At 36.4% G+C, this 114,893-nt stretch overlaps 2 protein-coding genes across 2 annotated transcripts; both read right to left on the bottom strand.

Annotated features, from left to right (window-relative positions):
• Positions 1 to 28,827: 28,827 nt before the first annotated feature.
• Positions 28,828 to 69,483, bottom strand: LOC140171987 (uncharacterized). Its single transcript, XM_072195335.1, has 17 exons — positions 69,471 to 69,483; positions 68,832 to 68,981; positions 63,876 to 64,133; positions 63,089 to 63,364; positions 57,232 to 57,492; positions 50,981 to 51,106; positions 47,483 to 47,617; positions 46,908 to 47,027; positions 46,386 to 46,698; positions 46,078 to 46,184; positions 45,620 to 45,783; positions 43,891 to 44,007; positions 43,103 to 43,208; positions 37,892 to 37,964; positions 31,392 to 31,449; positions 29,999 to 30,145; positions 28,828 to 29,285 (listed from the first exon to the last, which is right to left on the bottom strand). Exons 1-17 carry the CDS (start codon positions 69,481 to 69,483, stop codon positions 29,133 to 29,135), a joined length of 2,577 nt encoding a protein of 858 aa, XP_072051436.1. The 3' UTR covers positions 28,828 to 29,132.
• A 17,842-nt stretch (positions 69,484 to 87,325) lies between these two features.
• Positions 87,326 to 102,188, bottom strand: LOC140171986 (uncharacterized). The gene is made up of 7 exons (XM_072195334.1): positions 101,949 to 102,188; positions 100,971 to 101,214; positions 99,126 to 99,267; positions 96,883 to 97,002; positions 90,930 to 91,052; positions 90,587 to 90,712; positions 87,326 to 87,498 (listed from the first exon to the last, which is right to left on the bottom strand). The coding sequence occupies exons 1-7, from the start codon at positions 102,029 to 102,031 to the stop codon at positions 87,326 to 87,328; spliced, it is 1,011 nt and encodes a 336-aa protein (XP_072051435.1). The 5' UTR covers positions 102,032 to 102,188.
• Positions 102,189 to 114,893: the final 12,705 nt, after the last annotated feature.

Genomic DNA, 114,893 nt, shown 5'->3' with positions numbered 1-114,893 from the left:
ATATGCAAAATCAGAGGAACTACGCCTGTTAGTTATTGAGTGTAAGCCTGACGACATTACTTTAATGGAGACTAAGCTCAATTATACTATCTGCTCATCAGAGCTGGACATTCCAAATTTCAATCTTCACCGAAGGACAGGACCCGAAATGGAGGGGTGTAGCCATTTATGTCAACAGCCAACTTCCTTATACACTACTTGAGCCTATTCTACCGGAAACATCGGAAATGTTATGGATTCAGCTTTCATTACCAAAAACTCGTCCAATTCTACTTGGAGCAGTTTATAGATCAGAGATTGAAACAAACTTTGTGAGACTTTTGAAATTGCTTTACATGATATATTAGAACCAATAAATAAACGTAAAATTCCATGTGAAATAGTGTGCGTAGGAGATTTTAACTTCAACCAATTTGAAACAAATACTTCTCAATGGAGAAATTTTGAAAAAACAATGGGTATTTTTAAACTTCAACAAATCATAACAAAAGCAACTCGTATAACTAAGAACACTAAAAGTTGCATTGACCATATCTGGACTAACAGGCCACACATGTACTCAAGTAGAGATGTACATACCTGTACACTTAGTGACCATTCACTTATTTATACTGGAAGAAAAAATATCACCATCAAACGTCAGTCCAAAATTATTGAGGCTCGATCTTACCGCCATTTTAATGAGACCAAATTTGCAGCTGATCTTCAAGATATCAACTGGGATCCTGTTGGCACGGCTGATAGCCCAGACCAAGGTTGGGACAAGTTTGTTGATTTATTTCTTCCAGTATGTGATAAGCATGCTCCTATAAAGAGGATCAAAGTATCTGACCAACAGCCCACATGGATCACTAATGATTATCTAAATTTGAGACGGCAGAGTCAAAAAGCTCGTGAAATTGCTGAGAAATCCAAATCCTCAGCAGATTGGGAGAAGGCAAAACTTCTCAGAAACAAAGTTAATTGGTAATACTATTTCTGCATTCAAATGTGTCAGCTTTGGTGTGCCTCAAGGTACAATTTTGGGCCCACTTCTATTCACGATGTACATCAATGATCTGCCTCTAACTGTGTCCAGTGATACCAAAATCACGCTTTATGCTGATGACACTGCCGTTTTTCGCTCATCAAAAGACATAAATGAGATCAATGTGCATCTTAATGATGATCTTAAACGAATTACATCGTGGATGGAAGTGAACAAATTGACCTTAAATGCTAAAAAAACAAAAGCCATGCTTTTTAGTTCAAGTTATTTTAATGCAAGGGTTGATGAGCTAAGTCTTTACATGAATAGGGAACAACTTGAAAAAGTCAATCAATGTAAATACCTGGGAGTCATTCTCGACCAAAATCTAAAATGGGAAGCACAAATTAATCAAACTTGTTTAACAGTTTCGAAATACATTGGTATGTTGTACAGAATCAGGGAATGGCTATCTGCTGACCACATGAATACAATTTATAAAGCTCTTATTCTTCCAAGATTGACTTACTGTGATACTGTATGGGGAAATTGCAATAACACACTTCTGAATAGGATTGAGCGTCTCCAGAACAGGGCTGGGAGGGCCATTCTTAAAGTTCCAGTCAGGACACCATCTTCTTTAATCAGGGAAAAACTTAAATGGAAGTCTCTTAGCAACCTAAGACAAGACCATTTGTGTCTTTTAACTTATAAATGTATTGCTGGTTTTGTTCCAAAGTATATGCAAACAATTTTTACCTCTGTGAAAACCAGTCATCGTCACAATACACGTGGTAGCGCTCATGGCAATATTGCACTTAATTTCAAACCCAGAATTGAAGCTGGTAGACGCTCATTCTTATTCAGAGGGGCTAAGGCCTGGAATTCACTTGATCCTAAACTGAAATCACCTCTCCCAATTAGCACAGCAACTTTCAAAACAATATACAACGCTCAATTTTATGATTCTTTGTAGTCTTTAAATTTGTTTCATATTTTGGCTTCATTCGTTTATTTTGCAAAACAAGATTTGTTTGAGTTGTATTTATACTATCATGCTAGGCCTTACTACTATTTTGTGCAATCAGTTTCCATATTGAATTATTTGTATTTGACATTAAATGAATTATTTAGTTTGTATTTGGTGCAATCGACAGTTTTGAATAATATTAATGTTTTATAGCTATGCTGGTTCATAGGTTGATTTTTGTAGTGATTTATCTTTTAAGTAGTTTCAATGCTTATTGGGTCCCCATATTATTTGATCCTTTATTCTATATGCTATGCCTATGTATGTAGTATTAATAGTATTTTAAACATGTTGTAAAGTTATATTGTAATTTGACTTATTTTGTAAACATTGTATTTATCTAAATCTGCAATATTATCGTGTATTTGAATGTATGTATTTTTAAAACCTTAATAATTATGTTGTAAATGTTGTATTGATCCCTGGGCCTCAAGGAAGAACAGATGATTAATTGTGTTTTCAACTGATTGAGTGTCCCAGGTTAAAGAAGAAATAAAACAAACAAACAAACAAAAACCTTAGCTAAATCCAAATCCTTTAGTTAGTCCTAACTGGCAATAAAAGTCAAATTAATATTTGGTCGATTTTTGGAAATAAGGGCCAAAACATGCGTTTTTAGGGTGTTTTTCATATGCTGTGACAATCAAGCCCAAAGATTTGTACCAAGACTAATTTCAGTTTATGCAGTCTAATTTTTGGAAAAGATACGTTTCATTCTGATAACCGATAATTTAATTAAAGAAACACAAAAAAGTGAAAATTATAGTAAAATTTCGGCATATACTCAAGATTTTGAATGCGTAGACTTGGTCCAAGTGTTTGATTTCTGTAACTCGATTGTCAGAAAATATGCCGAAAATGCTTGTTTTTGGCTCTTTTTTCAAGAAATTAGTAAAATAGTGACTTTTTTCTTTCATTGCCAGTTAGAACTAACTAAATGATTAGGATTGAACTATGTTTTATTTGGCAGAACTTGATAATATTTTTTTAATCCCAATAAATTATTGCTGTATTTTTTCTGGAATAGGGAGTGAGTACAAATGTGCAAGTGGCGTAAAGTGATCACACCAGTTACATTATCATGTTGTTCTTCATGTATGCATTTGTGCATGTAGGTGAGTGTATTCGGATGGGGAATATTAAAATAGTGAATAAAAGCTATAATGATATTAAACATGACAACTTAAGGCCCGGTCACACTATGACGGACGATAAGCAACGAAAGGTGACGAACGTGAAAATCACAAAATGTTGACGGCAAAGCGACGACAAAAAGAGGAAAAACAAGATTCGGTGACGAGTGGGAACGACCTTTAGCGACAACGCGACGGCAAGTGACGAAAGGCTGCGGCAGGAAACGGAGACTAGCGACCAAATCCGGACGTTGTCTGGGCGATAAGTGACGAAGTCTCGACGGAGCCCGACAACAAGCAACGAGGTCAGACGGCTGGCAGCGGATTTGCCTGCGGCAAGGAACGGCAACTGACGGTGGATTGTGGTGATGATGACGTGACTCAGCAGCCGACATCAAAGTGTGTGTGCGGGTCGTATAGTCCCCTTTGGCGTTCCCACTCTTCACAACGTTCTGATCATCCACTCAAAAATATCAATATCAATAATAATCAAAAATATTAACATCAATATCAACAATAATCAAAAATAGTAAAATCAATATCAATAGTAATCCAAAAAATTAATATCTTTATCAATAATAATCAAGATTATTAACATCAATATCAATAATAATCAAAAATATTACACATATCAAAAATAAACAAAATAGTAAAATCAATATCAATAATAATCCAAACTATTAATATCTATTTCAATAATAATCAAAATATCAACATCAATATCAATAGTAATCAAGAATATTACACATATCAATAATAATAATAATAAATTATATAAATATCAATAATAATCAAAAATAGTAAAAGCAATATCAATAATAATTTAAACTATTAAAATATCTATATCAATAATAATCAAAAATATTAATATCGATATCAATAATAATCAAAAATATTACACATATCAATAATAATCAAAACTATTAATATCTTTATCAATAATAATCAAAAATATTACCATCAATATCAATAATAATCAAAAATATTACACATATCAATAATAGTAATATAAAAAACCAATATAAATATCAATAATAATCAAAAATAGTAAAATCAATATAAATAATAATCTAAACTTTTAATATCTATATCAATAATAATCAACAATATTAACATCAATATCAATTATCATAATCAAAGATATTAATATCAATATCAATTAGGCCTATTATAATCAAAGATATTAATATCAATATCAATAATAAAAAAAATATTACACATATCAAAAATAATCAAAAAAAAATAATATAAATATCAAAAGGAATCAAAATATGAAAATCAATATTAATAATAATCCAAACTATTATATCAATATCAATATATCAATAATGATCAAAAATATTATCATCAATATCAATAATAATAAAAAATGTTAATATCAGTATCAATAATAATCAAAAATATTAACATCAATATCAATAATAATATCAATAATAATCAGAAATATTAATAGTTTTGATTATTATTAATATAATTTTCTTTTTATATGAACTTTAAAATTGCATCCTGCCGGGTAGTCTATTGAAATCGAAGTGACGTTTACCAACGACTACTAACGAAATTGTGACGACCTCAAAACGACTAGACACGGCTTCGCACGGTATGGAAACGTCAAAGAAATGAGGGTTGCGGTCTCCAACGAAATCTGAACGGAATCACAACTGATTCTTTTGCCGTCACAAAATTTTCAACATGTTGAAAATTTGCCGACGAACGCGACGAATAATTGCGGCCGTCTGCGGTCGCTAACGGATTAGTCAGCGACAACTAACGGCAGCACACGGTGAGTGACGGTAAATTCAAAATTGCAATTCGCAGCTTAACGTCGCTTGCCGTTCACCCCTATTCGTCATAGTGTGACCGGGCCTTTAAATTTCTTGTATTAATATATATATATGAACCAACTCTTAACGTATGTGGAACAATTATCAAACCATCTGATTCTGTACGCAACATTGGAATTCTTTTTGATTCAACCATGTCTATGTCATCTCAAATATCTGCTCTTTTAAATCTAATCTGAAACCCATTTGTTTCCAAACTAAGTTTTTTTATTATTTTTAATTAAGTTGTGCATTTTATTGTAGCCTAAGATGTAGTGTAAGTTGTACTTTTAAGATCATTGTAAAGCGCTTTGTTCATACTTATGCCAAGGCGCTATATAAATGACTGTAAATGTATATAAATTCCGTTTATTGTATTGTATTGTAATTCACTACAAAAGACAATTTCTTGAAATGTTTTTTTCCCAGTGAATGTGAATGTGACATGTAGTATACATGTGTATGGCTGGCATAAAGTATGCACAGGATGGAGGCTGTCACAATGTAGGTCGGATTCACCTTTTTTAGGGTCCTGGGCTAGGTTAAAATTGAAGGCACTTGCTATCTGGATCCATGTGTTACTCGATCCCCACCCAACCCTATCCATGTAACCTATTTGTTTTGATTATATGATCAGAGGACTCACAGTGGGATTCATGAGTTGACATGCATCTGGGAAGTGAGAGTATATCTCTCACTTTCCTTCATGCACGGTAGCCATGACTGACTGTATGGGTACGGATACGGGTCCCAGACCATGAGTACAGGTACGGGTCCGAGACAAAAAAAAGTCAGGGTGACTGGAGTCAGGGTGACTCTAAGAGCAGAGTCTAGCCATGCACTCTGCGACTCTATGTCTGAAACGACTCCAAAACGACTAAATTTCTTAATTCCGCGGAAAGTCACCGTTGATGACTCTACGTAGGAGTCATTTGACTCCCAATATGGAGTGAGTTTAGACATAGAGTCGCATAGTGGCTGGATTTTGCTTCCAGAGTAACCCAGACTCTATTTATAGAGTCACCTGACTCCATCACAGGGTCACTCCGACAGTTCACAAAATAATGATAATAATAAACACATAGACGTACATCAAGATAAAAATTCAAAGTATATGCCTACAGTAGTAGGAGACTTTACTTTGAGTTCCACGCCATAAAGGTGATCGTCAGTCGACAGGATGGAGAAATTTAGGCTGAACCACCATCCCTTAGGAATGGGTGTCAAAAGCCAAACTATTCCAGAGTCTGACTCTCTTAAAGAGTCATAAATTTCTTTCTTTAACTGTTAAGTAAACTTGTTGTATTACGCCCCCACTGTTTATAATGAATGGTTGAGCATTCTTGTAGTAGGTTTTGACACCACAGAATGTGCATACATGTATAAACATTTTTGAATGTTGATGATCGGTATTCCCAATGGTCGTAAGTGAGGATATGCCGTGAAACTATTAGTAACGGTTGCCTTTCCAGATGTCTATACTTTGAAATTAATTAATTAATTAATTAATTAATTAATTAATTAATTAATTAATTAATTAATTAATTAATTAATTAATATGTTTATTTATTTATTTATTTATTTATTTATTTATTTATTTATTTATTTATTTATTTATTTAAATTATTATTTATTTTTTATTTATTTATTTATTTATTTATCTATCTGTTTATTTGTCAAAAACCCATTATATTGATAAATCACGTAGCTCATGATAATATATGTAAAATATGCTATGGCTATTTTGAAGCATATATCATTTTGTGATATGCATATTTTCTAAAAACTTTTCTTTGTTCAAGTTATAAATTAGTGTGGTTTATATAAACAGCTGTTGAGAATGGTACTTAAAATTATAATTCGTCATTGCTTAAGGGACGGGGTATGAACGTTTGGATAGTATTTATTGTGGGACATTAGAGCACATCAGACATATCGAATTGCATTCTGAATACGAAGAATGTCCTTCTGATATCAAATAATTTAGATTTTTTGAAATTTGCAATGTAATACACATTTTATGGGGGCGTTTTGTTATGACCAATAAAAACATCTGTGGGGAGGGTTGGTACAACCCCTTCGTAGTTCTAGGGTTAATAACTCATCAAATGTCGCCGAAAATCAAAGTAGTGGAACAGTGCTTAATATGCATACCGTAAACGTTCGCCTAATGGCGCTATGGAGTTCATGGAAATGAGAGAGCGCCATCCCTGTAAAAGCCGACTATTATCACTGATCATTAAGGGTACGTGTAGTTAAAGGGTGAAACCTATCGACACATACAATTATGAACAAGATCGAACAAACTTGTTCATGATAATGCGGTAATCATTCACCTGATACGTTGTGGCCCAGTGAGCAGAGCATTAGACTATAGTGCGAGGATAAAGAGAACTTGTGGAGAAGATTGATGGTTCGAATCTCATGCAGTAACTTCTGACAGATTATGATGTCTGTCAATGTTTTTTTTCCTGATTTGAGGAAATTGTATTTTCTATTTTCTTTGATTTTATCTTTAACATTGTTTATATAATTTTATTATTTTATCTTGTATGTGTCTTTTTTCATGATTCTTTGTTTTTATCGTTTCATTTTAGAGTAACTCAATCCATTCAATCAAATGTTGTAATGAACCTATTTGATTGTATAGGCATTTGTTATGTGTGTGAGACGAACTGTCGCGTGCGACAAGTCTTTCAATTCACGCTAGTGTCCTTGCCTATGCATCAGTGGTCATAAGAGGTATATCATTTTATTCGAAAGGGGGGGGGGTCCCAAATATACGGGGGTCATAAAGTCTTGGAAAGAATAATAGGAGGGGTCATCAAATGTTTTATGACCAAAATTTAGGGAGTCACACGATGACCACAGAAAGTGTGTTATTTTATTCAAAAAGACTGATTTCAATACAATTTTGGGGTTTGGGATCATACAATTTTTGTTGCAGAAATAGGGGGTGCGCAATTTTATTGACGCAGACTTTTTGTAAATTTGGGACCCCCTTCCGAAAAAAATGATAGCCCTCTAAGAGGATTCAAAAGATAACCTCTGCCCCAATAATCCTCGCTATATTTGTTTGAAACTGTTCCACGGAGGATGTCTCATAATAGGCTCAGTATTCAAATGATATAAATAAAATTTGAATGAGAGAACGAACAAAATCATACAACGACCAACTGAATAGAGGCTGTGTATATGACGTATCATCCCGTAAATATGACGGACTACTCAAATGCATTCAACAAAAGCATGATTGCATCTACCGCGACAGTTCGTTTCACACACATAACAAAATGCACTACGATCAAATAGGTTGATGACAACATTTGATTGAATGGACTGCACTGCGCCATGATTACGGGGAAGAAACCGGTTCAAATCCTTTGTTTGGAGCCAATCGATAAACGCAAGGCCGCTTTGGAAGGCACACAATACCCCAATGGCTTTCCATATTACGTGCACTCAACAACTATTCAGTATCGAAGCCCGGTATCGAAGTTACGTAATGTTACTATGTCAACGGGATCACGCGCTTAAGTAATGAACCACGATCGAAACAATCAGTACACAAAAAAGGCATACCAAAATAGCGTGATCGTAATGATCGCCATACAAACAGTACCTCATTTCAAATATTTAGTTTTAGTTTTGGTTTTGGTTTTGGTCACTTGGTTTCCTATTGTCCTGCCTAGCCACTTGAATCACAAGATATCGAACTCATTGTTTCTACCCTTTGTTTAAAACTAAACATTGGTGACAGGTAGTTTCGGTTTTGGTTTCAGTTTCTTATTAGTGGCGTGACGAATAAAATTACAGGATTTTCGAGTTACCTGATCTAAGTATACAAAAGAAATGTTTAAATTTTGCAGTGCAATATTCACGAGCAGAGAAGTCGCACAAAGCAGTCTACATTTGAAAGCATTGATTTAGTTTGAAAGCATTGACTTGAGACTACGAAATAGCCTAAGCTGATTTCACTGTGAAAATATATAGACCATCGAAATATTTCCACAGACATTACAATAGACTATTTACTATTTATGTGCATGTCGCATGACGGAAGATCAATATCATAGAAAGCTGACTTTTATTCAATTTATTTATTGGAGAAGGGAGAGAGAGAGAGAGATCTCCAGGGAAAGAGGTTTTGTGTGTGTGTGTGTGGGGGGGGGGTAAGGGTAAGGGAGAAAGAGAAACAGAGGGGGGGGAGCATTAGAAGTGGGAAGGGAAGGAGGGGGGAGAGGGGAGCTCAAGAGTGGAGTGGAATAATAGGGAAGAGTCGATATCGAGTGTGGGAAGGGGGGAGGGAGGAGGTTATATATAGGTGGCGAAGGGAACATAGGTAAGAGGTATGTGTTGTGCTTTCCGGGGAATAATCTAATTCATATCATCTACATCATCATGCATCGTTTATATTTCAGACAAATAAACAAAACACCCCCACCCCCTCAATATATGCATATGATTTCTACATGTAGGCCTCGTATATAGAACTCGGGTGTAATTATAAGGTGTCATGGAAGTGTGCCACCTACGGCAGAGAGCATCAACTGTCGCCCGCGTTGATAGATATCGATAATGAAAATGTTAACACAATAGGCTATTATATACGTATGGTTATAGGCCATTATACTTTTGATTATATATACCCTCTTGTGTCCTCCCAGCACAAAAGTGTTATGAATGCAGACCAGTTCATCTCCACTTTTTAATCCCTTGATTTTTGGTTTCTGAACAAAAGAGAAACCAAAACTAATGATTTGAAATGAGGGAGTGCTTGGGGTCTTTTTATCTTGTCTATTGTTCAGATACAAAAACGCAGGGGATTCAGTAAGTTTACAGTAATCTGACTTCCAATGTTAACTCTGAAGTACCAATCAGGTTATTTCAATAGAAGGGATGCCTATGCCAATGAAAGCGGGAGAGACAAGGTTATGAAACACCGGTGTTAACACCGGTGTTTTTAATGGTCTAGCGCCCTCTCGTCTGACATTTTAAATTGATCTACATTAATTTGACAAAATGCATGCCAATCCGAATGTCAAAGTCCACGTTTTTCTATAAAAACGTTGAAAATAAGCCCTTAAATCACAAAAGGTCCGATTATGAGCCTGTCGCACCCCAATGCACTTGTGCAGGGCCACAGTGTCGCCCTTCCCTCGTATCAATGTTTATCTCCCTATTTTGCTTCCTCCTGCCCCCCCCCCCCATGATCAGTCTCCCCACTCCCTCCCCGGTCCCAACTCTCTCCTCTCGAGTTCTTCTCTTTCTAGTCTTTCCGTCTCTCCCTCTCTTCTCTTTCTTCCTCACCCCCTCCCACTCTCACTTGTTCAGTCTCAAGTATCTCCCTCCCTCCCCCTCCCTTGCGAAATTTATCAGTACGATCCATGACTGAAAATAAGCTCTGCAAAAATAGACATTTAAAATAAACCCGAGTCTTGCATATAGGCCCAACCAATTATCAGATTAGCTTGCCATTGGTACGAATGAATAGAATACATTATCTTTGCTCCAATGCAATTCTTTTGTATCGCATTTCAATATAAAACATGATTACCAAATCACCACTTGTACGCGCCTCATTGGGAGATATTTGACTATTTTAGACGCTCGTTTCATCGCCAATATGAAAGACTTTTGCTTATAACTTGGCAACATGGTTAGTATATATTTCAACGCAAGACAATTTTTACGATCCACTTACGTCTAGGCGTAAGTGCATATACACCAAACACAAGTCAATTGAAGCCGTACAATTTACCGCGAATTTAGGACCGTAAAATTTAGACTCTTCTTTTGTCTAGATTAGCACCCAACCGCACATCTCAAGGTTTTATGTCAAAAATCAATATAACTTACCAAAACGAAAACTGAAATTCACGAGCTTTTTTTTAAAGTAACTAACAAAAGGCTATAATAAAAGATTGGTCACACCTGGGAGACTACCACTTCAGAATAACAATGACTTACAAAAACGGATACGGTTACGGAAACAGTAACTGAAAAGATAAAACGACGGTTGGTTCCGATACCATCACGGAGTTACGTAACTACTTCGTGGTCTGATAGTTATATGATCAATGGTCTGATCTACTTGGGTTCGATCCTTTAAAGAAAAGAAAAAATAGCTGATCATTTATAATGCATAAATGAATAAAGTAATGTAGTTACGCAATTTGAAACATTGAGGCCGTTCTATTTTTCAAAGGTCATTTAACTGTTAAATGCAGTGGAATATATCACGCATTGCCTATTTATCTAAAAAAATAAGAAAATTAAAATTAAATAAAAAAAAATCCCAATATTCGTTCGTAAAATGGGGACAAAATCCAAAAACATTTCTTGACCCTTCTTCACATAAAAGGTTAAAAAAGCCGTGTAATCAATATCTTTTTAAAAACATACCAATGTATTGCTCTCATCGCAAGGATTTAGATAAAGTATAGTTTAACGTCTATTCGACACACAGTCTGTTATCGAGTTATAGGCAAAAGGGTCAAATTTAAACCACAGGGTCCACAGGCGTCTACAGTTGAAAAATGCTTCAATTTAAATCCAACAGGTCTCGTATTGTTCCTTTGGCAATTGATTTGGATGTTTTGTTACATAGGTAATATGTAAAATGTGAAATATATTATTATTATTATTATTATTATTATTCATGGTTTATGCAAACACACTCGCAGCTAAAAGCTGAATTGCTGTGAAGCTCACATATAAAAATATACAATATACAACATGCAATAAATATGATATTAAAGAACAAAATTATAACACACATTAGACCGAATGGGCCAAACTCCCTCTCCGCAACCAAAACCCAAGGTGGAAAAGTCCTCTTATAAAAGAGAGGACAAAAGACCCCGGGAAAAGTTTGCAAAGAGGGGGCCTAGTCCCCGGACAAAAACATAACCAATGAGCTGGTAATACAATCTAAAGCATAAATAAACACAAGAGCAATATTGCACATTAGTTAAAATTACATTGTTCAAATGACATATACCATAGCATATAATTATTAAGCATTATTTAACAGGTTGACCATGTAAGGAATTGGGCTGTCACGGTATCTATTTGTGCGCCACCTAGGAAGAGTAAGTTTGTGACCATTTCTAAGCTCACGGCCATGCATTTTCACCCTTTCTTCAGGGAGCCATTCACGAAAAGAATCGGATTCCATGAGTTTTTGAGCAAATTCAAGACAAATTTTTTCTCTTCTTTGTGCAAGTCTCTCAAGTGCGCAAGTTTGGAGCGCCTCCTCATAAGATGATTGTCTGGTCAGACCTAAACTAATTCTACACGCTCGTTTTTGGATGCGTTCAATTGCAAGAGATTGCTCCCTTGTGATAACACCGTGCCATATTGGCACGACATACTCCAACAGTGGCCTAACATAACCTACATAAACAGAAATCATGTCTCTAACGGGAAGGTTGAACCGTTTAAGCGTAGTGAGCATATATAACCTGCTAGATGCTCGTTTTATAACATCTCTTATGTATGTATCCCATTTGAGATCAGAGCTGATCTGGATACCTAAGATTTTGACAACATTGACTTCAGCCAGTTGCTGGTTGGCTATAGTAAGAGGAGATGGGCTCTCTTGTTGTTGTGAAAAACAAACAGTCATTGACATACATTTTTTTGCATTAAGAGACATGTTGTTGTTGTCTGACCAAGTAACAAACCTGTGTAAGTCCTCCTGTATGACACTTTCTTTGCCTATTTGTGAATTTTCTACAATGGTGAGGTCATCAACATATTTCAGCGCCGTAACATGAGAGTCCTGTGCATTAACTGCATCATTTACCAGACATAGAAATGCTGCAGGACCCACAAGTGTACCCTGTGGGACACCTCCGTTTAATTGCTTCCAATCAGATGTGACATTTTTGTACCTCACACAATGAGATCTACAAGATAGAAAATCACAAATCCAAGGAATCAGTTCAGATCTCGCACCCATTTGGAGCATTTTTGAAATGACAACGTTATGGTCCACCCTATCATAAGCCTTACTGAAGTCAGTGATCACAATTCGTCGTCCGTATTCCATAGTGGCGTATAGTGGGGCGCCGCGAATAAACAACTTTTCGAGAAAATCGGGTTTGAAGAAATGCCAATTTAAAATCGAGTTGTGTAAATCAGACATTCATTATATTTTGTAAATGATGTGAAATTTCTGTAGTAAACTAAATAGATTTTATTGTTATATATTTTTCAAAAGAAATAAATACATACTTTTGCTGGCAAACTGACAATAAAACTATACGTCACTATGGAAAACGAACAAAACGCAATACCCTAACCTTACGCGTTGACCATACGCCACTTTTTATACACATTTTATAATTATGAAATATCGGCAAAAATGAAAAACATCGTATTCCATAGTGGCGTATAGGTCCGATACGCGTACGCCACTATGACATACGATGTTTTTCATTTTTGCCGATATTTCATAATTATAAAATGTATAAAAAGTGGCGTATGGTCGATACGCCACTATGGAATACGAAAATGTCACTTTGTAACTATACGCCACATTTAATTAATTAATTACTAATTAATTAGCTAATTATGACTGATGAGACTTAGAAAAAATGAAAGAGAACATCATTAAAGACATATGTGCCAATTTAAAAAAAAATGATCAAAAATCACTATACGCCACTATGGAATACAGCCGACGAATTCGGCTCAAATTCTTGGGCTTATCTGCATGTATGTGAAGGTTATCAAGTAACTTTGCTAGATAATGTGTTGTGGAGCGCCCTTTCCTGTTGCCAAACTGGTTACTGTCAAGAATTGGCTCAATGTCTTGCATGAGCCAGCCAGTTATGAATGATTCAGCGGTTTTCGCAAAATGATCCGTGAGCGAGACTGGCCGCAGTTTATCCCAGATTGGATGCGCAGTCTTGGGTATCGGGACTACTATAGCTTTCTTCCACTGGTGGGGCACAATACCGCACTTAAAAGAGGAGTTCAAGATGATGGCCAAGGGAGAGCTCAACTCATAAGCGAATTCACGTATAATGGATGACGGTATACCATCGGGACCACTAGCTTTCTTGGCACCAATCTTACGCAACTTGTTAAACACATCCCATTCACTGATTGTAGGCAATAGAGGTGTGGGTCTGAAGGATGGAAGAGTCTCAAACTGTAAAGGAGTCAAATCCTTGCCTATCGACACAAAGTGGCTATTAATACTGTCAGCAACCATTTTAGGTTTTGACGCATCAACACCAGGGGGAGGTTGAATCATTTGCTGATTCTTATTGTGTGTAGTCATGATTTTGATTTGACGATACCATGCAGAGGGATTTGACTTCTTGAGTCTTTGGACTCGGCCATGGTAGAACTCTTGTTTTGCCTTAATTATTGCTCTTGTAAAATACGGCAAAACATGGTGTTATGTTGATGAAAAAATGTATTTCCTACCTTAAATAGTATTTTAGTAATAGAATTTATGCATGAGTGGTATAAAACAAATATTAACTGTCTTAAATTCGTGTAATGGTCGAAATATAATCACTCGGTCAAAGATGTATTGTTCCATTCCACTCGCCGTTCCGGCTCGTGGAATGGAACAATCCATCTTTCACCTCGTGATTATATTTCGACCATCACACTCATAGACAGTTAATATTTGTATACTATACTATACTATACTATACTATACTATACTATACTATACTATACTATACTATACTATACTATACTATACTATACAACTTAGTTCATATTTGGAGAGTGATGTGGATTTGTGTACATTCGATGCTATAAGGACATCTTCTATTTGACAACTTACTCTGATCGAAAAAAAAATGGAAACGTTTTTAGCACCAAATTGTAACGACCTCTATGGTCATCAGCGTTGAGCACTATATAGTTAATTTTTTCTTTTAAATAATTTTAAAGTGGAGATAACTGACCCCATTACTAATTCATTGACTGCCCGTTTCACATCATAATGTATCTCATAATTATTATTTAATCATATCCATTAATTATACGAGTATTATATATTATTATAATGACTGTTATAATGACTATTATTATAAAATAAGAGCGCCATGAGCTGATATGAAATTAGGCAATAGGGTTAATGATAAGGCTTAAATATCATTCTTTAAATGTATGAGAAAAAACAAAAGGCGCGCGGCCTACAGGTAACAAACAGTTTTAGCCTTAAGGTGGTACTACACCCCCTGATAAATTTCGTGACTAATTTTGCATTTTTCTCTCTTATCATAAATAACGTACCGCGTTTCATGAGTCACTGAAATTCCAGTGTAGTAACTGGATTCATTGCCCCTATAATATACATTACTTTGGTTACAAGTGTTATTATTTTTTGAGAAAAAAATGAAAAAAAAATCACAAATTTATCAAGGGGTGTAGCACCACCTTAAATAAATAAATATCATTATTTTTTATTACTTGCCGTGGTTTCCTTTCATTCTTCCAAGCTTGCTCTTCGTATGTTGTTCCCTGCTTTACTTATTCATTATCTTTGTTAATGTTATTTGATTTTATTCATTATTCGCTGTTAATTTCATTATGGTTTATTATCTGTCGTATTTATACCTGCATTGAAAATACAGCTATTGGTATTGATTGATTATATTATTTCGTCGCCTGCATTCCATAGTGGCGAATAGTGATTTTGGTCATTTTGTGAATATTGGCAATATGCTTTTAAGGATGTTTTGTTTGATTTTGATAAGTCTCAGCAGTCAGCTGTAAATTGCGTCTAAGACTTTTTTCTTCTTTTTTTTAAAAATTTAATTTAATTTACTTTTTTATCTATATATTTATTTAGGGTGGATCGGACTACGCCAATCAAACAATTGTTTAGGCCTAATCTGAGATCAATTTTTATCAAAATCAGAGAGTCCCCTGTAGAATCCAATTTTTGACATTTTACCCTTTTCCCGAACTCAAGAACTGTACATCGGAGATATGTTAACTATACTTTTTTGAATTTTTATGACGAGAGAAATACATTGGTATGGTTTTAATTAAGATTTGACCAACTTACAAAATTTCACCCGCTGCATAAGCGGCTATTTTGGATTTATGCAAATTAGGCACTGTTCCACTACAGGGATTTTCGAGGACCATTGATATTTTGTTAAGTATGTTTTTTTTCTGAAATAAATAGTGATTAAATGGATTCTGTTGCAATAAGTGGTGGGTGATTCCATACTTAAACTTGCCTAATAATAGAATATATAGCCTATAGGCCTATACGTTATATTCTATATTATACTATACAAAACAACTTAGTTCATGATTAATATTTACATTTGAATCATATTTGGAGAGCGATGTGGCTTTTTGTACATTCGATGCTATAGGGGCAACTTCTATTTGACAACCTACTGTGATCGAAAAGAATGGAAATGGTTTTTAGCACCAAAATTGTAACGACCTCTATGGTCATTAGCGTTGAGCACTATGTAGTTTATTTTCCCTTTTAAATAATATTAAATGGAGGTAACTGACCCCATTACTAATTCATTGACTGCCCATTTCACATCATAATGTATCTCATATCCATTAATTATACGACTATTGTATATTATTATAATGACTGTTATATATTATTATACAATAAGAGCGCCATGAGCTGATATGAAATTAGGCAATAGGGTTAATGATAAGGCTTAAATATCATTCTTAAAATGTATGAGAAAAAACAGCTGATATGAAATTAGGCAATAGGGTTAATGATAAGGCTTAAATATCATTCTTAAAATGTATGAGAAAAAACAAAAGGCGCGCGGCCTACAGGTAACAAACATTTTTAGCCTTAAGGTGGTACTACACCCCTGATCAATTTCGTGACTAATTTTGCATTTTTCTCTCTTATCATAAATAACGTACCGCGTTTCATGAGTCACTGAAATTCCAGTGTAGTAACTGGATTCCTTGCCCCTATAATATGCATTACTTTTGTTACAAGTGTTATTATTTTTTGAGAAAAATGCAAAAATAGTCACAAATTTATCAAGGGGTGTAGTACCACCTTAAATATCATTATTTTTGATTACTTGGTTTCCTTTAATTTTTCCAATCTTTATCTTCGTATTATTGTTCCCTGTTTTACCTATTCATCATCTTAATGTTATTTGATTTTATTAATCTATTCGCTGTTATTTTCATCATGGTTTTATCTGTCGTATTATTTATACCTGCATTGAAAATACAGCTATTGGTATTGATTGATTATATTATTTCGTCGCCTGCATTCCATAGTTGCGTATAGTGATTTGGGTCATTTTGTGAAAATTGGCAATATGTTTTTAAGGACGTTTTCTTTCAGCAGTCAAAATAAGCGTATTAATTTATAATTAATTTAATTTAATTTAATTGGGCGTATCGTTACAAAGTGAAATTTTGTGTTTTTCATAGTGGCGTATCGACCACACGCAACTTTTAATACCCATTTAGTAATAGTAAACAAATTAAGAAGTATCGGCAAAAAAAACCAACAAAACATTGCATGTCATAGTTACGTGCACCTCGCTTCATTGCATAGTAACGTTTCAGAACAATAAGCCACTATGGAATGAAGCCGACGAAAAGTAACGCCATAGGGATTACACGGCGACCGTGGTATAATATGTTACCGTACACAAAGAATGAGCCGTAAATTCCTCCCCCTGTAAATTTTGTTTTATTTCGTGTTTAGAAAATATATATCATAAGCTTCAAAATGGTATATCATTTGACTTCAAACGATATCCAGAAGCGGGGTTATGGTTTGCTCCTTCAACGAAATGGTATCTTTTTTCGTGTCTACATGTGTCTTTTTTCCACATTGCTTGTAATATCAAACAGTCATAATTGATGATCATTTCAAATTATCCCTAAGTCAACGAGGTTCAGGTATCCTCTTATTGTTAATTGTTGGTTAGACATAGCTAGACAATGCTTTGTAACCCTCCACTTGAACAGGATTTAGCCAAAGCAAACAAAGACCAGAGCTATTAAGAATTATATTGACATTTAAGGTAGAAGCTTATAATCCGCCTCAACAATAGGATTATTGATTGGTTTAAAAGGAGATACATGTCGCGCCAACTATGAATACGACCTTCATGCACATTTTACACTGTAACTCAGAATACATTTTAGGACATTAACGGCAAAAATTTCACAACAATTACAAAATATAATGATGTCTGATTTGCACAACTCGATTTGATATTGGCATTTCTTCAAATCCTATTTTTTCGAGAGGTTATTTATTTGCGGTACTCTACTATACGCCACTATGGAATGCAGCCCCCTCAAACCCCACACATTTATCACGCTAGTGCCAAAACTACCAAAGTCCAAAATGATTAATACGTGGCACACTGAGTTATGGGCTCTACCCCGTAGATATGCCTTTTTTCCATGTTGGCCCCAAAGGTCAAAAGGCATGGGCCCCAGCGGCCCTAATGTAAAAAGTACCAAGCATTCTGTTTCTCAGCAGTTAAAGCAGCCTCAGGGCCTTGAGTTGGTACAGTAATAGCCCTAAGGAATCATGGCATAATATTTTCCAACATACCTATTTCGTTCCGGATCTTCAAAAATTGAATTGTGAACGGTCCATTCCGAATTTTCTCCACTTTCCCTGGCAGAAAACATATTGAAATGTATTGAAAGTAATCACAAACACGAGCGTTATTCAGTTGGTCAGTTCAGAGCCATGTCAGGCTGATTAGTGACAACTATTATTATGTTTGGTGCAACATCTCAACGCATTGTAGCTATATTCATATAATGAATACATATTGGAAAACGTTACTAATATTCATGAGATTGTACAGTCAGTGTCCAGTTCCCAAAATTGGGTATATGGTCGAATCCAACGAAAAGTGTACACGGCATGTTCAGGGCCATAACTTAAAAGTATTAATCAATTGGCATTCGTTTTTGTATTGTGTTTATTCGCCTTGATCATACGCTTCGCGCCATATATAATAAGACCCCTTCTGTGAAAAACTTAGACACAGATACCCCAAAACATGCTATTTTTACCCATTTTTTCAAAATATTTCTTAAAGTATTTTTAAAAACATCTAAATCAGTTATGAAAAGAAGTCATTGGATTGAATCTAAATTGATTTCCTGAAAGGTGTGTATTCAAAGATTGCCTGTTCAATTTTTCACATATTTGTACATAATCATGAATTTTTTGTGATAATTTTTTGAGTGGTATTTTTTTACATTACCTACGAATACAATTTTTCATAGCACTAGATATATCTTTAAAAATGGAAATCACTAATAAATGCGCAATTGATACAAGCTTTGATATGTCCAATACTGAAATGCATTGCATTCGGACATCTTTATTATTGTGTTTAGCTGCCAGAAATTCTAAATGGCACAAAGGTAGGTTTGGTAAAAATATGCATTACCTCCGAATACATGTTAAAAGCTGTGCCATTTCCACAAAATGAGAGAATAGTAAACAATAGTTAAGCAATAGGTGCAGGGTAATACACTCTTTATTTCTACCAAGTTTCAATAACCTGCGTTTAAATATTTCTGAGATGTCAACAATAAAAGCAAGTATTCGTAGGTAAATTTCGGTAACCGAATGTTACCTGCGAATACACTTTGACATCATGACAGTATTGTGAAATTGGTACATAACGAAGGCCTGTATGTTTGCTATCAAATCATATGTCAATGAAAGTTGCGAATTCACATACATGCCCACCATGCAAAACTGAATACGGCTTAATTGGTGAAAAATATGTACTGAAATAGACGACGGTCTGCTCATTTGAAAGAAAATCAGATTCAAAGAAGATTAGAAGGGGATGAATACTTGGATTTGTCAGCTGTCATGTGTGCTTCATTTTAAATGTTTACCGACCTTCTGGCTTCTGAGTAATTTGTGTCCAAATTGATTTATTCGAAGGTAACTTTTGACGTTTTCGCTAAGGTTACCTACGAATACCATGGAAAAAACGACTGTTCTCATTGTCTCATGATCTAGACAACACATTGATGGACCCTAGTATAAAGCTAATTGTAGTTGCCCTCAAACGAAAGGCCACAAGACGTAACTGACTCCAAGATGGACTTCACAAGTCTGCAATAACGGTTTTAAGCGATTTGTGTGCAATTAAGCAAATTAAAGTCACTTTAGTGCCTTTGTTTCTTACTTCAATCCTCTTTCAACCGCTGTGAACCGACATTATTAATACATGATAGGGTCTAAAGTATCAATAAACGCACATAAAGAAAATAATATATTCAAAGTGCTTTATAAAATGAAGTTTTGATTGCGATATCCACCAAAAGTCTAATTCTTACCTACAAATACTGAAATGTTACTTACGAATACAGCATAATACATGACATGTGTAATGAAGTGTCCCTACCAATGGAAATTAATGGTCAAAAACTTTAAGCGGTACCCCAGGACACTATTATTACCCATATACGGATTCATTCAACAATTATTTATTATGTAAAATTGCTGATTAACTACTTGTATATCAAAATGAAGTGGTCAAAATCTTGCTAAAAGCATCAAAATCTTTTGATCTAAGGTAATAGCATTTATTCAATTGGACGTACCATCTGAAAGAGATCTAAAAACTACCATTTTATTAATTCATTACCATAATAGCAAAATTTAAACCTATAAACTCAATATAGATATTGTTAAATCGCTCATGTTACCTACGAATACCCGGGTTTCTTCACCTTTTCATTGTATAAAGCGTTAGGTGTATGCGTATAATGCCTAATATTCTTGAAAACATATATCATACTCGTTCTTATACAATGTGTAAATTGATTCATACTCATTTGATAAATAAAATACAGAAACTGACCTAAGCTTCATTTTCAAAAATAAACTAGCATAAATTGACTAAGATCATATTGATCGCGTTATAAAAATAAAAACAAATATTTTCTGGTTGAGCTAGCATTTTCCTGACACCCTGTGGTCTACATTACACGAAAAAAAGCGTTAATGGGAATATTCCATTTGTTTTAGGCTGATTAGTATTGCGATAGTGAAAGCATCCTAGTGGTATTCGTAGGTAACATTGGGTTTTGATATCACATTTACTATCACACGTCCTGGATTTATTTTTCAAGATTAGTAATGGCACTTTTGGTTCCTATAAGGCCAATATGTCATCAATCAATGGGCAAAAGGAAAAAATTGTGGAGACATTTTTATTTCGGACTTTTATTTTTGGCCCGTGGACACTTTTGGTTGGATTCGACCATATGCCCATGTCTGCTGGATTTTGTTTTCCCTCAATAATAGGGAAGTCAACCTTATGCACTTTGGATACTAGGATGTTAGCCTGATATAACTATAAAGAAAATTAATTAATTTCTAGTGGGAGTTCCCCACATTTCCTCAAATGTCTAACTAGACGGTTTATTATTACGATTTGAAATATTAATCGAACACGTATGCGATTTGCATAACGCAGTACGTACATACAGCCCCCCCACATCAAAGGATCGTACCGTATTACTACTGTAAGAGTAACACCCATTGGCGCTGGTTGTAAATTCCAATTTTCTTTGCATTACCTCATTTTTTCGGCTCAAAATTAACGGTTTCTTTGCATAGCTTGTTTGATTAGCTTGTCCAAAATAGGGAAAAAAACTCGTGGCAAGAGGAAAACCTGACGTAAGTGAACCACAAGATCTAGGTCGTGTTTCCATCCATGAATCGAGTTTGAACTTTGAAATAAAAGTCTGTATAATATATATGTAAAAATGACTTTTTGATACAATTTTGCTCGCTTGGAACAACAACAAACAACGAATAGTTTGCCATATCTCAGATGTATCGTTACATGGGTAGCATAATCACAAATATCAAGTTAAACAGAATTCGATGGGCTAAAGGCTGAGCTGTGTATATCGCAAAATCAATTAATTGGGCTAATTCGATATTGGTGGACACAGTATGAAGTATCATTTTATGGACGTACCATCAAATTGTAATCAACTCCGCTATAATGTATAATGATAATATAGAGGTCATAAATCTCAATACCGATGTGTTAAAGTATAATATTGTTTACAAGCAAATTGTGAGGTGATGATTGCAATATAACGGATCTTGTTTCAGTCATTGACTACTTAAACCAACCTGTCATAGACAGGGCCGAATAATTTGTGCAGAAATATATTGCAAAATATAAATAAACATATATGGCCCAACATGTAGACTTAGGTTTGCATTAACATTATCTTTTTTTTCTGTAGCAAAACCATATATTTTGCTGAATATTTGCTGACATATGTAATATGTGGAGAAAATTTAATTGCGAGATAATTCTCGCGTTTCACAATACGATGCGCCTCCAGCGGTCGCTGGGTCGAAGCCAAAATACGCAGTGCATCATGGGAAAATGAGTCGACATCCAAAGCTCGCGTAATACGAATACAATACAGAAACTTGCATCATTGTGGGTTTAAATGTCATTATAATGGTATGTTACATGCGAATGCACACTAAGACAACAATATACAACTATAGTAGATCCATTTTCTATAATTATATTGATTACAGGGAATCCTGTTTTCAACATATTTATTATCACACTCGCGTGAAAATTTAATAGCAGCTAGAACGGCGATGTCGACTCTGGAGTCGAAAATTTGACTGCCAAAAGCAACCGCTGGCGGCGCATCGTATTGTGAAACGCGAGAATTGAGTGGAGAAAGTGAATTAGTAAAAATTGATGGGCCCCGGAAACATGTAGACATGACACTTTGAAAAGTCATCAAATTACCATTAAGTTATAGTCCACAATTGAGATATATTAATGACGTTTGTTCCTTTGAGGCTGCGGTATAAGTATTTGTGACATTCTAAATGAATCTGTAGATTATTATACTAATCTGTATAAATCAAAAGAAATAGAAGATAAAGATATTGATGCCTACATTAACAAAACTCGTGTAGAAACATTATCAAATGAAGAAACAATCGAATGTGAAGGGCTACTAACAATTGAAGAATGTACAAAAGCAGTACACACACTTAAACTTAATCGATCACCCGGAATTGACGGATTAACTCCCGAATTTTATAAATGTTTTTGGTCTGATATAAAGGAAATGGTTACGAACTCCCTAAATGAAGGTTTTGAAAGAGGTACATTGTCATTCTCTCAGAGACGAGGGATTATCAAGCTACTTTACAAAAAAGGTGATAAAAACAATTTGGATAATTTTCGACCTATGACTTTGTTAAATGTGACCGTACAGCACGAATGAGCCGTAAATGTCCTCAATTGTATTATGAGTTATAGTGTAAAATGGGCATGAAGGTCGTATTCATAGGTACCTCAATTTGGTGCTACGTGTACCTCATTTAATGAGATACACGTAGCACCAAATTGAAATACCTATGAATATGACCTTCATGCCCATTTTACACTGTAACTCAGAATACAATTGAGGACATTTACGGCTCATTCGTGCTGTACGGTCACAAATTATGATTATAAAATATGTACTGCTGTGCTCTCAAATCGTGTCCAAAATATTCTTAAAAAGATTATAAGTGAAGAACAATGTGGATATGTTAAGGGTCGTTTCATTGGACAAAACATAAGAATTATTGAGGATGTTATTGAATATTGTAATGGTAAGAATAATGAATGCGCTATATTATTTATTGATTTCCAAAAGGCTTTCGATTCGTTGGAAATAAATTTTCTGTTGAAGTGTCTAAAAGATTTGGTTTTGGCTCGCAATTTTTAAAATGGATAAAAACCATTTATGCTAATATAAATAGCTGCATTTCAATGAATGGATGGTTATCAAGATCATTTGAATTAAAAAGAGGTATTCGTCAAGGCTGTCCATTATCGGCCCTATTATTTATTATGGCGGCGGAATTTATGTCAATAAATTAATATTAAAGATAATGTAGATATTAAGGGTGTCTCTTTCAAAGAGGATCCAGACCTACAAATTAAAATTGTTCAACTAGCAGATGACACCACTGTATTTGTAAATGATATGGATTCTGTTAAAAATGTTATGGAAGAAATTGAGAAGTTCAGTTTTCTTTCAGGAATAAGTATTAACAAACAAAAACTGAGGGAATGTGGCTGGGAATAAATAAACCCTCGAATTTAATTCCAGATTTTAAATGGACCGAAGGTCCAGTGAAATGTCTTGGTTTATATTTTGGGAAGGATAAGAAGATTACTGAGGACCTTAACTGGAAACCGAAATTGACCAAATTGCAAAAAACCTTAATTAGCTGGAAAGCGAGAAAACTAACATATTATGGTAAAATAACGATTATCAAAACGTTGGGTATCTCACAAATACTTTATAATGCCAGTAATCTAAATGTACCAGAGTATGTTGTTAAGAACGTAAACAAACAAATTTTTAATTTCCTTTGGGGTTCAGAAAGAAAAAAGGTTAAAAGAAAAACAATAACAGGTTATATGGAATATGGTGGTTTGAAGATGATAAACTTAGAGCATCAAATAGCTGCTTTAAAAATAAAATGGATTGCTAGAATTTTAGATGGAAATAACAATAACGCTATATGGAAGAAAATATCACAACATTGGTTCAAACAGCTTGGTGGCTTGTCTTTAATACTCGAGTTTAATTGTAATACGAAAGACATAAAAGAAATCGTGTATGACAAAATGCCTCTGTTCTATAAAGAGGTTTTAAAAGCTTGGTATACACTGCAAAACAGACAAGGAAAAACATTTCTGTAAACAATAATACTGTATTATGGGGCAATACAAATATAAGACATAAAAATAAAGTTCTTTTCTTTAAGGAATGGATTGATGCAGGTGTAATACGCATGAAAGACATTGTTATAAATAATAGGTTTTAAATTTAAATGAACTATCTCAAATTATCAAAAATCCACTGAACATGTTCTTATTTCACAAATTAATTCATGCGATTCCGGAAAACTGGAAAAAAGAGGTCAGGAGTAATTCTATGCCCTCCTGTAAAGAAAAATCGTTCACTATTTTTGAATTTCAGAATAAGCAATTTAAACATATATCCATTCTTGAAACGAAAGAAATTTATAGTATGTTAAATACTGATCTGGAGAAGCCTGTGTGTATTCAGTATTGGGAAAAACATGGTGTGTATGCATGAGTGTGGGAAAAGGTATTTCAATTTAAAATTCGAAACAGAATTGAAAATAGATTGGGGCAATTCCAATTTAATGTGTTATACAATCTTATTCCATGTAAAAGGAATTTGTATTTATGGAAACTTAGTAATTCAGATACATGTGACTTTTGTAATAGTACAGATAATTTGGAACATTTCTTTATGTGTTCAAATAACAACGTATTCTGGATTAAATTTTCAAACTTTATTTGTCAAATGGAAAATTGCAACTTGTTTAAAATAAACCTGGAAAACATTTTATGTGGGTGGGATATTGAAAATAATGAAAAACATTTAGCTAATATTTTAATTGTTTTGGGGTGTTTTGCTATTTACAAATCTAGAATAATATACAATGATACTGGAAAATCTGTACCTATATTGATGTTATTTATTCAGGAAATAAAATGAATTGATCAAATAATGTTGAATACAAAACGAAAACTGAGGATAAATATAGATAAAGAAAAATGGAATTATAGTAAAATATATTGGAATATTAAGTAATGATACTACATTTATAATAATGGTAAGAAGAAAGAAAAAGATAAAGAAAGAATATAGAAAATTTCATAAATAAAGGCGTAAGCTAGACAATTTATTTGTCAAAGATTAAAAAAAAAAAAAAAAAAGTATTTGTGGGTCCAACCTCGGGAAGATGTGGGGAGCTCCCGCTAGAAGGTGTTTATCAAAATGACAGCTAACATACATTAAATGATATTCTAAGCCCTAAAATTGTCTGCTTATGGAATACCTTGATTGTACTATCGAGAGTAGTCGATGTTCAAATGAGGACAAATTTCAGGACGCTTTATACATTATAGGCCTCCAACAAATAGAGTTAGCTCATTAACCAGGAGGGTGAGAGTGCATAAGGGCAATGTCAGATTGGTGGTCACACCGACCGACATCACCCATTGCACTATGAGATCTTTGAATTGTTGTATTCTATGACGTAAAACACATTTCGATTTAGACTTCTTTTAGTGTTCACCACAATACAAAACAAAGTTACTGAGGTACACGAATATGATTGTAATGTATACGAGTGGATATTCATACGTAGTGGTAGATAGAATGAATTAAAGTTTTAACTTCAACACTACACTATTTTTCGCTCACCTGGAACATTTTCACTAGTCCGACTAGCGTCTTCAGCAGATGGTGATGTCTACCTTACAAAGGTGTTTCTGAGAAGCTACGCAGAGCGTTCTGGACTGCAGGAGTTTCAACCACCTTCAAACCTCAAAATACACTGAGGAGTGCGCTTGTAGCCCCTAAAAACAAGACAGAACCCATTAAACAATCTGGGATTGTGTATCAAGTCGAATGTGCTGATTGGAACGCGAGTTATATCGGCGAGTCTGCCAGGAAGCTTGAGAAAAGGCTCAGTGAAAACAAGTCTACTGCTAGTAGCTCCTAATCAGCAGTCAGAGAACATGAAGTGAGACCTAAAGGTCACCAGATTGATTGGGAAAACGTCAAGGTGCTCGAACGGGAGCAAAAAGAGAGTTCTTGAAGCCATACAAATAAGGACTCAAAAACCGAGACTAAATCGTGACCAAGGACTAGAAATAGATCCTATTTGGGATACCTGCTGATGCCCGGGGGGGCGTCGCTACATCGTAACATCCTGTGACGTCATTCTGTTAATCATATGACGTCATCAGTGTGAGATATTCAGATTATAGACAAGATATCATCACAGCATCACCATCTGCTGAAGACGCTAGTCGGACTAGTAAAAAAACGTTCCAGGTGAGCGAAATATATAAACTGCTCAAATAAAGAAAGTCCGCAGTCATGTAACCCGTCCTACACCAAAACCTGATCTTGTTATGAAAAATTGATTGATACGGTTGTGTGCAGAATCTAGTTAGCTCTAATTTGATACCAAATTTGATACCAAACACTCAAAAGTGACGAAGACTGATACCAGTTTATGGCATTTGGTGCATTTTCAAAAGTTGCAAATCAAAACGATAACGCGGTCAAAATTGCTTAGCGTGGCAATGTGGTCAAGCTTGCTTGCCCACGATGAACCCATGTCGACTATCCCAAGTGCGCGCTTTATTCAATTGTTAATTTAAAACGCATGGATTGCTACAGTGCTTTACTGATGAATACTAGGGCACGATGCGATCGATATGACCTAGCGGTTGTTTCGGGCTATGTCAATGGTCGCGCTGTGCCATTCACCACTACAGCTCCGCGTGGTCCATTTTTAATTTGCAACTTTTGAAAATGCACCAAATTTCATATACTGGTCTCAATCTCTATGAAATTTAGAGTTTTGGTGGCAAATTTGGTATCAAGTTGGAGCTAACAAGATTCTGCACACGACTTTATCAATTAAATGTTCATAACACGATCGGATTTTGGTGTAGGACGGGTTACATGACTGCGGACTTTCTTTATTTGAGCAGTTTAGTGTAGCGTTGAAGTTGAAACTTAAATTTATGATTGTAATGCTTCATAACTTTACCACACAACGACTTTATCGAACATGAGTGTAACGAACATGATTCTAATGATTTATAGCTTTACCACAAAAGAACTATATCGAATATGAATGAACTGAACATGATTATAATGAGTTATAGCTTTCCTGTACAACAATATCGAACAACATGAATGAAATGAACATGATTATAATCATGATAATCGTCGGTTTCAAAACATAGTGGAGTACGTGAAGGCCAAAATACGTTTCCGAGCAAAACGTTTTTGAAGGATATGCTATTAGAAACAGAGTCGATACTCTTCCACTGTTATCTCTTAGTATCCCGATTCCATTTGCAATTGACCGTTAAGGTTCCAACTATTAAACTGTATCTTTAATATTTAACAAGGAATAACTATTATAACTAGCTCTAAACCTATTTCACGGTTGTTTGATGGGATCATTTGTTAGTTTTTCAAACAAAACATCATGTATAACCAAATTTTAGGCTTAAACAGCTAAAAGTGATATAGTGCTAATGTATACAGATGCTTTTGAGTCGTTCGCAACTTTAATTTCCCCTCTTTTACAAAATCATTCACTTTTATAGTATTTTTTAAAGCTTTTTTCGGATATAAAATGTATGTGTTAATGCCAAAATTGGTGGCGCTATTTAGTTACTGGAAATTACCCTTTCAACCTTTTAATACAAATAATTCCTTTTATTGTTTGATAAAATATGTTTATAAAATTTCCTTGTTGCTTGTTTCTCCTATTCCAGCTGTTTTAATCACCTAACCCTTGCAAATAAAGAGATATGATTTAGGATAAATAGCGCCATCTATAGTTTGCATTTCGTTAATAATGAAGCCAATTCTATATACATCAAACAGCCGTGATTTACGCCACTATGTGAAACGGAGAATTCGGACATATCACTCTGCGTCACTATGTGTTGCGAACGACGTAATGATTTATAGCTTTACACAAAACAACTATATCGAATATGAGTGAAATGTTTTCAAGAATCCGTTGATCCCTATTTCTTCAAGAACCCGTTGATTCCATCATTTTCTTGATTTACTATCTAGAATAATATTGTACACCTATTTCCTACTTTAATAACATAATTTAATAAATTACAAAAATAAAAATGTTAGCAAATGTATTTTTATATTAAGTATTACAATACATTGATAATATTATGAAGCCAAATCGCGCCCACTTCAAGTGAGTGTGTTTATTATTAAGATGGGTTACATACAATTGACTAGTATCGCCACTCGGTCTCCGCTGATTAATCACAACAGAGTCCTCGATTGTGTTTCAATAAGAAACACCATGTCTAAATCAAGATCCAAGGAGTATTCAGCACATGTGATAGCTTCCGAATGTTAAATGCCTACACCATTTCTTGATGAAGTGAGTCATTAAGGCAAGGGAGGATGTATCAAAGTATTTATTTCTTGGTTGGGCATGTAAAGTGCTGTTGCTGGTCTTCTAGAATCATTGTATGATGCATTTAGATTGCCTATCCATTTGATATGCGTACCAACATGTCTATCTAAGCATCCATGGAATCATTATTGAGAAAGTATTTACGAAAGCAAAATCGTACGAGTACAATGCCAACTGCAGCAAATTCACAAACTGTGATCACAGAGAAGCCGATATAGAGACCAACAGTCCCACCGAGGTCACTGAATAAACTTTCCACCTGCACACGGAGAAGAAGAATAAAAAAGGTGATTTCAAGATGGAAGGAAAGTTGTATATAAACCGAATACATTATCAAAGGAATAGATAAAAAAAGACACCCCCCCCCCAAAAGCCCGTGTTTTATTGTGTCAGAATTGCGTAGTTAAGACGAGTGGGATAGCAGAAGCGATTTTCTTTCAGTTTTAGCCATCTTATTAAAAACAGGGGTAATTTCATTATGCTTAGCAGGTAATCCGTTGAAAATAGCACATCATTTATACATATCCAGAAGTTCACAATTTTGCAGGTGCGTGCTAACATCATGACGATTTGCTTTTTACATGATTAGATCAAATACCGAAAACGTAAAGTTTTGACGATAAAGATTGTGCATGTAGAGATTCAATAAATAAGTTTGGAATATGGTACTAAACAAACCAATACCGTAAAAATTCGATAAATAAGCATATCTGCTTATTAACGAGTTGCTCGGACAAGAACGAAATTTTAGCGTAATTTGTTCAATATTTTTCTTACAACTTACAACAAAATGTACCCCATATATTTTTGGTACAAGGTGGCAATTTTTATAAAGATTGAGTTACGCAGATAACCCCAAAACCTCAAAAAATGAATTAGGTAATTGGGTTATGAGGGTGAAGAAATACAAAGGGCCGGTTGGTGGTTATTTAAATTTCGTTTGTATGCGGTAATAATGATAATTACGTTTACCTCGTAGGCGGGAACGTCTCTAGTAATAGCGTAGTTCAAACCTTCATAAAATATTTCCACTCGGGCTATATTTTCTTTAACTGATTCTGCGTCGTTGATGTCAATAGTCTTTTTTGATATTGATTGTATGTTGCGAAGCAGATGTTTCTAGAAATTTGACAAAAAAGGAAGAACTTAAGGCGAGTGAGATGGCATAAGCCATATTTTTTTCCAGTTTTAGGATTGTTTCATTTTAAAAAGGGCGCTACGCAAGGCACAAAGCCTAGATGTTGATCTACATGCCTCAACACACTTTACAGGTCATGCCAAAACCATTTAACAACAACTCCAGGACTTTGAGGCTTCAAGAGCACACACATTAGACATTCCACATTTGAAGAGCCCACTGACAATAAAATGCCCATCCTACCCAAGCATCCTGCCATAAAACTGCTTTTGTTGCAACCCCCCCCCCCATATATCAGTATTTTTTGTGATGATTTTGGGATGTTTTCTCAAAAGGGGTTTTGCAACAAAGCTCTTCATTTGTCCATCGCATCTAGGATTAGCATCTCCACGGGTTACAACGAAACAATTAGCAGCAAGTTTCTTGTCCAGGGGAATTTTAAGCGAACTCAATTTTTCCACGAGATCGTACTAAAATACCACATGAGTTCGAACCCACAACATCTCGCACCATAGTCGAACGCATTATTGATTGAGCTACCTTGACTAGTTATTTCGTTGAACCTAATGCAGCAGAAACGTCATATTTGGTGTGGAGAATGTATGACATGGATATTTAATATGAAAAAATTCATCGCTTCCTTCCATGAATTAGATTTATGGGTAGAAACTTTATTTTTTAATGATTTCTGTTAAATTTTGACTTTACTGGTTCATTGTCTTCTGTGGTCAAGCTTAAAGCAATAATGTGTGATTTGCATAAAGAATGGATTCCTATTTAATGTTTGTGTTCACTGATCACATTATCCCCTTTTTAATTTTGAGGCAAACAAATGAGGTATAACGAAGAAAATTTCATTCCAGCGCCTACAATGCGTGTACTACGCCCGCCGATCGTATTACCGGTATATGTAATACTGCACGGAGCATTCCGTTCGACGTGTGTACACATCCACGGGACATGTTAGCAAGCATTCGATCCGTGGACTCTGAATAAAACCGGGTCTCCCCGGTTTTAATATAAAAAAAATAAATTTTACTGTTATTAGAGCACTTCAGGCTTAGTCTTTTACGCGGTATTTTAGTACACCATGGCATTATAATTATGCAAAAAGTAGAAATCCGAGTAAAATTGAAGCCAATCACACATTATGAAGTTTAAAACAGCATAATTTATAGGAACTGTCTGCATATATATTAGCAAATATAATTAAACATGCATACTTACAAGATAGACATTTGATGGCCATGCAGATTGTGAAACCGTTTTGACAAAATACCCGGTACTGTGAAAATCAGACGAAAATTAGAGCAACTAGTACTATTTATACTACCGTATTCACTCGATAGTTAGCACATGTGCTTCCTATCGAGGGCTTTTGAAAACGTGCAAAAACGAAAAAAAATGAACAGCGCCATCCACAAAAGTGACAAAAGTGTAAAGGGTTTTGAGCAAATCATCGATACACATAGCTATATACGAACAATTAAACCTACGAATTTGTGTGTTAACTACATTAGCTCAGTTGGTAAAGCGACAGACTTTTAATCATCTTAAGAAGAGCGAACTGAGCAGGAGTTCGAGGCTCGTTATAAACTTTTCCGTTGCTTTTTATTTTGGGGTTTGAGCTTTTCTTGATAAATTTAATCTTTGTTTTTCATTTGGTTTCTTTATCGTTTTTTATTTGCTTTATTTTGTTTTGTTTTTTCTTTTCTTTTCTTTTTCTCCTTTCTTTCTTTTTTGTTCTATTCATACTGGGGTCATGGGTTATTTATTCAAAACATACCTATATACGAACAATTCAACCTGCAAATGTATGTCTGAACCCCATTAGCTCAGTTTGGAAAACGCCGGACTTCGAGACTCGATGAAGGTCAAATCTGTTCAGTATTTCACTATTTAGATTTTTTTTTTTTTCTTGTTTGTTTTACAGGTCTTTTTTTAACTACGAATATAGGCCTACATTTGACAATTCTTGAAGGTTTTTTTTTGTGTGGGCTTTTTATTTATTTATTTATTTATTTTTACCAAAGGAACAATTAGAGATCAGTTGGATTAAAAGTGGAGTGGTTACATAAAGCGCTCCACAGACTCCGAGTATTGTACGTACAATATTGTATGCAACATATCTACGTTATTTAATCTATTGCCATTCTATTTCCAGTAATGTTTAAGTTCTAACGAATGTTTGATGACGAAAAATCGATAATATGTTACATGTAATATCTAGTAGAAATATATTATCGATTTTACGTCATCAAACATTCGTTAGAACTTAAACATTACTGGAAATAGAATGGCAATAGATTAAACAACGTAGATATGTTGCATACAATATTGTACGTACAATAAAAAGTCTGAATACTGCTTAACTCCTTGGTAACTGGATCACGCACCTTTTTGAAGGCAAATAAATACGCTCATTTCGTTCTAATAGACAAAGTGATAATCGGATTACACGTAACACTTCGCTGGCGAATAATTGGATCAACTTTAAAATTTCACCCCTACATCCAATTTCATGCATTTCTACACCCATGCTTGCTACACCTCAATGGCAGACATAGCTGCTGGGACACAATAGAACAATAAATGGCGTTGAATGCCATAGACTTTGTGTTGCGATCATATCGATCGTGGTGCAGAACTCAAAAACGCGATCCAGCTGACAGTGATAATCGGATTACACGTAACATTTCCCTTGCGAATTGTTACGCATAGTCGTGCTAAAAGTCGGTCGATACATGTTGAACTCAGCACAATTCAGAAATACGCGTTTTTTTTTTGAAAATTCTCGGTCAAATAAAAAACTTTTTTTTTTCAGTAATGTTGAATAAAAATGTTGAATAAAAACATAGTTCTTGGATATACATTTGAAAAAAATCCCGGTGTTAAAATTAGGCACGAAATTGTTTCCTGTTTGATTTTGATAGGACTCAGCTTCACCTAGACTGCGGAACTTAGTCCTCAATGAGCGTGTTTATAGTGAATATACCGCATTTTGAGTATACCGTACACGATAATCCTTGTATATGTACCGATACTCTTGCTGTTTATAGTGGGACACAGTTACCGCACAAATTATATACCAACTAACATTACCGCACATTTGCAATGACCCCGAGGTCACAAGGGAATGTGTAAATATTGTGGCGCGAGCTATAAACAGCCCATTCAACAATATGATCATGGCGGTGAACATGTAGCTTCTGTTTTGATAACTCTTGGGGTGAGAATCGTTTCGAATGTCCTGCGCGCATCCTACGCATCATGAAGAAGCTCCTACTTCCGGTAATACCGCACACAATTTATACTGGTGTGTTTATAGTGGGAATATCTCGCAAGAATATCCTTCGGTTGAGAAGGATATCGATGTACCGTACATACATATACTGCTAGTGTTTATAGTGGGCAATTATCCGGATAATCTCTAACCGGGTAGAAATTGTACCGCAATGTACCGCACATCTGCTCCCACTATAAACACGCTCAATGATAGTCAGTCATTTATCTTTTGGTCGTTATCATGATACATCTCCGAGGAGCAATTTCAGACAATTGCTTGGGATTACTGGGGCAGAGGTTAATTTAATCCTTTCATGACCACTGATGCATAGTCAAGTCTGACAAGGACACTCGGCACGAATTGAAAGACCATGTCACTCTCGACAAAAGAATGCATGCATGTCAAAGGTCATACGACACCAATTCGTGTTTGTTATGCTCATCGAAATATGTACAGTAGGTCTGGTTCCCTTCATTGTAATGTCCTTCCATGCTTCTCCAACCCACTTGGTGATCAGAATTCGTCTTTGGCTTGCTGTTATGTCATTGTTGGCGTATTTTTGGCCATTTAATCAGGGACTGGAAACAGATTATTGTGAAGCTATTGTTATCAGATTATCTTTTCGACCTTCGATTGTATGCGAGTTGCGCCGAGTGCGCTATGTTTGAATTTTATTATTTACTCATGTTGCCCTACTAAATATATAAAAAAAAAAAATATTCCAATATCTTTTTTAAGTTATGTAAAAGTGTGTAAAATGTCTATCCTTTGTCGAACACAATTTCTGTGTAGCATGGAAAATCATTTACATAGGATTTTGAAGACAAAATGTGATAATTTTGTGGAGATACAGAATGCTAGAACAAACAAAATTATATTTTTTCTGGAATGTGTACACCGTACGCTTGGTATTCTTTGAAGATTTATGTTGGCATTTCTAGAGTCTGTCATTATAGGCAAACATGTAGGCTCATTTCGCAATGTACAAGACAAGCCACGCGCTGTGTTGTAACTGTGCTTTTATTCGTACCAGGGTCTATTGATCAACGTATTATTCATGCTTGCTCAACTAAGGATAATTTGTAAACCAGCAACTCGCATGGTACAATGGGTGGAAGCCGTTTAGGCTGAGTTCACATAGAGCGTGTTTATAGTGGGAGCAGATGTGCGGTACATTGCGGTACAATTTCTACCCGGTTAGAGATTATCCGGATATTTGCCCACTATAAACACTAGCAGTATATGTATGTACGGTACATCGATATCCTTCTAAACCGAAGGATATTGTTGCGAGATATTCCCACTATAAACACACCAGTATAAATTGTGTGCGGTATTACCGGAAGTGGGAGCTTCTTCATGATGCGTAGGATGCGCGCAGGACATTCAGAACGATTCTCACCCCAAGAGTTATCAAAACAGAAGCTACATGTTCACCACCATGATCATATTGTTGAATGGGCTGTTTATAGCTCGCGCCACAATATTTACACATTCCCCGTGTGACCTCGGGGTCATTGCAAATGTACGATAATGTTAGTTGGTATATAATTTGTGCGGTAACTGTGTCCCACTATAAACAGCAAGAGTATCGGTACATATACAAGGATTATCGTGTACGGTATACTCAAAATGCGGTATATTCACTATAAACACGCTCAGTGAAGTATACGGTATACGGTATTCGCTATACGAAATACGCTCATTCGATCAGGCTGAGTTCATATAGGAGTATACTATGTGAACTCAGCCTGATCGAATGAGCGTATTTCGTATAGCGAATAACGAGTATGTCAGTTTACCCATTTTCTTCGTCTTATCAAATGCTTGTAACTTTACTTCTTGAGGTCACATTGCATTCAATGAGGTGTCATAATGTGCAGAATTAGTTAGTGCATCTATTAAAAAAATTAATTTGCCCACATATGGTTTAGGTTTTTAAAATTAGGACGGTATACGTTGCACTAAAATCGAACACGCACGATTCCCACTATACTATACTATACACAGGTATACGGCCTTTTCGAATAGCTCTTATGTGACCCGGTACTATGAAATTACCTTGCTCGATTTAAGCTATACGCGTGCATCTGCAAAACGTGCATCGTATACCCGAATAGTATACTTCTATGCGATCGTAGCCTTATGTGACCCGGTACTATGAAATTGCCTTGCTCGATTTTAAGCTATACGCGTGCACCTGCAAAACGTGCACCGTATACCCGAATAGTATACTTCTATGTGAACGCAGCCTTACAGTCCCTCCATATAGAGGCCTTGCATGTGACGTATCATCCCGTAAATATGGCGGACTACTCAAATGCATTCAATAAAAGCATGATTGCAATCTACCGTGACAGTTCGTCTCACACACATAACCCTGCACTACGATCAAATAGAGGGTATTCATTACTACGTCATTGGTGTGATTGCTCATGCATACAATTCCTCCACATAGGCTGTTTAGCTTATTCATGAAAGTGGCCTCTTGACATGATATAACAGTAACCTTTATGTCATTAGTGAGGCCCACTTACAATGTTCAACACAAAGTGAACAATGCTATAACTTGGCGGACAAACAAACGAACACCGCCAAATTCGACTGACGTGTGTACAACGTGGGAAGCTATGGGGAAATTGAAGACTCGCTCTCTGATCATGCATGTGTTTATGGTTCGGTTAGCGGTTACTTAGCAACTCTCGTTCCGCTTGGGTTTATTGCATACACTCTATAGGTTGATGACAACATTTGATTGAATGGACTGCACTCCGCTATAACTACGGTGAAGGACACCGGTTCAAATCCTTTGTCTGGAGCCAATCGATAATTTCATGCAGGGCCTCTATACAAGGTCCCTGATTCAATAAAGCACACAAGGTAACAGGCACAATTGAATCGGAGCGGGATTTTACATGTTACACAATGAGCGTGTTTATAGTGAGACAATCTTTCCGTTATTTAGCTAAACTACCGCGCAGTCTAGATTTGCAATGGTTAGTCAAACATAAACAAGTATAGACTGCGTGGCAGTCCAGCTAAATACTGCATAATCTGGCTCACTATAAACACGCTCTTTGTTTTTTTATTTTTCGTATTGCACAAAATCATAAAAGTATAATGGATAAGGTTAAAATTATAAAATGCAAAAGATTTCTTTGCGGTTAAAAAGCATGTCCATATCACGTTTAAGTCGCAGTTATTGTGTCCTTCTTGATGTAAAACGAAGTCAGTATTTTGAAATAGACTGCGGAACTCAGTCTTCAATGATAGTCATTTGATAGACGGGAACCATCAAAAAAAAAAAAAAAAAATATGAAATTTCTGTAGCGTGTAATGGCAAAGAGGACCATGACCACCTCATTTTTTAACATTGAGGGCATACCCAACTACATTGTTGAATAAACAGCCCATGACCCCAGTATGAATAGAACAAAAAGAAAGAAGAAAAAGAAAAGAAAAGAAAAAACAAAACAAAATAAAGCAAATAAGAAACAATAAAGAAACAAAATGAAAAACAAAGCAAAAAAAGATTAAATTTATCAAGAAAAGCTCAAACCCCAAAATAAAAATTAATCAACGGAAAAGTTTATAACGAGCCTCGAACTCCTGCTCAGTTCGCTCTTCTGAAGATGATTCAAATTCTGTCGCTTTACCAACTGAGGTACTGTAGTTAACACACAAATTTGTACGTTTAATTGTTCGTATATAGCTATGTGTATCGATGATTTGCTCAAAACCCTTTACACTTTTGTCACTTTTGTGGATGGCGCTGTTCATTTTTTTTTCGTTTTGCACGTTTTCAAAAGCCCTCGATAGGAAGCACATGTGCTAACTATCGAGTGAATACGGTATTTGAGGAAATAATTTGCTATTTCAGTTGAAATCCAAACCAAACACCCCCTATAAAATATATGACCTTGATATTCCACACAGGGAGTGTGAATTTCCAATGGGGTTACCTCAATTGATGACTGCATATGAAATCCGTTGTGAGTGATTAAGATCGTGTCTTTAATAAAGGGGGTGCATGGATTTCATTGCATTTCATGAGTACGCAAATACAATATTTACTTCGCACTGTTTATAGTCGTTTGGAAGATTCTTTTCATGTTCATTCAACTGTATAGCAACGGGCTTGATGCACGTGGAAATGGGAAATAACAAAAATATAGCTCAGAAATTTCTGTGTAGAAGCTACGGACGTGTAAACTGTCTCATTTACATAACGCCCTTAATATCAATTATAGTTGAGAACGGATTTCTCATGCAACTGGAATAGCTCGTTGTAAAAACAATCGAGAACATCGCCCTCTATAGTAGAGTACAACGGGATGCGGACGTAGGGGTGCGGACGTTAATACTGGTACATTGTCTGCTATCCGTCTGTGTGCTGTAATCACGAAGATTTATAGAACTGTATTGCTACTATTAAACTTACTTGCATGGCTGTCCACAGTCACAACCAAGGGCATTGTTGTCGTGAAGGTAGCGTATGTATTGACGACACAAATCTAATACAAAATTGAACAAATATCAATGTATAATATATAAACAATAATGTGAGTAATACAATACAATACAATACAATACAAAGAGCATTTGCGCCATTTCCATAAGGCTCAGAGCGCTTACAAAATACCTTAATAAACTGCTCAAATAAAGAAAGTCCGCAGTCATGTAACCCGTCCTACACCAAAACCTGATCTTGTTATGAAAAATTGATTGATACGGTTGTGTGCAGAATCTAGTTAGCTCTAATTTGATACCAAATTTGATACCAAACACTCAAAAGTGACGAAGACTGATACCAGTTTATGGCATTTGGTGCATTTTCAAAAGTTGCAAATCAAAACGATAACGCGGTCAAAATTGCTTAGCGTGGCAATGTGGTCAAGCTTGCTTGCCCACGATGAACCCATGTCGACTATCCCAAGTGCGCGCTTTATTCAATTGTTAATTTAAAACGCATGGATTGCTACAGTGCTTTACTGATGAATACTAGGGCACGATGCGATCGATATGACCTAGCGGTTGTTTCGGGCTATGTCAATGGTCGCGCTGTGCCATTCACCACTACAGCTCCGCGTGGTCCATTTTTAATTTGCAACTTTTGAAAATGCACCAAATTTCATATACTGGTCTCAATCTCTATGAAATTTAGAGTTTTTGGTGGCAAATTTGGTATCAAGTTGGAGCTAACAAGATTCTGCACACGACTTTATCAATTAAATGTTCATAACACGATCGGATTTTGGTGTAGGACGGGTTACATGACTGCGGACTTTCTTTATTTGAGCAGTTTAGTATGGTCGTTGAAGAGGAAAAACAGTGGCTACCAGGAAAAAATTGGTAAAAAGCTGATTTTTGCACCAGACAAGCAGAATATATAATAGAACATCATATCCAAAATCCGAAAAAATCCTCTTTGGGGAATTCGTTTTATCCAAGATGGCCGCCAAAATGACCGCCATAACATATAATTAGCTGTATCTTAGCTTCTAAAGCAGATATGATGATGATTTTAGTGTCTTTGAATAGGTTTAAGAGGTCAGAGAATTCAAATTTGTACAAATCTAACACACTGATGTCTTCAATCACACTGAAATCCAAGATGGCCGCCAAAATGTCCGCCACAACATATAATTAGCTGTATCTTAGCTTCTAAAGCAGATATGATGATGATTTTAGTGTCTTTGAATAGGTTTAAGAGGTCAGAGAATTCAAATTTGTACAAATCTAACACACTAATGTCTTCAATTACACTGAAATCCAAGATGGCCGCCAAAATGGCCACCACCACATATGATTAGATATATCTCCGCTTCTGAAGCATATATGATGATGATTTGAGTGTCCTTGAATATATTTCAGAGGTCAAAGAATTCAAATTTGTACGTATCTAAAACACTGAAGTCTTCATTCACACTGGAATCCAAGATGGCCGCGTGTTATGTTTAGGTATATTTTGGCTTATGAAGCAGATATGATAATGATTTTAGTAGCTTTTAGTGTCTTTGAATAGGTTTTAGGAGTTAATTTTGTATTTATCTTCATAAGTATATGTCTTTACTGACACTGCAATCCAACATGGCCCTCAATATTGCTAAAATCAAACATGATTAGCTAATTATCTCAGCTTCTGAAGCCAATATAATGGTGATTTTAATCTTTGAATAGGTTTTATGAGAATGTAGGTTTTAAGGGTCAGAGAATTGTTGCAATTACTTAAAACCCGGGCTTATAACACTGAAGTGCAAGTCGCAATAGAATCCCAAATAGCTGCCACCACATGTGAATATATATCTCAGCTTCTGAAGCAAAAGTAGCTGTCTTCGTTCTCATCTACAGGTATAATCGCCTCAGCGTTTTGGCAATGTTCTCCTGTGTAATCTTCACAAGCTGTGACACATTTAAGTCCATTTTTGCGACAGGATCATCCGTTATTTACACAAGAATTCCTGGAGGAAAGTTTACGATTGTATTGTACAAGCTTAAGCAAGCTATGTGGTGCTGCATCTAAATTCGTAAGGACCGGTGCTAGAACGATGTCAGAGTGTTTCCAGCCCCATTGCTTTGAATTGGATTCAAGTCATTGTTTGTTAGCTTTCTCCAAAGTATGACCTGTAAAAGAACCCGCAGACTGTGAAAATACGCTGCTCTTTCAGTAGGTGAAAGCTTTTATTTGTAGATAGATGCTTTATTTGTTGATACCATTGCCATGGATTAAGTGAACCGTAGACCGTTTAAAGAATCTTCTTCTCTGTCACCATATAAGACAACAAATAATATGATGCCAGCTGTACCAATCTGTTCTAATGTCGCCTCAGGATCGCTCATCTAGGATGATATCTGCTGCAATTCCTTTATCTTCTTCAACAAACTTGTCTTTCCATGTCCAAATGTTGCAGAAGTTGAGTCGCAACCACTCCATGCATGGATAAACAGGAGGTCTTGAACTTTCCAAACCACCAACAAGTATATCTGTGTCATCTGCTACTGCAGGTACTTCTCTTCCTTGTCTTGCAAATTGAAGGGTACATTCCACTATCAAAGTGTCAGGATCTCCAGTACTATTGTGCACGATCTGACCATTGGTTTCAAGTATCGACTCAGCAGCGAGATAAACTGACTGTTGTTCTTCTCATTCGAGAGGAAGGTCTGCTGGTCATGATGAGAACCTTCATAGATTCTGTGAGCTGAATATGATAAGAACAAATGCCAATTTATCTCGCTGCTGAGTCGATGGATGGTGCACAATAGTACCGGAGATGCTGACACATTGATAGTGGAATGTACCCTTCAAGACTCCTTCCATGTTCAAGACAAGGAAGAGAAGTGCCACTGGGGACCAGAATATAGCTGATATCGGTGGGTTGGAAAGTTCAAGACCTTATTAACAACGTTGGTGAAGTATTGACATTCCATCTCAGGTCCTGTTTATCCATGCATGGAGTGGTTGTGACTCCACTTCTGCAACATTTGGACATGGAAAGACAAGTTTGTTGCAGAAGATAAGAAGAATTGCAGCAGATATCATCCTAGATGAGCGATCCTGAGGCGACATTAGAACAGATTGGTACAAATGGCCTAAGATTATTTGTTGTCTTATGTGGTGGCAGAGAAGAGATTCTTTAAACGGTCTGCGGTTCGCTTAATTCATGGCGATGGTATCATCAAATAAAGCATCACTTGATCCACAAAAGCTTCCACCTAGTTAAAAAGAGCAGCGTATTTTCACAGTCTGAGTGTTCTTTTGCAGGTCATACTTTGGAGAAAGCTCACAAACAATAACTTGGATCCAAATCAATGGGGTTGGAAACTCTCTAACACCGTACTAGCACCGGTCCTTACGGATGTAGATACAGCACCACAAAGCTTGCTTAAGTTTGTATGATACAAATGTAAACTATCCTCCAGGTGTCCTTGTGGAAATAACGGATGTTGCCAAAACGCTGAGGCGATTATACTTGCAGTTGAAGTCGAAGATAGCTACTTTTGCTTCAGAAACTGAAATATAGAAAATCATGTGGTGGCAGCTGTTTTGGATTCTATTGTTACTGAGCACTTACTTCTGTGTTTTAAGTAATTGCAACATTGAAATCTGCATCCCCTAAAACCTACATTCTCTTAAAAGCCTATTCAAAGATTAAAATCATCATTATATTGGTTTCAGAAGCTGAGATATACAGTTAAGCATGTTTGATTTTAGCCATATTGAGGATCATCTTGGATTACAGTGTGAGTGAAGACTTGACTTAGTACTTACAAAAATTGACTTCTGCGTCACCTAAAACATATTCAAAGACACTAAAATCATTATCATATCTGCTTCATAAGCCAAAATATACCTAAACATAACACGTGGTGGTGGCGGCCATTCTGGCGGCCATCTTGGATTCCAGTGTGAATGAAGACTCCAGTGTTTTAGATACGTACATATTTGAATTCTTTGACCTCTGAAATATATTCAAGGACACTAAAATCATCATCATATCTGCTTCAGAAGCGGAGATATATCTAATCATATGTGGTGGTGGCCATTTTGGCGCCATCTTGGATTTCAGTGTAATTGAATAAATCAGTGTGTTTGATTTGTACAAATTTGAATTCTCTGACCTCTTAAACCTATTCAAAGACACTAAAATCATCATCATATCTGCTTTAGAAGCTTAGATACAGCTAATTATATGTTGTGGCGGCTATATTGGCGGCCATCTTGAATTTCAGTGTGATTGAAGACATCAGTGTGTTAGATTTGCACAAATTTGAATTCTCTGACCTCTTAAACCTATTCAAAGACACTAAAATCGTCATCATATCTGCTTTAGAAGCTAAGATACAGCTAAATATATGTTGTGGCAGCCATTTTGGCGGCCAGCTTGGATAAAACAAATTCCCCAAGGAGGATTTCTTCGGATTTTGGATATGATGTTTTATGATGTATTCTGCTTGTCTGGTGCAAAAATCAGCTTTTTACCAATTTTTTTCGGGTCAAAATGTCCAACGACCATACTATAATACTACCACTTAAAACTACATTTTGAAGGTGCATCTTAAAAATACAAATTACAATACCGTACCAATAAGAACATGTTAAGGGAACAATTAAGTTTTAAGAGCTTTTTTGAATATATTTGTAGATGAAGATTGTCTAATATAGACAGGTAGCTTATTCCACTCTTTTGATGCAAAAACTGTAAAAGTTCTATCACCAGCTAAGACTCTAGTCATGGGATAGTCAAGACGAAGATAATCATCGCAAGATCGGAGTTTTCTCTTTGGAACATTTTGGAATGTTTAGGTATTTTTGGGGAAAGTGTATATCTTCAATACGAAAGGTCAACTTTTCAAATGATGGACGGTTTTTCTCCCAGCTACATATACTTTAAGTACATATCATTAGATTTATAAAGTTCATTTCGAGGACTGGTAAATGTCAATTTTTTAATAATTTCCAATAGAATTTGTATTATATCACAAATAAAAAAAAAAAAAAAAAAAAAAAAATCAAATTATTTGATATCAGAAGGACAATCCTCGTATTCCGAATGCAATTTGATATGTCTGATGTGCTCTCGTGTCCCACAAAAAATGAGTAAACGCTGCAAACCGATACCTTAAATGAAGATCTTTAGTTATTGTTTCTAACCTTCTGATGTATTTGATATCCTGCATCTGGGCCCATGAAGATCAATAGTATCAGAGCAGCCACACGCTTGCACTATGTTACGGTGAACGCAAGTTCTCAAACATCGCTATAAAGAGGAAAACAATTCAAACATTAAGTGAGAATAAAAAAGTCCTTTTCGCTTTCGGACAATGCTCAGTTAAATAACATCGCCGTAATTACCACATGCGAGTAGTAGTAGACAATCAATAAACCATCAGCGTCCGCTTCCATCCGTTGTTCCATTTCTATTAATCTGACTAGGCCCTGCAAAGGTCGAGGTTATTTATTTGGTAAAAGTTCGTTCTGCCTTGGTTGCTCGGCATATTGCATTAGTAACTATACGATTTTATAGGAACAGTTTATAGTAATCTCGGATTTTACTGTATGCGGTGTTCACGACGGTACTAATGCTATAACTAAAGCATACCATGCATGATAATTGTATCAATATTACCAAAGTAGAGATCGAGAGTCTGATCTTTTGAAATATATCTCATTATTCTACATATTTAAGCAAAACTGAACAAACGATTTCCCAAACAATTCTCTTGATAATGATTAATCTGAACTTCGATAATAAACAAATTGGTAACAGAGACACGCGATAAAATACTCCACGGAAAACAACTTTCCAGCCCCTTTTTATATCATGAACCTTTATAGTACAAGTTTCTTTCTTTATGCTGACAAACTGTCTTTTTAAACAATCATAAAACAGTGAATTAAGAAAAAAATAAATTCAAGCGATACTTTGTATGCTGCTATACCTTTCTGTCGTAATGTTCGTCGTACACAGACACGACTTTGCCGTGCCGTAAATCTTGCCAAACAACATCATCTGGAATACAGTCACTGTACTTCCCACCAAGACGAGAAACATTCTCCTGAAAGGACATGGATGGTATAGGGTTTATTTGGACTTTATTTAGACAGGGTTGTTCAAATCCTAATTCTTTAGACACAACTTTTCACGCAGTAATTTGTTTAGATAAATGAAGCTTTAAATGAAACGTCACAAATTATTTTGAAAGTTATACAAAACTAATTTAGCGGCTGAAATAATCAAGAAACGTAAAATTTCACAACACTTTAATGCCGAACATGCAAAAAATGGCGTAGAATTGAAACTTGAAGTCCTCTCAAACTGGCTAGATATGAGAAGAATAGAAAAGAAGGTTTGATACCCGCTTTCATGGTCGTGATAGTTGCTTGCCTTGAGTTGCACATTCGGATAAAATGTTCTCAAATGTATTAAAATACAAGTAAATGGACATCAGTGATTGTTCCACCCGATCTTGTCACGGTCTGGATTTGTATTATTATTTATCCCGAAGACACACATAAATGTTCTGTCCTTTTCAGTGGCAGCTGCCAGATTGTGGAATACACTGTACATTCATATTTGCTGTCCTTCTAATGTTAAAAGTTTCAAGGCCCTTGTTAAGACTCATTTATTGATTTGAAATTGTTATGCTACTGAATAGGCTTATTTTATGCTGTTTTATTTTGTATGTTCTGGAAGTGTGTAAAGTACAGCAAAAAAGCACTAGTCCGCAGGACAGGCTGCCCAAACCTGTCCTGTCTGAAAGTAATCTGTTCATATATAAATAAATAAATAAATAAATAAATAAATGTAGACATTTATATAGCGCTTTATGCCGTAAACAGCCTCTAAGCGCTTTACATTTATTCCGCCGTCATTAGAATATGTCGGAACCACGTTTACAGCCTACAAGTGACGCAGGGTCCATCAGTACAACGACTGTGATTACCCCTAACAGCTTCCCATTGCACCTGGGTGGGGTGAAGCAAGCGAGGCAAACCGCCTTGCCCAAGGGCGCAACACGGTGGTGGGACGGGGAATCGAACCCACGTACGTCGAGCAAGCTCTCAGATTATGAGTCCAAGGCCGTAACCACTAAGCCACCGTGCCCATATATGTCATGTGTATCTGTAGTTTTGAAGTATCGGTGCTCGGGAGCTGTCTTAGTGTCTAGTTTTTAATGGTGCCCGGCAGACACAATGTCCAAGGTGGGCAATATTGAAGTGTGCGAAGTGTGCAAAGTTGATTTTGATTTTCAGTATGAATACAGACCGTGAAAGCGTGGCCTAACGATCCTTTTGACTATCGTTGCAAAATAAGGATAATAATGGCCTAAAACAGACCAAACGGAAAACGAATACGAAATGGTCAATATGGACAAATTTTGTAAGCCACTTTTTAGGCTAGTTATAGTGGCAACATTTCAGGTTCGATTTCTATACGCCGTAATCGTACGCCTGTCGATAATGTCGATCTATTCAAACCCATTCTTCTGTATCGAAGCGACGTCCCGTATTTAGCCAGTTTTGAAGATTTTGTATGTACGAAATGAACGTGAATACACAGTTGAAAATGCACACAATTTGTCCATTTCCCAATATGTTAGAAACAATATAGGATAATGATCATACAAAGGGGGACCCTCAATGCATTAGCATCCATCTTTAGCTTACATATCTGAGTCCAATAGAGGTGATTGTGCCTGGTCTAATTGTGATACCATCATCGGCTGGTAAAGCTGCTACATCGGCAGGATTAATTGCAACTCTTACACCGCCTTCACGGCCAAAAATACTCAGGTATTCACTTTGTTCCAAGAATAGTGTCATTTTCAGACCTGGAATATAAAGGAGGATGCCCTTTTCTAATATTGGCGAATAAGGTTGACAATGAGGTTGACACAATATACATGACATGTGGGGAATATGTTCCACCATAATCTTCGCAATACTAACAAATCACATATAATCATAAACCAAACTTTTTGTATTATAACGACTATAGAGGGCGAAGTTGCAACGTTTTGTGGTGTTAAGCCGTTTTGAACAACTCGAGTTATTTAGGGACGGTTAATATTATATGATATTCGTCAGTATATGGAAATCACTATCAGTTATCATTGTAAACGTACCATGTTTAGAGCCAGCTCTTGTCGATTGAATCGGAATACCTATACTGCCTACGTAGTTGAAGGTAAAGCAGTTACCGTATGTATCGTCAGGAATTGTTGCAAATTGACTATCAAAAGAAAGAATATGATCAAAATCAATGTTTAAAAAAGAGACAGTATCAATGATTTGCTACATCAGAAAATCTAAAACAAAATCATGTACACTTCTCCTTTTAAGCTACCCCTAAAAATCCAATTTTGTTCATACTTTCGCTAGGATCACTGCTAGTGCCTTTAATGGCATGTTATTTTCTCTGTCTCTTACTCACCTAATGTCACTACAATTTTGCTCATTATAGGTACATTCCAGAATCAAATCCTCCGTTTGGTGACCATATCTGACAATTTCATCAGCAGTTAATCCTAATACATCATTAAGATCACTAAAATCAGCCGTTGAACTAAAGGACAAAAATGAGTTCCAATCCGGAGGAATTTCACCTTTGACCCGATGAAAAACATGTGGTTGATAGACAGTTTCGTTAAACTTCAGCGCCAGATCTTTATAGTCGATGTCAGTGGGAAAAGATTCCAATTGATAACGTAAATACCAGTCTTCCACAAACGGAGAATTCACTGTACCTATAATTGCAATACAAAGCAAGAAACAAAACAAAACAAAGTTAAAAGAATGGATATTGAAATCTAAGAAAGTCGACAATAATCTCGACACAATAGGTATTTAGAAAAGAACTATTTCCGATATATTATGCAATAATAGGAGAACGATAAGTCGTGGCTTATTCCCAGGTACATACGGTCCAAGGAAAGTAATTCAATGTACCACTTACCTGGGTCTTCGCAATTCTTTTCATCATGTCCATCTTCACAGTCTACTTTCCCATTACAACGAAAGTATCGATGAAGACAAACGCGGGAGGAAGGACACTGGAAGTAATCGTCTCCACAAACTGAGGAGGAAACAAATATGCTGAGACGGTGACCATTGCTATATATTGCACTTGAATTCTATTAAAATTTTACTGATAGATGTTCAATACTAGGGTTATGGGTTGTTCAAAATGGTAATGGAACTTTTTGGGACATCCTGTATTGCATTACTGCAGTTTCTGTTATTTACCTCATCAGGTGCATAGTAACTTAATACAAAAGCAATAATTTACGACTGTCTTCTAGAAACACCAAAATCATCCAAGTGTGAAGAGGACAGTCAGCCAGTCATTACTGCCTGAGGATGGTAACTGTTAGTTACCGAAAATATTTATTTATTTGCCTTCAGTTTCCAATGAAAGTTTTAAAATGTTCTTGGTTAATAACATTATTCTTAGACGACGATGTTTTTATTTTGGTACGAAAAGATGAACAACAGCGAAGATAAAATTAAAAATCAGAACATAGAACCTACCATCAGGAAAGTCACAGTACATCTCATCAGTGCCGTTTGTACAGTCCTGGGTGAAATCACACTCTGCTGTATTAGCAATACATTGTCTTACTGATTGAGGACCTCGGCATGGTCGACTATTTACAGGACATATATCTGTTGGGTGTAGTTTTTGAATAAATGTAAAAGCTTCAGTAATCAAAGATAACTACAACGTTAATCAATACAACACATTTGGCGACAGTTTGGAGTGAAAAATAAAAGAGTGACATCAAAATCTCACAAAGGAAAACGCAAAATTGCACAAAGCGGAACGCTGAATAATTTAGCATTCATAAAATAACAAACAAAACAATATTATGAACAGTCATCTTTTTTCTTCTTTTGTTTCCAACTGTCTGACTGATAATCTGATAAAAGTGTCCACCTACAGGAAATTATGCAATTGTTATAGGCCTAAGTGTTTATCCCACATTTACTAACGTAGATATGTTAGATATGGTATATAGGAAAAATTAACAATTAGGCTAATAAAATGAAATTGTTAGTTTCCCGCCACATTTTGTTTGGTCACGCACGAGGGGACAATTTCATTATTTATTAATTCTGAAACTTTCACCATTCTCGTAACGTAAGTTATTCTTGTATATTTGTGACATATTTGCCTAAATACACGTGTATAGCATTTACAGCCTGTCTCAAAAACAATTGTGCAAGTGAAAACCACCCTCTCTGGCAATTAGAAAATACCGTTGTGAAGTAATGCTTACATCAACGTCACGGCTGTAGTCTTAGCTCTCAAATGCCATTTGTTCTGTTCAATTTGCTTGTTTTGATCTCGAGATGTGTTTAGTTAAAGACGAAAGGGTAAAATCACAATTGTGCCACTTTTACTGGGGAAGAGGGCTTTATATGTAAATCAGTGATAGCTTCAAGTTTATCAAGAGTTCCTTCGTGAAATTAAAAAATGCATCAATTACACTATACACAATTTTTTGGACTGTTTTTACTGTTTTATCATGATGCAGGAATGATGATTATCTTTTTCCACTTAAAAGAGATTAAAAGATAAATAAATATTTCACATTCTGCTGTAAAAATGGATTTCACATTCTTCTGTTCTGCATGTGCGTGTCAATGATTTTATCATGGTAAATACTGTTCACTTAGTCACTTAAGACATGTTAAAAGACAAACAAATATTGCGCACTTATTTATGTTATAGGTTAATGAACGCGTATTTCTTGTTGGGAGATATATTAGACAAAATAATGCACGCGTGCTGATGTTGATGCGTCTAATGCATGCGCCCCGAAAGGGGAGTGCATCAGACGCATCAACATCAGCTATCATTGATTTACATGTACAGCTCTCTTCCCTAGTAAAAGTGGCACAATTGAGATTTTACCCTTTCATTGTTAAATGAACATATCTCAAAATTGGAACAAGCAAATTGAACAGGACAAACGGCATTTGAGAGCTAAGACTGCGCCCGTGACGTTGCTGTAAGCATTCTGTCACAACGGTATTTTTTAATTGCGCAAGAGGGCGCTTTTCACTTGCACAATTTGTTTGAGACAGGCTGTAGTGTTGTGGATTGGGTTTGGAACACTGTAAATAAGGGGTTTTTAATGCTGAGTTCAATTTTAATAATTACCTGGCTCATTTACTTATTTGTAACTACATATCATAAGCAGGACCTGACTTACATTTGGAGGGTTTCAATTATAAGCTGATACATGTATTGCCATCTCAATTGTCAGGTAATTAACTTTTTTCATGAAAATAATTAATTAATAGACCAAAAAAAAAAAAGATTTAAATAATATTAAATAAAATTTCGACTTAAGTGAAAAAGTGATTAAGGTGGGTGACGGGTAACTTATTTACAATTGTTATATTCCCAGAAATATTGTATAATATTCATTAAAAGTGATGTTTTTTGTCATTAGGAAAACATTTGGAAAACACTAGCATATCATATAGAATAGTGAAAACATAGTCTTCATGACTTGGACTGAAGCTGTGGTAGACCAGGAGAACTGAGACTATTAAAGGAATCTCATCAGAAAGTCATCTAATTAAGATCAGCAGGCTTAGATAAGTAATCATAGCATAGTTAAATTCTTGTATGATATTGTATAGTGATTTGATTGATAGCCATACTGCACTAATTAAAGTCCCATTCAGTGATCCCAGCGAAGGTACAAAAAAATAAATTTTTGTATAAATCCCTTAAAAGGAAATGATAAGTTGTGAAAATTGTCATTAGGTATTTCTGAAATGAAAAAACTTGGGGAAAAAACCAAGGAAATAATATTATTGACAAACTTAAAGCCCCATTGAAATACATGTAGCTAATTTATATTACTGAATTACATATTATTCATGTAAAATGTCTTATTTTGTCTTTCATTCATGGCTTTCGATCGAACTACTTGCAGGCTATGTTAGCATATCTATGACAATGACAATGGTGGTAATTTTTACTGACTGGGCCTTTAATAAATGATCGAAAGTTGTTTGATTATGATATAATAGTGTGTTTGAGTGAACTCGGTAGCAGGTAATATTGGTCTGGAATATTTTAATGATCATATTTTTTAAGTGAATCGACTTTCATTAGCCTTATTATATCGTTGCATAGAGATGGGAGTCAATACGACCACCAATATACAAGAGTAACAACGTTATGTCAGATAAATTAAATTATTTGTTTTAAGGGAAGAGTAATGGATGAGAACATAAACGTTTTCCGACTTCATTATTTCTGAAGTTTAAGTGCAGAGTATATAAAACTATAAATTTTTCGAATGGCAATGCGTCGAGAAAAATAAAAACAAATAAAAATCAGCTATCTGGAGATATGTGACTTTTAAGAGTTGGAATAGGTGTAATATTGATTTTTGAATCAAGACAAAAATGAGAGGAAATATTAGTTGTATTTTAGTTGTAAAAGTTGTATTTTTTAAGGAAAGATTACATCTTCGTGTTTATAAAGAGCAAGGTATCTCAAATTCGGGCGTGCATGAATGTGGTCTCCCCTTGTCATGCCCTTAAGCCTGCATCAAGCTATATCTTAGGGGCTGTACAATAATTATGAGCTGGGGGAGGGTAAAATGTGGGGGGAGACAATTTTGGCGAGCCAAAAGGGGGGCAAGCCGAGTGGGGGGGGCAAGCGAGTTTTGGCACACATTCATGGGTCGCCTTTTAAACAAAACGCGATTTTTGGCACACATTTATGGGTCGCCTTTTAAATAAAACGCTCTAAAGAGGCTCACAACAGGTATATAGACCATTTAAGGTTTGTAAATTGGGATCCCAAAAATTTGGCATGCGCAAGGGGGGGGGGGCAAAGAATTTTTGGCGGGCCGAGAGTGGAGTGCAAGCGATTTTTGGCAGGCCGGGGAGGGGCAAGCGATTTTTGGCGAGCCGTTTGGAAATGGGGGGGGGGGGGGCCCATAATTTTTTCACAGCCCCTTAGTTTACCAATGTTTGTAATTGATCACAAATATGTACCGTCAAAAGAGCCACACACGAGTTCATCTTTTCCATTGTTACAATCAGGAACAGTATTACACGTTTTCCACATAGGAACCTGAATACCAGCCTCACAATCAAACATTTCAACTTCCTGATCTGGTTCTGTAAACAAAGATGACAGTGCAGTATTTTGTCAGAATTCAAATGTCAAATCACCTTTTCGAAACATGGACCTACATGTACGTAAGGGAGAGGGTGCAAACCTTTATGGTGTTTCGATCTTGCACGCTACGAAGCTCGTTTGCCACAAAATGATTTGGGTTGGTTGTAGTCATTTTAGCGAAAAAATGATAACCATCAGGCATGCTAGGGTAAGAACAAACATTAAGGCTCGATAGAAGGAGTGGGGTGTGAAAATTTGAATGAAAATATTAGTTGAAAATCTATCAATATGTATTAGTCGGTGTATCTGCAGGGCTCAGTCACTTCGCGTCGCATCTTGCGCTACAGATTACCTCCATTGATCGAGCGTGTATAACTCGCGGCTGTTATTGTCTCGAGAAAACCATATCATGCTGAAATATTTTTTTTCCTTATACATTGGTGAAAATCGAATGTTAAAATTTAAAAATTAAATTTTGGATTTATATAGCGCCTTATCTCCAGATCTTAGAGGATCGCTGTAATTTTGCTGCCATGGTGAATCATCACAATCAGATCGCATCAACTAGGTCAGTTGCTGCCGAACGGTGCAAACCTATCTGCACTTAGACTGTAACATCTATCGATTATCTGTGCAGCTCCCCAAATTCCATTGGGTGAAGCAAGTTTTTGATAACCAAACAACTACTTACCTATTTTTGCGATACAGGAGAGAGCGAGCATGGAATTGGGATAAACCAAGTACGTATGAGTCCTTGGGCCGCGCCAGTGCTTGAAACCGGGACCTCAGTGGTGCAAGGCAAGGGAACAACCGCTGCGCCAACTCGCTCCCCTACGTTGTACGTGTTGGAACCGAAAGTCAATTTCTGGCTTAAATTTGTGTACAAACAGGAGGGTTTTTTTTATGTTGAACAACTAATGACACCAAAGTGAGGTTAAATGGACACTGTCCGAATAGTGTTCCTACTTTTGGATCGGATGCGAACTATATAATCTTCTTCATCAGACATGTTATAAAACAGCTTAGTATATATGGTATACTTGGTACATATGGGTGATTCCTAGATAATCCACATATGTTTTTGATACACACAGGTGAATTCGATACGTTGAATGGAAACCTCGACATAACTGATTGTTAGGGCACTTATAGATACACAGATATATATATATATAGTGAGATATTACAGATACAAAAGAGAGGTGTCCTATTTCCTTGTGAGGTACATAGAGTGATTAGAGAGATTGCGATTTCCAAACGCCGTGATCGTAAGCTCGTCGATCTATTCAAAACCACTCTCCTGTATCAAGCGAAGTCGCGTATTTAGCCAGTTTTTAAGATTTTGCACGTTCGATCGTGAAGACATCGTTGAAAATTGCATTTTACAATATGTTAAATACAGTCAAGGATAATGAAGGAAAGTCTAACTATGATTAAGATCCTTTTTATTTGTAAGAAATCATTACAATAAAGCTAAAGGGGGGTGAGCAAATTTGACTTCACTCATAAGCGCGGTTCATTCGTACAGGTTGTCCAATTAAATGCATGTGAGATCGGCCGTTTAAAAATGACATTGCGATATGACTTTTTCATACATATGTACCTTGCATACGCACGGACCATGTTGAAATTGACATTTTTACGGCGTTACGACGGTTCTTGACCGTGACTAATTTTCACACGAATCATTTTGAAAATAAAGTCATGATATATGTGACCGTCCACGGCGAATGAGCCGTAAATTCCTCCCCCGGTCAATTTCGTGTTTAAAAATAAACATCATAAACTTAAAAATGGTATATCATTTGACTTCAAACGATATCCAGAAGCGGGTTATGGTTTGTTAAACTTTGCTCCTTCAACAAAATAATAGCTTTTTACGTTTTTTTATTTTTCTCTTTTTCCACATTGTTGGCAATAAATATCAAACAGTCATAATTGGCGGTCATTTCAAATCATCCCCAAGTCAACGAGGTTTAAGAAAGTTCTCTCATTGTTAATTGTTGGTTATGCATACCTGTACAAAATGCAATGCCTGGTAACCCACCACTTGAACAGGATTAAGCAATATAACCTAACAAAGACCAGAGCTATTATAAGTTCTATAGCCATCTAAGGTAGAAGCTTATTATCCACTTCAACAATAGGATTATTGATTAGTTTTTGACTATCGAAATGAGACGGATGTCGGGCCAGCTTAAGTTACCGATGAATATGACCTTCGTACAGAATACAATTTAGGGAATTTACGGCTCATTTGTGCTGCCGGGTCACAGCTTGTAGTCGTCTTTAATCTACAGAAATATTAGGTTTTTTTTGTAAATAATAATATTCGGGAAGCACTGAAAAACAATAAATTTTAAGGGGCATGTTAAGCCTGTTCTAAAATTTAGGGAATTTACGGCTCATTTGTGCTGCCGGGTCACAGCTTGTAGTCGTCTTTAATCTACAGAAATGTTAGGTTTTTTTTGTAAATAATAATATTCGGGAAGCACTGAAAAACAATAAATTTTAAGGGGCATGTTAAGCCTGTTCTAAAATCAAATGAGGCTGACTTAACGTCATTATATAGATATAAAACATGTTTACGCCCTCCAAATTTTGACCACAAGAAGGCTGAACGCTGTATTTTAAAATCGTTGGTTGACTATTAGTATATGGTCAATTCCAGCCAAAGCGGGACAAAATTCTCTCTGGGGGCCATTTTAAAAATGTTTTCCTTTTCAATTCTAGACTTATCAAATGAGACGATTATATCTAGTGAATCATCAGGTGGAAGTGCCATCGGATTGAAAAATAACTTGTCTTGCTAGACCAAATTAAGTGTTAAATGCGCATATGCATGTTACCCACGAATTCAAGCCTTTTTCACCTGTTGTACGCCATAAAATTTCACTTTCTTTAATATCTTTGAATATTTTATGTGTGACTCATATACACTAGAAATCGGTGAAGACTTTGAACGTAAAATAGAATTTTATTACCTATATCTACAAAGAAATATTTTGGTTATTACAAATGTTAAGAAAGAACCAGGTGTACAGTTAAGATTATGTCAATTCTTCGAACTCTTTCCAAAGTGGCTGTCATTTAACATTACTGTATTATTTCGAAAGATTAGAATAAATGCTTCATAGAAATATAAAGTTAGATTTTGTATCTCGTCGCAGGATGAGGATCTCGGATGGATTCGTGGGTAACAGCGTCTGAAAATAGCAGTATGTCTAATTCAGGCTGCAATGGCACTAAAATGAATTTTAATCAAAATACAAACTACGTGGAATATTTAGAATTGATCATTATGGCATTTTGGGTATAAAAATTTGGAGAATAATGAAGTTGCCAAATTCAAATAGACAGAGCAAACAGTTTTATATTATTATTTTAGTAAAATCATTCCATATTTTCATGCAGCAATATTCTATTAACTCGTGTTTGACAGTTCCTATGAACTAAGACACTATCAATACATTGTTAACTATAATTTAAGTAGGGATTCGTGGGTAACCAAAATGTTCGTGGGTAACACATATTTGAAGGTATGTATTGGTAAACGGCAAAATAGAAAATATTACAGAAGGTTGGAAACCATCATGCGGTTATTCCTCCATTGTGTTTCAATGATTCCCGTTTCTCTAACCAATTGCATTTACCCAAAAATGGTAATTTAGGATAATCAATCAAAACTTCATGATACAGCTTCAGTATACCTTCAAGAGGACGCTATTAAACAGGACTGTTTTGGAACCTATTTCGCATGTTTTCAAAATGTTAAGATGCATAAGAAACATATAATTTACAAATAAATCCTTGGATTCGTGGGTAACGCCGAATTCGTGGGTAAAGCTATAAGTACTATAGTACCGTTTGGGGTTTGCGTTTCTTAGGTGCATAAACTGTAAGTACTGTAAAAATTATCGCATACCCATGGCTTGAATATGTGCTGATTTAAACTTAAAATAAACAATCTCCTTGTTTTTCAAGTTCAGCATCTATTCGGGATTCGTGGGTATCAAAAGTTTAAACCGTCGTAGATTCTTTTTTAAAGCGGTGAACGTATTTGTACGATTTACAATTTTAAGCGCTTGTCAAACTAAATTCAGTGTCCAAAGTCATTAAATGTTAATTTAAGTAATGGCAATTATATTTGCTGGACTCGTGGGTAACAGTTGATACTTGGGTAACGTCAAATTTGATTTTATGGAATTTTATGGGTAAAATGTATTTGAATAAAATAATCACTTGGACCTCAGAATTATAGAACGAAACTTCGTTTCATGATACAGTCATTTATGGCATATTCACTAAACATTTTTCAGAACGATCATTTTATTTTTGATACGCGAGTAACAAAATTATTAGCCAAATTGACTTAATGGCCTCTAGAGTCCACAAACTTTGGTGGAATTAAATCGTTTTACATATGATGAGAGATCATGCAAACGTCTTTCTAACGGTAATAATTTCATTTTGATTGAAGGACATTCAATGACATATATGGTGCTTTATCTTTGAATTCGTGGGTAACGCCAATTCATTTAAGCCAGCATAACTTGTCCCCTGGTATGACTTGCTAGTAAAGGCCTATATGCTCAAAGAGAGCACATTGGACGTGACATGATATGCTCCATCAATAACGTGATTTACTTTATTAATGACATTTTAAAGTAGAATTCGTGGGTATCAAAAGTTTAAACCGTCGTAGATTCTTTTTTAAAGCGGTGAACGTATTTGTACGATTTACAATTTTAAGCGCTTGTCAAACTAAATTCAGTGTCCAAAGTCATTAAATGTTAATTTAAGTAATGGCAATTATATTTGCTGGACTCGTGGGTAACAGTTGATACGTGGGTAACGTCAAATTTGATTTTATGGAATTTTATGGGTAAAATGTATTTGCATAAAATAATCACTTGGACCTCAGAATTATAGAACGAAACTTCGTTTCATGATATAGTCATTTATGGCATATTCACTAAACATTTTTCAGAACGATCATTTTATTTTTGATACGCGAGTAACAAAATTATTAGCCAAATTGACTTAATGGCCTCTAGAGTCCACAAACTTTGGTGGAATTCAATCGTTTTACATATGATGAGAGATCATGCAAACGTCTTTCTAACGGTAATAATTTCATTTTGATTGAAGGACATTCAATGACATATATGGTGCTTTATCTTTGAATTCGTGGGTAACGCCAATTCATTTAAGCCAGCATAACTTGTCCCCTGGTATGACTTGCTAGTAAAGGCCTATATGCTCAAAGAGAGCACATTGGACGTGACATGATATGCTCCATCAATAACGTGATTTCTTTATTAATGACATTTTACGTAGAATTCGTGGGTATCAACAGCCAATACCGTCGTATTCTTTTTTAAACGTGAACGCATTTGTACGATTTACAATTCCGCTTGTCAAACTAAATTCAGTGTCCAAATCATTAATTTAATCTATTATCTCAATACATTTGCTGGACTCGTGGGTAACAGTTTTACTCAAACGTCAAATTTGATTTTACGGTTTTTGATGTATATAAATTCACTTGGCTTCATTATTAACGAAATGCAAACTATAGGTTTATGGCTATTCACTATTTTAAATCATATTTTTAATTTCCCAGGGTTAGGTAATCAATACTGCCATTTACACAGGTGAAATAGGTGAAATAATCAACAAAGAAATTTTATAAACATATTTCATCAAAAAATAAAAGGAATTACTTGTATTAAAAGCATGAAAGACATAATTTCTTTATTTAAATAGCGCCACGCAATCTTGTCATAAATAGAAACATTTTATATCAGGAAAAGCTCGAAAAAATGCTGTGAAAGTGACTAATGTTGAAAATAGGGGGAAATTAAAGTTAAAAATGACTCAAAAGCATCTGTGAACATTAGCATGATACCGCTTTAAGCTGTTAAGCCTAAAATTGGGGTGTACATGATGTTTTGTTTGAAAAACTAATAAATGATCACATCAAACAGCCGTGGCAGAGTTGTTTTCTTGAGGGAAACTCGATTATCATACTTCTAGATGGGAAATCTTGATATATTTGACATCACAGATGTGCCATACATTTAGATAATCGATAGTCACCCATATGTTTCTAAATACTTACCTTCCAAGAGATGAACGTGAAATTCGCACATAGCTGTATTACCAGCCCAATCGGCGTACGTGTATCGTACAACTGTGACGCCAATCGAAAATACTTGTCCCGATGTGTGACTTTGAGATACAGGCACTACTTTTTCACCACTTCTGGAAGAGTAGTCACTGACTATTGGTTCCTTCCATCTTATCAATTTTCCTGTGACACCTGCCGGAACATACTGGACGATGTCTCCAGGGCATTTTACTCTAGGTGGTTCGTTATCGGCTGAAAAGGAAAGCATGTTGATTTACATGTACGACATTGAATAAAGATTTTCAATTTCATTATTTTCTGCTTTCAATTAAATTGACCTTGACTGAAATCCATGATTATGAAAATGTCTGAAAAAAATTACTAAACGACTAAATGTCCGAAATAAGTGTTTGACTATTGTGGATGGGGTTTGGTATTTCCCCAAGAAATGTGTTCGTTTCTTCAAAAGGCGAGGGTTAATATTTTGGGAAAGGTCCCAGTGGGAATGGAGATTGTTGTCCGAGAAAATAATAGTGAAAGTGGTTGAGGTAGTAAGCAATAGATATATAATGGCATTTGTAGTGATATGTTTTTATTAATTGGATAAAAAGGCGATTAAGAGGTTTTGTTCAAGGATTAAATTTCAGTGCAGTTATTGTACGAGTGTGTTTAAGTTTTTGCCTGCTATGTTTGGTGAGTTGCCTTGTAGAACTTAGGGACCGTTCACAAACACTTGTAAGGTGGGGCCTGATGCAAAAAAAATTATCGCGAAACTTTTTCGGCCCCCCCCCCCTTTACAGGCCTCAAAAATTTCAGGGCCCCCCTTTTTGACATGAAAATTATGGGTCAACCCCATAGAAAAGCAAATAAACTAAAATTTTCCATGAAAATTTGTGGTCATTTTTTTCAGGCCCCCCCCCCCCTTAGGAGGGTCAAAAATTTCAGGGCCCCCCTTTTTGCATCAGACCCCCCCTTACAAGTGTTTGTGAACGGTCCCTTAGGCCTAAAAAATGTTTGATTGGCGTAACAATTGATTGGCGTAACATGGTAGGCAGGTAGGGATTTGTTTAGTATATCAAAGGACATTCTCTGTGATAAAAAGTTACCAATGCAACTTTTAAAGCTGTAAATTGCGTTTGAAAAAGGCGTTGGATCTTTTTTTTTTCTTTTTTTTTCTTTATTTTATTATTTATTTATTTATTTATTTATTTATTTATTTATTTATTCATTTATTTATTTATAGTAAGAAATTATAGTGAAACCATCACTAGATAAAGTGCTCAACTATAAAATATAGGAGCGAAATATATTATTATTATTATATATTTATTTATTTATTTATTTATTTATTTTGCAAACCCCATAAACCTATGAATACACACGGGTTATCAGAAACCAAAAATCAAGGGATTAAAAAGTAGAGCTGATCTGGTCTGCAATCATAACACTATTATGCTGGGAAGACACAGTATAGGGTATATAACCAGAAGTATACAATAACCTATTGTGCTATCATAACTTATTATCATGATTGATATCGGAAATCTATCACGCGGACGACAGTTGATGCTCTCTGTCGAAGGTAGGTGACAAATTACACTCACGAGTTCTAGGCCTAGAAATCATATACATGCGCGTATATTGAAGGATTTGGGTGTGGGATTGTTTGTTTGTATGAAACATAAACGATGCATGGAGATGATTTGATTATGAATTAGTTTATTATCCCCGGAAGCACAACCCATACCTCTTTAAGAGGGACTCCTCCCTATATAACCACCTCTTCCCTAAATTACCCCTTTCCCCTCCTCTTCCCCTACATTCGATATCTTCATCTCGAGCTCTCCTCCCCCTTCTCTTTCACTTCCAATGCTCTCTCTCATCTGTTTCTCTCTCTCCCGGCCCATATCCCCCTTGCCCTCCAACCACCCCCCCACACACACACCACACAATCTCTTCTCCCCTCGTTCTTCTACTTTCTGCAGTAAAATTGCTTCAGTAAAAGTCATTAGGTTATTAGAGGTCATATAATGGCCTTCCATCGATTCTGGTACATGGGATTAAGGACATGAATCGATTTTGTTTATAGCACCTATACAATTACAATAGTGGCCCCTTTTGTAATGTCGAATGCATATTTTTTCACAGGTCAATTAGCCTGGGCTTATTCGGTTTTGTAAACCACGTCTTTCAATGTAGATTACCATGCTCGATTTCTCTCCTCGTGAATATTGCACTGCGAAATTTAAACATTTCTTTTGTATACTTAGAGTAGGTAACTTCAAATCAGATAATTTTACGATTCACACCACTTATAAGAAACTGAAACCAAAACCGAAACTGACTGACACAAATGTTCGGTTTTAAACAAAAGGTAGAAACAATGAGTTCGATATCTTATGATTCAAGTGGTTAGGTAGGACAATCACGTGACCAAAACCAAAACCAAAACTAAAACTAAACATTTGAAATGAGGCAATGTATTTCATGTGACCAGGTGGTCCTATCCTCTGTTTGTGCAATAATATCATGACTGTATTTACAGTTGTTGCATATAGGTTTGATTTAATCACTACATAGATTTGGGATTCTGTTATTTGAGTCTCCTTGAGGTACAGTTATTGGACGCAGCACACGGGATATAAGACCATTTGGTTATTCGTTCAGTCCTTTTAAGGGGGCGCAGCACTAATTCAGCGTCCCATAGGATAACGTGTGAATTCGGCCTACTTCAAGCGCCATTTCTAGCGTCCCTGCAATACTTGGAAAAATAAATTTGGTATCAAATTAAAGCTCTGTTTCTCTAGATTCCAAAACTTTTGTCGGCATATATCGATGACCATTGACTTTTTTCGCTAATTTGCGGTGCAAAAAAAAAAAAAGAGCTAAAAATATACTAAACTCACCACTCACATTTCAAAATCGGGTTTTCTCTTAATCCGCCACAAAGAATTGCTTTTGAGATCAATTGTCCGGTTTTGTTCTGCATGTTATCATTAAAGACACTTGTCGAATTCATATAAGCTGACATTGAGTGATTTTAAGTGAACTTGTCGGTAGATATGGTCGCTACAATCTCATATTCACTATGGACTATATTAGCCGAATTTCGTTGTTACATAAAATGCGGAGTGATTTAGTGTTGCGCCCTCTTATAAGGTTTAAACGTTTTCAAAATCCACATTAATTACTTATTAAGTAAACAAGAGAAAGTTTGAAGCTCAACACCGAAGATTTCATGTCTCGGCAACATTCCGTTCAAGAGAAATGATGTTTTAAAGATCAAGTGCCGAAACGCCGAAAATCGAATATTTGACTTTTCCTCCAATATGCAAAAGTTTGTACAAAACTCACAAAATTAGTGACAGACGACAATTTGAGCACGTCTTTGAACCGAACGGAGTTTAATTTCTTTTCTAGATTATCAGTGTTGCCATTTTGTTTTGGAAATCATTTATTACTGAGTCTGAAGTAAAAATACCCCCCCCCCCCGTTCCAGTGGTAACAATTACGATCTTTTTGGTAGGCCTACTAAATATTCAGCAAAACGGCTTCATGCAGATTAACAATGTATATTAACCTTTAAATCCATTTTTGAGCCTTTTTGAGGATTTTTGGACGCATTTCTAGACTTTGCAGGCGCCTACTCGGCCAAATAAAGTGTTTTTTCCAATAATATTTTATGAGGATGACTTTTTGCAATCTTTGTTTATCATCATGATTGAAAAAGAACACATTTTATGAAGCGCATCTCTTATTTTGCACGAAGAATGTAAAATGATTTAACGCTGCTTAGTTTCTATATTTTATACAAAATTATTGATATGCTTATATCATTTTAATTGCATCTATTTCAATTCAAACTTTCGAAGTAAAACTTGTATGAATTAGGCTTATGTAGATGTTCACATTGATGTGCATCACAATGTTTTCTTCATGTTCATTTGACAGTACACTATTTCTTACAACATTTAGGCATATCAATAAAGAAGTAAATGTATGTGTATGCTTGTACCGTAAAACTTCGTCTACAAGCATATAGAGTACTTCTGATTAATCCAGAGGATGATTTAAGGAAGCTCCATCATGCACTGTAGAAGTGTTATCACTAGAGTTTCAACTGCCACTTTACTTTTCAAAAATCCCATTGAATTCTGTGCAAAAGATGTTGTTTTAGAACTGTGTATGTGTCATTATTACTTGGTCGATTTCAGAACAAAAGTGATGTATGCACAAAGGATAATTCACACCTTCTGTAGATAACATAAAATGTGAAATCGACCAACATTTTTAATGTGTTTTTATTGTAAATATATCAGTCCAAATTCAAATTTAACCATGTACGTCTATGCAGTGGGCAAGCAGTGGTGTCATGTTCACTCACATAGCTGTGCTAATCGCAAGTTCACCCCAGTGGAGTGTTGGGTAGTGCTTAAATCATCCTCTGTGATTAATCCAGGCGCCATTATGGAATTTGAGCAAATAGGTTACAGATCAAGCATATACAGACAAGTATTATTGTACGACCAATCTATTGTATTGGCATATTTACACTTGTTTCGTATTAGGTTAGCTTTTATCAAAAACACTAATATGCTTGTAGACGAGGTTTTACGGTATTTATTTTTCATTATTCATAAGACGTACAACTCTTCCATTTGACACATGTTTCTCGTTGATCTCTGATCGCTGTTCTCTGTGCACCAACTGAAATTGTGGCTGGAGATGAGAAACATATGTGTAGGATATAGCAAAACAGAATTTGCAAGGTTAAAAATTTGCAAGGTTTGAACTTGGCTATAAAAATGTTGGTTGCGTAACTATATTCATTTTTAGGAATGTCTGAAGTATTTCTAAAAGGATTAGAGTGGTGATTAAGTAGCTGGTATTGTTTGTTATTGGTAGTTTCTGAGAGGGTTAATATGCCCGGGGGCACTCAACTTTGGAATTGACGGTAGGTGCCTGTCAATAGGCCCCCTCTTTTGAAGTCGAATATACCCGATGACCCCCTTTTTTCGAAGTCATACCCAAAGACCCCCTCTTTTAGTTGCGGCTACCCAATGACTAACTTTTTTGGTTGCGGCTACCCAATGACCGCATTTTTTCTAGATTTTCTAGAATAGAATCATCAAAATGCAACAAAATAATGCCGAAACTTTCAAGATTTTGCTCCATTTTTTCAAAATTTTCTACCCAAAGACCCTTTCTTTTTTAATTTCATACTCAATGACCCCCTTTTTTCAAAATACCCAATGACCTCCTTTTTAATTTTGTTTGTACCGAATGATCCCCTTTTTTAAAAATAATGCTTTGTACCCGATAGGCCCCTACTTCGCGACGCCAGTAGGCACATACCCGTCACTTCTAAAGTTGAGTGCCCCCGGGTTAATATGTAGTGTTATTGCTAATATGTACTAGGGGACCTTTAGCTATGAGGGCCCTTTAGCTGTGAGAGCACCAGCAGCCTGCATGATAGCGATACTGTTTGACTCCGGATGAACATTTTGACATGTTCCTGTCATACAGTATTAATGATTCTGTTCACCACGTTTAAGCCCAATTGTACATACTCTAATGTGTGACCCCATACGACCTTTGACCTCGAGTGACCTACTTTGATTTTGTTCATTTCCCCATGATATGGAGAATTACTTTCACCAAGTTTAAGCCCAATAGGGCAAAGTTTAGAATTTAAAATTTAACCCCTGGATGACCTTTGATCTCAGATGACCTTGATTTTTTTGTTCATGTTGAATATAACTAAACATTAAATAGGGCTTTGCAGACCCTGTGCTGTTTGGTACTGGTGAGGTCAAATTTCTTACGTATAGAGCTGTTTTGTACTTACGAACTGTAACAGTAAAGTTACATTCCGCTGTGTTTCCACTCTGATCTCTAAACACATAATTAACTGTGGTTCTTCCAGGGAAAAACAGAGGGTCTCCATTTCTGGTTTCCGTGACCAAGATGACTTCATGAGATTTATTTGGCTTTTCTTCAGCATATGGCCTACTCCAAAAATAAAAAGCAGCGCCATCAAAGTCATAGAAAATGTTTTCGAACTCCGGCATCCTGAAGTCAATACTGATATTACATCCGAAGATTACTGGTGGCTCCGTGTCAACTGAAAGACATTAAAATCGTTGTGATTTGCGTATACTGGCGATGCGAGTGTACTTTCGTTGTGGAACGAAAGTTGTAACTCTGAGTTTCACGCCAAGGTGACCATCAGACAATGAAAGCTATTCGCTACTTGCCCTTATCACATTAATGCGGACGTCCGCATTAATATGATAAGGCCTATTGTTAATAGTATTTTTCTATATTTGTCGATTATTTATTGTTACACAATAATGATCATCAATGAATGTCTCAATATTTTAGGACATATTTATTCATATCCAAACTATGCATATAAATACATGAGCATTGCACAACAGCTACTTACTTGTTCATGAGCCTCATTTAAATGCCTGATCATAACAAAAGCGCAGTTTACTAGCGTTCTGACTGGGTATGCTGCCATAATATCATCTTACCCCGTCAGGGGCAGTGTCCGATGGTGGCATGCTTTGGGACTTTAAGAGTATAATTCTATTCCAAAAGGGTAATATTTTAGTGAATAAATTACATACCTACAAGAACAGTTACGTTAAAGGAGCAAATTGTATCGGAGCGAAATTCATAATCAATGGTCGTCACACCTGGAAAAAATCGATCTCCAGGCATGTAGATGGTCGAGACATTAGGTTCAAAAGATTCGTTTGCATTGATAATGCTAGTAGTTAAAACTGCTGTAGGTGGAATCCAAAGGACCTCAACACCATCAACATTTGTTCCGATCTCTTTTGTAATATCATCTGGACATCCATTTATTGTGATGATTTCCGGTACTGAAAGAAAAACAAAGTCACATTTGTTTTTAAAGGCGCAATTTGTCATAGTCATCTGGAATCAACGACGAGTAACAATTACAACCAAATTTCAATTTCAATTTTAATAATCTGGTTTCTTCATATGTCCTAATACCCGCATGCAGAGCATGCAGGCCCAGCAAACACAAACATGTTTTAAAAACGTTTTAAACAAGTTATATTTTGGATTTTGGTTCAGGTAAAAACGTTTAAAAACATTAAATACATGTATAAAGGTCATAAAAATGTTTTAAAACGTTTTGTATGAAAACACACTACAACAGTATTTTTAAAATGTTTTCACAATGTTATTGTAAACTATTTTTACAAACATTGTTTGCCCAATATTTTGTCAACACTTATATAACATAATTTTAAAATAGTTGCAGTAGGTTATCAATAATTGTGTTTTAATATGTGCAAACAGGGCAAAGATATTCTGCTTTTGCTCTGTAGTTATCCATGCCTGTACAAGGGCCCTAGAGTTCATATGTTGTACACTTAATGGCCCTACCCTGTAAATGCGCCTTCTGCACATCTTGGCCCCAAAGGTCAAAGGTCACGGGCCCCAGGGGCCCAAATGTTAAAATACAAATCATGCCATTTCGTAACAAATAAAGCAGCCTCAGTGCCCTGAGTTGGTACACTGATAGCCCCAGGGGTATATATTAACCCCATATGTCATATATTATGGGCCCAAGGGCCCCAACTATTAAAATAAGGGGCAGCAGATTGACAAGACTAGTTTGAAAACTACAAGGGCACTAGAGCTCATAATGTGGCACACGTATGTAAGTTGTAGACGTGCCGTTTGCCCATTTTGGCCCCAGATGTTTAAGGCTAGGGGCCCCAGAGGCCCATCGTTAAAATAAAGGGCCGGCAATTGCACAGCAAATAAAGCAGCTACATTGCTCAGATTTGGTACACTAATAGGTCTTCAGCATTATATTTTTAAATGTATATATGAGCCATATGTGTCACATGATATGGGCCCAGGGCCCAAACGCTAAACATAGGGCCGACCGTTACTCATTAAATGAAGGAGTTTAAGGCCCGGTCACACTATGACGGACGATAAGCAACGAAAGGTGACGAACGTGAAAATCACAAAATGTTGACGGCAAAGCGACGGCAAAAAGAGGCAAAACAAGATTCGCTGACGAGTGGGAACGACCTCCAGCGACAACACGACGGCAAGGGACGAAATGCTGCGGCAGGAAACGGAGACTTGCGCCCAAAACCGGACGTTGTCTGGGCGGCGAGTGACGATGTCTCGACGGAGCCCGACAACAAGCAACGAGGTCGGACGGCTGGCAGCAGATTTGCTTGCGGCAAGGAACGGCAGCTGACGGTGGATTGCGGCGATGATGACGTGACTATCGAGTGCCAAAAATGGTCAAAAATCATGTCAAGGTCATCCAAGTATAGATTGTTGGATTATCAATAATAATCAGGACCCACATACGCTAAAATATAGGGCCGGCAATTAAGGAGTAAATAAATGTCAACTAATAATGCCCTACTTCAGTATACTGATAGCACTTGAGAATTATACTTCACATATGTACATGAGCCCCATAAGTCAAATATTATGGGCCCAGGGCCCCACATGTTAAAACAAAGGGCCGGCTATTTCTCAATAAATAAAGCAGCTTCTTCAGGGCTCAGAAATTGTACATAGATTGCCCCTATCTAATTGGGCGACCGTTTACAATTTCTTTATCTTAAGTGCTTTGAGAGTCCAACCTCCATTAAATTAAAGCTTGTGAATTGGACTTTATCACGCAATTGGGCGACCTTTTACCATTTCTTTATTTCAAGTGCTATCGAGAGTACAACCTACATGAATTAAAGCAATTCTCATTGAATAAAGCAGCTTCAGAGCTCAATTGCGTTTGTCACAGATTGCACCTGAGAATTATTACATTTTGTACATTTTTTGCCCATTTTCGGCTACTTTATACAATGTCTTCATTTTAAGTGCTCCAAGAGTGCAACGTATATTTAACTAAAGCTTGTGAATTGGACTTTCAGTTTTTACTCATTACCTGCTACGAGAGTGCAACCCACATTAAACTGAGTTAAAGCTTGTGATTTTTTACAATTTGGCTATTTTAAGGGCGTACTACACCCATATATTGGTTTGATTGGTCTAAATAAATATTTTTTCATTTATAGCTAGGCGATATATGCACGGATCATGTGAAATAAAAAAAAAATATGAAAGAAAGAAGAAAAAAAGTGCTTTTAAACAATTGTAGTAAGTCATTTTAGCCCTATATATATTTTGTTTACTGTATCCTAGTTACTCAGATGCGTGTTTCATAACAAACCATGATTTATTCTATTCAGCATGTTCAAGTAGGGTTTACACAATAGAATACATTAAATCCTTCCTTGATTATACTCTCTTAGAAAATCTAGTGGTACTAATGCAAAATATATAAACACTTACACAATGGATGTATAGTCATTAGTCAATAATATTATAATGTGTTGTTAGGAGAAGAAAAGGCTATTAGGTCACCGTATGTCAGGTTATAGGTCAATTGGTTCAGGTCAAATTTAAGCATCAATTTTGAATACACATGTGAGAGTTTGTGATATCATAATGAGGAATAATTTTGATATTCTGTCTTTAACTGGATATATATCGAGAAGTGCAAGGTGGGTATACTAATATACCCCACCCCGGATGTAAATTTTAGTGGTACAATTAAAAGTATAAATAGTTGAGATGGTTTCAAAAATAAATATAAAATAGTTACCAAAATCACAAAAGCTAAGCTTACGGAAAACTACCCAATATGGTGGTATAGGTGACAAGAAATAAAATTTTTTTCAACATTGCTTTAGTATGGTTGTTGAGTAACCTGTTACCTGTACATGAGCCCCATAAGTTTCAGTGAAATAATGTCGCAAGTTAAAAATACAAAATATAGCTCAACATTGAAAAATAAAGCATTTTCACCAGTTCCTTTTTTGATAGTTGTGGAGCACCAAGTTCATTATCTTAGTTCATAAACCTACATTAAATCAAAGCTTGAACCACTTATTCCCATTTTACATATCAACTTTATTTCCCTAACGTGTTAGCAACATGATTCCAAAATTTTGAACGAAATCCGTTGATAGCTAAGCTTTCCAAATGAAGTGAATTTAAATCATCAGTGATGTACCACCTTTTGGCTTTTGGCTACTTTTAAAAGCAATAAGCTCTTCATTGATACCGATGCCACCAATAAAACGTATATTTGCCTTCATTTTCCATACCAATTTGTCCAATTTTTTTTTAATTTCTTCACAAAATGCAAAAAATGCAAAAAAGTCAATGGGTGTATTTTTAAGTTTGATACGAGAGTGCAACCTACATTAGATTAAAGCTGGTGAATTGGACTGTCAGTTTTTTGCCCAATTGGGCTACTTGTTACAATTTCTTTATTTTAGTTACTATGCGAGGGCAAATTACATTATAATTAAACCTTGTAAATTGGACTCTCACTTTTTACATATTTTCCGCCCAATTGGGCGACTTTTTACAATTTGGTTATTTTAAGTACTACGAGAGTTAATTGGACTTTCACTTTTGACACATTTTTACAATTTCTTTATTTTAAGTGCTACGCGAGTGCAAATTACATTAAATTAAAGCTTGTTAATTGGACTCTCACATTTAACACATTTTTGCCCAATTGTGCTACTTTTTTTGCCCAATGTTGCCCCATTTTTGCCCAACTGTACAATTTCTTGTGTACAAATTATAAGGCCCTCTATTTTTTTTTTCGTTTCTATCAATCAGATATCGCTTTTATTCTTTTAGTATTTATCAATTTGCTTTTTCAGAACAAAAATGCGCATCTGGTGCATATCAATTTGTAAGCGCTCTTTTTTAAAAGACAACAAACTCTTTTGTTAACAACAAAACAGGCGAAAATAGTACCTTTTTGCACAAAATTGGCAATTTAAAGAGAATTGACCATTGCTCATTCTAGTGACTATTATGGACAATAAAAGTGTACTGTTTCATTTCATGACATAAAATTTGAAAAATATTGTAAGGAAAACTTGAGGCTTTGACTTCAAAATGTGCTTGGATAGGTAGTTTTCAACAGATTTTCCACATTCGCCTTGCTGTAACACTAAATTGTGTTATCTGTTGACCTAGTGACGAAAAGTGTTTTTAGGGGGAAGTGTTAGCTTTCGCTTGATATAAAAAAAATTCTGATTGGATGAAGGGAACACTTGAGGTTTCGACAAAACCAATCAAAGAGGCCCATTTTTTAGCTAGATGCTTCACAGCTCCTACATTGCAATGCACTAAACCGTGTAGTGTAATCAAAGACTGTGGTGGAGACATTCACTGCCTGTTGTTCTCTGCTTGGAAGCTCTTAGGACGAAAATGTGTGCTCAGGTGTATCGAGGTGGAAACTGTGCGCATGATGGTTTATAAGAGAATCGTTTTTGTATAGAAACCTTTCCATTATGTTGCGACACTGAAAAGTAGATTTGTAATTATTGTCTTCAAAAGGATGACAGGTTGACAACACTGCATGCAAGGGGACTTGATAATCTAAATTGGCACCTTTTTGGCATAACTGTTTGATATCAAATAAAATTTCGCTCCAATTAACACCGTTGTTGAAGCTTAATATACTTGCCTTTTTGTATGATACTTACCTGCTCTCACATAGAGCCTAAACCAGTCCTCATAATAATTGCCTGCTTCATCTGTGACGCTCTCAAAAACACGATAAAATCCTTCGGGGAAAAAATCGCCATTTGTCAAATTGCTCTTTATCAGTTCCGAATTGCGAAACCGGTATATATCTTGAATATAATAGAAATTAATTCAGAAATGCAACAATTAATATTTAAAGTGGAAAACATAATACTTTAGTGATTAATAGGTTTTTGAAAATATGCTAATTATGCTGCTGTGTAAACATTTTGTAACATATCCCATTAGACTCGATGTGTTCAAAACCCCTTCCTAGAATGTTTGATTTAAAAATCATTGTAATAGGCCATCTAGAATTTAGATTTTTCTGTAATTTTAGCGGCCATTTTGGAATTATTCAAATTAGGCACCTTTCCCATACTTGGATATTGTGGGACTTTTAATATGGTACTTTGGGGACCTCAAGGAAATGCATTGTGGTGAAGAAAATCTGTTGTAAACTAAGTTCCTTAGTTGGCCCCCAAAAGAGCTAGATTTACTGGCCTATTACAGTGTTCTCACAAAACTAATGTGTATGCTCATGTGGATGATGTGAAGAGAAGTTGGATTCAAATATTACTCTTAGTGTAGGTCTATACACTTTGGTGACATCATAACATATTGCTATGACGTCCTTTTGTCACTACATATGACGTCATCATCATCATCATCATCAAAAACAACAACAGGACAAAGAATGTAGACAAGATGTTATCACTGCACCATTTGAACAAACAAATATCCAAATACTAGATCGAAGGTAGCTGGGCAGACGTCTTCGTCTGACTCTATGACGGGCCAGCGGGAACCTGGCGCACCATCACAGACTGTTGGTCCCGATATGTCTCGTCTACGTACCTTCAAACCACTTGTAGTATCCACCTACAATGTGCGTACACTACACCAATAAGGAACAACCCATCAACTATTTACGGGTTGTAGCGATGCAGGCGTCGACATTGTCGGTGTGCAAGAACACCGTCTTATTACATCATCCCCCACTGACGAATTATGGTCAGACGACAAGAATTGGGTACTTATTTACAGTTCTGCCACAGACCAGAGGCAGGGAGGTGTTGGACTTCTGATGTCAAGGCACATCCATAGGTGTCTTCAGAGCGTGCAGACCATTAATCAAAGAATAGTAAACACATCAAAAGAAATAAGTCCCCCTCTGAACATGTCGTCATAACATTGTAAGGTTACGTTTTGTACCAGTAAAACTAACTTTGAATAATATGACTGTTTACTAAGTGCTGTGTGAAAATAAGAGATTTCTATTGACTTCATGGCTGAAGGAGCCTAAATTGAAGGCAAAACTGCCCTTTTCAAAAGTCACAAAGTAGGCCTATGCTTGTCACAAAAGTTGAGTCATGGCTTGTTACTAATGGAAAACCCCATGTGTTGAGTGCAGTTTAAAATCCTCACCAAGTGAACATTTACTTACGGTGTATCGATTCTTGATCATCCAGCCATGCAAATCCCCTTGATGCAGACTTCAGCACAGTGAGTTGTAAGATGGCCAGTTTTAACGGGAACCCCAGCCCACGGTTACAATTATTTATGCCCCAACTGAATCAGCAACCTCAGGAGAAAAGGACAGTTTCTATAATCCACTAGAAGACCATCTTGAAAAGGTGAAGAGGCACAACATCCATCTCGTCATTGGTGATTTCAATGCCAGAATTGGCCAAGATTGCCATGTATCTCATCCAGCTGTGGTTAGTCCTCATTGTTTTTACGACACAACAAATGACAATGGAGAGAGACTAGTGAATGTATGCCAGGAATTCAAGACTGACCATCTTCGCACTCGTTATCCTGAAATGGGGTTCTGTATTTCTGGTGATTTCAACCGAATGAACATAAATGCCATAACTCGTGGTAATGATCTTAATCAGATAATCACATTTCCTACTCGATGCCAGGCAACCCTGGATCTCATTCTAACTAATATCCAAACCCATTATTTACCACCACCTGCTCTCTCATCAATTGGTAAAAGTGATCATGCATGTGTTCTATGGAAGCCTAAAAACACTACTGCTAAAAACACAGTTAAGACCAGGATTACACGGCCTTTTCGTGATGATAATATCAGAGCATTTGGTATATAGATGGATTCAGGATCAGAGTTGGAGTGAGGTCCACGAATGCAATGGTCCCAAAATAAAACGGATGATCTGTATTCTGTGTTAAACAAGGGTATGGAACTTTACTTTCCTACTAAATTACTAAAAATTCATCAGACTGATAAACCGTGGATCACTCCATGTATAAAGAAACTCATATCAAAACGTCAAGCAGAATTTGAAGCTCATGAAACCTCAAAATGGCGCCAGTTGCGTAATGAGGTGAAAAGAGAAATTGAAAAAGCTAAAGTGAATTATAATTCGGACAGAGTGAGAAAGTTGCAAAAGACTGAACCTCGTAAATGGTATCAACAAATCAAGTGTATGCTTAATTCTAGCAATTCTGATCTTGACATGCACATCCCAGGAGTGGATAGGGCTAACCACAAGGCAATGGCTAATGCCATTAATTCCAAGTTTGTGAGCGTATCCTCCCGTGTTAATCCCTTGGATCATTCTGAGCTTCCAACCTTTTTTGCCCGCTGTGAAACCTGCCCCCGTTCTTTATCCATGGGATGTGTATAGAGAGCTTAAGAGAGTTAAAACTTCAAAATCAAGTGGCCCGGATGGAATTCCTCCCAAAATCATAAAGGAATTTGCTTATGAACTGAGTGGCCCTTTAACAAATGTGTTGAATTGTTCTTTTGAGGAGGGAATTGTGCAACACCAGTTGAAATCTGCCATTGTTGTCCCCATTCCAAAGCAACACCCACCCAGCATTGATAAAATGAGGCCTATATCACTTACTGATATTTTTGCTAAGGTTGCCGAAGGGTTTGTGGCAAAATGGATTGTGTATGACATTGAACCATACATAGATATTAAACAATTTGGGAATGTCAGTGGTATATCAACATCTCATTACCTAATCAATCTTGTACACACACTTTTCCAAGGTTCAGACAAACGCAACAATGTAGGAACGGTAGTCCTCACGGACTTCTCCAAGGCATTTGACCTGGTAAATCACAATATAGCTGTTGAAAAGTTGATTGCTTTGGGGGTCCGGGGGGCTATCGTTCCTTGGGTTTGCAGTTTCCTCAATAATCGCACTCAGTGTGTGAGATATAACCAAACCGTGTCTGAGTATGCCCCCTTGTGTGCTGGTGTCCCGCAAGGTACCAAACTTGGTCCCATCATTTTCCAGGCTGTCATCAACGACGCTGCTCAAGGTTGCAGTTCTCACTACTGGAAATATGTCGACGATCTCACATTCGTTGAGAACCGTGCGTGTAGTGAGAAAGGCAACCTTCAGTCTGATCTTGATGACTTCCTGGACTGGTTTGTAAGTAACCACCTGAAACTCAACCCTGACAAATGTCAAGCCATTCAAATCTGTTTCATGAGAAACCCACCTTCTCATCCCATTCTGAAGATAGGCCATTCATTGCTTTCTTTTGTTTCATCTGCCAAATTCCTGGGCATCTTCATACAGCAAGATCTTAAATTGGATGCTCAGGTGGATCACATGTGCATGTTTGCTAACAAACGCGTCTTCATGCTCCGTTCTCTGAAACGTTTTGGTTTCAACGTTTTGGAGCTGACCACAGTTTACGTTGGTTACATACGTCCCCTTTTGGAATATTCTGATGCCATTTGTCATTCATCGCTCACTGTTAAACAATCAAGTACACTTGAGCGAGTCCAAAAAAGGGCATGCAGAATCATTTGGGTGCTAATTATATTTCGTATGATAATGCAGTTAATGTATGTAAGCTAGACTCTCTCTCTGCCAGGAGGGAACAACACTCGCTTAAGTTCGCGCAATCGCTTGCTAAATCAGAGCGTACCAACATGTTGCTCCCTCCTAGTAGAAGTGAAGTCCATGGAAGACAGCTGAGAAATGCAGCCCATATCTCCAAATTGCGTGCACGCACAAGCAGATTTGCTGAAAGCCCCATTCCCTACTACATTAAACTGTTAAATAAGCAGTAGTAGCTTGCGTGCTAGTGGCTTCCCATTGTGCCCTTTTGCATCTCTCTGCTGTTTTCCATGCGAAGTTGCCCTTTTCTGCTTTATAATTATGTGTAATTGATTTCTTTCATGTTATTTGTTTCTTGTATAATGCAATTCGGCCGTTTGGCCGCGATGTTGTTAATAAAATCATATCATATCATATCATATCAGCTCCGTCCTTCACAATCAAGATTTCCCCAACCCAAAAGTCGTCTCTGAACATGGATCAAAACACCAACTGGACCACATCCTTGTCAATAGCAAGTGGGTCAATTCCCTGCGCAATTGCAGAGCTTGTAACTCTGTAGAGCTGGATTCAGACCATCGAATACTCAGCATACGACTGCACACCAGTCTCCGAACCACCAAAGGTAAACCTTGTAAGAGGCCTAAGTACAACTGGAAGAAGCTGTTTCATGCTCCTACTAAGAACAGTTTCCAGATTGAACTTTCAAACAGATTCCAGGTCCTCCAGTGTGACGACAACAACCAGTCACCAATTTCTGAGAGGTATGAAATGTTTGAGAAAGTAGTAGAAGAAGTCGCGGAAAAGGTTGTGGGAAAATGTAGCCCCTGTGGAATGCCAAGCTGGGTGACAGACAAGACCCTCAAGTTGAGATCAGAAAGAGATGCAGCTAAGAAGACATATCTACTTGTTAGAACTCACCGCGCCAGAGAAGTGTCGAGAAAGCTCAACACCCAGCTCAACGAGTCATATAGGACTGATGAACTTGCCTCTATACACAGGCAGATGGAAGACCTGCAAGTAGCAAATGAAAATGGCAATTACAACACCACGTGGAAATCCATGACATCTCGGGGAAGAAGAAGAAGAGATCAAATCCCAAAGTGAAGAAGAGAGATGGGACAATCCCCTCAAGTGACAAAGAACTACTTGGTGAGTGGAAGGACTACTTTTGTGCCTTGCTGACCACCAACATCTGATCTCCCACCACCCGCCGACCAGGACTTGCCTATTTGTGCTGATCCCCCTACCCTGGAAGAGACAAGAAAAGCCATTCAAGCAATAAAAACAAACAAAGCTGCTGGACTGGACTGTGCGATTACCACTGAGGCACGCCAGGGCGGTGATGAAGCTATGGTAGACATCATCCATAAATTCTGCGTAGAAGTTTTTACAAAGCTTACGCCACCGGAACAGTGGATTACCAATGTTATTGTTCCCCTTCCAAAGAAATGAGACCTCAGCCTCATGAACAATTATAGAGGAATCACACTGATGTCAGTTGCAGCTAAGGTGTATAATAGGATCCTACTGAATAGAATTAGGGACCATGTTGATCCTGTATTAAGAAGTAACCAGGCCGGATTTAGTCCAGGCAAAAGCTGTGCACAGCAAACGGATATCCTCCGTAGAATCATGGAGGCTTTCCATAGTTACCAACTTCCACTAACTATAACATTCATTGATTTCAAGAAAGCCTTTGATTCAATTAACAGGAAGATGATGTTTTCTGTTTTGCGGCACTATGGTATCCCGGAGATAATCGTAAAGGCAATACGTGTACTGTATACTAATTCGCAAAGTGCCGTATTGGTAGATGGCAACATCTCGGATCCCTTCCTAGTGACTACTGGAGTATTGCAGGGGGATGTTCTAGCCAGTGGCGGATTTAAGCTGTCAGCAAGTCAGCAGTTGCTGACAAGGGCCCCTGCCATTTTGGCCAAAGGGCCCCCCTGCTTTCTTTTTTTTTAGCTTAAGGCCTAATTGTTTTCTGCAAGGTTCCAAGGTGCGGTGGGTAGAATAAAAACGAAAAGGTTATATATTTACCCGTACGTGCAAGAGGCCATTCTATTTATGCCCGCATTTATGATTCTCGGGTTGCTTCTCCTTCTCCTCTATCCACATGAGTGCCAATGCTATAGCAGCTCTAAAACTAAAAACGATAACAGACCTGGCATGTTGCACACCTAGGGCCCTACCCGAAAGTTTTATTTTGCCCGTTTTGGCCCCAGCAAGAGGTCAAAGGTCAAGGGCCCCAGGGGCCCAAATTTAATATTTGTGAATACTGTTGCGATTAAATCAGGATTACGAGTTGGTATGCTGATAATCCTAGAGCATTATACATTCTCAAAATACAAGTAGGTCATCTATATAGTATGGGTCCGGGGCCCCATGGCCAGATTTACCATAGAGCCAGATGGGCCCGGGCCCAGGCCCCAACTTTTTTGGGGCCCCAAAAATTGCCCTGAAATTGCATAATTTTGCGCGCTTATATAGCGAGTTATATAGCAAAATTCACCTTCATTTTCACCTAAACTGAAATTCGCGCGCACAATTGTACTACGAAGATCTATGCTCATCTCCCCCTAAATTGTAATGCTCCTACCGCCACCGTCGATCTTATATCTAAACCAAGCACTGGCCACTTGAGTGTACATGTCTTCTTCACGGTGAGTTTGGGGCCTCCAAATTTTAGCCTGGCCCAGGGCCCCAAAATTTTAGGTCCCCAAATATTGCCCTTGCATCTTCCCTTTCAGCCAAAAATACACCATGTTTTGAGCCAAAATAGGGTAACATTGCATAATTTTGAGCGCTTCGCACGCAATGGCCAGTTATATAGCAAAATTCACCTTTATTTTCGGCTAAATTGAACTTTTTTCGCGCGCTTCGCACGCACCGTAAAATGTCCTGCTAAACTCTATGTTCATCTCCCCCTAAATTATAATCTCCTTCCACCACCGTCGATCTTATACTTAAACCAAGCATTGGGCACTTAAGTGCACATGCCTTCCTCAAATATGAAATGGAATGAATATTTGCGCACTGCTCGCACATATCTCATAACATTGGGCCGGACTAATGCTCACTGGTCATTTTTTTTCTTGCCCTCCATCAGACAAAAAGTTCAGACACGCTCCTGATTCTACCTCTTTACTGATGGGCCCCCAGGATATTTTGCTGACAGGGCCATTTTCCTTAAATCCGCCTCTGGTTCTAGCCCCATTCCTATTCATTGTTCTCATCGACTATTTGATGACGATGGCTATCGAGGGGACTAAGAGTGGTGTTGAAACACACCCGTCGCTCCAGGCGTTATCCTGCCAAGGTTTTGAACGACTTGGATTTCGCTGATGATATTGCCTTACTTGAATCTTCTATCCCGCGGGCACAGGCACAGCTGACCAGAACAGCAGCTGCAGCAGAAAGCCAGTGTTCCCAAAATTGAGTACATGACCATCAACTGCAATCCTCAGCCACCACTCCAAGTATACGGAGAACCCATCAAGTATGTCACCGATTTTAAATATCTTGGTCCCATGATGGGCTCTAGCACTGTAAAGAACATCCTACTTGTCTAGTATTGCTCTATGGCTGCGAGTCCTGGGTGATATCTACTGACATGGAAAGTAAATTCAACGCTTTTGGTACATCATATTACAGGATAATGCTGAACATCAAGCGCACTGACCCTATTAGTAATGAAAGGGTCTATACCATCACCAATACTGTGCCTCTTATCAACTCTGTCAGATCACGACAACTACGATTCCTGGGACATATCCTGAGGATGCAGGAAGATGAACCATGCAGAAGATAATGCTCTCTACACCCCATTACATGGTAAAAGAAGACCTGGAAGGCAAAGAACATCCTTCTTGTCTTATGTGCAAAAACTGTTGGGGGATTTCGACAACTTTCTACTGCCAGATGCCGTTGCCACATTGGCTTCAGATCGTAGTACATGGAGAAACTTTGTAGTCGCCTGCTTCGCAGTCGAATGACATGAATGAATGACAAACAGACAGCCTATGAAGATTTAAATCTGTAGGTACTGAGCAAAATTAATAACCAATTTTAAGGAATTGGATAGCAGCAACGTTTGCACAGTATTTTTTGTGGGACCTGAGAGCACATCAGGCATCGAATTGAATTCTGAATACGATGAATATCAAATAATTTTGATTTTTTTTTAAATTTCGTGATATACTACAAATGTTATGGCAAATTATTAAAATTTAATATTTTTTATACTATTGATTTTTAACAGTCCTCGAATTAAACTTAAATATATAATGATATGTACTTGAAGTGTATGTAGCTGGGATGAAAAGCCAACGATCAAATGAAAGTTTTATCTTTCCTTTCATATTGAAGATATAAATTTTATTCCCAAAAAGACCTACATTTGTTGGTGTTTCATTGGGAAAAATATATAGATTCAATACGAAAGGGCAATATTTTCGTATGATGGACGGATTTTCATCCCAGCTACATACACTTTCAGTATATATGATAACTTTCAAAAATATCAATTTCAGTTTCAGTTTATTTACCATTAGACAAAAAGCTTAAATTTTTAATCATTTGATATAAAACGTGTATTATATTTGTATTTTCAAAAAACCAAAATTATTTGATATCATCAGACATTCCTCGTATTCAAAATTCAATTCGATATGTCTGATGTGCTCTCAGGTCCTACAAAAATCCGAGCCCTTAAGGGATCTGGAATGAGCGTTTTAAGCGTTTCGACATATTTTTTTGTGGGACATGAGAGCAGATTAGACATATCAAATTGCATTCTGAATACGCAGAATTTCTTTCTGATATCAAATAATTTTTCATTTTTGGAAATTCACGATATAATGCACATTTTATGACAAATTATTAAAATTTGATATTTTTCACATTTTTGATATATAACAGTCCTCGAAGTAAATTTTATAAATCTAATGATATATTCCTAAAGTGTATGTAGCTGGGAGGAAAAGCCGACGATCAATTGAAAATTTTGACCTTTCATATTGAAGATATGGATTTTTTCCCAAAAGACCTAATTTTTTTTGGTGTTTTGGGAAAAAATCCATATCTTCAATACGAAAGGTCAAAATGTTCAATTGATCGTCGGCTTTTCATCCCACCTACATACACTCCAAGTATAAATCATCAGATTTATAAAGTATACTTCGAGTACTGTAAAATATCTAAAATACCAATGATTTTCCATAAAATGTGTATTATATTGCGAATTTCAAAAAATCAAAATTATTTGATATCAGAAGGACATTCTTCGTATTCAGAATGCAATTCGATATGTCTGATGTGCTCTGATGTCCCACAATAAATACTGTCCAAACGTTCATACCCCATTCCTTAAGTCAGTGTAAGATATTGCACAATTACCTCTTTCAATTTGAAGTTGTTCATCGCCGAAGTTGTCTGTTGCTATTATTTCTTCCCAATTTGCCCTTGCGCCTCTTGGCTCAATTCCGTCAACAAATTCGACAGTCACAGGAAAATCTACAAATTCCCTGTTTTTGATCACCGGCGAAATAACGTCAACTGATTATAATTTAAAAAAAGAAGAGGTTTAATCATGGATAATATTGTAACAAGGCGACTAATGTATGCCGCCCTGAAATCATATCTAATCATGTTATTTATTAACATTGCATGTTTCACTTGTTTGAAGTGTGACCGTAATCAACTAAATTAAAAAAAATCAATGATTTTCTTCTGACTTCTGACTGAGTCAAGTTAGCCAAAATCGCACCTATATTTTAAATATCGTCAGCTTACTACTGCGAAGTCATTTTTTGTAATCTTGAGGACAAATTATAAAATATGGTTCAAACATGCATTTAAACAAAATTTCATCAATCTTTGCACAAGAACAATAATTGCCGAAGTCATTTTTTGTAATCTTGAGGACAAATTATAAAATATGGTTCACTAAAGAAAATATCCGAACTTGCCACTATCTCCATACATTGTATAAACAGGCAAACGTTACTAAATGTTGTACAACTTTAAGCATGACAGACTGGTTCTATTTTGGAAATACCGTATGTGCTTATTTAAGCATCAAGCGTCAAGTTCGCGTAAAAGCTGGTACCCAAATCAATTTGGTAAATTCGGGTATGCTGAATTCAAATATTTTGTCTGCCAAGTTATATTGGAACCCAGCGACCCTTAAAAGAGACCCCAAACCCCCTATATGCTCATTATAGGGGACAAAAACTAAACATGCTCCAAATTCACTAAAAACATGTCAAATTATATGTATGGGTCTAAGGATCACAAAAATGTAACACATTTGCACACAGGACATAAAGTCCCAAGTTATGAGGCTCAACAGGTTCAAGGTCAATTTGCATGTTAAACAGGGTGACAAATTAAAGTTGCTCCGATTTTTGAATTCAAGGGATTCAGTGATTATTTGCTTTCTTGTAGCTTGCTTTACTTTCAATTCATAATGTTTGGCAAATGCTAATAAATCAGGCTTCTTAAACTCATCAAACTTCTCCCAATCTATAGTTTCAAGAAACTCTTCTGCATTGAACTCTGCCATACTGTACTTTCACTTTCAAGACCCTGTTAGTTAATGTCAACTTTCTTTTTACAGTGTATTTCCCGGATGAGCCCCCAATTTTTTGTTACGAATCGTACTTGACTCAAGGATAAAATTACGTTTACCCGAACTCACACGAATACACAACACAAATACACTGTTTGATTAAGCTAACAAAATGCACATATAAAATAATCACACAATCACAGTAATATTTTAACTACTCAGTACTTAACCAGCAGTCTTCTTCTAGAGTTCTTGCAATATTTTGGACAGCTGAAGCATATATCCTTATTTACTTGTCCTGCGAAAATCAGCGAAGTCTATTGTACACTTGCATTTATAAATCCTTGGGTACAAAATCCTCACACGAAAATGGAGCTGCATTCTCCCAAATACTAAACTCCTTCCTTGCGTCGTTCTCCAAACACATTTGGTCATAAGCAAGAATAGACCTACCAATTGCATTGTGTACCCACCACTGGTCTTTTAATTGGTATAATTCAGTCTAAACTATTATTAACATCAATCTAATTGTTTCCTTTTATGAATAAGATATTAGGTTACATATTTCAGCCAAAAAAAAAAAAAAGTTCTTCTTTAACTGCTTAATTAGCACTTAATTTCTTAACGAGGCACTCATATTGGCCTGTAATGCGTAGCAACCGAGCTCATGTAGCCTCACTTATTTGTAATTTTCTAAGAGAGATTTGAAGATAATTCCTAACAAATAGGGTATCATATAAAAGCTAAGACTCTAAGCAATATCCCTGAGGCAATGATTAAGTTGTGCGCCGGATACTTGCGAATAAAGCAGTAATACGTTTGCAAAGATTTGGATTTTGCCACAAATGAAGAAATCAAGTGGTGTGAGGTCTGGTGATCTTGCAGCCCACTCCACAGCATGACCAATCCCAACCACTCTGTTTGCTATCCGTGGACAGAGTGAAAAACGGGTACTTGTCTTAAAAGGGCATATCTTTGAGCAAAGTTTTGAGCCGATTGAAATAATTGTTTTGGTTTATTAAAGCTAACAATTAAAGGTTTCTTTACATACCAAAATATATTTGATCAACTTTTCAGAAATAGGCGAAAAGAGGGCGCAATGAGGGGCCTCTTTTTAGTTGGACACCCTGTAGTATATAACACCATCTCCCGGTCTCAACGAAAATTCATCCAAGCTGTAACAGATATCTGGCCTCAATTCTTACCCGCAGACCACCGGAATTGGCTATAAGTAAGCGTTGGTATTAATAACAGCCGTGGATTTAGCGTCATTCTTATGATTAATTGTTATATGCATTTCACTAATTCAACCACGTCGAAATATTGAGGTAAGATCTCAATTTTTGTTGTGAGAGCAAATAATATTCTTACCTGCACAGTACAAATTACTTTCGTCTCTCATGTCATAGCAATTAATATCACCATCACAAATGAATGACTGGTTGAAGCATTCCACAATGCGTTTACCATTTTCATCAAGAGACGAGGTTTCACAACTAAAGTCGTCTTCTTTACACGTATCACTACCTAGTGAGGTAAAAAAAAGGGGCCAAAACAGACATGATATGTCTAGTCTAAAGTGTTAGAGGACTGCAAAAATGTTGGAACATCAACAAAGTAAAATGAATCAATGTCGGCCAATTTTAACTTGACTTTGCCCTTTGCCCTCTGCCGAGTAAGCCTCCTTTCTGCTGCTTGTGTCTTTGCTTCTTGTGGTGTCATTCCCTGGTTCCTCTGAATTTGGTTACTCCATCTGGTTGGTGAAAGACCTGGTGTTTTTTTCTTGCTGAAGTTGTTAATGTAGGCTTGGTGGGGAAGCCTATGTTGAGGCGTCCAGAGGATATGCCCAGCCCATTTCAAACGTCTCTGGCAAATAACATCGTTGACAGGGCTAGTGATGTTGAGGCTCTGTCTGATGGAATTATTGCGTATTTTGTCAAGTAGAGAAGCTCCGAGCATTGTCCTAAGGCATCGCATTTCAAAAACATCCAATCTGTGTCGATCGGATTCACGTAACGCCCAGGATTCTGACCCATAAGTGGCAATAGGGAGGATGAGCGACTAGTAGATCCTTACTTTCAGCGATCTGGTGATGTCATGGTTAGACCAGATGGTATTTTTCAATCTCCCAAATGCCCAGGCTGCCAACTTTGTGCGACATTTAATATCCTCTTCTACTGAGCGCACACTACTACCCAGAAAGACTAAGTCATTTACTTTGTCAATGGGCCTTTGGTGCAGCATGATATCTTTTGGATCGTCAGACATGATCTTGCATTTTGTTTGGTTAATTTTCATTCCCCAGCTGCTGCATGCTTTTTCCAGTTCATTAGTGGAGATTTGCAGGTTCTCAAAGTCCATATCCATGAGTGTGGTATCATCTTTATATCGGATGTTCTTAATGCACCTGCCACCCATCAAGAGACATGGTGAGAGAAGATATCCCTGTCTAACACCAACTAGGACCTCAAACCAATCGACGATCTTTCCATTTACCACGACTGAACATTTGGTTTGGTCGTACATTTTTGCAATTAGGTTTACCAGTTTGGTGTTTACTCCTACTGATCGCCAACATTTCCAAATGACGTCCCTCCATATTGTGTCAAATGCTGCTTTGAAGTGTACGAAGTTCAGTGTATTGGAACGCGTCTTTCTTTAGCCTTTTCAAAGATTTGGCGTACTGTAAATACCGCATCTGAGGTACCTCTGAAACTCCTGAACCCACACTGTTCCTCTCTCAGATGGTTATCTACAGTCTGTTGTATTCGGTTAAGAACCTTCCTACAGAATACTTTTCCCGGGATTGACAGGAGGGTAATAGCTCTGTAGTTGGCTGGGTTTAGTTTGTCGCCCTTCTTGTACACAGGGGTTATTAGACATTTACTCCAGTCTTCATGGATTTTTTCTTCAGCCCAGGCTGTGTTGATGATCTTCAATAATATGTTTTTCAACATAGGTCCTCCTGCTTTCAACACTTCTGCTGAGATCTTATCCCAACCACAGGCTTTGTTGTTTTTAAGCTTCTTGATAGCCTCTTCAACTTCATCCATGGAAAAGGGCAAAATTGATGTAGCGGTGTTGACAGGCTCCGCGATGGAGTTAAGTATATTACAGTATTTGGGGAATTCTGTATTCAGATGTTTACTGCAGTATTCCTCCCAGCACTTCATTACTTCATCTGGGGCTGTTTCCAGTGATTCATGTTTGTCTTAAATTTGAAATATATGTAAATAGCGCCCTCAATGTGCACAGAAATATACAGTTTATAGAATAAAAAATACTACAAAAAAGCAGAAAAAGATGTATAAGTTGGAAAAGAAACGAAAATCTATGTTAAAAAGAGCTGGAAATACAAGTACTTATTTATTGTGATACTGTTGTTGGTATTGTCCAGGTCTAGAATTGAACATTAAATAATGTTTTGTTGGAAAATTTAATAAATGATCACTTCAAACAACCGTGGTTTGGAACTGAGGGGATGTTAAACATCAAGACTCTGGCTTTTCTTCTCAAGTGGCACATTTTCCTGACTTCCTCAGGCAATCCCTTCACTTGGCGAGCCCTCCTAATACCAACTGATTCTTCTGTAATTTTTAAACCAATTTTAAACAAACCATTGGTTTAAGTGACTTATGGGGACTGATTCTAGATGGGTGGTAGGTATGGGTCATACTGAAACTAACGGAACAATACCTAAAACTATTATTTAGTCATAAACACGATTTTCCTCAAGTTACAATTGTTTGCACCTGGGGTGTGCCTGTTGTCAAGTCGATGACAGACACACGTAACAAACTTGAATAATAATACAGAATTGTGATGTAACATCCGTACAGAGGGTACACAGTGTCATCGCCACGATATCTTCATAGCAGAAATCACCATGATGGTAGGTCGAATCCACTAGTTTATCAACAGCCGATGGAATCGAATGAGAGACGTGTCCCTCGGTCAACTTAGACCTGTCCTGTATGTAACAAACCAAGCGGAACGGTTTCATGCCTTTTCGTGTGTCAAAGGTTTTACAGAATTGATGGTGTTGCCAGCCCTCAGTGATTTGAAATTGACTGTCATTAGCGAAGGTATATACATTAAAACTCAAATGGGAGAAAGAATCCCGCAACGCACGTTAGAAAATTATAAACACTGTTTTAAAATTGTATATTATACATGAACATAGTACCATAAATAACATGGACATTTGGGTTACATATTAATGTAGTTACGGGCCCTACCATGTCCCGATTTGTTTTTGACTTGCATCATTCTTGAATGGCAACACTCCAAAAACAAGTTCTCAAAAGGATTATTTTAATTCTCAAAAGGAATCATTCTACGAATCGTAAGTAAAACTAGTATAATAACCTAGCGCTCTTAGCTTGTCTGAGAACCTATATAGGTGTTCGTTCCTGTCCAATAACTTCGGTAAAACTGACAAATTTGTACCAAAATTGGCGTTAAAATGTACAAAATATGGTTCCCATAAATCTAAAGATATTAAGATATTAAAATTGGTTTATAGTATTACCATCAATCGAATATGGACATGTAAACTGGTATCTCTAGAAGTCTTTTCACCTAACAAATAGAATCTTGTTTAATTTAGAGTGAAAATAACATGTGAGAAATAATAGTCTACGAGGCTGTGAAATCGGGTAGAATTTTCTGTATTGAGGAGGTTTGAACATGTCTTCGTTGCATTCCGAAATCGCAATTAGCTAGCATAATTCTTATTTCAAGATTCTGTAAATACCTACACAAAAGAGTAGGAAACTCGATCAACACGGACTGTGCAACAATTTACAGCAAACATGGCAAACTCCTCCCATTTCATCGACATTTAAAAAATCCATCAGCCCTTAAAACCACTAACCACGTAAACATAAGCTGTGTTCACACATGCACTTATTACCGGTAATATTTTATCTAGGCTTATGTCCGATCGAATTAAATATTTTCCGCTAATCCCTTAGCGCGTCCACATTAAGCCTTGTTCACACTGTCGGACTTAAACCACTTAAAACCGGACTTAAATTACGTCGGTAATAGTATCGGATATAAGTGGCAGTGTGAATGAACGTCGGATATAACTACAGGGTGTCCGGTCCCCCAAAAAAGAGGCCCCTCATTGCGCCCTCTTTTTCACCTATTTCTGAAAAGTTGATGAAATATATTTTAGTAAAGAAACCTTTAATCGTTAGCTTTAATGAACCATAACAATTATTTCAATCGGCTCACAACTTTTGAAGATATGCCCTTTTGAATAAAAGAACCCGTTTTTCACTCTGTCCACGGATAGCAAACAGAGTGGTTGTGGTGGCATATGGTGTGGAGTGGCCTACACGATTACCAGACCTCACACCACTTGATTTTTACTTTGTGACAAAATCCAGGATCTTCGCAAACGTATTACTGAATGCATTCGCAAGTATCTGGCGCACAAGGATGGTACGCAACGCAATTGATGCAATGAGGACCAGGGCTGAAACCTGTATTCGCCAAGGAGGCAACCAGATAGAGGGCAGAGCAGCATAGTAAACTCACTTCAGAAGAACCAAATACAAACCAAACAGCCTTTTAGGGCTACCTTTTATCCTAAAAAGAGAAATGACTTATGTTGTAAATAAAAAAAAGAAAGCAAGAAACAACAAAGTAAGAAAGTAAGAAACATAATAAAACAAAAAGGCATAAATAACTAAGAAAAAATAAGTAATTGCAAGTAAAGCAAAAGAAGTCCCATTCGGCATCCATTTTACCCACAAATTAATGACACTATTAACAAAATCCATTGCCCAACCCACCGGTAAAGCCCATTCCATAAATAAAGTTATTTTATAAAGTTATCATTGAGGAATGTTTGATATTCATGCATGGTATGTGTACTCCTTTTCAATCTTTGAAGTAGCCAAACCTTCGCCGTGGACAGAGTGAAAAACGGGTTCATTTCTTTAAAAGAGCATATCTTCAAAAGTTGTGAGCCGATTGATATAATTGTTTTAGTTTATTATAGCTAACGAAAGGTTTCTCAATACTATATTTGATCAAAAAATAGGAGAAAAAGAGGGCGCAATGAGGGGCCTCTTTTTTTGACACCCTGTATATCCGACGTAATGTGCTTTAAATCCGACAATTTAAAGCCGAAGATGACAGTCGTGTTCACACAGTCGGACTTAAATCACTTATTGCCGGACTTAGATTACGTCGGTAATACATGTAGTATCGGATATAAGTGGCAGTGTGAATGAGCATCGGATATAACGACGTATTGTGCTTTAAATCCGACAATTTAAAGCTGAAGATGACCAGCGTTAAGAGCTGTTAAGACCGATCGAAACGTTACGTCCGGTAATAGAAATTACGTATGGACAGCACTATTGGGCTGTCGGATATAATTGTGAGTATATCACTGGCGCAAACTTTTAAGCAGAGTAATTTACTGCGTGATATCATCATGGCTGCAGCTGCAAATGTTAATATAAATAAACGCAATAGAGGGGTCAATTGGAATGACAAGGAAACATTGGCTATCCTCAAAATTTGGAGAGACACGGAAAGTATTTCTGGGATAAAAAAAAGCTTTGGGAGGAGATAGTCACGCTATTACATGACAAGGGGGGATTCCCCATACGGTCGGGGAGCAGATACATGCTAAGATACATGTATAAAATGCGATATAGAGCTAAGTCTACTGTAAAACGGGACTACTTTGTCAAACTAAAATAATACTACTAATAATAATAACATAATAATAATAATAATAATAATAATAATAACATAATAATAATAATAATAATAATAATAATATAATATTAATAATAATTAATTAATTATTATTATTATTTTAGTTTGACAAAGTAGTCCCATTTTACAGTAGACTTAGCTTGATAACGCATTTTATACATGTAGACCCTACATGGTGGACATCTTTGAAAAATTGACAAAAAAAAAAAAAAATAACAATGACTCCCATCATCATGCTATTTATTTCTTGGGGTCCCAAATTTACCAGCAAAGATTTTATGACGCCCACCCCACCGTTTGCACCCCCCCCCCAAACAGGCATCAGTCTTTTTGAATAAAATAAACACACTATCTGTAGTCATGTTGTGTTGGGACTCCCTACATTTTGGTCATCAAAAAAAATTTATGACACCCCCTATTTTTCTTTCCGTATATTTGGGACCCCCTAATCATCTTATAAAATCCAATTGCATGCCTTTCTGTTATCATGCTTATGGCTTAATAAATTTAATCTCCATCTACATCCAGGGCCATACTGCCCCCCCCACTGAACCCTCTGGAGGGTTTACATTTGCTACCCCCCCCCCTAGAAACTCGTGTAGGTCATCCCAATAAGGATGGTCAATTGCTCCTGCGCCTGAACTTTTCACCCGATCATGGAGGGTGCGATGGAGAGTTTTCAGTGACTTTATCTTAGCATGTATCTGCTCCCCCGACCGTGTGGGGAATTCCCCCTTGTCATGCAATAGCGTGACAATCTCCTCCCAAAGCTTTTTTTTATCCCAAAAATACTTTCCGTGTCTCTCCAAATCGTGAGGATAGCCAATGTTTCCTTGTCATTCCGTTTATTCCGTTTATGCAGCTGCAGCCATGATGATATCACGCAGTAAATTACTCTGCTTAAAATTTTGCGCGAGTGATATACTCACAGTTATATCCGACAGCCCAATAGTGCTGCATGTCCACACGTAATTACTATTACCGGACGTAACGTTTCGATTGGTCTTAACAGCTCTTAACCGGTTAACCCTGGTCATCTTCGGCTTTAAATTGTCGGATTTAAAGCACATTACGTCGGATATAGTAATTTGTTTTATATCCGACGCTCATTCACACTGCCACTTATATCCGATACTATTACCGACGTAATTTAATTTTATCCGACTACAAATATTTACCGACGTCGTAATTTATCCGAGCTAATTCCGGATACTATACCGACGTAATTTAAGATTAAGTGATTTAAGTCCGACTGTGTGAACACGACCTTTGGTACCCCATAAATAACGCGTGTCGGTCTCACGCCATTACGATTAATATCAAAAGGAGGGAGATACCTCCATCCGCACAGGTGTCTTTGTCCTCATCCTCACCGCCTGGGCAGTCTTTATACCCATCACACAAGAATAGCCGAGGTATATAGACAATAGTATGACCACACTTCCATCCAATTCGTTGGAGTTCCACAGGGTCTTTATTAAAAACAAAACAAGAAGTAAAATCGGATTTGGAAAACAACCGAGGCATGCAACTTATTCACTCTTGCTGATAATTGTTTCACAAGAAAAGAAAAACAGACAGGAATTGCAAACGGGACATGGGGGCGCAGCGTGGATTTGAATTCCCGCATGGTCAACGTGTTATGCACATAGGCAAGGCTATTCACACGCCCATGTGTACAAATTGGATCGGGTGAACCTAGCTCGAGATACTCTAGCTTTAATACAGGTTTACATTTACTATCTTACATTATCTTGCTGTATTTCAGCTAGAGCGCCAGACAACAAGCTTCCGGGTTTTTTTTTGGAGAACAATACTGTTACGTAAGACGAAGAAGAAACACGCCCCGGAGGCCGCCCTACTCATTATTTCATTGTACTTATTGAATTTGGCTCCAAACATTACGTAATCAACACAAAGCTTTTGTGAGGACTAGTGAGTGGATAAGAAATTGACAGCGGAGGATACGAACGACACGCCGATTTTTAGTTGTCAATCATGAATTGCCGCAACGTTTTAGTATTTTACTGCATATCATTCCGCAAGCACCATGACAAATTATGCAGTATTTTTCCCAAACATCATCTCATATGAAGTTAGCTGAATGCGATCTGTACTTTTGTAACATTCCGATCGCTTTTGACCGCCTATTATCGCCGAATTTGCTTGAAAACATGTGAGTTCATGTTGTGTAAACATAATTAGCATGGACACAAATGAAATTACGATGCAATACAATGCAATTTGAATACGCAGCAGATCTATAGAAATAACGTGGGCCGCTTTTAGGTAGAATTAGACTACAACTGGGTGAACCACAAAATATCCCTTTAATGATATTCGATGTTTCCTAATATTAGCAATATATCATATATTTTGGCCACACTGTTGCACAGCGTCATCATCCCTATATCTTCTTGTCAAATATTGCTGTGATAATAGGGTGAATCCACCAGTTCTTCAATTTTCTTTGCTTTGCCTTAGTTGTTGGGCTCAAAATTAAAAGTGGATATATCTGACAGTAAAAGCTAACAATTTATGGCAAACAAATGCTAATCTATTTTGTATGAAAATGTTATAATATGGCTTTAAAGGAAGTTTTGTTTCATCAAATACAGCTCGTGGCCATAACTGTAGTCTTCACACTATTTGTAAAATTGCTATACACCATGTTTATGAGACGGTAGAGACTTTTGCAGCAGGGTGACAAGCATAGTATAACATTTATTTTTTTACCAAATGTGTCTGAGACATACTTTTTTTTCTTCTTTTTGAGTTCAAGCTTTTTTAACTAGTATTTCGTTGTTTCTTATTTTTTGGGATGTTAAGTATGCTAAAATATAGTACCAGTATGTTCAGATTTCATTGTCAAACCATTTAGCAACTGCCCGTCTATAAGACGGGTTGGGGATTTTTCCACCCATCTACTTTTCAAAACGTCCGGGTATCTGGCTAACACTGACTTCCGAATAAATTGAATCAAACTTAAATTTGCTTCATAATAGTGTGAAAAACTATTGTTAAATTAAAGGTATTTGACACTTTAACTGTAATATAAACATTATCTGATGCTTAACATGCTAAAGGAAGCTTATTTCAATCAGGTTAAGTCATAGAGCTCCATTGAGGTCAATATTGGTAAATACACATCGCCAAATTATCAATTAAGTTTATTTGTAATCGGGCTCTTGATGCTATTAACTAGCGCTTGATGGTGCGTTTACATTTCCACGAGATTGGCTGCAGGACGTATTTCTATTGGTTCGTTTCCGTCTGTACAAATTTAATTATTGACCTGGCGTTGACGATGACCACAAACTTGTACAGGCAATAACATGATATCATGTAACGAGTGTTCTTGTGTGAAGTATCATTGATAACCACAAAAAAGTCCATTCATATATTCGAGCTTACCGTTCCTCTAGAAACAAATATTCAAACCGCCCACAAGCGAAAATTGTCCAAGTACCAACATTTATAATCTGATATCATCCAAAAGGGTTCAAATGTTACCTGAACTGCTTTGAAATTGGGTCCAGCGGTGTGGTTACAAATGAGAACAGGGGAGATTGTGCGATACCTTCAAATTTGCAGGAGCCAAATTCTCTAAGTAATTGGTTCGGGAGATTAATAAGATCTCGCTCGTCAGCAGCTTTACAATCGGGAACGCACGTAATGAGCCCCATTGGGACGCGGCCCTTACCTTAAAAATCTAGCTCCCCTTGCTTGCTGCCATGCTTCTCTCCCCACGTCCTCCTTTGCTGTGTTAAAAACATTGTTGGCATGCATTTTATTGTATATAGTTGTAATTGTGTTTTGTGTTGCATTTTTAAGGCCCTCCTGCCTGCTTGATGGCCTGCCAACGTAAGTTTCAGCGTGTCCTGGGGATGTTTGTACATTCTTTTGTTAATGTTGATGTATTTTTATGATGTGATTAATAAAGAATAATTGAATAATATCACATCACTGAAAAACAATTTTTGGGTGACAGGAAACCAATGCAGTTCCTTTAGGATTGCAATGATTTTATTGTGAAAGTGAGAATTCGAGCAGTGTTTTGAACAGACGGTACTGTTTTTTTCTTGGTAATCCATAGAGAAGTGTATTGCTGTTGTTTTCCAAACGAGAAGAGATGGATGAATTTGTTCAGTGGCGTCGTGACTTAAGTACTTGCGGATCCGGTTGATGTTACGCTAAGCAATGACTTTAGAAATATGAGGTTGCATGGTCATGTGAGTGTCATAAATTGCACCCAAATTACATGCGTTGACAGGGCATTGCAGAGTCACCGATGCAAACATTTGCAATGTTGGTTTTAGACAGTTTTGGTAGAATCCCAACAGAAATTATGCTGTATCATCATTTAACTTCAAGAAGTTTGATTTCATCCAATTGCGGATTTCACTGATACAAATTTCAAGGGTAGCAATTGCAGAATTATCACTATGTTGAGAAGGGTCCGCGTAAACATGGTAATTCAATTTATGGCGAAGAATGATATCCCGTACCAAGTACAGAGCCTTAATCAAGAATGGTTGGAGATTTGTATAAGCTTCTTACCACATAAGGAACGTCCTTCGTCACTTGTATTATTACTGTCCAATGTGCAATCTATCTTTCCATCGCAAACTTTGCTTTTTGGAATGCAGACGCCTATTGCACATTTATATTCATTCTTCATGCACACTATATAAAAGAGAAACGTTTTGATATATAAAATAGGGATATATCAGAATTATTAATGTACTTTTTAAATCCTGACGGTAGAAAATGACTGTAGGTATCTGATTTGGTCAATTACTATTCTATCAATAATGCTATATGCTATTCTTATTCATCAGTACACATAAATAGTATTGTTCATTAAAATAGATTGTTTATTTCAAATTATACTTTATCTTACCTCGATCGATCTCGTCTTCTCCCTTGTAGCAATGGGCAATGTTATCACCCACTAAATCATTGCTAATGCAGACTCCCATATCTCCACCGCTACTACATCTGAACTGATCCTTCCCACATTCACCTTAGGTATAGGATTCAAATGATAATAAATATGTGATGATAATGAAGATAGATATGAAGATGAAAGAAGATAAGGAGGAGGAAGAAGATGAAGAACAGTGGACGGTATTGGTGCTGGAATGAAGTTCATTTTTTCGGTTTAATTCATTTGTTCGTCCCGAAATTATAGGAGGACAAGTCTGTTAGTGTAAACCAACAATATGTGGAGAAAATATTGTTGGTTTACACTGACGAATAGCACAATATAGAAAGTAGTATACGGGTCTGTAGGGACCATTTCAAGGTCACACAAGCTCATGAATATTAATGAGGTAGGCGTGGCTAATTAGCATATGTGAATATTAATGAGGTGGGCGTGGTTAATCGTTCAAAAAATCCAAAAAAATGTCAAACAACATTTTCAAACAAAATTTCAGGGACGGTGAAATGAGCGAATGAGCAGTGAAATTTCATTTCATTTCATTTCATTTCATTTCATTTCATTTTATTTGCCAGATAAAAAACATTAAACATACAGTAAAACACATACAATGATTGCACAATATTACCAGCAATTAACATGAGTTATTTTCATATAGGAGTTATTAAAAGGCAAGACTCCAGTCCATGATGAGGAATCCAAGACTCCCTCGGTGTGCAAAAACAGGAGAACAAGACACAGAGCCTCTGGCAAGGATAGCCAAGAGTAACAAAAGTCACTTCCAAAGTGGCTAAACCTAAAAACTCTGCAAAAACAACACAGCAAAACAGAGATCACACCGAAGGAGACAGGATTCCTCCCCATGAACTAGAGTGGGGTAAATAAATAAACTAAGCATATTACATAAGAAACACTCGATAAAAAATCAATTCCAGCTGAGATTTTTGAAGTGCTCTTTAGAATTTGTTAAAAACCCATTTAAACTGAAAAGAAGTTGATTACGGAGATCTTGAGGAAGTTGGTCAAAATAAGCATGAAATCTGTTGAAAACAGTGAATTTAAAACCATCTGTGCGAGCATAGGTGTGACTAAATTTTAAATTCTCGTTGTGGCGGGGATTCACTGAGATAAACTTAAAGGGATTGATATCATACCTCCCATACAAACATTTTGAAACAAAGGACAAAGCAAGGTAAATATATCTGTTACGCATAGAAGATAAACCAAGCATTTCTAATCTGAAATTGTAACTAAGCTCCCCCCGGGGAGCAGGAACACAAACACGAGCCAGAAGTTTTTGAGTTTTTTCAAGTGATTTTAAATGACCAATTTGGTAAGGGAGCCACCCTGGTATTCCGTATTCCAAGATGGGTCTACATAATGTGGAAAATAATCTGACGAGAATATCTGGATCGTTACAACGGACCAACCGCCTAATAAAACCAAAGAGTCTTGAAGCTCTTGAAGTAACATACTTGACATGATCACCCCATTTCATATTAGAAGAAATTAAAACACCAAGGTATTTATAACTTTGGACTACATCAATGGGTTTATTAAGAATGACATACGATGGGACCTGTCGACCAGCAACATTTCTCCTGGATAACCTCATGACCTTACATTTGTCTGGGTTTAAAGCCATCTTATTAATATTGCACCAGCTAACAATTTCATTTAAATCATTTTGAATGATATTGGCGTCATCTTCCGAGTATAGAGGCCTATAAAGGAGCGTGTCATCTGCATATTGTGGAAGAGGAGACTGAACAAAATTTGGAAGATCTAAAACAAAAGATTAAACAAAAGAGGACCCAGCACAGACCCTTGTGGGACCCCTGATTTAACAGGGACCCACTCAGAGGATGCCCATCTGAACTGAACACACTGGTAACGATTTAAAAGAAACGAGGCGATCCAGTGCCAAAGCGGACCACAGATGCCATACAGATGAAGCTTCCTTAAAAGAATAGAATGACTGACCTTGTCAAAGGCCTTACTCCAGTCAAGAAAGATGACGTCAACATCAGGTGGTGATCGCTTATCAAGAATTTGTGACCAGTGATGGCAAACCGTAGTCAGGAGGGTGGTACAAGAGCGACCGGATATAAAACCGTGTTGTTGAGGAGAGATGAGCCCGCTCGTGTACATATACTCAACAACATTCCTTGTAACAACCCTTTCCAACAGCTTGCCAACCACAGAGCACAAAGATATCGGTCTATAGTTTTCAATGCTACTAATGTTACCAGATTTGTGTATTGGGACGACATTTGCTCTTTTCTAGTCATCAGGGATTTTACCCTCACAGAGGGAAATATTAAAAAGCAATGAAAGAGGAAATGCAACCTGGGGTGCAGTATGCTTAAGCATGGTGGATGTTATACCATCAGGCCCAGGTGCGTTGCCTTTTTTTAAAGACCGGATAAGTTTAAAAATCTCATGTGAATTAGTGGAAACATTGGTCAAAAACGAAGAACCTTGATGACCCTCACACCAAGTATCCAAAAGGTCAGGGTCATCTGAAGTAGTGAAATTTGAGGCAAAAAATCATTGAACGCATTTGCAATGACAGTAGCATCAGTAATACAAGAATCATTTACTTTAAAAGATGTCGCATTGGGTTTGGCTTTGGAGGCACGAACAAAAGACCAAAACTTTTTGCCATGACCAGAATTATCAGAAGCTATATCAACAACATAGGAGTGATACTCTTTTTTAAGGAGAGTTTTCATACGATTTCTACACTTCTTATATTTATTCCATTTTTCAATGCTGTCAGGAGATTTCCTACTGGCTTTATATAAGCGCTGTTTCCTTCTGGCAAGTTTTAAAATTTCATCTGTAACCCAGGGTTTCTTAACTCGTCTTCTAGATTTTTTGCTGGGGATAAACTTATGAATGCACTCAAGAAATGAGCGAATGAGCATTGAAATGAGCAAATGAGCATTGAAATGAGCAAATGAGCAGGGAAATGAGTATGGACATGAGTCAATGAGCATGTAAAATGAAATAAACAAACGTAAGTTTCTATCTTCTTTTTAAACTCTTATTAGCAACTTCCAGAAAAGTGCGGTTGATTAACGCGCTTTAGTCATCGCTTTCCATCTCGTCATCCTCTTCGTCCAGTTGGAAAAGCCCGACGAATTGAGATCGATGTTTAGCCAACGTTATTTTTACTGCTTTGCCTACGTCCATGCCTTTATCCGTCTTCTCTTCGAGGTCGATCACGATGTCCTGATGAGTTTCGTCATATTTCAAATGGATGTTATGTGCCAAAAATGTCCCGTAGCTGTCAAAAAAAATCGTGTATTTTTGGGCCCTCATCTCGCGAGTAGCTACTCTGGCCCGTGTAAGCCATTCTCGATACGTGACATTATCCTCCAACTCCACGTCGCTATCTTCTCCGGATGCCGCGCTTCCCCGCTCGGAATCATCCGGTCCCGATTTTTCGGGTTCGGAAGCGGCCGTCTCGGAGCGTTCCTCGTCTTCGCCGTGCATCGTTTTCACGTGTCTCCTCATGCATATATGAATATTTGTATGCGTTCGACTAATAATTCCATCGTAATAATAAAACGACGGTTCCTGCGTTTTATTCAAAATCTCTGAAACTACAGCACTTAGAGTCTTGATTTTTGCAGGGTATGCTGGGTTAACATAAAAGTACAATATAATTTTGTAAAAAAAAAGAGTTTTGAAAAATACTGACGGCAAATGTTATAATATGGCTTTAATTAAAAGGGCGAGTGTTGTGCGAGTCAGCGAGCCGCGGTGGTGAAAAAAAAATACGGCCAACGTAGCAATACGCGCGGGTGTCTAAGACAGAGTTTTTTGACCTAATAGTTTGACAATGAAATCGAACATACCGGTGTGCTATTTCAACAGTGTTAAGATATTAAGTTATTGGGTACGAAACAACAAAATGGATAATATTGAATTTGGTTAATATTTTAGGCCCCGTATATCATTAGGTTACGTAGCTGGTTAAAACAAGCTAAAACGCATTGCGTGTAGTTAAGTATGTAACATGAACCAAATTATTTGTCCATCATAAGAATTTGGTAATGACCAGGGACAAATCATTTCTACGGAAAAATATAGCAAATTGTGCGGAAATGCGCGAACAAAAAAACACACCAGCCAATTGCTCGGAGATTGCACGGAACTTTTATACATAAATACAAAATATGAAATTATACACCGTGTCATGTAGGATATTTTTTTAGCATTATGTTATCTAAATCACACAATTTGTGGCAATTTTTGACCATTTTAAAGCATTTTGAGGCCATTTGAAAAGCGCCTCTACCTGGTTTACCAAGTTGAATACGCTTTGCATTCTTCGCTTTGCATTCTTCTCACTATTTTCACCCCTACGAACAAAATGACCATTTTCGTTCATATTTCACAGTGCATAGCTCTGTAGCCATGGCGCACCCATCCTCATCCGAAACCACCGCTGCTCACCACAATCCCAAAAACCATTGCTCATCTGGGTAATTTTGTTACCGTATATGATATGATGATGGTAAAAATAAACTTGAACATGATAACATGATTAGAAATTGCAAGGAAGATTAATGTATCTAAGTAATGATAGGTCGCTTTTGTCACACAATGAAAGAGTTGGTGTGAGGGTAAATTAGTATAGGGGAGTTCTTTCTTTAATGCAAAGAAATCGGCAAGTTTGGAAAAATTGAATTCTAATGATCACCAATTCTCCCTGTAAACTATATAAATTATTTTTAGAAAGATGATTATAATAAAACATTTTGGGTAAGATTAATATGATTAAAAAATACTTTGATATGTTTCATATATTTGTCTGTATTATCTTTTATTTCAGACTATTCGTCGTACTTAATTTGTGTGACACCAATAATATCCGATCCATATGATGTTGGCAGGTGAAATTATGCAGTGCAGATTAAGACTTACTTGCACAGAGACAAATTCGTAGCTATATCGGTGTAGTTAATGTTTTGCTTCCTCACATTACACAGGTTATGTACATGTTCAGTCATGAACGAAGGAATAACAACATTGCAGAACTGCTCAAAACCACCACCTTCATCATATGTACCAGAGACCAATTTCCACCTCAATCAGCTCGTTAGTCGAGCAAACTAGTCATAACAGCTTGACTGGTTTGATCATGTTAGTCAAGCCTGCATGACTAGCTTAGAAGTGCATGACTAATGTTACGTTAGTCAAAATGGACACCATTCTGACAAACTTAAAGTTAGTCGTTTACTAGTCATACAACTAGCCTAGGTTAGTTATGCATGCATGACTAACGTCCAAACTAGTCAGCTGGTTAGTCAAACCTGCTTGACTAATGTTGACGTTAGTCAAGCATGCTAGTCCTGCTTGCATAATTAGGCAAAGCTAGTCACACATGTTAGTCATACCTGCTTGACTAACATTAAGTTAGTCAAAATGGACACCATATGGACTAACGTAAAGTTAGTCATACTAACCAATTTATGTTTTCAGTGTATATACAATAATAACTCAATTTTGCTAAAAATGACACATGCAATATGCACTCACCCGTCGAAATAGTGTTTTGCTTAGGCTAAAATGCTGTGTCTCAAAGCCATAAAAGCATAATATTCTGAGACATATTTTGAAGCAAATTTACATGATTTGATTTCGCATTGTTTAGGTATAAAACAATCAATTTTTGTACTTCAAATGTGTAAATCACAAATAATGGTGTGTACTTTTGAACACTTGAAAATGACATCTTAATTCCAACTTAATTAAAAAAAAATAATTAATTAATTGATTCTAAAACCCCATTCCGCATTCAATTTTGAAACTGCAATGGGCTTTGAGACATATCATTATTTTTTAGCCTTAATAAAACGACACAACCAGACAGTGATAATAGCCGACGTGCTTTTACCATATATGCAGTCATTCTCATCACTCTGATCTGCGCAATGTCGTATTCCATCGCAGACTAAATAACGCTTCACACATTCCGTTCCATCAACACACTTGAAATCCGCTGGTAAACATGGAACTAGAAGTCATGTTTGCATAGAGAAGAAGGGAGAAAATATACTTACTGTTACACGTATCGTTATAAGTTTGACAGACAGCCAAATGGGTATTCGTCTTTTCGTATATTTGAATTAGCGAACAAGGGATCAGCGCTTTTGCTCTAGAGCGCATCAATTCTTGAAGGTCACCAGCGTGATAAGTAATGTAAACGGTACATCGCAGTACGGTCAGAGGTCATCAGCGTTAAAAATGATATGCTGCCCTCTTGAGCTGAAGTGTTGATCCCTTGTTCGCTAATTCAAAGATGATCCATGTAATATTAATTTACCAAAAGATATATAAAGCATAAACTTGCTAAAGATTGTAACGGTGAATACAAAATGTTTAATGGGGGAGGGCGGGTTTAGTGTAATGCTTTTCTCATTCACGTCTCTCCACTGCGCCTGAAATCCAATTATCCACGTTGCCATACGATCTATGCTCGTTCTCGCAGGTTTTTCTCTCCGGTTTTACCCTTCTTCTAAAATCGGTACTCTTCCCATACCCCTGTCCCGTCATATGCGGTTGGCATCCGTTTAATTTAGTAGAATCTGAGCACTCTGCCTGATGACCTTTGACCTCGGATGACATTAATGAATTTATTAATTAAATTAATTCAATTATTATGTTTTATTTATTTAACTGACTATACTCTTTCTTCATTTAAAGGGTTAATATAGTGCATCCTCATTGCAATTCTTTTTTCAAAATCCTATAAGGGGCTACAGGACCTTTATTTCACCTATACTGATTTGACCATGGAGCTATTAAATGCTGGAGGAGCAATATATTATATATCGAATTGTTCCTTTGTGCCTATATTTGAGTTTCCGACAAGCTATTCATCGAAAGGTACCTTTTGTTTATGACAAAAGAGTTCCGCCATTAAATTGGTAACTGACCTTACAGCGTGTTCACGCTTTACAAGGCTGGGTACTGTCAATAAGTGATCAAACAAAATTCGCGTTAAAGCGCCTACTTGAACGAAAGGTACTTTTTGTTCTCACAAAGCCCAAGGGTGTGATTGAGTAGCCGAAAACACAAAAGGCACACTTAAGCCGTCGATGTACAGTTCGTTATCACCCATTGACTTTAGGTGCTTCATTTAATCAATTGAATGCGCTTGCTGATAGACTACACATCAGAATGTATTACGGCTGCCATGTCCGCATGTCTATAGTATTGTATAATGGTAACAGCTACGTATGTACATGTAACATATAATAAGTACTGGTATAGGCCTATATAAAAGTTATTTCACAAATTGACATTTTATTTTATTTTAGAAGAGTGAGGGAGTGATAAAGTGTAGGCCTAGGAAAGAATAAGGATATACAGAGAAAGGAAAAGAAACGAATGATAATAATAAAGATAATGATAATAATTATAAACATCATGTGTCAAATTTCTGAACATTGGTCAGTGATTTTCAATTTCTAAACATCTAAATATTCAAACATTTTCTAAATACATCATTTTCCTTTCTACATGTTTTTGCACGTTGTAGAATCACAATAAGCACTATCAATGTGTCAAATTTCTGAACATTTATACGGTCAGATGGTGTTCAATTTCACAAGTCACCCAATAAAACATTGAATGTACATCCATATTCTAAATTTCAATAACGTTTCGGACACAATAAATACATCATTGCTGGATTTGACTTGCCACATACGTGTCCAAACCTGTTGACCACACAGCTGCTAAACACTGTTTTTGCAGTGAGTGGCGAGTAGAATGACTAGAGTTTTTTATTGTATTTTTTAATTTGACACCACTAGGCAGCTTCGTGGCATTCAGATGCCCATGTATGACCAATGCCTTAGTAAGCTAGTAAGAGTTACGTAATTTATACACTAACACTACAATGCATGATTGTAGATAATGAAGCAAAATGAAAGAAAACCATTCAGCCGCTTAATTGTGGAGCTCTATAGGGCAATTGGTTAATAAAAGCGGGGATCCCAGGATTTATTATAAAAACTAAATTTTACTGTATAATATAGCACTTCAGGCTTAATCTTTCACATGATATTTTATGGTTTTCAGTCGCTGCATAAATATGCAGTGTCTTTGATTAATGTGACATGGGATTATTACCTCTGTAAGCATTAGGTGTGTTATCATCCACCGTTAAAACTTGTCTATGTTTAGACCTACTGATGGCAGATCGTCTGACTTTATTAGTGTTACAAACAGTCACGGCGGGGAAATCCAAGTATGTCTTCGAAACAACCTTCAACTGAAATGGAAATATAACTTAGAGATGTTTGACGCGATTGAGAGCCTCAACGCCCACCCCCACCACCACCACATCTCATAAAAATTGAGATATCAGTACCAGGTACCCGATGAAATCTCATATTTTTCATAATTCCAATGTAATTTTAGGCATCTTTCCCAAAGGTGTTTAGAACAAATATTTGCAGAATAGTGGTAGTGATCCTAGACGTATGCCCTACACAGTGCTCTATGTGCCACACTACACTAAACTCTAGACATAACGTAAACTTCAAAAAGAAATAGTTCAACAATTTTAGTTCATGATCATAAGCGTCGGTTTTAATTAAAAATAATGGATAAGACTATAGTCATCAATTTTACCTCAACAACGCTCAATATTTCACTTGACCGGGCATTGTTTTGTTTTCAGTTTGTGTTTATCAAGAGATTATTAGAGAATAAAAGATAGGATTTTGTCTTTTGCCTATCCAATATCGTGTCATAATGGATGGGCTGGCCAATATTTTGAGACTACGATAAAAATATTGGCCAGCCCATCCATTATGACACGATATTGGATACGCAAAAGACAAAATCCTATCGTTTATTCTCATTCTTATTCAGTTTTAATGTAATTTTTGCGAGAAAAACTGCCCTTTTTCAGAAAAAAATAAAGTTACTTTTGTGAGGACATCCCCGTTGTTTTAAATGAACGAAACCATCACGAACATCTAAGCCGCCGAATCGCGTTCTTAATTCTCGCACGTGTATTACGCGAACGCATTATCGCGCGATCATTGAGGAGCAACAAGCGTGCCGCCGTTGCGTGGCGGCGCGCGCCCTGACTAATATCACTATCAACTATTGTCAGATATTATACGCCAGAAAACCAATCAAATTACGTGAAATCTTTACAAGACGCACCCATTGAATGGCTAATAATGCTAGAAACCTAGCACCGAAGTCGAAAATTTTAATTTTTGATTGTAGCAGACGTGCTTTCAGTTAACAATGATGAAAGTCTTTTCACAGAGAATATTCCTTAGTATTATTTAGTCAAATATACTATACTTGTAATTTACGAACGAGGTCGTACCTGACCGTATTCTACTGGTGAATTGGGCCAAAAAAGTCTTTGTTTGCCTAGACACGACCGACCAAAACATTTAAAAATATCATCAAAAACCAATGATATAATAATAAAGAAAATGGTGTTTTTCCTATAAAATGCCAAATGACACTTGAAAGTTAATATTCCTGGCAATCACAGCTTTCCCATTTAGCACTCCTCAACAATATTTTACAATTATTCAACATTAATATACAGAACCATGCATGACAGGTATGGTCTGGGATTTGTACTACATGCTTCCAGTCCGTTACCCTTTGTTGCCAAAGAGAAAGAGATTAAACTTTATATGGTATGGTTGAAGTACAAAATGTAAGGCTGGATGTCGTATATTTTCGCTTACCTCACTTGCTACAACACGTCTACACATCTAAAAAAATTAATCGCCTTACCGAACCATTACTTTCTACCCCATGTCTGGGCAAACAAAGACTATTTTGGCCTAGCATACTTTTAAAGTTCAGCTCACCTCTAACAAGGTCAAAATGCGTACAGATGATTACGTAAGAAACTGAAAACTGAAAAAATTGAAAAGGCCCGGTGTTACTGTAATCATTTATATATATCAAGGTAATTTGTTGTTTTAAACTCACCTCAACAGCAACTGGAGCATCAATGTATCTCTCAACGAGCACAATGGCCTGACGTAGAAAGGCACAGAAAGCTAATACCAATACCAGAGTCCAAAACAACTTGCCATACCATCTTTTGGATTTGAATATTGTTGGATATCCATGAGCGGATGATATTTCTGTGGCCTGGTTCCCAATAATACTTAAGCACGTCTTCTCCTCATTTGTATTTGTTGAATCTCCGTATTGAGGCCCTTTTTGAGTGCTGCGTGTAAGGTACAGATAGAAAACATGTAATAGAGAGATTGCGTTATTTCATACGCGGTACGTGTTTTTTTATTTTCTTGGTTTTTTTGTTTTTTTTTTTTGGGTGGTTAGAGGCCACTATGGAACAGACTGAATATAGTTATAGAACTGGACTATCATTGCCAAAAAACCTGATATTTCGGTTAAAGACCCAGCAAATACAAAACGTTTTCGACATCAATCACAAAAGGTTATAAAAGGTTGTCAGAAAACATTTAGATGTCGGGTTATATAAAGGGTATATAAAGGGCATAAAGCGTTCATAACGTTAAAAACATTTTTTTTGATAACCTACTGCAAATATTTTAACATAATGTCATTTAGGTGTTGACAAAACATTTGGCAAAAAATGTTTGCAAAATATAGTTTACAATAACGTTTTGAATACATTTTAACCCGACATTAAATGTTATTGAAACGTTTTTATCTAAATCAAAACCCAAAATATAACTTTTTAAAACGTTTTAAAATGTTTTAGTGTTTTAGCGGGCAATATAAACAATTAACGTGATTAATAGATGACATCAGAGCAGAGGATATGGTAGCGTTAGGAAGCGTACAGCTCATGATAGAGTGAAATTGAAATTTGATAAAGAGGCCTTCTTCAGCAGTCGATTGAAAAAGGCTACATATTTTAATATGATAGCATAATTAGATTCTCTAAACATTTTTTAATAGGTTTTTACAACATACCTATCTGGTTCCGGATCTTCAAAAATCGGATTATGAACCTTTTTTCCTGATTTTTCTCCTCTGAGTTCCCTGGCAGAAAACATGTTGACCTTTCAAAATATAATCACGATTATGGTATTCCTCGACTGTTGAGATCATTCACGCCAATGCTATACTTTCTTTTTTTTCTTGCGCAATGTGACAATGCAATATCTGCATCATCTGCATTCACATTGACGGAGGACTGTATTCATTTAGAAATAAGTGGCAATAATGTATCAACTTACTATTTAATAGCATACGCGCGATAAGGCAAAAGTCATGTCGTGCGTGACAAAATTGTTAAACATTTAAGCAAGCATAATTAACCCGTTTATTTATGGCTTATTAATGTTCAAAACAGAAATAATGTACAAACAAGGAGAGTAGTTTTGCGTATACCCAGAATTGTTAATTGTTTCGATGTTTGTAATGACGGAGGGAATTATAAGTTTGAACTTCAAATAACATCAGTTCAACTAAATGGTTTCCTCTTTGAGATAAAAAGCTTTATAATTGAATTGGATTTAAAAGGCCGACATTAAAACTACTCACTTGATTTGTTTATGAGTTAAATGCCTCCTTTTTGATAATCGTCATATTCAAATCGGTTTCTCCAGCTCTTATTTCTGTAATCTGGTCTAAAGTTACAAAGTAAAAGTTCAAAACTTTATTTCACAACGAATTAAAGCTATTAAATAAAACATTACATTTCTCCTCAATACCTATTGTTTGACTATGCTAGAGTAAATTAGTAATTGTTTGTATTTCTTGTATTTTACAGTATTTCCTGGTCTTTCACTTTTGTCAAAATTTCACTTTTTGTCAAAAGTGGCGTATCGAGCACTTTTATTATATTTTATAGTAGTACACAAACTAAAAAATATCGGTAAAATTAATAATATTGTACGTCATACTGGCGTATTCACCTCACTGTTTTCCACAGAGGCGTAAGGTCACCTCACGCCACTATGGAATGAAGCCGACGAAAGTAACACCAGAGGGATTACACGGCGACCGAGGTAACGTAAGATTAGGGTATTGCGTTTTGCGTATTTCCATACTGACGTATCATTATAATACGTTTTTTTTTTTTTTTCAATTTCTATTCTATTTCTTTTACTGCAGAAATTTTACATATATTTATTACATAATAGAATGAATGTCTGATTTACATAACTTGATTTGTAATTGGCATCTGTTCCCGATTTTCTTGAAAAGTTGTTTATTCGCAGTGCCCCACAATACGCCATTATGGAATGAAGCCAACGATTTTTTTGAAGATGAGATAAGACTTAGAAGTATTTTATAAAACGTTTTATAGTGACTGGATAATTTATTATACTAGCGGTCACCCGTGCTTCGCGGTCACAATCTCTAGCGGTCACAGCCTTTTGGCGGTTGGTAAATTACTGATATGTTGGGTGTGTTCGTTGGTGAGATTATCATTTAGATATACAATAGCCAGGTGAATTGTTAAGTACACATCATGTAGCAAAAAGATGGAATCAAAGTCTTCATAGGTGTAGATGACACTCCGAAAAAGATGAAATTACTCATGAAAAGTTAAGAGGAAAGTCCTCAACAGCCCCTCAAGAATAATTCAGAAGTCAATATAATTATTGTCATCATGTAATTGATTGGCGTATAAACAATGTCCACTCACTCCAGTACCAACCAATATCATTATGTGAATGAGAGAATGGTTGGCACTATAATACTCATTGGCTCACATACATTGTACATGTTCAAGGTGTGTGGCTAGTCAATATTTTGTAGCCATTGGTTTAGTTGGTTATTAGGTATTAGGTAGGCCTATATGAGATGTTCAGTATTGACCGCCAAAAGACTTTTCACCCTTTTGACACTATGGACGACAATGGCCTCATCCCATTAGCATAGTTCAATAAACTCAATTTAACAATCATAACGCAAAATTTGACCTCGAGTTGCAGAGTATGAGTTTGTATACCCATATTTTCAAAGGTCATTTAATGAATGTACAAATGTATTGGGGTTACTGGACTGTGCCCCTGATAATGGACATAATGGATTTGGTAACTCTTCAAGATGTGCGACAATAGGTGTAAATGAGATGTTTGCTTATAGTCAGGGTTGCCAAAATAACAATTTGGTAGCCTGATTGGGTGATTTTGAAATGTTCCCCTGCAATTTGTACATTTCCTGTCCATATAAAGCAATGGTTAAGAAAACCAAACAGAAAACCAATGGTTTTATTTGGGCGATGTTCTGACGATTTGACCCGCGATTCTGACTGAAAATTTTTGGCAACACTGAGTCTGGGTCTGCAACAGGATATTGAATACCTAGGGTATCTATAATAGTAAATCAAGTGACCAGAGCACAGGACTACACACAGAAACTATGGGCTATTTTAGAGTTGAAAAGTCACTGCACGCCGCCAACGTGATAATCTCCGGATGAACATTGTAATAGCTTGTTAACGTTCTCGTTAGCAAAGCCTTTGGTGGTGGTGGTGGGGGGGGGGGGGGGGGGGAGGCGGCGGGGGGAGGGGTGGATCAAGAGCCAATGGTGGATCTAGAACAGTCAGGCGTTGGGGTGGGGGGCTACATAATGAAATTTCAATCACGCGATCAGTATTGATGCATTTTATGGTTAAAATTTCATAAAATACAGGGTGTCCCAGAATTACCTATACTGTGTTTGAAAAACAAATACAAATAATCAAAAATCAACTGTGCATCCAATTATTTGTATGTTACTTTCATTGACTGTTTAGTGCAAGTCAGAACAGGACACAGCAAAAATACCTGCATGACGGCCAAGTAAATGTGTGCTGTATGGTTAGTAATTTTTTGTCATAACTCCCAATTTTACGCAATATTCTGTTAATTCCATGCCCAATATTTAAAATATAAAATTCCTAAGAAAGCTATTAATAGGCATATCACCCAAAAATAAGCGCAGCAGAAACACGTTATTTAATGTTTCTACATGAATGAGCGTTATTAAAGTATCAAAAATCAAAAAAACGGAATTGAAATCGGTCAATGCATTGTAATGGTAGCCTCGGAAAGTCTTCACACAATTCATATATTAAAAAATTCAAACAATTTGGATAAAATGAAGCATATGAGGAAATTTAATTTTTGACATAGATGTTTTCTAAAATTGGTCAACTTTGAAGCGCGCGTTTTTCAATTCACTGTTATGCTTGCATGCACAGTGTGGCAGAATTATTGGGCAGCCACTGTGACATACCTATTACTAAATATAATAGAATTTAGAATGACATATGAAAAGGTTTGATTACAAAACGATTCCCTTTGTAAATGCATCTACGCTCAATTTCCACCTCAATACACCTGAGCACACAGATATTTCCCAAGCACAGCGAGTCTAGCCTCTACGCAGTCTGTTTTATACTACACGGTTGAGTGCATAGCATCATAAGAGCTGTGTGAGACATAGTGGAAAATAGGCATCTGTAATTGGCTTTTAATAAAATCTCAAGTGTTCCTTCTATCCAATTAGCAGTTTCTTATATCGGGCGAAAGCTAACACTTTCCCTTAAAAAACACGTTTTTTTTTTCATTAGGTCCACAGATAACGCGATTCAATGTTTATAGTGAGGCAAATGTGGTAAACTGTTGAAATGACCCATTCCTACACAAAATGTTTTTAAAGTCAAAATCTCAAGTATTTCCAAAATATTTTTCAAATTTTATGTCATTAAATGAAAGAGCACATTTATATTGTCCATGTGCTAGCTTCATTTTAATGAGCAATGGCCATTCTCTTTAAATTGCAAATCTTGTGCAAAAAGTTACTATTTTCGCCTGTTTTAATCACACGGTTGTAAATTCAATGAACTATGACTTTGCTAATAAGGAGCGCTTACAATTTGATATGAAACAATAATGAGCAATAGCAATGCCATTCACACCGAATAAAATTGAACTTTCCCAGTATAGATACTTCTGGGTTGTCCTGTATCTTGACGTATTGACAGATTTGAGGTCTTACTAGGCCAGTAGCCACTTTTTAATGTTGGAAAAAACTAAACATTTTTTTGCGCAATCGTATGTATATAAATTATATTATATTTTTACTTTAATAAAGGAATTGGAAAAATAATTATTATAGTTTGAAAAATAGGTCAACATAACCTCCAAGCATCCTCACATTTGAGTTATCAGATTTGTTATTATATTGCATATCTTTACCTTTAACCAAATCCATGCAGTAGGCTATGTAATATATTTTAAGCATCGAAGTATATAGATACAAGTTGTTTTGATACAGAGTTGCCATATAGTTACTAATTCACATTTATCATGCATTGTGACAGTTTCAGATGGAAACTTTATTCTTAGAATAAGAAGTTGTTTTGATCTTTATGCCAATATTTCGTTTCACTTTATTTCTTCGAGGTTTTGTGTGACATATCTCAGATATTGTCAAAAGGCAACATCAACTACCTATAAAAAGATTGTGATAACATAACACATCACAATAACGATTTATACGATGTAGGCACTTAGCAAGCAAAATACACAACAATCTTGCAGATACAACTAATACAAATATCAGAGTCGGAAAAATATGATGAGAACAAATAACAGATCTAGAATAAATTTCGTGAAATAACAGATCTATCGTGAAGATAAGTTTTAGTTATTGTACCAGCAAAGTATAAAAACAGATGAATCATGATGTTATGATATGAAATGAGAAACATTCATGCCTTATGTTAGCTTCTTTATTGGGTATGCAATTTGTATGCATATAAGGTTCTTCATTGAGCTCAGTCTTTTAAATGAATTCACATATACGTTATATAGATCATGTCTATTGTATAGGCTATATAGAATTTCTATTATGGACAATAGATAGATCCATTTTCTCTGTTGACATGGCATTTTCAAGATCATGATTGTGTTCACTTTCATTCATAATTCTAACAAAACTATTTAATCATTCAACATGTTCAATATACATGCATTGAGGAAAATAATTATCTTTATCATGATTATAGTCTATAAAATTAGGGTTATACTTTAGGGTTTGATCACTTTCATGATGTTCATTCAAAGTAATCTTTCAATAAAAGTATATATATATACAATTAATATTTCTTTCTCCCTTTTCTCTTATCTTTTCTCTCCTTTTCCAAATTTCTCCTTCGTTTATATGTTCCTTTCTTTTTCCCCTTTTTCTTTTATTGAGGAGTGGGAGGGTAACACCTCTTGTGTTTGTGCCATCTCTAAGGTATGATGCAGTTTGTCTACAGTAGATTTCACCCCGGGAATTCACCACGACCTTTGCAGGACTTAAAACCTCATTAAAAGCTATTAAACCAATATAACACTCATTGAAAAACAGCTCAACTATGTTAAATCAGATCTTCTCTGGTTAAATCCACACTACACTCGTTTCTGTTTTACCTGTGCGATGAGCAATGCGCTGTTATTATAGTTTCAGTTGGGTGAATCGATTATAAAGCAAACGCAAGGTAAAGATAATGCGTGGGCCTTTGTTTCCGAAATGAGACAATAGTCTGCATATTATTGTTAACCAGCATTCTTGGAAATGAGAAACATAATGGTTGTAGACTTAACACGGTTTGAAAATAATTTCTTATTTTTTTTTGGTGTTATCTGTCGTTTACATATCCTTCCTAAAACACCAAAGTGCGAATATTTCCAAACACCCAAATTAGCTAAAAATTTAGGACATGTTACAAAACTATATTTTCTATATAGAATTTGAGAGAGTACTTTAAATATTGGTCGGTTATTTTTCACACATTGACGTTAACTAGGCAATGCCCATATAATATAAACATGCACTGTTTGTAGATGTCACGCGTCAATGGTGAGAGTACAGTGTATGGGAAAATGAACAGTAACTGCAGTATGAGCGATTCATAAACTATATGCATCGGGCCTATAAAAATAAGGTTTTTTCAAAAAACAGGAAGCGGAAGTGGTGATGAAGTGTTGTTTTTATTGGGGCGTACCCCAATGTTCGTACCTGCTCTAAAGTAGCGGTTCCCAAACTATTTCTATTGGCATCGGGCCCTATGAAATGAGGTTTTCAAGAAAAATGCTGAAGTCAGGGGGCCGGCCAAGATTGACTGAATTTTGACGTCGGCATTGGTTTTACACGTAAACACGAAAATATCTCAATCTATATTCCAAAAGTGTATGCATGTTATCAAGCACTATTTTATCATCTTAAATCCCTTGCGGTTCGACAGTTAACCTCATTGTAAGTACTGTTTTTTGAATTTTTTGTATGAATAACGCAAAGGGTCCTGAGATCGATTCCCACTCCCGGCTATAATTTTTTTTTTTCTTCACATTCATTTTGAATCCAAAATTATTTATTTTCATGTTTTGCACTGGGAAATATATTTTGTGCATTTTTTTTTCTATAATGGGGGCAATTTTTTTTTCTTTTTTTTGCCAATAGAGCTAAAAACGCACCTCGGCACGGGGCGTCCAACGTCCAAGGCAGTGTTGCCGTCATATTGTTGTTTTGTTTACGCTATTGGCTGTTGCCGCATTAAATGACTGTCGGTTACCATCATCTGGCTGAAGTGTTGATTGGAAGGGTGCCCCCTGCGTCCCGCGTCCGTGTCTGCTCTAAGTCGGTGGTGTCAAATCGTAAAAATGGATAGGTAAGTTATCTTTTATCAAATGGTCCTCAGTGGAGGTAATTTTGATGATTTTGACACCCTATTCCAGTATTTGCAACCTTTTTTTGAATCCGAGAGATACTCCTTTGCACCCCAAGCAGAATGGTCGACAGAGTGGTATTTGTCGTAAAATTTGGTCATATGGTAAGCAAAGCCTGAATATGTTTCAAGAATGGCTCCCTTCAAAAACTTGGATCTGCCCCGGGGATCCGCCCTGGTTATAGGCATGGGTCTACTGAACGTAGACCTTCGTGAAATTTGTAATGTTTATCTTTTCCTTTGTCCCCTTTCTCTTCTCTTTTCTCTCCTTTCCCAATTTCCTCTTTGTTCTTCCCCCACTTTCTACTTTTTGGAGGAGGGACGCCCCTGATTCCGTGTCTGCTTTAACATGTTTAAGGTAGCGGTTCTCAAACTATTTCTATGTGCATCGGGCCCTATGAAATGAGGCTTTCGTGAAAAGGCATGCTGAAGTGTTGATTGTGGTCAAAAGTGCGAACATTTTGAAATTTTTCCTTGAAAGTGACTGCAAAGGGGAAAAGCTCTCCAGCAACTCTTTTGTCTACTTTACATTTTAAGCACGGATTTTTAATTGTCACTGCACGGATTTTTAATCTCACTGCATGAACGTGCCAGGAGGCACGTTAAAGTAGCCCCCGACTACACAGCTGAGACTACAGGCATATTATCTTCACACAGATGACAGGACAGAAGGCCTATTTTAGGCTATATGTCAACATTAGTGTATTGTGTTGGTGTGAAAAGTTTTAGCTCGCAGGAGCTGTCAGTGCTTTTTTAAACTAATTAACATTATTTGACACCTTTAACATAAACAAAACAAAATTTGAAGTTTTAATGGGGTGCGGACAACCTTACTCCACGCAACGCAAAAAATCCGTTTTCCGAAATAATGTAAAACGTAGAAGTTTTTAGCCTTACCAATTCGCCAAACTCAGTAATTTATTATAGATGTGAAATATTATTTATTTGGCATGCTCATTCCAAGTAACTGCTATTCTTAATTGCACTACTTTTAAGTAGATCAATCTTTACTATTCTGATGTACTGAAGATTTGAGCGCAAGAAGACTATGTAATCCATTTTGGCCCCTCAACATGTATACTCTAAAATTGCGTATAGTTTCGTATAGTTTGGTAATGTTTTATACATGTTAATGGCCAAAACAAATCTTTCACAACCTTTCATGATGTTTTCGCCCTGGTACATGTATTAAACATGATAAAACCCTAAGAAACTATACGTAACTTTAGTGTATACTTGTTGAGGGGCCAAGTGGACTTACGGTCTTCTTATGCGCTCAGGTCTTCACTTGCAACCCCTTTACTCTGTTCTGTCTGCAATGGATGATGAAACTTCATCTTTGATGTCAACAGCAAGTTTCTGTTCAGATTCATACTGATCTTATTACATAATTATGAATTCTCAATCCTAATTATGTAATTTTAGTTTCTACATTTTCAAGTTGGTTTTTAGTGTTCTTGCTTTGGGTCTTTATTTGTCGTTTCTTAAAAAAAAAGCTGTTTTCGAATTAGACTTATTTCAATTAATGTTCAACACAATACAAGACAAAGTCAATGAGGCAATACACATAAATAATTATAATTAATATAAACTATATTAAACATGAATGAAATTGTAAGTATTTCGTCAAGAGCCTGTTGATCACTGTGATCATCTCTTGTTCTAATAATTATGATGATCAATGAGATAGACAACAGGATTCTATCAAACATATAATACTTCAACAATTGGCCTTCAAGGGGGTACTACACCCCTCGATATAAAATTTGCGTCTATTTTTGCATTTTTTCTCAAAAACTAATAACACAGTGGTAACAAAAGTTATGTATATTATAGGGCAAGGAATCCAATTACTACACTGGAATTTCAGTGACCCAAGACAAGCGGTTAAATATATGAGGCACATCATGGCGGTACCTTATTTCTTATAATAAATAACGAACCGCTTGTCTTGGGTCACTGAAATGTCAGTGTAGTAATTGGATTCCTTGCCTCAATAACATACATAACTTTTTGTTACTAGTGTGTGTATTATTTTTAAATAAAATGCAAAATAGTCACAAATTTAGCACATAGGGTGTAGTACCCCCTTAGATTACTAAATATAATAAATTGTATACCTACTTTCTACTTATAATTTAAAATTGTAAACATGTTATCAATGTATTATATGCCTTACACAAGTATTAAAACACATTGATAATAATCATGAAGAAAAATACTTCAAGTGACTGGGTTTAAGTATACAAGATGCGATACATACACTTATAGTATCCATGATGCAGTCATGTCTACAGTAGAATTCACCTCGACCTTTGCAGGACTTAACCCCCATTAAAAGCTATTAAACCAAGATAACACTCATTGAAACAGCTCAACTGATTAAATCGGATCTTTTCTGGCTGTGCACATGTGTCTGTTTTATATGTAAGCGATATAGCAATGAGCTGCTATAATACAGCTTCAGTTGGGTAACCGATTATAAAGAAAACGCAAGGAAACAATGGTAGTGGACGGTTTGGAAATAATTTCTTCATATTTTTGGTGTTATCTGTCGTTTACATATCCTTCCTAAACCACAAAAAGTGCGACCCTTTGTCAATCACTTACAGTACCCAATTTCGGCATACTATATAAGAAACTCATCATAATGATTGCCAGAGAATAGTTTAAATGTAGCTTTGTACCGTTTTTTGTGGCATCCTCCAGAAGTGAGCGGTCCGATACCAATATTTTCGGTCAAATCTCCATTCAATTAACACGGGGAGTTGGCTAGCTATGCCTTGCCTCACGCATATTTTACAAAAAGTGCGACTATTTCTGAACATCTAACCTAGCTGTAATTTTAGGTCATGTTAGAGAAATATATTTGCTAGAAGTTTGAAGAATAAGTTAAATATTGGCTGGTTATTTTTCACACAGTGATGTTAACTCAGGCAAAGTGCCCATTCTTCCAACATACATCATTGTATGAGGTCACGCGTCAATGGTGAGAGCACTGTGTATTAGTGTATAGGAAAACGACAGTAACTGCAGTATGCTCCACTTGCTCCTTCCCTGATTGATAACAACAGTCATCGATTGTTAACCATGTTTCTGTAAGAAACTATATATCTAAATCGTGTTCCAAGGTGTAAACAGCATTTGTGATGGGTTCTGAGTGTTAGGCCAAACAAAATAAAAAATGTCTCAAAGCGACCGCGCGCGTTCGTTTTTTCTTATCTGAAACGGTAATTTTAGTTTTTATCTTTGCCGTAAAAATCGTGAAATTCTGAGGTACATTTTGAAAAGAATTACTTGATTCGATTATAGGTATAAAACAACTGATATTTGTAATTGTGTCAATGAACCACAATTTTATACCGTGAACTATTGAATTATCGCAAATGATAAACTGCCAAGGGCTTTGAGATATGTTATTTTGTTGTTTGGGCCTTAAATTGAGTCATGACAAGGGCAAGGGAGGATGTATGAAAGTATCTCATTACTTGGTTTGACATGTAAAAGGTTATGTTGTTGTTCTTCTGGAATCATTATGTGATGCATTTAGATTGCTTATCCGTCTGATGTGCGTACCTACATGTCTATCTAAGCAGCCACGGAATCATTATTGAGAAAATATTTACGAAAGCAAAATCGTACAAGTACAATGCCAACTGCAGTTAAATTCACAAACTGTTATCACAGAGAAGCCGATATAGAGACCAACTGTCCCACCGAGGTCACTGAATAAACTTTCCACCTGTACATGGAGAAAAAAGAATGATTAAAGATACCGAATACATTATCAAGGGAATAAAGAAAAGATACCACCCAAAAACCCTGTGTTTTATCGCGTCAGAATTGCGTAGTTAAGGCGTGTGTGGATAGCAGCTGGAGCCATTTTTCCAATTTTAGCAATGTTATTAACAACAGGGGTCATTTCATTATATGTTTTGCAGGTAATCCGTTTTTTTTTAGCCGGACATCATTTATATATATCCATAATTTTTCAATTTTGCAAGTGTGTGCTAACATCATGACGTCATACGTTGTGTGAAATTACGTGGAAATGTTTGTATTTATTCCGGTATCACTGGATATATGAGATCCATAGCTATACATTCCTAAGAAACTTATGCTATGGAACATTGCAGTTTTCCAGATAATTAAAGAAAAAATATCTAAATAACCATTCACAAGCTTTCACAGTCAGCACAGAGGTGCTCGTTGTACCAGCCTTTCCCTAAAGGTCGGAATTACCAGAGCATGAGTTGCTTCATAGTAAAGAGAAGGTGGTCTGACACCAATCTTGCTTTATAGATGTAATGGACGTGGGTTGACATAAATCAGGCGAAAAGTTATCTTAGAAACACCAGAATAAAAAAAAAAAAAAAATACAAAGGGCCGGTTGGTAGTTATCTGTATTTCGTCTGTACGCGGTAATGATGACAATTACGTTTACCTCGTATGCGGAACGTCTCTAGTAATAGCGTAGTTCAAGCCTTCATAGAATATTTCCACTCGCCTATATTTTTCTTTAACTGATTCTGCGTCGTTGATGTCAATAGTCTTTTTTGATATTGATTGTATGTTGCGAAGCAGATGTTTCTAGAATTTGAAAGAAAAGAAAGAACTTATATGAGTGCGATGGCATAAGTTTCATATTTTTCCAGTTTAGGATTGGATTGTTTCATTTTAAAAGGACGCTACGCAAGGCACAAAGCCTAGACGTTGATCTAAATGTGCCTCAACACACTTTACAGGTCATGCCATAAACCATCAACTCCGGGATTTTGCAGCTTCAAGAGCGCACACATTAGACATTCTTCATTTGTCCATCGCAACCAGGATCAGCATCTCCACGGGTTACAACGAGGATTAATTAGCAGCAAGTTCCTTGTCCAGGGAATTTCAAGCGAACTCAATTTTTTACGAGATCGTACTAAAACACAACAAGAGTTCAAACCGTCAACATCTCGCACCATAGTCGAACGCCTTATTGATTACCTTCCACTAGTTATTTCTTTGAACATAATGCAGCAGAAATTTCATATTTGGTGGAGAATGTATGACATGGATATAATATTTATGAAAAAATCATCGCTTCCTTCCATGAATTAGATTTTTAAGAAATTTCATTTTAATGATTTCTGTTAAATTTCTGACTTCACTGGTTCATTGTCTTCACAATAGGCATGCTTAAAGCAATAATGTGTGATTTGCATAAAGAAATAGATTCCTATTTAAATGTTTGTTTTTCACTCGATCACATTATCCCCTTTTAATTTCGAGCTAAACAAAATGAGGTAAAAACGAAGAAAATTATGATTTCATTCCAGCGCCACTACAATGCGCGTACTACGCTCGCCGATCGGCTATATATGTATGTAATACTGCACAAAACGCATCGCGCGCTCGACGATATGTAGCCACATAAGCTGACATTCACAGGACATTTTAGCAAGCAAACGTTCGATCAGTGAACGTTGAGATAAAACCGAATTCCCCCTGTATTAATAATATAAAAAAAGTTAAATTTTACCGATATTAAACCGCATGAGGCTTAGTCTTTTACGTGTTTTTAGTACACCATGGCATTATAATTATGCAAAAAGTAGAGATCGGAGTAAGATTGAGGGCGTCGTTGTAAAGCAAATCACACATTATGGCTTTAAAACAGCATAATTTATATAACTTGTTTACATACATCTTAGGCCATATTAGCAAATATAATTAAACATGCATACTTACGAGATAGACGTTTGATGGCCAATACCCAGATTGCGAAACCGTTTTGACAAAATACCCGGCACTACTTGAAAAATCAGACGAAAATTAGAGCAACTAGTATTATTTAAACTACTTGAGGAAATAGTTTAAGCTAGTTTCAATTCAAATCTGATGCCACCCCCTTATGAAAGATATAACCTTAATATTCCACATAGGGTGTGTGAATTTCCAATGGGATTACTCTCAATTGATGACCGCATATGAAATCTACATCTGTTTAGCGAGTGATTGAGATCGTGTCTTTCATAAAGAAATTTACATAGATTTCATTACTGCATTTCATGAGTGCACAAATACAATGTGTTACTTCGCACTGTATATATCGTTTGGAAGATTCTTTTATTGTTCTATTCAACTGTATAGAAACGAGCTTGATGCACGTGGAAATGGAAAAAAACAAAAATATAGCTCAGAAATTTCTGTGTAGAAGC

This window comes from Amphiura filiformis, chromosome 15 (assembly GCF_039555335.1).
Source record: "Amphiura filiformis chromosome 15, Afil_fr2py, whole genome shotgun sequence".
In the NCBI taxonomy this organism is placed as follows: domain Eukaryota; kingdom Metazoa; phylum Echinodermata; class Ophiuroidea; order Amphilepidida; family Amphiuridae; genus Amphiura; species Amphiura filiformis.
This window is presented reverse-complemented; position numbering and strand designations above follow the sequence as displayed.

What these genes read in the sequence shown, in the direction of transcription:
- LOC140171987 (XM_072195335.1), bottom strand. An exon ending in TAACTTTACTGTTACAGTTC is followed by an intron (nt 57,493 to 63,088) that starts GTAAGTACAAAA and finishes TTTCCTTTTCAG; the next exon opens with CCGATAACGAACCACCTAGA. An exon ending in TCACGTTCATCTCTTGGAAG is followed by an intron (nt 51,107 to 57,231) that starts GTAAGTATTTAG and finishes CTTTGTTTACAG; the next exon opens with AACCAGATCAGGAAGTTGAA.
- LOC140171986 (XM_072195334.1), bottom strand. Translation starts at nt 102,031, where the DNA reads ATGTTTTCTGCCAGGGAACTCAGAGGAGAAAAATCAGGAAAAAAGGTT. An exon ending in GAAGATCCGGAACCAGATAG is followed by an intron (nt 101,215 to 101,948) that starts GTATGTTGTAAA and finishes CCTTACACGCAG; the next exon opens with CACTCAAAAAGGGCCTCAAT. An exon ending in TGAGAATGACTGCATATATG is followed by an intron (nt 91,053 to 96,882) that starts GTAAAAGCACGT and finishes CCTATACCTAAG; the next exon opens with GTGAATGTGGGAAGGATCAG.